Genomic DNA, 139,542 nt, shown 5'->3' with positions numbered 1-139,542 from the left:
GTCAATAGGAATACAAGAACTTGATTCAACAGTTGCTATCTAAATGGAAAATGGGAAGATTTATTTTCTGAAATTATTGGACTCCATGGAAAGATGTAAAATGCCTGTTTGAAACATGAGGTGATGCTCCTTGCACTGAGGTTTATTGAGTTAATATAGGAGACTAAAGATGTTGAGTTTGAGAGCAGGAAGAAGAAATGAAATGGAATCTCAGGGTCCAGTTTGAGGCCTGCAAACAAGTGTTCTGTGAAGCAGTTAGTGAATCTATGTTCGGTCCCTTCAGTGTATAAGAGATGCATCGTGAGCAGTGACTGCAGTGTACTAAAAAGAAAGAAGTTATGTGAACCATTGTTTCACCTGGAAGGAAGGTTTGGACAATCACCTATGATTTCTGAACTAAATACAGGAAGTGCTGAAGATATTTAGCACGTCTGGTCCCATATGTGGAGAGAGAGAAACCGAGTTAATGTTTCAAATCTAGTCTGGGTATTCTTTGTTTTTGAAGATTATTCACACTGGTCTCAAAATGCCAATTCTAACTCTCTGTAGATACTACAAAACGTGGTGAATTTCTCCACCAGATTCAGATATTTCAGATTTTCAGTACCTCTGGTATTTTGCTTTCAGGGGGCATTGGTGGAAGAGCAGTAGATGGACAAGGAGAAATTTAATAATAAGATTTTTGTGAAATAACAACCAAGAAGATAATGGGAGTTGAGATGGGCAAAACTTGAAGACTTGATGGTTTCATTTTCAGTGCAATAAATGAACTACCATTTGTGGGAAATTGGGGATGCATTGGTCATAATTTTTCCAAGTTTTTTTAAATTCAGGAGTTTTGTCTATGGATTGGAAAATTGCAAGTGTCAGATCATTGCTTAAGGAAGGAAAAACTACCTATCGAAGGAGCTGCCAAATTATTATAACTTCCTTACAACAGAGAAACTATTATCAAGTATAGTGTAACTGAACACTGAGAAGTATGATTTGTGACAGGGGAGGTGTAATCTTAGTAATCTAGTTGACTTGTATATAAAACATCACTCATATGATGAAAGAGAGATTGTCATTGAATGTCATGGAAAACCAGGACACCATAAGATGTGGCAGGCCATTCAGCCCATCAACTCTACTCCACTATTTAATGAGATTATGGCTGATGTGATAATCCTTAAATCCTTTTTCCTGCATTTTCTCCAGAGCTCTTGATTTCCTTACTGGTTACAGTCTGTCTACCTTGGGCTTGAATAGACTTAAAGATCTAGTCTTGACACAAATTCACTACAAGAAGAAATTCCTCTTCAGGGGCAACCCTTTATTCTGAGATTACATCCTGTGGTCCTACATCTTCCCACAAGGGGAAACAACCTGGCCACACCAAAGAATCTTGTATGGTTCTATAAGGTTGTGTGTCATTGTTCTAAATTCCAGTGGGTACATAACAAACCTACTCAACCTCTCCTCATAAGAGACCTTCCATTACCAGTATTGGCCTAGTGAATAGTCTCTATACTGCCTGCAATACCAACCTTTTTTTTCCTTAGATAAGGGGCCCAAAATTCTTCCCATTATTCCAGTTGTGGCCTGACTGATTGTTTAGTTTTAGCAAGACTTGCCTATTTTTGTCTGCGATTCCTTTGAAATAAAGAGAGCCATTCCATTTGCCTCCCCATTTACCTGCTGAATTTATACGTGAGCTTTTTTTTTGAGATTTATGCACAAGGACTTCCCTCTGTGTTGTAGCTATCAGCAGACTTTCTCCATTCAAATATTATTCAGATTTTCTATTCCTCCCACCCAAGTCTACAATCTCACATTTTCCCATCTGCTAAGGTTTTACCCAATTTCCTAACCTGTCTGTATCCCTCTGTGAACTCTTTGTGTCATCCTCAACACTTGTCTCGCCATATCTTTCCAATGCAAGCTTGGATGTAATATTTCATCTTCCTTGACCTGGTCGATACATATCTTAAATAATTTTGGCCCTGACACTGATCCCTCTGGCACTGCACTCCACAAGTTAGAGATTCCTAATTGTCTGTCTTCTATTAGTTAGCCATTCCTGTATCTATACTAACAGAATGTTTCTAACAACATAGCCTTGAGAGAAACAAATTAGATTTTGTTTTTAAAGTGATGAGATGCAAAGGTTTATGTACATGCAGAGGGATTTGTTGTGTCCCGTGTTGACATCACTAAATGCCGGTGGAAAAGTCTTACGAAAGAGGACATCTAAGTGACTGATTATATGTCTGTCTTTATTTCGAGAGGTTGGAATTATATTGATGCTCTTATCTTCAGGTGGCACGTCGATATTTCGGTAAAAAGAGTTTGGGGAAACTACTCCAGTTGATCATTGGGAATCGTCTCAATGTTAACATTTGGATCATAGGAAATAAAAGATGTTCATGTTGCCCCCATTTGAGACACAAGGAGGGAATTAGCAGCACTAAAACCCATTTGAAATTGCATCCATCAACAAGAAATATGCCTGCAGTCTATACTGGATTAAGAAACCATCAAGAGAAAAACAACAAAATAAGGACGATTCAAATTAATGGTATTCATTTCATTTTGGTCAGGTTTTATGATGCAAACTTTTTCCATTGGCATTAATTCTGTACTGGAGCCACCAGCCAGCTGCCAAAAGTCACTTCCAGTTTGCTATGTTGTTCCTGTATTTCAAATCATCAGATGTGTTCTCCCTATTAATGCAATGATAATTAATATCAATAATACACTGATGCCCCACTGATTTCCCACCAAAGCAAAGAACCCTGATTCTTGATTGTGCCTGAGGAAACGTCAGAGGAAACCCCGAAAAGCAGATGGGGAGTCAAAGTGGGGAGTCAAAGAACAGATTTTAGAGAATATACATTGTGAGGCTTAATGGTGCAGGACAACAGCTCAGGAGGAGAGCAGGGTGGACACAGAGGATCAATAGCCTTGATTTGGCACAATCTGAATCTGATTCATAGGCTGAAGATTGGAAAGTGATCAATTCCAATGCACTGACCACCTCCATCCAAGTCATACCAGCACTTCACGGAACAGGTAGAGTTCCTGACATTTCTTTGTCAGATTTACATTTTCAAAATCTTTGTTGAATTCACTCAAAGAGAAAAGCAGATTATCTAATTTGAAATAACATTGATTTATCCTGAACTAATTGTTTTAAGAAAAAAATGGGAGTTCACTGAGCGCCTATCACATCATCTGATGAAAACTAAGACCAACTTGTTTCGCCTGCAGTCATAACCCAACATATTCAATGAGTCTTCATATTTGCAACGTTTCACTGCTGGTTTGTACATGTGATATCTTGTGGATAGTAGATTTAGTTGCTAACAATATTGCTCCATCTTAAGGCCAAGACCACATCTAGGATGAATATGAATTTCATTGAGGCATTTTGGTTCCTCTCATGCGAGTCATATTTTGTAATACATTCTTCAGTTTCAAAGCTCTACCTTGATTTTAGGTGCCTGTTAATGCAAATGATGTTAAAGTTGAGGAATACAATACTGTAAGGGCAGGTGAGGACATGAATTAGAGACAGACCAAAGCTCTTTTTGCCCCATCCCAAACAAACATTCCCAAGACAGTTATGGCAAGTTGTTCGCTACAGGGTAAAGCCCTCTGTATTCTTTTACATTGAACGTAAAGCATCCTCTACTGTTTTCAACAGAAAGTCAGTTTTCCTGTACACGATCCACACTATACACTCAAAAGGTAAATACAGCGTGGGTTAGATACAGAGGAAAGCTTCACCTACACTTTCCCCATCAAACATTCCCCAGACAGTTGCAGGACACAGTTACGTACAGAGTAAAGCTTTCTCTACACCATCCTCAGCAGATACCCTGAAGGCAGGTACAACATGTGTTATCCCACAGGAAGACTGAAATGTGAATAACAGCACACAATGTCCACTCTTGCAGGATAATGATTTGGGTGGAGACCTGCGTTTGAATCGCTACAGAAAGATGGGAACCTCTTTACAGGACTGAGCAAAGCAGAACCTGTGGAGAATAGTCATGATGTGTGAACTACTTTCAAAAAGAGTCCATCAATCAATTAAACATGTCCAAAATGGTGGGAACAGGTTTAAGTTTGTTCTGAACTTCCAATACTTTTATCAGTTCTGTAAGGTCAAACATTTACCATGTTTGATTGGCAAGATCCAGCTGAAATGTTTCTCTGGTGTTTCTCACTTCCAGGTACTTCGAGACCCCTTTTATGTATTCCCAACATTTTTACATTCCCTTTTTTTTGTGAATAGTTGACAGTTAATATTTTTCAAAGGACGTATCCTTTTGTTTGAACAGCAAGGGATAGATGAGATTTTGTGGATGTTGGTAAAGATGGAAGGATTCACCGTGTGATTTTCTGTCCAGTTTTGTGCAATATACATGGCTGTTCAACCCAGAGTCTGTACGCTGAAATATTTGCATTTTTTAAAGACTTGAGGGTATTAGAAAAACCTCTCCTTCTTCATTGTCTTTTGGTTGAGACTTGAGCTTGCAGATGTCAAATGGCATTTTTTCTTTTTCTCTTTTTCACTTCCTTTTTATCTTTGCCTTTCTGTCTCTGTCCCCTATTCTGCCTTCTTATTCCATTGTTTCTTCACTTTAAAACAGCACGGTGGCACAGTGGTTAGCACTGCTGCCTCCCAGCGCCAGGGCCCTGGGTTCAATTCCCGCCTCAGGCGACTGACTGTGTGGAGTTTGCACGTTCTCCCCGTGTCTGCGTGGGTTTGCTCCGGTTTCCTCCCACAGTCCAAAGATGTGCGGGCCAGGTGAATTGGCCATGCTAAATTGCCCATAGTGTTAGGTAAAGGGTATATGTAGGGGTATGGGTGGGTTGCGCTTCGGCGGGTCGGTGTGGACTTGTTGGGCCGAAGGGCCTGTTTCCACACTGTAAGTAATCTAATCTTTTTTTTGCTGTCCCCCTTTTTGAACTCCCTATCTCTTGTGTTTTCTTCATCTCTTTTCCATTTTCTCTTTTTATGTCTTTGACGCTGTACAAATATATCATTAAATCACTTTATTTCCCATTGAGTCATAGGTCTCTAGTCATAGAGTCATCGTAGAGTTATACATCATAGAAGCAGACCCTTCAGTCCAACTTGTCCGTGCTGACGAGATATTATAAACTAATCTAGTCCCATTTGCCAGCCTCTGTCCCATGTCCCTCTAAACCCTTCCTATTCATATATTCAATTCGAATGGCTTTCAGATGTCATCATTGCCTTCACCTCTTTCTTTGAACCCTCATTCCATACTTGCACCACCCTCTGTGTGAAAAGGTTGTCCTTTTGATCCCTTTTATCTCTTTCCCCTCTCACCTTAAACCCTCTAATTTTGGACTCCCCTACGCTGGGGAAACGATTTTGGCTAGTCACCCTATCCATGCCCTCCTTATTTTATAAACCTTTATAAGGTCACCGCTCAACCTCTGATTCTTCAGCGAAAATAGTCTCAGCCTGTTCAGGCTCTCCCTATAGTTCAAACCATCTAACCCTGGCAACATCCTTGTAAATCTTCTCTGCTCTCTTTCATGTTTAACAACATCTTTTCTACAGCAGGGAGACCAGAATTGAATGCAGTATTCCAAAGTAGCCTTACCAATATCCTGTACAGTCGCAACATGACATCTCAAATCCTATACTCAGTGCGCTAACCAGGAAAGGCAAGTGTACCAAATGCCTTATTCACCACCCTGTCCACCCGTGACTTCACCTTCAAGGAATTCTGAACCTGCACCCCAAGGTCTCTTTGTTCAGTAATACTTCCCAGGACCCGACCATGAAGTATATGAATCCTGCCCTGATTTGCATGACCAAAATGCAACGCTTCACTTTCGAAGGTTATCTAAATTCAACTCCATCTGCCTATCAGCCCATCTGATCAAGGTCCCATTCTACTCTGAGATAACCTTTTTCACTGTCCCCTACACCGCCAATTTTGGTGTCATCTGCAAACTTACCAACCATTCTTGCCAATATTAACATCCAAATCACTTATACAAATGACAAAACGACAGTGGACCCAACACTGATCCTTACGGTACACAGCTGGTCATAGGCCTCTTGTACAAAAAAAATCCTTCATCATCACCCTCTGTCTCCCACCTCCAAGCCGATTTTTAATCCAAATGGCTAGCTATCTCTGGATTCCACGTGATCTAACTTACTAACCAGTCCCCTATGTGGAACCTTGTTGGACACCTTGCTGAAGTCCATATAGACTGTGTCTACCACTCTGCCATCATCAATCTTCTTTGTCAGTTCTTCAAAAAAATCAAGTTAGTGAGACACGATTTTCCACATATAATGCCGTACTGAGTATGCCCGATCAGTCCTTGCCTTTTCAACGACATGTAATTTCCGTGCCTCAGAATCCCCTCCAACAACTTTCCTGCAACTGATGTCAGGCCCACTGGCCCACAGTTCTCTGGCATTTCTTTACCACCTTTCGGAAATAATTACACCACATTCGCACCTCACCATAGTCCTCGATTCTGAGTTGTGGTGGTTTGATGAAAGTCTCACGTCTGTTAAATTTATTTGTCAGCTTTGATTCTACAGCTGCATTGGCCCCCAAAGATATTCTGCACCATTCTGTTTACAACTGACTTTTAACAAAGTCTGAAGTGAAATTAAAAAAAAAGTTTTGATTTGATTGGATTTGTTACACTGTCATGTGTACCAAACTACAGTGAAAAGTGTTGTATTAAGTGCTTTACAAGCAGATTGTACTGTACAAGTGCATCAGCGTAACAGAACAGAATGCCGGATGCATGGTTACTGTTGCTGAGACGGTGCAGAGAGAGATCAATGTTAAAATACAGATTTTATTTCACAGGATCAGTCAGACCTTCAGGCCAAAAGACACAGGAACAGAAAGTAGGCCATTCAGCCCATCGGATCTGCTTCGCCATTCAATCATGGCTGATAAGTTTCTCAGGGCCATTCTCCTGCTTCCTCCCCGTAACCCTTGATCCCCTCGATGTTCAAGAACCTATCTATCTCTGTCTTAAATATATTCATGATCTGGCCTCCGCAGCATAGATTCATCACTCTCTGGCTGAAGAGGTTTCTCCTTATCTCTGTTCTAAAATGTCTTCCCTTTACTCTAAGGCTATGCCCTCAGGTCTTTGTCTCTCCTACCAATGGAAACATCTCAACATCTACTCTGTCCAGGCCACTCATTTATAAGGATATTGCCAGGGTTGGAGGATTTGAGCTATAGGGAAAGGCTAAACAGGCTGGGGCTGTTTTCCCAGATGCGTCAGAGACTGAGTGGTGACCTTATGGAGGTTTACAGAATCATGAGGGGCATGGATAGGATAAATAGACAAAGTCTTTTCCCTGGGACCGGGGAGTCCAGAACTAGAGGGCATAGGTTGAGGGTGAGAGGGGAAAGATATAAAAGAGACCTAAGGGGCAACTTTTTCATGCAGAGGGTGGTACGTATGTGGAATGAGCTGCCAGAGGGAGTGGGTGGAGGCTGGTACAATTGCAACATTTAAAAGGCATCAGGATGGGTATATGAATAGGAAGGGTTTCGGAGGGATATGGGCCGGGTGCTGGCAGGTGGGATTAGATTGGATTGGGATATCTGGTCGGCATGGACGGGTTGGACCGAAGGGTCTGTTTCCGTGCTGTACATCTCTGTGACTCTAAGAATAAACCCAGAGTCCTTAAACATTCCTCATGTGTGAAGCTTTTCATTCCTGGGACCATTCTCATGAAGCTCCTCGGAACATGCTCCCAATCCTTCCTGAGATATTGGGCCCAAAACTGTGCACAATACTCCAAATGTGGTCTGACCAAAGACTCAGAAGTATGACCCTGCTCTAATATTCAAGACCTCTCAAAATACATGCCATCATTGCATTTGCCTTCCTAACTACTGGCTCAACCTGCAAGTTTACCTGGAGAGAATCCTGGACTTGAACTCCCAAGTCTCTTTGCACTTCAGACTTCTGAATTTTCTCCCCATTTAGAAAATAGTCCATGCCTCTATTCTTCTTACCAAAGTGCATGACCTCACACTTTCCCATGTTGTACTTCCTCTGCCCTTCTTAGCCTACTGTCCTAGCCTATCCAAATCCTTCTACAGCCTTCCCACCTCCTCAATGCTGCCTGTCCCTCTACTTATCATCTGCAAACTTAGCCAGATTTCCCTCAGTTCCTTCATCTAGATCATTCATGTGTAAAGTGAAAGGTTGTGGTCCCACCAGTGAGCCTTGTGGAACATCACTCGTCACCAGCTGCCATCCTGAGAAGGACCCTTTTATCCCCACTCTCTCTGCTTTCTGCCAGATAGCCAAGCTTCTATCCATGTTAGCACTTTGCCTCTGACACCATGGGCCCTTATCTTACTTTAGTAGTCTCCTTGTCAAAGGCCTTCTTGAAATCCAGGTAGATAACACCCATTGGCTCTCCTTGGTCTTACCTGCTCATTACTTGCTCAAAGAATTCTGGCAGATTTATCAGGCATGACCTCCACTTGATGAAACTGTGCTGACTTTATTCTATTTTACCATATTATAGAGTCATAGAGATGTACAGCATGGAAACAGACCCTTCAGTCTAATCTGTCTATGCCGACCAATCTAGTGCCAGCTGCCAGCATCCGGCCCATATCCCTCCAAACCCTTCCTATTCATATACCCATCCAAATGCCTCTTAAATGTTGCAATTGTACCAGCCTCCACCACATCCTCTGGCAGCTCATTCCATACACGTACCACCCTCTGTGTGAAAAAGTTGCCCCTTAGGTCTCTTTTATATCTTAACCCTCTCACCCTAAACCTATGCCCCTCTAGTTCTGGACTCCCCAACCCCAGGGAAAAGACTTTGCCTATTTATCCTATCCATGCCCCTCATAATTTTGTAAACCTCTATAAGGTCACCCCCTCAGCCTCCAACGCTCCAGGGAAAACAGCCCCAGCCTGTTCAGCCTCTCCCTATAGCTCAGATCCTCCAACCCTGGCAACATCCTTGTAAATCTTTTCTGAACCCTTTCAAGTTTCACAACATCTTTCCGACAGGAAGGAGACCAGAATTGCACGCAATATTCCAACAGTGGCTGAACCAATATCCTGTACGAGCGCAACATTACCTCCCAACTCCTGTACTCAATACTCTGACCAATAAAGGAAAGCATACCAAACGCCTTCTTCACTTACCTATCTACCTGCGACTCCACTTTCAAGGAGCTATGAACCTGCACTCCAAGGTCTCTTTGTTCAGCAACACTCCCTAGGACCTTACCATTAAGTATATAAGTCCTGCTAAGATTTGCTTTCCCAAAATGCAGCACCTCGCATTTATCTGAATTAAACGCCATCTGCCACTTCTCAGCCCATTGGCCCATCTGGTCCAGATCCTGATGTATTCTGATGTAACCCTCTTTGCTGTCCACTATACCTCCAATTTTGATGTCATCTGCAAACTTACTAACTGTACCTGTTATGCTCACATCCAAATCATTTATGTAAATGCCAAAAGGCAGAGGGCCCAGCACTGATCCTTGTGGCACTCCACTGGTCACAGGCCTCCAGTCTGAAAAACAACCCTCCACCACCACCCTCTGTCTTCTACCTTTGAGCCAGTTCTGTATCCAAATGGCTAGTTCTCCCTGTATTCCATGAGATCTAACCTTACTAATCAGTCTCCCATGGGAAACCTTGTCGAACGCCTTACTGAAGTCCATATAGATCACATCTACTGCTCTGCCGTCATCAATCTTCTTTGTTCCTTCATCAGAAAGCTCAATCAAGTTTGTGAGACATGATTTCCCACGCACCAAGCCATGTTGACTATCCCGAATCAGTCCTTGCCTTTCCAAATACATGTACATCCTGTCCCTCAGGATTCCCTCCAACAACTTGCCCACCACCGAGGTCAGGCTCACTGGTCTATAGTTCCCTGGCTTGTCCTTACCACCCTTCTTAAACAGTGGCACCACGTTTGCCAACCTCCAGTCTTCCGGCACCTCACCTGTGACTATTGATGATACAAATATCTCAGCAAGAGGCCCAGCAATCACTTCTCTAGCTTCCCACAGAGTTATCGGGTACACCTGATCAGGACCTGGGGATTTATCACCTTTAACCGTTTCAAGACATCCAGCACTTCCTCCTCTGTAATCTGGACATTTTGCAAGATGTCACCATTTATTTCCCTCCAGTCTATATCTTCCATATCCTTTTCCACAGTAAATACTGATGCAAAATATTCATTTAGTATCTCCCCCATTTTCTGTGGCTCCACACAAAGGCGGCCTTGCTGATCTTTGAGGGGCCCTATTCTATCCCTAGTTACCCTTTTGTCCTTAATATATTTGTAAAAACCCTTTGGATTCTCCTTAATTCTATTTGCCAAAGCTATCTCATGTCCCCGTTTTGCCCTCCTGATTTCCCTCTTAATTATACTCCTACTTTCTTTATACTCTTCTAAGGATTCACTCGATCTATCCTGTCTGTTACTGACATATGCTTCCTTCTTTTTCTTAACCAAACCCTCAATTTCTTGAGTCATCCAGCATTCCCTATAGTTACCAGCCTTCCCTTTCACCGTGACAGGAATATACTTTCTCTGGATTCTTGTTATCGCATTTCTGAAGGCTTCCCATTTTCCAGCCGTCCCCTTTACCTGCGAACATCTGCCTCCAATCAGCTTTTGAAAGTTCTTGCCTCATACCGTCAAAATTGGTCTTTCTCCAATTTAGAACTTCAACTTTTAGATCTGGTCTATCCTTTTCCATCTCTATTTTAAAATGAATAGAATTATGGTCACTGGCCCCAAAGTGCTCCCCCACTGACACCTCAGTCACCTGCCCTGCCTTATTTCCCAAGAGTAGGTCAAGTTTTGCACCTTCTCTAGTAGGTACATCCACATACTGAACCAGAAAATTGTCTTGTACACACTTAACAAATTCCTCTCCATCTAAACCTTTAACACTATGGCAGCCCCAGTCGATGTTTGGAAAGTTAAAATCCCCTACCATAACCACCCTATTATTCTTACTGATAGCTGAGATGTCCTTACAAGTTTATTTCTCAATTTCCCTCTGACTATTGGGGGTTCTATAATACAATCCCAATAAGGTGATCATCCCTTTCTTATTTCTCAGTTCCACCCAAATAACTTCCCTGGATGTATTTCCGGGAATATCCTCCCTTAGCACAGCTGCAATGTTATCCCTTATCAAAAATGCCACTCCCCCTCCTCTTTTGCCTTCCTTTCTATCCTTCCTGTAGCATTTGTATCCTGGAACCTTCAGCTGCCAGTCCTGCCCATCCCTGAGCTATGTTTCCGTAATTGCTATGATATCCCAGTCCCATGTTCCTAACCATGCCCTGAGTTCATCTGCCTTCCCTGTTAGGCCCCTTGCATTGAAATAAATGCAGTTTAATTTATTAGTCCTACCTTGTCCCTGCCTGCCCTGACTGTTTTGCAAGTATTCAGAAATCGCATCCTTCACAATGGATCCCACAACTGAGGTTAGAGGAATTGGTCTGTAATTTTCTCTTTTGCCTTTCTCCCTCAGCGATTTTCCAGTCCTGTCGGACCCTCCCTGATTCTAGCAGTTCCTGAAAGAACACCACCAACACCTCCGTTATGTCTTCAGCTTAGACCAGCTTAGGCAAAAAGGACCAGTTCAGTATCGGATACCTGTTTGGCACAGAGAAGTTGGGCTGAAGGTTCTATTTCTGTGCTGTCTGACTCTATGACTTGTGATTTTGTTGGACAGAGAGAAATGAGGCCCCAGGAGGAGCACAGGAATGAATTGCCATGGCAGGGGGCAGCACTGGAACCTTAGACCTCTGGGGTGTAGTCCATCTAGTCCAGGTGATTTATCCACCTTCAGGCCATTCAGTTTTTCTAATATCTCTCCTTGGTGACGGCCATTGTACTCAGCTCTGCCCACTTCACTCTCTTGAATTTTTGGGATATTACTCATGTCTTCCATTGTGAAGAGTGATGTGAAGTAAATATTCAGTTCCTCAGATATTTGCTTGTTTCCCACTACTTTCTCTCCAGCGTCTTTTTCAGCAGCCCAAAGTCCACTTTTGCCTCTCTTTGCCCTATATATAGCTAAAGAAACTCTTCCAGTTTTCATTTATATTATTGGCTAGCTGACCCTCATATTTAATCTTCTTCTTCCTTTGTTTTTGTTGCCCTCTTTTGATCTTTGTAAGCTTCCTGATTCTCTGGTTTCCCACGGCCCATCGCCACATTCTATGCTTTCTCTCTTGTTTTTATGCTATCCCCGAGTTTTCCAGTCAGCCACGATGGCCTCATCCTCCCTGTATCATGCTTCTTTTTCCTCGGGATGAATTTCTGCTGTGTCTCCTGAATTACTCCCGGAAACTCCTGCCATTGCTGTTCCACTGTATTTCCTGCATGGCTCCTCTCCAAGTCAATTCTCACCATTTCATCCCAGAATGCGGAAATTGTGGGGCAAGGAATAGCAGATGGAGTTTAATTGAGATAAATGTGCATTGTTGCATTTTGGTAAGCCAAGCCAGGGTAGGACTTGCACAGTTAAAGGGCAGAGCCATGGGGCTGAACAGAGAGACTGAGGGGAACAGGTACAAGGTTTCTTGAAAGAGGTGTCAAACTTAGAGAGGGTGGTGAAGCATTTGGCACACTTACCATCATTGGTCATCGTATTGAGTACAGGAGTTGGGATGTCATGTTACAGCTGTTCAAGATATTGATAAGGCCACATCTGGAGTACTGTGTATAATTCTAGTCACTTTGTTCTAAGAGGGATGTGATTAAACTGGAAAGGCACCGAGAAAGATGTAACCAATACTGGAGGTCTGATTAACAATGATAGACTGGATAGGCTGGGACTTTTCCCCCTGGAGTGTAAAGACTGAAGCGTGACCTGAAAGAGTTTATACAATTGTGAGCAACATAGATAAGTTGAATATTCAAGGTCTTTCCCCCAGGGTAGGGAGACCAAAACTACAGGGGATAGTTTTAAGGTGAGAGGGGAATGATTTAAAAGGCACTTGAGTTGCAACATTTTTACACAGAGGATGGTGTGTATATGGAACAAGCTTCCAAAGGAAATAGTAGAGGCGGGTACAATTACACTATTTAAAAGGCACTTGGACAGGTACCTGGATGGGAAAGGTTTAGAGGAGTATGGGCCAAATGCAGGCAAAAAGGACCAGTTCAGTATCGGATACCTGTTTGGCACAGAGAAGTTGGGCTGAAGGTTCTATTTCTGTGCTGTCTGACTCTATGACTTGTGATTTTGTTGGACAGAGAGAAATGAGGCCCAAGGAGGAGCACAGGAATGAATTGCCATGGCAGGGGGCAGCACTGGAACAAGGTGGCAAGTTGGCTCTTGTGATGCTGAGTGCCACTGGTACGGGATGGGAAGGGACAACATACGAGATGAAAAGGGATAGTGTTAGCACAGTTTGGTGAAGGGCATTCCTACAGAATGATGAAGGCTAGCGTTAGCCTGTGGTGCAGAGGGATTCTCACTGTACAGCAGAACATGGAGGGAGCAAGGCCCTTGGCCACATTTTGAATCCAATGGATCGGTCTGCAGACTGAGTGAAAGCTGGCTGAAACCATGAGGAAAGAAACAGGAAATTGAGGAATAGAACCACGACGTGCTTGCCTTGAGCTCCCTCTTGTGCTCATATTAATATCGATTTTTTTCAGGACTCCTTTGCAGTCAGCATGGGAAATGATAACGACAGTACCAGAATAATTGGGCTTTGAGATTAGAAATGGACAGATGAGGATTTCAGTCGCAGATGTTTGGAAGTGGGACTGGATGTCGCAAGCTATGGAGTTAGAAAAACTTGTCATGTGGGCGAGAAATGTAAAGGTTTTAGTATAAATGCAGACTGATTCTTTGCAAACAGATGCCACAGGTGACATACAGGTTATGAATGATTGAGGTGGAAATGTCATCAGTATATTTGTGGAACTTGACATTTTTCTGAAGTTGTCATTGATGGGAATTCAATGATTTCAGAAGGGCACATTCCTGCTGTGTGTGCTATCTAGAATAAATAATTCCTTGCATCTTTATAGAATAACATCATCCCTTTTGTACTACATGAAACCTCAAGGCTGTTGACCTTTTTTTGAATTTGACAACTGGGGTTGCAATTTCAGGGAGTTGTTCAAGTTGAACAGTTGTTCTCTTGGAATGTAGGATGAGGAGGAGACTGATCACTCCCTCAAGCCTGTTCATCCCATCAATAAAATAATGACTCGTGGCCTAATTGCATATTGCTGCAATTGTCCCCATCGAGACAGAGAAAACTGTAGATGTGAGAATCCAAAGTCGACAGGCAGGAGGCTGGAAAAACACAGCAAGCCAGGCAGCATCAGGAGGTGGAGAAGTCAAGGTTTCGAGTGTAACCCTTCTTTAGGACTGGGTGTGGATGTAGGGGAACTGCAGATAAAGGGGGTGGTGGCAACAGGGTGGTGAAATGAGGAAAGGTGAAAAACAGGTCGAGGGCATGACCTGGTTGGTCAATGAATCCGGTTGGTGGCAGGGAGGAGTGGAAAGGAGGGGGAGGGGATGGGAAGGGAGGTTATTTGAAATTGGAGAACTCAATTTTGGGTCCTCAGGGCCATAGGCTGCCCAGGTGGAAGATGAGGTGTTGTTCCTCCAATTTGTGGTTTAGTTCATTATGGCAGTGGAGGGGGCCAAGGATAGTCATGTCAGAAAGGGAGTGGGAAAGGGAATTAAAATGGACAGTGACTGGGACGTCCGGTCAGCCCTCATGGGCACAGCTGAGATGCTTGGTGAACTGTTCCCCAAGCTTACTTTGGTCTCCCTGATATAGAGAAATGTTCCGTTGGCAATAAACATACTTACAACCTCAGATCTGAGAGTGACATAGGATTGAACATCAGTTGCCATTTGTAGGTGAATTACAATCTTGTTTTCCTGAAAGGATTGGCTCTATTTTGTACACTGACTCCAACATTCCGCCCCCTCACAGTCCTCATCTCCCTACCGGGTTGACACCATGTAACCCAATGTTTCCCCTTTCATGCCCTCCATACTCTGACTCCAAATTTAGATTTTTTTTAAAACTTTGTTTCTATCTCCTCGGAGGCTACCTGACCTGCTGGGTATTTTTTAGCATTTTCTCTCAGTACCCCACAAAATAAGCGATTCTTTATCAGCAAGCTTCAAAGGACAGGAATGTAGATTTTAGCTCAATTTCGATAAAAGTCTTCATCGCAACGTTCTGTATCAAAATACTTATTGCAAATTATAAAACCTTTGTCCTTAGTAATGTGTCGTGCAACATGTTACGACATGGGGTAAACCCTCTCTGTTAATACAGAAAATATTTATCCCATGCAGTAATCTGTGAAAAATCGAGAGGTCAAGAACTAGTCAAAGTAAAAAGTAATAACTTTATTTCTTAAATTACAACAGAAAATAATTAACTAACAACTATTTACAACTCCTTCCTCTAACCTATTTTTTATTTTCCCATCTATGATACTAGTCCAATAAAACCCCCGATTAAGATTTACCAAAATTCAAATTTCAAAATCAGGCAGCTGTCGAATCTTCCCTTTGTATCTTCCTCTGTAGATTTTCTTCTTAGAATTTCTCTTTCACCAGTCATTGACAGATAAATATATCTTGAAGAGAGCTAATTTTCCAGGCAGTCTGCAGATGTTGGTGGCTTGACAGTTCTCCTTCTACTGTTCATGTTTTCTTACCCCTCAAAGCATCAGATTATATCATTGGTTTTTAATATTGTCAATATACTAAATTCAAACTTGATAGGAGTTTGGCATTTTTTTGGGGTATAATTTAAACTGATTCGCCTAATTCAAATTTATTTTTGTCTCCAGGCAATCAGCTACTCCAGCACTGGACCAAAAGGTTACATTGTATCTTGTTCAGAATATTTGGTGCTGTCAGGTAATTCTGCTAGCTTTTAACGTTCTTAAAGGTACAGTGCACTTCTATACCTTCATAACACATGACTTTCAATTGAAAATAACATTTTCTCGAAGGTGGAGTTCCAATATGTCAAGCATGACTTCAGTGAGATTAATAGTTATATGTGAATTAGTACTAGCATGCTGATGTAAAGCCCTGTCAAATATCGTCTGCTGCATTTGATATTTTATATTCTTTGGAGTGATTTTCAGCCATAGAAACATAACAACTGTCACTGGAGAAAATTTGCTGTGGAAACTAATGGGGTTAAAGGCCAATACGTCCACTTGGCCTGACAAAATGCATTTTTTGATCTTAAAATAAATAGCTGCAGGGATAGTGGATACACTGCTAGGAATCTTCCAAGAATTTTGATGTGGAAAATAGCCCAGTATGTCCTGTACATAAGAAGCAGGTATGGAATGAGCTGCAAGAGGAAGTGGTGGAGGCTGGTACAATTGCAATATTTAAAAGGCATCTGGATGGGTATATGAATAGGAAGGGTTTGGAGGGATATGGGCCGGGTGCTGGCAGGTGGGACTAGATTGAGTTGGAATATCTGGTTGGCATGGACGAGTTGGACCAAGGGGTCTGTTTCTGTGTTGTTCATCTCTATGACTCTATGACTCGAATTCTTAGATTCTGGAAAAGTCCCAGATGATTGGAAAACTGTCAATGTAACACCTTTTGTTCTCTAAAAAAGGAAGGAAATAAAAATAGGTAACTACAGAAGAGCTCACTTAGGATCTGTTATTGGGAAAATGTCAGAATCTATGATAAAAATGTAATAGCAGATCATTTAGAAATGCATAAAACAATCAAACAGAGTCAGCATGAATTTATGGAGGTGAAATCATGCCTGTCAAAGTTATTAGGATTATTTGAGGAAGTTACAAGTAAGATAGATTAAAGGGTAGTAGGAGATTGAACATACTTGGATTTTCAGATGTGTTTGAAGTCCACACATTAAGTTATTGAATAAAATAAGAACTCATGGTGTTGGAGGTCGTATGTGGCACATAGGTTAACAAATAGAAGACAGAGATTAACAAATAGAAGACAGAGATTTTGGATGAGAATTTTTTAGACTGGGAACATGTAAATATTGGTGTGCTCCAGAAATTTGTGCAAGGATCACTATTATTTACACTATATGTCAGTGACTTGGGTCAGTAAAGTGAATGCACTTTTGCCAAGTTTCTGGATGACAAAAATATGTGGGTATGCAAGTGGTGAGGATGGCACAAGGCATCTGTCGAAGGATACAGACAGGTTACATGAGTAGGGAAAAACTTTGTAGATGGAATTTAGTGTGGGGCAATGTGAAGTTATGCATTTTTGGAGGAAGAATAGGGGAACTGAATATTACTTAAATGGAGAAAAACTGCAGAAAGCTATACCACAGAGGGATTTGTGATCCTTGTCAATGAATCATAAAAAGCTAGCTTCCAAGTTCAGTGGGTAATAGGGGAGGCAAGTGGAATGTTGGCCTTTTTCTCAAAGGAAATGAAATATAAAAGTAGGAAGGGTTTGCTAAAGCCAAACAAGGCACCAGGTCAAACCCCAACTGGAATAACATGAACAGTTTTGGACCCCATATCTAATGAAAGACAAACTGGCATTGAAGACAGTCCAGGGAATATTCACAAGACTGAAACCAGAGGGACTGTTTTGATGGTGTGTTGATAAGGCTTGGCCCATACTCATTACAATATAAAAGAATGAGAGTTACAGTTATTGAAATATACATAGTTATTAGAGGACATGACAAGGTTTATGCGAAAAGGTTATTTCCCTTTGTGGGAGATTCTAGAATCAGAGGGCAAAATCTCAGAATAAGGGGTCACATTTAAGATGAGGACAAATGTCTCCTCAAAGGATTCTGAATCTGTGGAATTCTTTCCCACAGAGAGCTGTCGAGGCTGGGTCTTAAAGTAATTCAAGGCTAGGATAAACAGATTGTTAATCAGTAAGGGAATCAGTGATTGTGGGAAAAGCCAGGAAGCTGGAGTTGATGATTACCAGATCAGCACAATTTCATTGAATGGCAAAGTCAATGGACTGAATGATCTACATCTGCTCATGTGTTTTAGTCACCGGTCACCATTCTAAATTACTCTGAACAGCGATCTGTTACAACAATGGGACAAAATTTCCTCCATCCAGAGTATGCAGTTTGTTACTTTAATAGCATCACAGAATTTTAATTTTAGTATCAGTTCCTGCACCATTGAAAAGATCTTCATTTGCACCCATCCATAGGTGTTAGTGATTGCCACCGAGTCATAGAGCATGGAAACAGACCCTTCGGTCCAACCATGTCTTAGCCATTATGGCATAGGAAGGGATCATTTCATTCCTCATACGTCCTGCTCCCCCAGTTGATCTTTGTTTGTGTCAGTATACTTCATCATCTTAATTTCCATCACCTCCGTAAGTAGAAATAACAAGTGCATAAAAAATGCTTCTCTTTCCCAAAATCTAAACATTTGTCCCCTTGTTCTTGTATAAGCAGCTAACAGAAACAACTTATCTTTTTTACATTCTTGAATCACTACCACGTAGTGCAGGTACATCCACTATGCTGTTAGGGAGGGAATTCCAGGATTTTGAGCCGGTGACAATGAATAAGCAGTTGTGATGTGGCAGGGTTGTAGGTGGGTGTCACTGCCTCCAGGTGTTTATGTGAGGGTTGTGTAGCAGGCTGGAGCAGTATAATCAGGTTAACAGGGGAGTGGAGCATGAGGTATATCGAGTGTGAGCTGGTAATGATGAGCCATGTCTTAATGACAATTCATGTTTTCACTTAACCTGTTAACTCCATTACTGTGCAGAACAGTGAGTTTGACATTTCCTTCACTTTGAGGCCATTTGTTTCAGTACTAGAAAACAGTAATATCCAAAGATGCTAAATTGCCCACAGGAGTCAAGGATTGAGTAGGCTGGACCGATATGCAGGAGGCATGCAAGGATAGAGGGATGGGATTGGTCTGGGTCTGGGTCAGTTGCTCCTTGGAAGTTTGGTGTGGACTCAGAGTCATTGAGCTCTACAGCATGGAAACAGACTCTTTGGCTTCGTTTCGTCCAGGCTGACCTAATTAATCTAATCCTGTTGGCCAGCATTTGGCCCCTATCCAACTAAATTCTTCCTGTTCATACACCAATGGAAAAGACTCTTAAATTTTGAAACTGCAGCCACCACTGATAGCTCAGACTCGACGGACCGAATGGCTCTGCTTGCACCCTATGGGGATTCTTTCCAGTTGCATGAGGTGAACAATAGGGTTTAGAGGTGTACTCAGGGCTGCCTGGGATGATGAGCCAGTGCTCTGGGAAGCTGGTGGACTGTGTTCTGTCCGGAAGCCTCCGGCCAGAGGGGGCAGTGTAAGCGGAGGGCGGCCCGGTCGGGACGCATGCGCCATGTGCAGCCTGAGCGGGCAGGCGCAGTGAGACCCCAGCTCTCTCCTTCACGTTGCCCTCTCGGAGGCAGCGGCTGACTCGGCTTTGGTCATCAGGAGGCATCGAGGCTGCAGGTAACCAGAGCACAGCCCGCCCCCCTGCTCTCCCCGGGGGTGGGGATTGGGTGGTGGCGAAGAAAGAGACAGTTCCCCCGGGGTTGGGGCCCGCCAGCGAGCGGAGGCCTTACCCCAGGCCCCCTCCTCCTGACCCTGGGGCGGGGCTGGGGTGGGGTGGGTCCCCGCGGGCCCGCTCCACACGGAGCATCCGGGGAGGGAGGGTGGGTTTCACTTGCACGTGTGGAGGAGCCCTCCCTGCATCCCGCCCCTTCAAATACCTTCCGCCCAATTAACACCCCGCCCCCAACACTGCTTACCCCGCCCTCCCCCTCCCTCCCCTCTCCCCTCCCTCCCCCCCCTCCCCTCCCTCCCCTCCCCTCCCTCCCCCTCCTCCCTCCCCTCCCCTCCCCTCCCTCTTCCCCCCCTCTCCCCCCTCCCCTCTCCCCCCTCCCCTCTCCCCCCTCCCCTCCCCTCTCCCCTCCCTCCCCTCTCCCCTCCCCCCTCCCCTCCCCTCCCCTCCCTCCCCCTCCTCCCTCCCCTCCCCTCCCCTCCCTCTTCCCCCCCTCTCCCCCCTCCCCTCTCCCCCCTCCCCTCCCCTCTCCCCCCCTCCCCTCCCCCCTCCCCCCCTCCCCTCCCCCCTCCCCCCCTCCCCTCTCCCCCCCCCCCCCCTCCCCCCTCCCCTCTCCCCCCCCTCCCCCCCCTCTCCCCCCCCTCTCCCCCCTCTCCCCCCCCCTCTCCTCTCCCCTCTCCCCCCCTCCCCCCCCCCCCCCCCCCCCCCCCCCCCTCCCCCCCCCTCTCCCCCCCTCCCTCCCCTCCCCCCCCCCCCTCCCCTCCCCCCTCCCCCCTCCCCTCCCCCCTCCCTCTCCCCCCTCCCTCCCCCCCCCCCCCCCTCCTCCCCTCCCCCCCCTCCCCCCCCCCCTCCCCTCCCCCCTCCCCCCTCCCCCTCCCTCCCCCCCCCCCCCCCCCCCCCCTCCCCGATGAAGGAACGTCGCTCCGAAAGCTAGTGCTTCCAACTAAACCTGTTGGACTATAACCTGGTGTTGTGAGATTTTTAACTTTGTTCACCCCAGTCCAACACCGGCATCTCCAAATCATTGTTAAGGCAGAGCATTATATTATTAATGCTGGTTTCATTCTCTCGGGCACTTCTTGCATTGTCCTTTGGACATTGATCCCAACGAGCTTTCTTCTCTGGCTGAAAGTTAATCATCAGTGTGATGCCATTATTTAAGAATGCAAACTTGACACATTCTAGATATTTTCCAACTCACCTTTTATCAGAGATGTCACCGTACACCCCCCTGGAGCAGATGAGATTTGAAGCCATCTGGCTCAGAGGAGTGGGCTGTTTCTGCACAGGGTGGCTAATACTGGCACCGAAACAGGCTAATTGAAATCAGCTTTCATGCATCAAACATTCGCAACCCATCAACATCACTGGTTGCAGAATACTGCCACTCTCACCCTCCTATCGAAGAGTCCCAGGGCAAATACAGCACACAGTTGGAAACAGAGTAATACTCCCTCCAGACAGACCCCATCAAACACTCTCAGGATGGGTTTAGGTACAGAATAATTCATCCTCTACACTGTCCACATCAAGCGGTCCCAGGACAGTTACAGAATGTCTCATTCTTTGCTTCAGGGTGCTTCATAGACAGGTCCATTGAGGGTCCATCCAATGGCATGTCTGGATAATATTTGCTGCTATTGTTGAATTTTTCTGTTGTTGCACTGTGACCAAACTGCTGCCTAATTTCATTGGACCTTGCACTCAGAGTTAAGTATCGTAGTCAGTGGAATTGAACCGGCAGAAACAGCCAGTGTCTACTCAATCTGCCACAAGCTTACCAACCTCAACTTGCAATCACGGGCTGAGTGACTGGAGTGTTCAATACACCGGAATGCATAAGAAACACTAGTCTGAACTGTTTCAGGTTGTTTCTCTTGATTTGTTTAAATGAACTTTGTAGAGACTGAAGAGTACCTATCTCCCTGTTAAATCCTACTGCTAGAATGCTGGACGTGGCTGAGTGAACATAAGAGTCATAGAGGTGCACAGCATAGAAACAGACCTTTCAGTCCAACCTGTCCACGCCGATCAGATATCCCAACCCAATCTAGTCCCACCTGCCAGCACCTGACACATATTCCTCCAAACCCTTCCTATTCAGATACCCATCCAAATGCCTCTTAAATGTTGCAATTGTACCAGCCTCCACCACATCCTCTGGCAGCTCATTCCACACACGTACCACGCTCTACATGAAAAAGTTGCTCCGGAGGTCTCTTTTATGTCTTTCCCCTCTCACCCTAAACCTGTGCCCTCTAGTTCTGGACTCCCCGATCCCAGGGAAAAGACTTTGTCTGTTTATCCTATCCATGCCCCTCATAATTTTATAAACCTCTATAAGGTTACCCCTCAGCTTCCGGCGCTCCATGGAAAACAGCCCCAGCCTGTTCAGCTTCTCCCTTTAGCTCAAATCCTCCAACCCTGGCAACATCCTTGTAAATCTTTTCTGAACCCTTTCAAGTTTCACAACATCTTTCCGATAGAAAGGAGACCAGAATTGCACACAATATTCCAACAGTGGCCTAACCAATGTCCTGTACAGCCGCAACATGACCTCCCAACTCCTGTACTCAATACTCTGACCAATAAAGGAAAGCATACCAAACGCCGCCTTCACTATCCTATCTACCTGTGACTCCACTTTCAAGGAGCTATGAACCTGCACTCCAAGGTGTCTTTGTTCAGCAACACTCCCTAGGACCTTAACATTAAGTGTATAAGTCCTGCTGAGATTTGCTTTCCCAAAGTGCAACACCTCGCATTTATCTGAATTAAACTACATCAGCCAGGGTCAGCATTACTCATACAGACTTTCTCTAATCTAGTTGAAACTTAACTTAACCATACCCTTCACAAAAGTAATCATCTCCTGTCAATTTGTCAATACTATGCTCTCGTGAGAAACATTGAGTGTCCCAAGATGCCCCTCAGAGGTTTCCTATCAAATTCAGAAGGTTAATGGGTGATCTGATCGACATCTTCAAGATATGAACAGGACCAGACAGGGTAAATCAAGGTCAATGATTTCCACTGGGTTGGAGATTCAAGAACGAGAAGTAGCAGAGTCTGAGAATGAGGGTCCAGAGGTGGCAGAGAGCTGGATTGGGGAGTTTTTTGGGGCAAGTTGTCTTGCCTGTATTTGACGGTTTACTTTGCCTTGTCAGAATCTGAACATTTTTCAGTGTGTCGCTCAAGTTGGTTTCCTTTGAAATATTAGAAGTTGGTGCTTTACTGAGGAGGATGAGATGCTGAAGGATCTAATTGGACCTTTGAATTCTTAGGCCCATTGCTGTGATATTATTCCAGCACTGGAGGTTGTACCTGTGTCAGATTACTCTTCTGCAAGGTGGCAATCTGCAAATGATACTTTTTCACCCTTGAGGCTACTCGTGGTGTGTAACATTAGTGCAGATCAATCACTGGTGTTATGGTGGTGGAGACAGCTTAATTGAGCAACAGAAGTGTATTATAGAACTGCATTCAATTTAATGCTGCAGGGAGAGGAATTTCAGTATTTGTACCTCAATGGCACAATTTGTAACAGTGCCAGTGTGTTGGATCTTATAAAGATGCATTGGTGTCAGTCCACATTTACAACTCTGGTAGTAATATTGAGAAAGATGTGTGACATACGTCACTTGAAGCACTGAAGTTTGCACGTGATCTTTGAATTCTGAAGTTTCACTGTGACTAAAGATGACCAATAACTGTGGCTTCACGTTGTGCTTACTACTTGAAGAATTGAAGTAAGAGATGTTCACATGTCAGTTACTTTGCGTTGGTGCCTAATGAATTGTCTCCTTTCCAAAGGCAGAATGTCTGTGCCACCATCATATGCAGACTTGGGGAAATCCAGTCGGGATCTCTTCACGAAAGGATATGGTGAGCAGCCTTTTCTTCCTTTCTCAATTCTTTCAAAACTTCTCTCAGGCTCATGTGTGAGTGAGCTAAATGTCACAAATGTGTTTTTGTGAAATAATGGATGTAGTCTTTACATGAGGAGCTGATTTCATCAGAAAAAGAAATGTAATTTGCATTCTTGTAGCACATCTCTCTTACAATCAAGGATACTGTCATTAATCGAAATATGTGGCACCTGAACATGAATGAAGAGTGGGGTAAAAATGTTCTGTATCCTGTGAATCCTTCATGTAAAAGCTGAAGGAAATAAAATGGTGCATATGTTGCTTAGAAACCTTTCTATCTCAGAGCACCAGTGACAGTCACACGCCCAGCAGTGTAAGCAGAGAGCAATTGCAATCTGATATGGTCTGGAAATGATAGCAGTGGGAATATCAGTTGATTGCAATGACTCCTAAAACTGACTGGGTATGTGTTCTGCAGTGTTCACACTGCTGTTGGATGTTGTACTTCAAATTGTTGTTGATGCTGAGATTTCAGAATTTACAGATTAGCCAATGGTTGCCTCTGAAACCATGCAGAATAACACGTCCTTTGGCCCCCTTCGTTGCTACCCAGGAAAAGTACTTGTTAATAAACTGCAGTGAGAGTTATTCAGAAGCTTCATGGTAGGAGTTGGCAGTTCAACTCCATTGAGTTTGCTGTACTGTTTCATTGGAACTGATACGTTCATCAGTCCCTAGCCATTACTCTAGTGTTGATTACGCAATTCCTTTCTCAGTAAATATCTCGGTCCCTTTTGAAACCTGAAGTCAGCTTTGCGTCTGGGACAGTGCATAAATGCACTCCTGGATTTGGTCTCAGTTCAGATCATAAGTGAAGTTTTTAACTCCTTTTCTGGATTCCCATTTGAGAGGGAAGAATTGTATCCCTGGTGTCTTGCTTATTTCCATTCTAATGTTGTGTCTTAACTGGATTATTTACGAAGTCTGTCTAATATCTCCTAACTATCCGCTTGGATATCATGATTTCCCCTTACTGTGGACACTGAGATAATTCATTTGTTAACTTTTGGCAAGTCTAATGCATTTAATTGAATGGCATCGCAGACTTTAGTATTACAGATGAGAACCAAATGGTAGTCATCTGACCTTAATGAATCATTCACCTTGTTGATCTTTTCAATAACTTGCTTATGAGCATCCAGAGGTCCCTTTGGTCATCTTGAACCCCAGCCCTCAATAGTCCTCTGTAAGCTATTCTCCCACCTGGCACTTTTGTATTTTGAAGTGTGCAGTATTGTACATCTTAAATTAGACTACATTGGCTGTTCCTTTTGACAGCTTCATAACCAGCCTATTTATCACCATCTGAACTTGGTTGGGTGAGAGCACAGTGTGCGTGAATGGAAAATGGTGGGACTGTGTGCCAATCTCAGGGCATGCCATGTGTTCTCGTTGCCAGAATATGAGAATATCTCTTTTGTACGTGTCGTTGAAAACCTCTCATCAGCCTTGTTTGACTACAGCTCCTCTCACAAAGACATCAGAATTGCTATCCAAATCATGAATTTGCTGAATTGTTAGCTGGCATTGTATTATCTGTGCTTTTATCAAATGACACCATTCGATCTATAATCCATCAACTGGGATTGGAGGGTTTCAGTTGTAAGGAGAGGCTGGATAGGCTGGGACTTTTTCAACTGGGCGGTATAAAGTTGAGGGGTGACCTTTTTAGCATAGATGTAAAAGCATAGCTGAGGTGAATGGCATCTGCCTTTACACTTTGGTGGGGGAGTTCAAACCTCGGGCATATTTTTCAGGTGAGAGGAGATAGATTTAAAAGGAATTTGAGGGGCATCTTCTTCGCACAGAGGATGGTTCATGTGTGGAATGAACTGCCAGAGGAAGCGTTAGATGCGGGTACAGTTACAATATTTAAAACACATCTGGGCAGGTACAGGAATAGGACAGATTTCCAGAGGAACCCCAAATATCTGAACAACATGGCTGTGGAGTATTTTGTTCGGACAATTGAATGCTGGATAACATAGTTTAGCCAAGCATCAGGACCTTGCAATCTTCAATGGATAGTCTGAAATTCGGATAATTGACGTTCGGGTAATCGAAGTTCCTCTGTACAGAGATATGGGCCAAATGCAGGCAAGTGGGACGAATTGGGTTTGGAGAAACCTGATAGGCACGGACGAGTTGGATTGAAGGATCTGTTATGTAATGTGTGACTGTGACTCAATGATTCTATCCAGGTATTAGCTTTTCCAGAGGCAAGGCTTATCAGCTTAAACACGTGTGCTTATTCAAATTGCACGGTCCCTGATTCTGGGACATGTCCCAAGAGCTGCTGCAGATGCAATGGGCTGAACGGCAGCAGTTTTGAGATTGACAATACTTCCGACTTGCAATGTTTTCAAACTCACTTTTGTCAGAGGCAGCATTATATTGGTGAAAAGTTCCATTTTATTTCACAGATAGCATGCCTGCTGTGTCTGCTTTGTTTTTGCCAGTTCATTTCTTGCCAGCCAGTTTTCACTGTCACCCATGCTCAGTATCTTGCTCCCCTCCTTTTTGAAATTGAAAGCCTTCATGGATAATGAAGGAACTCTGTTTCCTTCCTGCTTTTTGAAAGTAGCAGGCCGATGACTGTCTCTGCGTGGTTTCTGGTTCTGCCTCCTACTCTGTTTCTCTCTCGGTGCAGCTGTTGCATCAGCTGACTTGTGACTTTTGACTTGAATGTTCATGTTGAATAGGGGCAAGAGATTAATTTTGAAAAACTAACTCAGCCTTTATATGAACAATCATAACAGGAGCACTCACCAAGTGCTTTGTGCTTGCAAATGAACATGTGGGACAGTTGCAATTCCAAATTCCTCCTTGCTAGTACCAGTAGTGCTGATGTAATCATTCTTGATATAGTAACTTAGTGCCTTGCAAAACAATTCCAAGAGTGACATTTGAATTTCCAGTCACTCTGAGCTACTGTGCAGTTTATTTGGATAAGGAAGTCCGTCGACTCCAGACTGTACTCTGCAATGATTCAGAATTGCCTTGGATTTAGAATTGAGTGGAATCCTGTAAATGCTTTCAACTGGTGGTATAAAATCATCAAGATGTATGGAATGGAAACAGACCCTTTGGTCCAACTTGTCCATGTTGACCAGATGTCCTAAATTAATCTAGTCCTATTTGCTCGTACTTGGCCCATATCCCTCTACATCCTTCCTGCTCACATGCCTATTCAGATGCCTTTTAAATGCAGTAATTGTATCAGCCTCCAGCACTTCTTCTGGCAGCTCATTCCATACATGCACTACCCTCTGGCCCATCTGATCAAGATCCTGTTGTAATCTGAGATTACCTTCTTCGTTGTTCACTACAACTCCAATTTTAGTGTCATCTGCAAACTCGTTAACTCTACCTTCAACGTTCACATCCAAATCAGTTATATAAATGACGAAATGAAGTGGACCCAGCACCGATCCTTATGTCACATGGCTGGTCACCGGTCTCCAGTCTGAAAATCAGCCCTCTAGCAATGCCCTCTGCCTTCTACTTTCAAGCCATTCCTTGGAGTTGACTGAGAACAGACCTTCATGAACCCTGATTTGGATTTGTACAGCAACTTTCTGTATAGTACTGTAGCATAAGCTCTGTAGCATCAGCTGTATGCAATGTGTCTTCCTCCCTGGGATTCAAATTGAGTGGGTTTTTCATGTGGATTTTTCAAACTGTGAAATGCTCTGCACGGTCCTGTTCTCAGCTGAGAAAGAGAATTAACAAGCTGGGTTACACTTGGTTAACTAGTGTTCAGGATGGGGTTGTCATTTGAAATGGGAACAGGTTCAAGTGATGAATAAAGAACATCAGAAGACAAGCAGAGTTCAACCTTATTCCAGTGATAACTTTGGCATTGGTACAAACACAATGCAATGAATTGCCCCAGAGTCAAATCGTTCTTTCCACTGCAAATCCCAGCCACTTTTGAGCGTTCGGTGGCTGACTGTGTTGGGCAATAAAGGATTGGAATCATATTTTAGGTAATGTTGGACTTGCTTGGGAAGTGCAAGACAGTAGGTGAGTTTTAATCCCCAGAATTTGCTGTGGTTTACATTTTGTATTACTTCTGGTGTGTTAATTATGGTGTCTTGAGCTCAGTGCTGATTTGATCCAACACACTGTTATTTTCATTTCTTAGGGTTTGGTTTGGTGAAGCTGGAACTCAAGACCAAATCATCGAGTGGAGTGGTGAGTTTTCAAAGTTTGTGGGAGGTTAGATGTGGTGGACCAGCTTATTGAGAAAGCAGAAACACTCCAGATCAGAATGGGCAGCAATGTCTTAATCAGATAGTGAGGAACAAGACATAAAGTGTACGTAACCTATTATTGGTTCATCATTGCAGGTGAGAGACTTCTCCACAGGCTGGTAGAGTTGCTGTCGGTCAACATTTCTTCTGATGATCAGAGAAGAGTGTTGTGAAAGATTTGTGTGAGTGGCAAGCTGTGAAGATCATAAGAAATATGTACAGTAGTCAGCCAGATTTGGCCCTTTAGAGTCTGCTTTGCTGTCAGTAAGATGATGGCTGACCAGGCTGTGGCCTTAAATACACTTGCCCGACTGTCCCATATGTATTTAAAAGCCAAGTCTCCACTGTTTTCTCTTATACTGGTACTATTGTATGCCATTCTCATAGCAATAAATACCAAAATTCCATTTGCCATGCTCTGAGGACTCTATATATGGTGTAGGTGAGGCTGGGACAAGCTAACATTATGTTGTATCTCGGTATAGAAATGTCAAAGACAGGGCAGTTCCATCAGATAGCTTTAATATTTGTGCATTACTTTTGTTGGTCCAGTGTGGATTAATTTTGTTTGATTATTGAAACAACATGTTCAGACTCGAACGTTCAGTCACTTCTGCAGATGTTTTTCCTAAAATAACATTTATTCCCGCTCCTCCTTATCCTTCATCAAATGTTTCTCTGTTGCGTTGGCCTTCAGATTGGTTCCACAGGTCGGTGCAACATCGAGGGCCAAAGGGTCTGTACTAAGCTGTAGTGTTTTATGTTCTGTGTAGAAACATGACAGCTATCCTGTCATGAATAAATAGACTGGTAGAATGGAATCCACTGACTTAAACAAGACTTCAGCTTTCAGCACTGACCACTTCCCTTTCATTATACAGGTCACTTTTGAAACATAAAAGCTTTGACCTAAAGTCTCATCTGTTCATGTATAAACAAAAATGCCTCTCAGTAAGCCCTTTCATCTCTCAACCAAACCAGTCGTTTCAGATCCCTGACTGTTTTCTGACCCCTCTGAGAAAAATCAAGGATACAGTATCCTTGAGAAAAGGACCAGCTTTTAGAAAAAGGACCAGCTTTGTGACAGTCTGTTAGTACTCATGTACGGACCTGATCTTGCCAGCTGTAATCTAACCTACTTGCTTCCTGTTTGCCTTCTCTGTCCTGCTGCTTGACCACCTTGTGCTGGATTGCTCCATCAGATGGTAAGAGAATTTGACTCAATCCACTTGCCGACTCTGATTCTCCTTCTCTGTCTCCCTGATGAAACCACTGAAGTGTCTGTGCCTGAGCAGCATGCAATTGATTTCTTCTGTTGTGTTTGCAGTCCTTTTCTTTCCAGTATTTTGTCACAAGGAATTGGGAGGATATTCCTAAGTTGATGGGAAACAGGGCCAAATCTTCAGATTGTGTTTTTTTTTTCTCTTAGTCATCTGACTCGTGCACCATTTTCAACTCTCACTTTCCTTTGTGATGGAAAGGACCATCAGTGCAGTTGATCTGTCTTGTGGAAGTGCATTTGATCTCATTTTGGGATTGAAAGCTTTGTACCAGATTACAGCATGATTAATTTCCCCTCGTTCACCTCTGTGTAATTTCTGACAGGACTGTTATGTATATAAGTGTCTGTGAGAATTCTGTTTTCATGTTGCTTGTATTAGAGGCCACTGTGAGAGCTCTTGTTGTTCTGTACTGTATTTACTCACCGGAACACCACTGGCAATATTGCTAACATATACACCCTGCTCCTGTTGCATTGTTCTACAATTTGGCTTTGTGCTGTTACTGCTGACCTTGAATAACTTGGGTTATCGACCAAAACTCTCAGCGTAGTTCAGGACTTCAGTTTGTGTTGGAGTATCAGTCAACTTGTACTGTATAGAAGTAAAGCCCCATTTCCCCCTGCAACCGATGATTTCCAAGATAACCCAAGAGAATTGAACTTCATGTTCTGTGGTGTTTGGCAGTTGGTGCAGAATCTGTTACTTTTCAGTGAATGGCAAAGCTTCTGGAGCTGAGTGTCTCAGCTGCCTGTATTCAAAGCTGCGATCTCAGTGTGGAGGATCAATAGAGTAGAGTCACTGTGAACTGTGTTTCCGGGATAAGCAACCTTTCTACTTCCTTCAGATGAAATATGGAAAATTGAAAGAAAAGGTTACCTTAGGCTACCAAATCTCTTAATTGTCTTAAGCATCTGAATGCAATCAGAATTATTCATGAAGAACAACATTTAGGACATCACTAAAAGGTGGTGTTGAACTTTGAGCTATACCTGTTGCAGGGGTAGGAGGCTGCCTTGGAGACATTGAGTGGTTTTGTTCTGTGGTTGCTTAGTATGTCAGTTTTATTTTTTGTTCACTCTTCTTTAGCATTTAATAAATAGAGAGAACTTTGCAGGCAGCCCTGGCTTGATTGCTACATTGATAGGCCACATTGATCTGTTAAGCACTCCATCGAGGAGGGAGGTGCTCCAGATCTGTGCCTTGATTTGCAGAGGGATCTGTCTGAGTAGTGAAGTGAACTAGAAAGTCCAGAAGCAGTATAATGATTCATAGACGTTGGTGGTAGAGAGAGAGTGGAAGGATGAGAAACAACCCACACCACTATGAATTGCAAATTTGCATTACATCACTTCCAAAAAATATTTCACTGTTTGTATGAGTTTGTTGACTCCTGCTTTATTGGTGAAATGGAGTTAACGTATTGAATTTTGGAATAGACCATATGTAGTTGGATAATGTGTAACGTCACTGAACTGAAATACAGACGACTACGGACAGGCTGTTTTGATGTTCAGGCAGAAGTGGGTACTGCAGATGCTGGAGATTAGAGTCAAGATTAAAGCGGTGCTGGAAAAGCACAGTGGATCAGGCAGCATCCGAGGAGCAGGAAAATTGGCATTTCAGGCAAAAGTCCTTGCTCAGGAATGTTGATATTCAGTATGTTTTATCTTGGTGTTGCTGCCAGTGGCAAAGGGAGGACAACCTTTGATTATGCTTCTTCATATGCTTTCTTTTACAGGAGTTTACCACCTCCGGGTCTTCAAATACTGACACGGGCAAAGCCACAGGCAGTCTGGAAACCAAATACAAACTAAAAGAGTACGGATTAACCTTCACTGAAAAATGGAATACTGATAATGTTTTATCCAGTGAAATCACCATCGAAGATCAGGTAGGTGCTGCATGTTTTTACTAAGTTCAAATTATACTGTATGCTGTGGTGGGATTCGAACCTGGGTCCCCAAAACATTCCTTGGGTGTCTGGATTAACACCTTATAAGAGTACTGCTGTGCCATTGGGTGTTATCCCTAGGTGGCTAAGACTGTCCAAACCAAAACATGGCTGAAAATCTAGGTGGAAATTCCAAGGCGGAAAGACATGTTGTGTGGCAAGTGGAAAAATTGATACAGGTATGAGTCTCTTCTGCACACCACTGAAACAGAAAAAGTGGGGTGGATGTTTCCTGTAACTCATTGAAGGCAGTGCTTAATTGGAACATAGTGTCGGGTGAGCGAGAGTCATCTGACTTATGAAAACGTTTGATGGGCCGTGTAGAAAAAGTTTAATTCTGTACCTAAACTATGCTTTACTCCCGAAGAGCAGGATGATGTCCACTGTGTTGCTGCAGAGTAGTGCCACTCCTTTTGCAGTGTGGGTTCCACAGCTCAGTGGTTGGAAATTTCTGTCTGGCTTGGCAAAAAAAACTGCAGTGTTAGGACAGTCTGTTCATAAATTGTTCATAATTTGATACTTGTTAATGTTGTAAAGCACTCCAGAAGAGCTGGGCATCCAGGCTTTGCAGTGTTGCTGGTTTCATAAGGTCTGGTGAGAATGTAGATCTAATTTTGCTGAGGATATTACAGTTGTTGGGAGGACATGACAACATTTGAACATTAAGTACCAGAGTCTTGGGAATTCGTTAAGCAGCAAAGGCCAAACTTCCAAGAATTGTTGGCAAGTTTTTCCAGCCAGTGAGTAACTGTGGAGTCCAATCAAAGTTGCTGGAAATGTGGTTTGTTGCACAGTAAACGTCAACATGATAAATCAGCATATTGCCTGCTTTTGAATATATGGGTTGAAGGATGACACCCTGAGACATATCCTGCTCAATTTGAAGTGCCTCAGAATTGTCTGTGGCCATCTGTGGGCCTTGGTTTAATATCCCATCTTGTGGGATACTTGTGGAAGTGCAGCTTCCCTCCATATGAAACTTGAATGTCAGTCTAGATAATCGAGGCTTAGCCCCACAGTTTCAGACTGTGGTGAGTGTGTAACCTGATGAATGAATTGGGAAATTTCCATGAATAAAAGGCTCAGATGTTTGTAAACATTATTGTAACACACAGTTCACCTTGTTGTATCGATTTGAAAATGCTTTTGATGGTGTGAAGTATAACATACACCAAAAAACTAACTTCTCTTTGGTCTGTTTTTCTCACAGCTTGCTAAAGGACTAAAGCTGACTTTTGACACGACGTTTGTCCCAAATACAGGGTAAGATTTTCATTTTTATGTTTGGTTCAGCCATGGTGGAGATAGGGTTTGCACAGTCACCCGAATGATTCCACTTGTAATGTGTGCAATCTCACTTCAGTGAGTAATATTGGATCATCGGCATGGGTCAGTGAGCTTGTGTAGGTTTTCTTAAGGTGGCAGAGGTGTGGCAGGGAATGGAGGTGCGCTTGTGACTGACTGGAAAACAATAATGATGTTAGATGTGAGAGCCCAATTGAACAATTAAGCGTGGTTGCTGACAAGTTTTGGAGGAAGCCTTTTGTGTTTATGCAGCACCTTTTAATGAAATGAAAGGCAATTGACACAAGCATTTTTAAAGCAAAGTTTGCCACTGAGCTAAATGATAAATTATTACGTCCAACAACCAAAAGCTGAGTTTAGTGGTAGGTTTAAAGGAGGACCTGCAAGGAGGAAAATGATGCACCCCCGAGAAGGAATTCCACAGTCTGGGGCTCAGGCAATTGAAGGCATGTCGAACACTGGAGCAAGGAAAATCTTAAATGCCCAAAAGACTGCATTTTGATGATGCAGAGATTAGATTAGATTCCCTACAGTGTGGAAACAGGCCCTTCGGCCCAACCAGTCTACACCGACCCTCCAAAGAGTAACCCACTCAGACCCATTTCCCTCTGACTAATGCATCTAACACTATGGGCAATTTAGCATGGCCAATTCACCCTGACCAGCACATCTTTGGAGCACCCGGAGGAAACCTACGCAGACACTGGGAGAATGTGCAAACTCCACACAGACAGTCAACCGAGGCTGGAATCGAACCTGGGACCCTGGTGTTGTGAGGCTGCATTGCTAACCACTGAGCCACTGTGAGATGTTGGAGAGTTGTGTGACTGGGGGAGGTTTCAGACTTGTGGACGGGTGAGGCCATGTATGGATTTGTCGACAAGCATTAACATACCGAAGTTAAGTCATTGCTTGACAGTGACTCTATATAGGCCATTGAGTGTGGCGGGTGATCAGAGAATGGAACTCGCTGTGAGTTATGAGGGCTGCAGAAATTTGGATGAGCTAAAGTTTATGGAGGGTAGAATATGAGATGCTGGTTGGATGTGCAATGGAATGGTTAGCTGTAGAAGTGAGGGTTTCTTCAATTGATTGAGATGTGTCAGGTGGTATCACAGAAGTGGAATTAAATGGTTTTAGAGTTGAACCAAAATTATCCAACTCAACATTGTTGCCACATTCACGACAGGTGGAGATGTTTGATTTGTATTCACTGTTAAACTTGTAGTGGACCAGGGTGTTGAATTGCAGGTTATCGATCCCAGTCGAGTTTTAATGCAGACCATGTAACATCTTAAACTTTAGCTTTCGGATCTGCCGCATGATAACATGTCAGGTTTAAGTCGAAAGAAGGAAAAGATCTGTCATGTATTCCTGACTTTTGGAGGTGGAGGAGTAGCAGAGAGATCATAATTCCAAGGTTTCTCATTGCTCAAAGCATCACTGGCCTTGTGCCTGACGAAGCTGTCCATATGGAAGTGGAGCGTGTGGCTGTATCTGAGGAGCTGTCCCAGTTGATGTGAAGTGTTAACAGGTGTCCAGTGACCCAGACGTAACATGCAAGAGCATTTTGTGGATTCGGGCTGGACTGTGATCTCTTCCCAGTTTGGAGAGCCAGCTGACACTGACTAGCCATGATGAATGGGCACCTTGGGACTGATAGTGGAAATCTCTGTGGCAATATAGCAAAAGGAAGAAACTCATTAGAGGAGCTGGGGGACAATCCCAGCTCTACACTTTGACACATTTGTAGTCAATAATGTTCTGGATGTGTCTTTTGTGTGCTTACAGGAAGAAGAGTGGAAAGCTGAAGACTGCCTACAAACGAGACTACGTGAACCTGGGATGTGATATTGATTTTGACTTTGCTGGCCCCACCATCCACAGCATGGCTGTGTTGGGCTATGAAGGCTGGTTTATTGGGCACCAGATGGCCTTTGACACTGCCAAATCCAAGCTGGCACAGAACAACTTCTCTCTGGGCCATAAAGCAGGGGACTTCCAGTTGCATACCCATGTGTAAGTACATTGGAGAAAAGAGATGCCTGTAATGTTTCAGAAAAAGACTTATATTAATGTCACCATTTGTGACCACTGGTGACCCAAAACATTTTACAGGTGTTGAAATTCATTGTTGAGTTTGGAAATGGGATAGACAGTATGTTTGCAATAATCATCTCGCCAGAATCTGTTATTGAAATGTGGCTGAGAGGTAAATATTAACTGGGGGACCAGAAATCATTCAGTTTCTCCTCTTTGATTAACTGCCTTGGCATTTTGTTTTGTATCCACCTCAACATTTGGGGCTTTGGTTTACCATTTATGAACTCATGTGAAGTCGATATTGTTCGGTAGGCCAGCATTTATTGGCTTTTGGGTTAGTGGTGCAGGAAGAGTTCAGGCAGCATCCGAGGAGCAGCAAAATCGACATTTCGGGCAAAAGCCCTTCATCAGGAATTAAGGCAGAGAACCTGAAGGGTGGAGAGATGAGCTAGAGGAGGGTGGGGGTGGGGAGAAAGTAGCATGGAGTACAATAGGTGAGTGGAGGAGGGGATGAAGGTGATAGGTCAGGGAGGAGAGTGGAGTGGATAGGTGGAAAAGAAGATAGGCAGGTAGGACAAATCATGGGGAGAGTGCTGAGCTGGAAGTTTGGAACTCGGGTGAGGTGGGGGAAGGGGAAATGAAGAAACTGTCGAAGTCCACATTGATGCCCTGTGGTTTAAGTGTTCCGAGGCAGAAGATGAGGCATTCTTCCTCCAGGCGTCTGGTGGTGAGGGAGCGGCGGTGAAGGAGGCCCAGGACCTCCATGTCTTCGGCAGAGTGGGAGGGGGGAGTTGAAATGGAGGGGTGGGGTCATGGTCGGGGGTGGGGAAGGAAGAGGTGTCCTCGAGTTAAAGATGCCCTCCAACGCATCTCGTCCACATCCCGCACCTCTGCCCTCAGATGCCACCCCACCAACTGTAACAAGGACAGAACGCCCCTGGTGCTCACCTTCCACCCTACCAACCTTAGCATAAACCAAATCATGCGCCGACATTTCCACCACCTCCAAAAAGACCCCACCACCAAGGGATATATTTCCCTCCCCACCCCTTTCCGCCTTCCGCAAAGATCGTTCCCTCCATGATTACCTGGTCAGGTCCACGTCCCCCTACATCCCACCCTCCCATCCTGGCACCTTCCTCTGCCACCGCAGGAACTGCAAAACCTGTGCCCACACCTCCTCCCTCACCTCCATCCAAGGCCCTAAAGGAGCCTTCCACATCCATCAAAGTTTTACCTGCACATCCACTAATATCATTTATTGTATCCGTTGCTCCCGATGCGGTCTCCTCTACATTGGGGTGCCTCCTAGCCGAGCGCTTTTGGGAACATCTCCGGGACACCCGCACCACTCAACCACACCGCCCGGTGGCCCAACATTTCAACTCCCCCTCCCACTCTGCCGAGGACATGGAGGTCCTGGGCCTCCTTCACCGCCGCTCCCTCACCACCAGACGCCTGGAGGAAAAACGCCTCATCTCCCGCCTCGGAACACTTCAACTCCCGAGCATCAATGTGGACTTCAACAGTTTCCTCATTTCCCCTTTCCCCACCTCACCCTAGTTCCAAACTTCCAGCTCAGCACTGTCCCCATGACTTGTCCTACCTGGCTATCTCCTTTTCCACCTATCCACTCCACCCTCTCCTCCCTGACCTATCGTCTTCATCCCCTCCCCCACTCACCAATTGTACTCCATGCTACTCTCTCCCCACCCCCACTCTCCCCTAGCTTATCTCTCCACGCTTCAGGCTCACTGCCTTTATTCCTGATGAAGGGCTTTTGCCCGAAACGTCGATTTCGCTGCTCCTTGGATGCTGCCTGAACTGCTGTGCTCTTCCAGCACCATGAATCCAAAATCTGGTTTCCAGCATCTGCAGTCATTGTTTTTACCCAGTATTTATTGGCTATCCCTAATTGATTTGAAGGACATCATGATGTGCTGTGTTCTTGAGCCACTATAGTCTGTTGTTGAGGGAGGGATGTCCCAGTTACTGTGAAGGAATGGTCATATATTTCCCAGTCATGGGGATGCATGGCTTGGAGAGGAACATGCAAATGGTGTCCTTCTAAAGTGGTAGAGGTCCCAGGTTTGCAAGATGCTGTCCAAAGACCCTGAGTGAGTACTTGCAGTGTGTCTTGTATGTGGTGCAGCCAGTATGCATCAGTGTTGGATGTAGTGAACATTGAAGGTGTTAGATTGGGTGCTGATGAAATAGACTGCTTTGTGTTGGATGGTATTGAGCTTTTTCAGTGTTGTTTGAGGGTTGTAGCCCACCAACCAAACAATCAGTCTTCTATCACACTCCTGACTTGATGCGGAGGTGCCAGTGTTGGACTGGGGTGGACAAATTCAAAATCACATGACACCAGATTATAGTCCAACAGGTTTATTTGAAAGTACCGGCTTTGTTCTTCTGCTGCTCCTTCGGCATGTAACTTGTGGAGCAGGATCATAAGCGAATTTAAAGCAAAACAATTGTAGTGTCATGCAACTGAAACTGTTGAACACACCTAGATTGTTGTGAAGTCTTCAATCCTTTAGAATCGGTTGATGGTGTTGATTCATTCAAACCGTTAGTAACCAAATTCGGCACCCATGAGGGTGGCCTTAACTGGTTCCTTGGGTTCATGTCAGATGACAGGTGACCCCATAACACTATGCACTGTCACTCAACCACACACACACACACACACACACACTCTCACACTCTCACTCACTCACTCACTCACGCGCTCTCCCCCTCTCACATGCTCACAATCACACAGACCGTCTCTCATACATAAGCTGTCTCTCAGGCACCCAAACGTACACCGAGCACACACTCAGCCTCGGACACACCTTCTCACAGGTTTATACTCTGTCACACTCACGCATACACGCACTTACACACGATCACATACTCTCTCGCTTCTCTCCCTTTCTCTGTTTTGCAACCCCCCAACCACATATTTGCATTTAGAGTCACAGAGATGTACAGCACGAAAACAGACCCAACTCATCCATGCGAACCAGATAGCCTAACCTAATGTAGTCCCATTTGCTCGCACTTAGCTCACATCTCTCTAAACCTTTCCTATTCACGTACCCATCCACATATGTTTTAAATGTTATAATTGTACCAACCTCCACACTTCCTGTGCCAGCACATTCCATACACGCACCACCCTCTGCATGAAAAACTTGCTCCTCAGATCTCTTTTAAATTTTCCCCCTCTCACCCTCAAACTGTTCCCTCCAATTCTGGACTATCCCACCCCAGGGAAAAGACCTTGTCTATTTACCCTATTCATGCCCCTGATGATGTTATTAACCTCTATAAGGTCACCTCTCAGCCTCCAACTGGAACAAAGAACAAAAAAAATTCCAGAAAATTTCGTCTCTCCAAGCCTGACCCGATCCAAATCCTCTGTCTCAAGGGAAAACAGCCCCGGCTTATTCAGCCTCTCCCTGTAGCTCAAACCCTCCAAGTCTGGCAACATGCTTATGAATCTTCTGAACTCTTTCAAGTTTCACAACATCCTTCCGATAGGAGGGGTCTAGAATTGCACAGGATATTCCAAAAGTGGCCTGAGCAATGTCCTGTACAGCCACAAAATGACCTCCCAACTCCTTTACTCAATGTTCTGACCAATAAAGGAAAGCATACCAAATACCTCCTCCACTATCCTATCTACCTGTGACTCCACTTTCAAGGAGCTAAGAACCTGTACCCCAAGGTCTCTTTGTTCAGCAACACTCCCAAGGACCTTACTGTTAAGTGTATAAGTCCTGCTCTGATTTGATTTTTCCAAAATGCAGCACCTCACGTTTATCTAAATTAAACTCCATCTGCCACTCCTCAGCCAATTGGTTCATCTGATCAAATTCCTCTTGCACTCTGAGGTAACCTTCTTCACTGTCCACTACAACTCCAATTTTGATTTCATTTGCAAACTTACTAACTATACCTCTTATGATGACAACCAAATCAGCACCGATTCTTGTGGCACTCCATTGGTCACCAGTCTGAAAAACAATCCTCCACCACCACCCTCTGTCTTCTACCTTTGAGCCAGTCCTGTATCCACATGGCTAGTTCTCCCTGTCTTCCATGAGATCTAACCTTGTGAACAGTCTGCCATGAAGAACCTTGTTACTAAAGTCCATGGATAGATCACATCCATTGCTCTGCCTTCATCAGTCCTGTTTGTTACTTGTTTGAAAAACTTAATCAAGTTTATGAGTCATAATTTCCCACACACAAAGCTAAGTTGACTACTCATAATCAGTCGTTGTCTTTCCAAATACATGTAAATTCTGTCCCTCGGGATTCCCTCCAACAATTGGTCCTCCACTGATGTCAAGCTCACTGATCTGTAGTTTCCTGGCTTCTCCTGAGCACCTTTCTTAAATAGTGGCACGACGTTTGCCAACCTCCAGTCTTCTGGCAACTCACCTGTGACTGTGAATGATTCAAATGTCTCAGCAAGGGGCCCAGCAATCACTTCCCTAGCTTTCCACAGAGTTTAAGGAAACATATGATCATGTCATGGGGATTTATCATCCACTTTTTTTTGTGTTTTGAGACATCCAGCACCACCATCTCTATAATATGGACATTTTTCAAGATGTCACCATCTATTTCCCCACATTGGATATCTTCCATGTCCTTCTCCACAGTAAACACTGATGCAAAATTCTTGTTTCGTATCTTCCCCCCCAACTTCTGTGGTTCCACACAAAGGCTGCCTTGCTGATATTTGAGAGCCCCTTTTTTCTCCCTCCCCTTTTGTCCTTAATGTATTTATTATTTGGGAGGCATGGTGGCACAGTGGTTAGCACTGCTGCCTCACAGCCCCAGATACCCAAGTTCAATTCCCGACTCATGCGACTGACTGTGTGGAGTTTGCACATTCTCCCTGTGTCTGCGTGGGTTTCCTCCAGGTGCTCCGGTTTCCTCCCACAGTCCAAAGCTGTGCAGGTCAAGTGAATAGGCCATGCTAAATTGCCCGTAGTATTAGGTAAAAGGGGTAAATGTAGGGGAATGGATGGGTTGCGCTTCGGCGGGTAGGTGTGGACTTGTTGGGCCGGAAGGCCTGTTTCCACACTGTAAGTAATCTAAGTAATAAAATCCCTTTGGATTCTCTTTAACCCTATTTGCCAAAGCTGTCTCATGTCCCCTTTTTGCCCTCCTGTTTCCCTCTCAAGAATGCTCCTACTGCCTTTTATACTCTTCTCAGGATTCACTCAATCTCTCCTCTCCCTATCTATCATATATGCTTCTTTCTTTTTGTCAACCAAAACCTCAATTTCTCTAGTCATTTAGCCTTCCTTCCATCTTCCAGCCTTGTCTGTTATCCTATCAAGGAACATACTGTTTCTGGACTTTCATTATCTCATTTTTGAAGGCTTCCCATTTTCTAGCAGTTCCTTTACCTGCAAACATCTGCACTCAATCAACCTTTGAAAGTTCTTGTCTAATACTGTCAAAATTCGCTTTCCTCCAATTTAGAACTTCAACTTTTAGATCTGGTCTATCCCTTTTCATCACAATTTTACAACGAATAGAATTATGGTCGCTGGCCCCAAAGTGCTCCCCCACTGACACCCCAGTCACCTGCGTTGCCTTATTGCTCAAGAGCAGGTTAAGTTTTGTACCTTCTCTGATAGGTACACACACATGCTGAATCAAAAAATTTCTTGTATACACCTAAATTCTTCTTCATCTAAACCCTTAACGCTATGGCAGTCCCAGTCTATGTTTGAAAGAAGTTCTGTGATTTACATCTTAATGAACTGAAACCTGCAACCCGTTCTAAAAGATGAAAGACTTAACAGCAATCTAGGTGTGGTCAGCATATCATATCGGTTGCCTAACACTTAAATATTTTGCTCTAAATTCTGTCTTATGACCTTGCGCCACTAGTTCCCTGAAGAAGGAACAGTGCTGTGAAAGCTCATACTTCCAAATAAACTTAATGGACTATAACCTGGTGTTGTTATTTTCTAACCTAATTTATAGGCAGAGAAATTAAATGATCAAACAAATGAGAGGAGTGTTGACAGGCTGAATACTACATCTCCTGACTTGTACCTTGTTGATGGTGGACAGACTTTGGGGAGTCAGGAGGAGAGCTGCTATCTGCGGAGTTTCCAGATCCTGTTGTCCTCCAGTGCCTGCAGTTTTATGTTACTGCCCAGATCAGTCTCTGACCTTGTGTTGGGGCAAAGACCATTCATTACACAATAAAGAATGGTTGCACCTCGGATATTACCCTGAGGAACTTCTGCAGAGACACCCTGGGCCTGAAATTGTGAAGCCTCAATGACCAGAACCATCTTCCGTTGTGCAAAGTATGAGTCCAACAAGTGGAGACTCTTCCCCCCCCCCCCCCCAATCCCATTGTATTCAGTGTTGCAAGAGCTCCTTTAGGCTTCCTCTGTCAACTGCTGTCCTGATATCAAGGGCAGTGACCCTCACGCTGTGTCTTCAGTTCAGCTCTTTTGCCCGTGCTTGGACCAAGGCCGCTGTGAGATCAGGAGTGGAGCGGACCGTGTGGACTCCAGTCTGACTCTTATTGAGCAGGTTGTGTCGATAATGTTTCGAGGCACTGTTGGCAAGACCTTCTCACACTTTGAGGATTGAAAGTTGACCGACAAGATGGTAATTGGCTGGCTTGAATTTGGCCTGTTTGTTGTTAACAGTGTAGTGACCTACATTGGCAACACTGGCACCTCCCTCTCAGTGTCATGGAAAAGGTGTCCATCCTGAAAGTCAGCTGTTCTGACAGTGCAGCACTCCTTCAGTACTGCACTGGAAGTTGATCACGGAGTTTTGTGTTCAAAGCTGGATTGGGCCGTAAACCTAAAAGCTTTTGACTAAAATAGGCCGCTACGTGTTGAACCACACCGTACACATTTGAAGGATGCCTCATTTCTTAACCTCCCTACCAGTGAGAATACAGTATCCTTTAAATATTTGAGTGCTTGAGTTCTGGTTGCATACTGGCTTGAGCTGGTTGATTTGGACATAAAAGTCTTTGTTATTTAATACTGGGAGGCTGTTTCATTATGGAATCTGTCACAAGCCCTTTTTAGTCTTTATTAGTACTGAAAACAATTAACATGGTCATAATAATGATAACAAACACTGCTCAATTAAACTTTCTCGCTTCCCTCTCAGTAATGATGGTGCTGAGTTTGGTGGCTCAATTTACCAGAAACTGAATGACAAGGTGGAAACTGCTGTGAACCTCGCTTGGACTGCTGGTAGTAACAATACTCGTTTTGGGATTGCTGCCAAGTACCAAATTGACAGTGACACCTTTGTATCAGTGAGTAACATTCCCACTGTGTATCCCACTTTCATCACCGGAAAAAAAAACAAGTCTAATTCAAACTGACAAGTGGCTGGGACACGAGACAAATTGACTTGGAAGATACTTAGCAGAGTTACAGGCAAAGAAAAGACAAATTGGGACTAAATGAACCGTTTGCTGAAGCTGATAGTGATGTGAAATTTTGAGCTTGAATGATTCTGATTTGGAACAATTAGCAAAAGGGAAGCATCAAGTCTGAAAGTTTGCTTAAAGATAATATTCACAGGATGAGGGCATTGCTGGGAAGGCCAGCATTGATTGTCCATCCCTGAGGGGCAGGTAAGAGTCAACCAGATTGCTGTGGGTCTGGAGTCACATGTAGGCCAGACCAAGTATGGGCGGCACGGTGGCACAGTGGTTAGCACTGCTGCCTCACAGCGCCTGAGACCCGGGTTCAATTCCCGACTCAGGCGACTGACTGTGTGGAGTTTGCACATTCTCCCCGTGTCTGCGTGGGTTTCCTCCGGGTGCTCCGGTTTCCTCCCACAGTCCAAAGATGTGCGGGTCAGGTGAATTGGCCATGCTAAATTGCCCGTAGTGTTAGGTAAGGGGTAAATGTAGGGGTATGGGTGGGTTGCGCTTCGGCGGGTCGGTGTGGACTTGTTGGGCCGAAGGGCCTGTTTCCACACTAAGTAATCTAAAAAAAAATAAGGATGGCAGTTTCCTTCACCAAAACGACATTGGTGAACTGGATGAGTTGTTCTGAGAATTGAGAATGGTCGTTATGAGAGTCTCCCGAATGTGTAAAATGAGCGGTTGCAATGTAAACAAAAGTTCAATTGCGAAAAATAAAATTAAGGTCAGCACATTGGAAAACAGATCCAGAAAATCTGGAGCTCAGGCCCAAACTACATGATGGACAAAAGGGGCTGGTAATATGGAGACATACATGAAGTTGTGATACAAAAGCTGACGTCAGTTTCTAACTTGTGTGCAACACACATTGAAATACAGTGACCCTTTGTTCCTCAGGCAAGCTTGCCAACTGTCTTGTGAACACAGTCTCACTGGTATTGTGCATATTGACAAAGCAATAGCATCTTGTAGTGTGGCTACTCAGCGTGGTTGTGGTATGCCAACATCCAGTGGTCGGTGGAACTCAAACCACAGTTTCTTATCTTGAGTCCAGCATTGCTATCTATGGTAATATACCTGTTGTGGTCTGAACTAGTGGTGCTGTTTATATCACGCTGGTGGGGATATGCAGTTTGGAGCTTCAAGGAACTACCCTTCAGCATTGTATCCAGAGTCTATGTTAAATTTGGGACCCCAGTGAACAGAATGGGCCTGTATGTTTTTAATGCCGAGCCTCCAGATGATCGCTGCATTCATTTCGAATTCTGTCCGAACCAAACTATGGTCATTTCATTATTTGCAATCCACCAGAAGGTTCAGGGAGGAGCACAGATGAGGTTCAAGGAAGTTCTCTCTCAATGTGTCAGGGGGTTCGAATCATCCACTTGTTGGTTAATGCTTGTTTTTTTTTCTTCTCAAGGCGAAGGTGAACAACTCCAGCCTGATTGGATTGGGATACACTCACACTCTCAGACCAGGTGGGTATGGAGCTACCTTTTTGATTTCAAATGTATTCAAACATTCCTCGTTGGTCATACAACTCTGTGACCTGATCTCGACTGTGACTTCATGTTGTAGCAGTCACAGGTCACATTATACTCATGATAAGTTGACTTGATGTTCAGCAGGGACGTATGATGCTGCACTTATCTTGCCCCTATCAAGCCTGCAGCTTTGCCACCATATTCCTGGGGAAATTGTTCTGTTCAACATGAGGGAGTATCCTCTTCGACTTGTTTTTGTTTAAAACTGAATGGTTTGGCCAGCTGCATCATTTGTGGAATATCCACATTTCAACTGTTTACTACAACTAGCCTGGACTTTGGGTCCAGGCTACTTTCTTGAAGCGTTTGAAGGGGTCTGCTTGGTCCTTAATACTGGCCAAGATCTCCAACAACACGCAGCATTTGCTTCAAGTGGTTTCCTTGTGTGTGAGCAGATGTAGCAGCCTCTGGGGTGGTTTATGATGTCTAAAAATTCACAGCCCTCCTTACTCTCTCTTTCATAGGTGTGAAGTTGACGCTGTCTGGACTGATTGATGGGAAGAATTTCCACGCTGGGGGGCACAAGGTTGGCATGGGCTTTGAGCTCGAAGCTTAGTATTGAAGATGAAATGGTAACACCTTTTGGGTTGGCTGCTGAAATACAAATTGATGAAAATAAATTGCCCTTCTCCTCCATGGACCAGGCACAGAGGAATCATGAGAAGTTCTGGCCTTAAAATTGATTTTGATCTAAATGGCCAGCCTGCTTTGCTGGGAAGTATCCGTACTCGATTGGTTTCCCAGTTAACACTAGGTGGAGGTTGTTTTCACTGAGCGATGTTAGTGTTCGCAACTATTTCCTGAAAAACCCAGCTTTAAATCATGTATTACAATCGACATTTAATTTCGTTTATGTGACTGCATGTGGTAGAGACGTTTAATGCCATTTTTAAATCACTTCACTGTATCAGGTGTCTGAAGAAAAATAAAAGGATGTGATGGAGTTTATTGTTGTTGTCAAGTTGATGCAGTGTTATGAAGAGTTGTGCTGTGTTGCATTGCCAATTGGAGGTTGTACCAAATGATTACAGAAGCTGTCAGAAACAAGAGCTTTATGCTGAAAGAAATGTTTGTGTGCTGTTCACTACAAATCATTCACATACTAGCAGTGCAGCTCTGTGCTCCTCCTGCAGGGGACTCAGCAATATAGAAACCAATCATGAAAACCAACTAACTTGTTTCACTAATATCAATGCATCACATGGCAAATGTGTTGGATCAGCTGTGCAACATGTGTATATGGCAGGCTGATGAGAGCAGTTGAGAGGAAGAGGACTATGCAGTTCCATAATGTGGACTCTCAAGAGCTGCAGCCACATGCACTTGTTGCTGGAAATCTCCGATCTCCCATATCCTCGAAGAGAAACAGACCACTGTCCTATAACTGCCATCGCTAGTGACTTCAGTCTTGACAGAAAGTTGAGCTGAAGCGTCCACACTTGCACACCTACTCAGCCATCTCACACCAAAACCTCTTCAGTCAAGGTCCCAGCATTTCACGGAGTGTCCCCTTGACCTTGCCAGGTCTCCTCTTCCTCAAGTCATCTTTTTGTGGGTGGTGTGAGGAGGAAGGGGGGGTGGGAAACACCAGTGTTAGTGTTTCGGGTTTAGCAACACACTTACACCAGGTTTTCAGTGACCTGCTGTACGGTTGTGATGACTGGTCTACCGTCACAGCTGCCAATCACGTTAATGCCATCAACTGAAAAGCAACATCTTTATACAGTTTGCAGTGAGGGAGACGGTTCAAAACGTGAGTTATCGTAAAAATAAAATCTCCACTCTCATTTTCTGTGTATGCAGATTTTTGTTGGTGAGGGTGTGAGTAAATTCAAGATATTCATGAACCACTAAAAGGTGGCTCCCATAAATAAGTTATCTGGGTTTTAAGATTAAGAGGAGGAGGGAGAAGGACAGTAGATTCCAGCTGAAAGAAGAAAATCGTTTTAATGCGGTTTAAGAAATGATCTGTTGTGCTGAGGGACAAGAAGAGATGCTGTCCGGAGGGGTCACGACTCCAAGAGCACTTTGTTCGAAATGTCAAGTTTGGCTTTCGTTAATTCTCCTATGTTTACTTGGAAAGGCCCAAGACCAGCACCAGGACCCAGACAACATGACTTTTCCCTTTTATTCTATTACAATAATGCTTAACATTTTTATTTACATCAAATTGACATGTCTCTTCCCAAGGTTTCAGCTTTGTGCTCACTCTTTAGACTAGTTTGCACATTTCTCTCCAGCTCCATGAGCAGTGGTCTGGATCTAAAACTCTACATCCCATCCAGAATCCTCATCAGGAGGTTCCTCCTCTTCCTCCTCTGGAAAGGTGTCAAAATTGCTGGTGTCCAGAGGTCCTGTCACCTGCAGTGGAGAAGGAAAGATTCTAACTTGCATTGGCAAATACTACTTTTGAGACGACAAATAAAAAAGAAACACAGCAGGACCAAGCAAGCTGCTTGATTGACCGTATCTTTCAAACCCCTTCCATCTGGAAGGTCAGGGACCACAGCTACATGGAAACACCACATGTGGAAGTTCTCCTCACAGAGACAAGTAAACACTGGCCTTGCCCAATGTCCCAAAACAATTTTCACCTGAATTTTTAAAATAATGTATTCAAGTTATGCAGAGCCATTGGGAAACAAAGTATTTTTAGTGATAGAATAAGCGGAACAATTCCAGACAGTGGGGTTCAGCCATCTGCAAGCATCAGCCTTTCGGTGACACACTGGATTAACTAGGTATGAAGGCAAACTGCATTTCCCAAACACTTCTCAACTCCAAAGTTGCATCACTTACACTCGGAACTATTGCTGCAGAAAGTGTTCCTTTCTTCAGCCCTTCAAAGTTAAAACCTTCAAACCACCTGCAAGAGAGAAAGGATGAAAAGTCACAGTGCTACTCCTGATAAACTGAGCTCTCTGTTACTCTCAGAAACTATTGTTCCACATTACATTAAAAACAGATGCCTGCCCATTTCATTGGTCTGTTACTATCCTCATCTGTGAACTTGTGCCCTGTACTCAAGACCAGTAGCAGTAACACTGACTTGGATCACAAAAGCTGCATGCTGTCTCTTCTCTTTGTTGCCAATTCAGAACCCCATGTTTTTCACACCAGCTACTTCATCCCATCGACTTCAAATCTGCACCCATGACATCAGTTGCCCTCATTGGCCCATCTCCAATTTGATTGGGGTATTCTTTCAACAGATGGGAGAAAGTTTCACATTTTTGGATCACTGGAATCTACTTTGGGGTAAATGTGACCTGTCCAAGAAGGATTGGGGGGTGTGGGGGTGGGTGTGGGTACCCAGGGAAATAATGAGGAAAGAAATCAATCAATCTGAGACTGTTACAGTTGGGAAAAGGAGCAAGTCGAGCAGGTGGGGCAGGAAGGAACAAGGTAGGACTGATTAAATTAAACTGAATTTAGTTCAGTGCAAGAGGCCTAACAAGGAAGGCAGATGAAGTCAGGACATGGCTAGGAACATGGGACTGGGATATCATAGCAATTACAGAAACATGGCTCAGGGATGGACAGGAGTGGTAGGTTAATGTTCCAGGATACAAATGCTATAGGAAGGATCAAAAAGGGGGCAGGGAGGAGGGGGAGTGGCATTTTGGCTGTACTTTGGGGAGGATATTCCTGAAAATACATCCAGGGAAGTTATTTAGGTGGAACTGAGAAATAAGAAAGGAATTGCATTATAGACCCTCTCATAGTCAGCAGGAAATTGAGAAACAAATTTGTCAGGAGGTTTCTGGTATCTGTAAGAATAATCGGGTGATTTTGGTAGGAGATCTTTCCTAATCAAAGATGTTGTGAAACTTGAAAAGGTTCAGAAAACATTTTCAAGGATGTTGCCAGGGTTGGAGGATTTGAGTGATATGGAGAGGCTGAACAGGCTGGGGCTGTTTTCCCTGGAGCATTGGAGGCTGAGGGGTGACATTATTTGTAAAATCATGAGGGGGCACAGATCGGATAAATAGACAAGGTCTTTTCTCTGGGGTGGGGAGTGCAGAACTAGAGGGGCATAGGTTTAGATTGAGAGGGGAAAGACATAAAAAAGACCTAAGCAGCAACTTGTTCACACAGAGGGTGGTGTGTATATGGAATGAGCTGCCAGAGGATGTGGTGGAGGCTGGTACAATTGCAACATTTAAGAGGCATCTGGATGGGTATATGAATAGGAAGGGTTTGGAGGGATATGGGTCGGGTGCTGGCAGGTGGGATTAGATTGGGTTGGGATACCTGGATCAGCATGGATGAGTTGGACTGAAGGGTCTGTTTCCGTGCTGTACATCTCGATGACTGGCACTGCCATATTCAATTCTCTGATTCAGTTTGTGGATGTACCATCCAGAGAAGGTGCAAAATGTGACCTACTCTTCGGAAATAAGGCAGGGCAGGTGACTGGAGTGTCAGTGGGGAGCACTTTGGGGCCAGTGACCATAGTTTTCTTTGTTTTAAAATAGTGATGGAAAAAGATAGACCAGATCTAAAAGTTGGAGTCCTAAATTAGAGGAAAGCTAATTTTGATGGTATTAGACTAGAACTTTCAAAAGCTGACTGGGGGCAGGTGTTTGCAGGTAAAGGGACGGCTGGAAATGGGAAGCCTTCAGAAATGAGATAATGAGTGTCCAGAGACAGTACATCCCTGTTAGGGTGAAAGGAAAGGCTGGTAGGTGTAGGGAATGCTGGATGACTAGAGAAACTGAGGTTTCAGTTAAGAAGAAGGAAGCATCCGTCAGGTATAGACAGGAGAGATCCAGTGAATCCCTGGAAGAGTATAATGGCAGTAGGAATACCTCAGTGTACAACACGATCTTCATCAGTTGGACCAATGGGCTGAGGAGTGGCAGGTGGAGTTCAAATTAGATAAATGCGGGGTGCTGCATTTTGCGAGAGCAAATCAGAGCAGGACTTGGACACTTCACGGTATGGCAAAAGTGAGAACTGCAGATGCTAGAGATTAGAGTCGAGAATGTGGTGCTGGAAAAGCTGCCGTTCAGGCAGCATCCAAGGTGCAGGAAAATCGACGTTTCGGGCAAAAGGAATGAGGCTGGGAACCTCAGGGATGGAAAGATAAATGGGAGAGTGTATGGCGTTTTGGGGGGAGGTAGCTGAGAGTGCAATTGGTGGATGGAGGTGGGAGTAAAGGTGATAAGTCAGAGAGGAGGGTGGAGCGGATAGGTGGGAAGGAGGACGGACAGGTGGGATAGGTCATGAGGGCGATGCTGAGCTGGCAGGTTGGAACTGGGATAAGGTGGGGGGAGGGGAAATAAGGAAACTGGTGAGATCCACATTGATGCCATGGGGTTGGAGGGTCCGAGGCAGAAGATGAGGGGTTCTTTCTCCAGGCATTGGGTAGTAAGGGAACTTTTCCCAAAGTCTGTGAAAGAGTCCCTGTGATGCAGATTGTCACATAGTTGGTTTTCAGCAGTGCTCAAATATCCCCACTGGCAGAACCCCTATTTTGATGGAAGAATGACCCAGATTTTCTGCCAGTTGATCAGACAACTATTATTCCAATGTGGATGAGATGTGTGGCTTGGGAAGCATTGATGTCCCTCTGGGCAATGCCTCTTCACAAAGAACCCTCTGAAAGTCTTCATTTAAATCAAAGAACTTCAATGACCTTGTACTAAACAGTCACTGAGGCAAAATTAGATGAGTAAATATGGAGAAAGTGAGGGCTACAGATGCTGGAGATCAGAGTCAAAACGGTTGAGGTCCTGTCTCCCCGCTGTAGAGGAGATCATGAGAGGGCAACAACACAGTGTATAGATGAGGTGTTTCGATATGTGGGAAAATCTATGCCAGATGCGGAAGGATCCTTTGGGGCCTTGGATGGAGATGAGGGGGGAGGTGTTGACACAGGTTTTACACCTCTCATAGCAGCAGAAGGTGCCAGGAATGGGGGATGGGTTGGAGGAGTGCGTGGACCTAATGAGGGAGTCAGGGAGGGAATAGTCTCTGTGGAATGTACTCCTCCAATTCCCCACACCTCCATCCTAGACTCCCTCCTCCCTCACTGCCTCCACGCCCCCCCACCCCTGCAGTACTCACCGTCCATATCAGTTGTCAGGATGCAACGCATTACCCTCTGACATTTCTGCCACCTAAATCAGACCCCACCACCAGAGATAGATTTCCCTCCCCATCCCTTTCAGCATTCCACAGAGACCATTCCCGCTGCGATTTGCTCGTGAGGTCCACATCTGGCAGAGATTTTCCTGCACAGTCAAACACAGTCAAATACTGTGTCCACTGCTCTCGATGTGGTGTCCTCTACATCAGGGAGACAGGACGATAAGTCGCAGAATGTTTCAGAGAACATCTCCAGGACCCACACGCTAAACAAGCCCTGTAGCCACTTGAACTCTCCCTCCCAGTCCTGGGCCCCCTGCACTGCCAAATCATAGCCATCCGATGCCTGGACGAAGAACACCTCTCCTTCTGACTTGGGACCCTCCAACCACACAGAATCAATGTCAATTTCACCAAATTCCTCATCTTTTCCCTCCCTCAACCTTTTCCCAGATCTAACCCTTGAACTTGGCACTGTTGTCATAAACTGTCCTATCTATCCATCTTACTTCCCACCTATCCACTTCACCCTTCACTCTGACCTATTAGCGTTACCCCCACCTTCATCAACCTGTCATATTTCTAGCTACCTTCCGCGGCCCCCATCCCATCCGTGGACCCCACCCCGCAACATTCCTGATGAAGAGCTTATGCTGTAAGGTTGACTCTCCTGTTCCTTGGATGCTGCCTGACTGGCTGTGCTTTTTTTGACTATGAAATATGGAGTCTTACTCCAAAGTAGCTATGCAAGTGACCCCCATGGTTGACTCTCTCAGACACCTCCCCACAGAGCCTTGACTCCCTAAGTGTGGCCCATCTGCCCCACTTGCTGGATCCAATTCAACCCAGCCCAATATTCACTCTCACTGCCCTCACAGGACATGAAGGATCGTAAAGACTGACCTGGTCCCTTCACTGCCCAGTACCCTGCCCACTTTACACCCGAACAGCACACTTGACTTACTCATCACTTGACACCAACTGTTAAAGTCTCTGTTCACGGCCTTTCAATATCAGAACCAGCAGCTAACTGGTGTGAAGACAGAACATGGTCTGCCTTCTCCTGACAAATCTGCATGGCCAGAGAACTGTCAAAAGTTTAGTCCAGCTCCACATTTCTCATGAACCCTTGATATGAATCTATTGCAAATATGGAGCACAGTTCCTTTGTGAAAAACAGGCACAGAAGCAAATTCTATGTGACTTGGCTAATGGTTGAAGACAGATTCAGAACACTCTGACAGTACCCCCTACCTTGTCCTCTGTTGCCACAAATGGATCCTTGGTTCTAATCAGCACCATCTTGGTTTTTGTTTATGTGAAAGATCTTTCAGTTTGCATTCACATTCACTAATTTATTCTCAAACTGTTTACTTGAACAATGTAAATGAGAGGTAATTGTTTCTATACTTACTTTCATTGTCTGCTGTATTTTGAAGTGTGCAAATGCATTAAGCTTCTGTATCCTGGACAGTCCAGGGGGTCGAGAGTTAGGATCTTTTTTCATGCTCAAGAAGACAAGTGTTTACCTGTTTGAAGTCTTCCTGTTGTTTAATTACTGACGTAAGAGACATTTCCAAATTCCAGGTAAAAACAATGACTGCAGATGCTGGAAACCAGATTCTGGATCAGTGGTGCTGGAAGAGCACAGCAGTTCAGGCAGCATCCAAGGAGCAGCGAAATCAACGTTTCGGGCAAAGCCCTTCATCAGGAATAAAGGCAGTGAGCCTGAAGCGTGGAGAGATAAGCGAGAGGAGGGTGGGGGTGGGGAGAGAGTAGCATGGAGTACAATGGGTGAGTGGGGGAGGGGATGAAGGTGATAGGTCAGGGAGGAGTGGGTGGAGTGGATAGGTGGAAAAGGAGATAGCCAGGTAGGACAAGTCATGGGGACAGTGCTGAGCTGGAAGTTTGGAACTAGGGTGAGGTGGGGGAAGGGGAAATGAGGAAACTGTTGAAGACCACATTGATGCCCTGGGGTTGAAGTGTTCCGAGGCGGAATATGAGGCGTTCTTCCTCCAGGCGTCTGGTGGTGGGGGAGCAGCTGTGAAGGAGGGCCAGAACCTCCATGTCCTTCCACATCCATCAATGTTTTACCTGCTCATCCACTAATATCATTTATTGTATCTATTGCTCCCGATTCGGTCTCCTATACATCGGGGAGACTGGTGCATCCTAGCAGAGTGCTTCAGGGAACATCTCCGGGATACCCGCACCAATCAACCACACCGCCCTGTGGCCCAACATTTCAACTCCCCCTCCCACTCTGCCGAGGACATGGAGGTCCTTATCTCTCCATGCTTCAGGCTCACTGCCTTTATTCCTGATGAAGGGCTTTTGCCCGTAACGTCGATTTCGCTGCATTTTGGATGCTGCCTGAACTGCTGTGCTCTGCCAGCACCACTGATCTGGAATTTCCAAATTCCAGTCAACCCTCTCTGATGCTGGTGTAGTTTACAATACGACCGATGCCATCACTTTTTCCTGCCCTCCCATTTCCTGGATAACATGACGCGAAGAATGTTAAATTCCGAATAATTTATCTTCTTTGAGCAATGTCTTTGTTAATACCGACTATATTGTGCTCTGCAGTGCCAGTGTGTGCCTGCAACTCAGCAACATTATTTGTGGACTTTCCTCTGCACTTGATTTTTCCTGTTCCTGAAATATTCTTTGCAGACTGCTATCTGCCCGTTCCAGCCTCAGCTCTGTTGATGTACAGACTCACCTCCTTTAACACATCTCTCGATTTCTCCCAAAGCCCTGGGGGTTTGAAGGTCTCATTGCTGTACCAGTTCTCCAGTGAGGCACTGGGAAGACTCGAGTGATTACTACCATAGACATTATGCATATTAATCTTTGCCCAACTTCTTCCTGCTCCGCACCACTCTGTAGTTCCGATTAGGAAGCACTGACACATGCCACTTACTTGTGCTTCTGTATGTCTTTTACTCCATTTTTTTGGTTGCCTAGTCTCTCAGCAGGGTTGTCCCTGTCAAGAAAAAATGCAGAAAGGGTTAGCTGAATGACCGCACAGGGTGGAAGGGCAGGGCAATTGGTTTTACCGTCAACGATCAGAAACACACTGGACTTTCCAGCTCATTGAGCTGCAAATTGCGACTGCACTCTTTTGAACCCATCCTCACTTCAGCGACTTCACAAATTGCTCCATTTTTACTCGTCAGGGTTAATTGTGTGAGGCGTTGTTGACCACTGCACTGCATCAGGCATTAGTTCATGGAATGCCCTGCCAGTAGCAGTGGTGGACTCTCCCTCTTTATGGGCATTTAAACGGGCAGTGGATAGACATATGGAGGATAGTGGGCTAGTGTAGGTTCGGTGGGCTTGGATCGGCGCAACATCGAGGGCTACTGCGCTGTAGTTTGCTTTGTTCTATGTTCTATGTACTGAACACTGATTCCTCAATCTGCTTGCAGGGCACAGAATTACTCTGTTCACCACACAAAATAAATCAAATCACTCTTTAATCACCATAAGACATAGGAGTGGAAGTAAGGCCATTCGGCCCATCGAGTCCACTCCGCCATTCAATCATGGCTGATGGGCATTTCAACTCCACTTACCAGCGTTCTCCCCGTAGCCCTTAATTCCTCGAGACAACAAGAATCTATCAATCTCTGCCTTGAATCTCTGACAATCACACAATTGTCCCGCTGAAGTTGGACAGTCAGCAAAGAATGAACTTGTTTGCTTAAAATGCTTCTCCTCCTCAGGAACGATTATTTGCTGTCTCACGTGTAGAAAATGTTGCAGTACAATACAAACTGTCACATCAATGAAGATTTTAACTTGTTCCCAATGTCTCACATCTGGTTCGAACAGTGAGGGAGACGTGTGCTTTGGTCTCACTTTGAACTGAAACTGGAAGCTAAAAACATGAGCTTCCCCTCCCCAGTTGCATCCCCTGCTTTCTACCTGAGAATGTAGAAGATTGCTCGTGTATGTCCTGTACATGAAGACAGGACAAATCCAGCCTGGCCAGTTAACGCCCAGCTCAGTCTATTCTTAATAAGGTGATGGAAGGTGTCATCAGCAGTGCTTTCAAGTAGCACCGACTCAGTGACACACAATTTGGCTTCTGCCAGAGCCACTCAGCTCCTGTCATCAGTGTAGCCTCGGTTCAAGCGTGGACAAAAGTGCTCAATACCTGGGTTGTCAGTGACCTGAAGGCCACATCTGAACAATGTTGTGCACAATGTTGAGCACCATTCATGACTCCTCAGATACTGCACCTGTCCATGTTCAATACAGCAAAGTCTGAACAATATCCTGGCTCGGGCTGACAAGTAACACTCACAACACACAAATGCCAGACAATGACCATCTCTAATAAGAGACAGTCTTACCACTCCCCTTGATATTTAATAGTGAATCCCCCACTATTAACATTCTTGGGGTTAGCGGTGACCAGAAATTTAACTGGACTTAACACAAACACAGTGGCAACAAAAGCAGGTCAGAGGTTAGGAATACTGCAGTGCCTTTCCACCATCCACAAGGCACAAGTCAGGAGAGTGATATCATAGTCTCTACTTATGGATGTAAGTTTGTTCGTTGAGCTGGCAAGTTCGTTTTCAGATGTTTCCTCACCATTCTAAGTAACATCATCAGTGAGCCTCTGGTGAAGCAGTAGTGTTAGTGACCCACCTTCTATTGATGTGTTTTGGTTTCCTTGGGTTGATGACATCACTTCCTGTGGTGATGTCTCTGAGAAAAAGAACAGGAAATGACATCACCCACCCAGGGAAACCTAAACACATATATGGAAAGTGGGTCATTAGCACCAGCACTTCACCAGAGGCTTATTGATGATGTTACCGAGAGTGGTGACAAAATGTCTGAATATGAACCTTACAGTTCAGCGAGCAAACTTACATCCAGAACATCAACCTGAGCTACAGATCTTCTCAAAACTCGCTAATACCCTCTACTTGCCTGATGGGCATAGCTCTAACAACTCTGAAACCTTGACGCCATCCAGGACAAAGCATACACTCCCTCCACCCCCGATGCTCAGTCACAGCAGTGTGTATCATCCTCAAGGTATAATCCAGAAATTCAACAAATATCCCAAGGCAAATTTCTGAATCCATGACCAATTCCATCCATTAGAACTAGGTAGCAGTAACATGGGAACACCACCCCCTGCAAGTTCCCCTCCAAGCCATGTACCATCCAGACTTGGAAACATATCGGCCGTTCCTTCACGGTCACTGGGTCAGGATTTTGGAATTCCCTTCCTGATGGCATTATGGGTCAACCCACAGTCTGTGGACTGCAGCAGTTCATGAACACAGCTCACCACCACCTTCCCAAGGGCAATTAGGAATGAGCCAATAAACGCTGGCAAGCCTGCGACGTCCACATCCCATTAATGAACAAAAAGAAATAACCCCGACCCCAAACAAATACATCTAAACACAACGGGGAGTGAAATGTGAAGGCTTCAGGCAGCATGAAAGAACTTGGTGAATTCTAACCAACGTGAGGTTCAGACTGCAACAGGAGTGAAAAAGCGTACGTTATCAGTGATCCCGCCTGGCTTTGCGATCAATAACTTTGGCTCGGTTGGAGTGAGAGGTCTCTTTCTGTAGACACGGATTGAACTTGTGGGATTTTACATCGATGCCCGTCTTTGGGACACAGCCGCACATTGGCCCAATCAGGGTTTGAACTTTCTGAAAGCATGCCTTTCCCACTTGGCCTTTCCTCCCCGCACCACTCGACAGGGTAATCCCGGCACTCACCTGCACAGCTTCTTGATGAGGTTGCCTGCATTTTTGGTGATTTTCTTGGGGAACTCAACCATGTCAATCCCTCTCAGGATGATGTTGTACGTTTGCATTGGGTCAGAGCCAGAAAACGGAGGGCTGTGGGAAACAATAAATGGAGAATGTGACACAGCTCCCACCATCAGCACCAGAACTGGCGGTTCCACATGTGGTGAGAGCATTAGAATCTGAGTGAAAAACGCAGGTTTCCCAGGGCTTGTGTATGATAGCCTTCACCTCTTCAGACTGATTCAGACGGGGGCAATAACTCCATTTAAAAAGGAAACGCTTGCAAGATTCTGGGGTAACAACAGGGGAGTGGGGCTAACTGGAATAGCTCCTTCACTAAGGTTCGGCACGGGCAATAATGGGCTGAATGGCTTCCTCACATCTGTGATGATGGAACTGCCAGGCACCAGAGCTAATCTGGTCCGTGTGGAAAACCACTTGCCGTGGCAGACCCAGAGTGGGTATAGTGTCAGGCAAAGGGTCCCGCTCTGCTCTGGTGGATGAATGAACTGTCCAATCTTGCTCATTGCCAACTGGGAACTCCTGTAGAAACAGAAACGGTCTCTCACAGGGTTTTTAAAATACTGCGGATCCAAATTTAAAAGCAGACAGCGCCCGGGCTTTCAAATATGGGAGACGTTGGGTTTGAAACTCTTCCCCTCTACAAGTTCTGGGAAATCCGCAAGTTTACAGTGCTTTCAGTTTTTGTGGCCCAGGATCAAACTTGCCTCCAATAATGGAAGGCGAATAATCTCCAGGATTCGTGGAGTGGTCAGTGGAATTGTCCCCATCAACACTTCCGGCCTCTACAGGAAATCCCAGGACAAGAACTGTGAGAAGGTGCCAAATCCAAATCGACAAACAATTAAATATAAAGCACACCCCAATTTTTGTCTATCAACTAACACTGTGCAGAGCTGAGTGTTTTTGTGAAACATCATGTCCTGTGGGAGACATCCAGTCATTAGCACAGCATCAGGACAAGATCAGCTAAAGGCCTCACCGTTTAGATGTGTCACTGTGCTCTGTGGTTCTGAGTCACATAGACCTGGACTAAAACAAAGTTCAATCCCCAGACTTGCTGCGCTTGCAACTCTTAGCACCCCCAGGACTAGGCAGAGGAAAACCATTTAGGCACGGATCCTACCTCTAACTCCTGACTAGTCACCTTCATTGACCTTGAATGAAGACTCAGTCAGTTCCTGGTTTAATTGCTGCCTGACTCTCTGACAAGAGTCGAGAGTGTGATGCTGGAAAGGCACAGCAGGTCAGGCAGCATCTGAGGAGCAGGAGAATCGGCGTTTTGGGGCATCAGGAATTCCTGAAGAAGGACTTATGCCCGAAACATTGAATCTCCTGCTCCTCGGATGCTGCCTGACCTGCTGTGCTTTTCCAGCACCACACTCTCGACTCTGATCTCCAGTATCTGCGGTCCCCACTTTCTCCTCCCTGACCCACTGGCATGGGCCACACAGAGACATGGGGTAAGTTCTCAGGTTGCTGCACTGGTCCACATCAGTGCATGTACAGGAGAGTTAGGTCATAAAGACATCGGAGCAGAAATTAGACCATTCTGCCCATCAGATCTGCTCTGCTGGTCCATCAAGACTGATAGGTTTCTCAACCCCATTTTCTACTTTCTCCCTGTAATCTTTGATCTTTGGCAATCATGACTTTATGTATCGCTGTTTTAAATATAGTCAAGGACCTGGCCTCCACAACCTTCTGTGGCAGTGAATTCACCACTCTCTGGCTAAAGACATTTCTCCTTATCTCTGTTCCAAAGGGTCTATGTCTGTGCCCTCGGGCTCCAATCTCTCCCACCAATGGAAACATCTTCCCAACATCTACTCTGTCCAGGCTATTCAGTATTCAATTAGATCCCCCTCAACCTTCTAAACTCCGAGTATAGACCCAGAATCCTCAAACGTTCCTCATATGCTAAGCCTTTCTTTTTTCTGATCATTCTCGGGAACCTCCTCTGGATCGGACCCACCCCAGGGTTAATAAGTCTTTCTTTCAAAGTTTGTGAGAAGATTTGTAGCTTGGGTGCTCGTTGTTGTGGTTCTGTTCACCGAGCTGGGAGTTTTTCTTGCAAACATTTCGTCCCCTTTCTAGGTGAATCTTCAGTGCTTGGGAGCCTCCTGTGAAGCGCTTCTGTGCTGATTCCTCTGGCATTTATACTGGTTTGAATCTGCTGCTTCCGGTTGTCAGTAGCTGTCCGCTGCAGTGGCCGGTATATAGGGTCGAGGTCGATGTGTCTGTTGATCGAATTCGTGGATGCGTGCCATGCTTCTAGGAATTCCCTGGCTGTTCTCTGTTTGGCCTGTCCTATAATAGTGGTGTTGTCCCAATCGAATTCATGTTGTTTGTCATCTCAGTGTATGGCTACTAGGGATAGCTGGTCGTGTCGTTTCGTGGCTAGTTGGTGTTCATGGATGCAGGTTGTTAGCTGTCTTCCTGTTTGTCCTATGTTGTGTTTTGTGCCAACGTAGTTTACAAAATCCCATGCAAGGACTGCACAAAACACGACATAGGACAAACAGGAAGACAGCTAACAACCCGCATCCATGAACACCAACTAGCCACGAAACGACACGACCAGCTATCCCTAGTAGCCATACACTCAGATGACAAACAACATGAATTCGATTGGGACAACACCATCACTATAGGACAGGCCAAACAGAGAACAGCCAGGGAATTCCTAGAAGCATGGCACTCATCCAAGAATTCGATCAACAGACACATTGACCTAGACCCTATATACCGGCCACTGCAACGGACAGCAACTGACAGCCGGAAGCAGCAGACTCAAACCAGTATAAATGCCGGAGGAATCAGCACAGAAGCGCTTCACAGGAGGCTCCCAAGCACTGAGGATGTCACCTAGACAGGGAACGAAACGTTTGCAAGAAAAACTCCCAGCTCGGCGAACAGAACCACAACAAGTCCTTCTTTGCTGAGGTGTGGGGCCCAAGAGTCACACTGCCGTCAGTTCTCAGGTCATTATCTCAGATGACACAGGGAAACGGAATTATAAAATCCTAACCCACGGTCACTCACCTGCCGGTTAGAAGTTCGTACATGAGGATACCCAAGGACCAGTAATCTGCAGAGCTGTCATGACCTTTGTTGAGGATGACCTCGGGGGCAACATACTCAGGGGTTCCACAGAAGGTCCAGGTCTTCTTCCCAAATCCGATTCTCTTAGCAAAGCCAAAATCCACCTAATTTGTGACAACACCAATTAATCATGTTTGACACACTGTCCTGCGCGCACTACTCATTTCAGAACATATTGAATGTAGCTTTACGAACAGGCCCTTATGCTATGAAGGCAAGAGTGAGGACTGCAGATGCTGGAAATTAGAGTCAAGATGAGTGCTGGAAAAGCACAGCAGGTCAGGCAGCATCCGAGGAGCAGGAAAATCTCATCATCAGGACAAGATCAAGCTCATGCTTAAAGGCTTCACATTTCAGATGTGCCGCTGTGTTCTGTGGTTCTGAGTCACATCGACCTGGACTAAAACAAAGTTCAATCCCCAGTCTTGCTGCACTTGTAACTCCTAGCACCATCAGGACTAGGCAGAGGAAAACCATTAAGGCATGGATCCTACCTCTAACCCCTGACCAGTGTCACCTCCTGCATGTTTGTTTCATTGACCTGAAATGAAGAATCAATGAGTTCCTGGTTTAATTGCTGCCTGACTCACTGACAAAAGTTGAGAGTGTGGTGCTATTATGAATCAGATTGAACCTCCCCACCCCCCAAAATATATCAAGATAGGCTCGACCCTAACTCTTGCCGATTTTACAGGTGACTCTGAGGCGTTGCGTTCCGGAAACAATTCGATTGGCCAGATTACTCGATTTCAAGCAAAACAAACTTTTATGTTTCAGAACAGTTTTAATATAGATTAAATAAGAATAAAACAATTAGCTTAATTCTACCTCTGTTGAAATGCTTAACAAAAATATGCATATATGTTCCAATACAGTCATGTCCCACCCTTGGCAAAGACAAATTCACTAAAATGGATGATCTCACGTGCAATTCTAGCAACAGGAAGAGAACTCCAGCGTTTAGCGGGAACAGAGAGAAATAAGAGTGTCCACATTAAACTTCAAGACCCGAGCAACTGCAGAAAGCTAAAACTATAAACCCTGCTTCCGTGGGAACTTGACCCCACCCATTCAGGCTGCTTCTATTGTTCAAACTTGGGGGGAAAAGAAAACATTTTATTGGCTTTGAGCAGACCACTCAGCACCTCTGTCTTATTCTTTCTTCAAAAAACAAGGACAAAATACACCTCTTAAAGCCACAGTATCGCCATACTTTAGCTCACCACATCCATGCTGACCATGATAAGACCGTAAAATATAAGAGCAGAAATTAGGCTATTCGGCCCATCGAGTCTGCTCCACCATTCCAACATGGCTGCTAAGTTTCTCAACCCCATTCTCCTGCTTTCTCCCCATAACCCTTGATCCTCAAGAATCTATCTACCTCAATCTTAAACATACTCAATGACGTGGCCTTGACAGCCTTCTGTGACAAAGAATTCCATAGATTCACCACTCTCTGGCTGAAGAAGTTTCTCCTTATCCTCATTCTGAAAGGTCTTCCCTTTACTCTAAGGCTGTGTCCTTGAGTCCCAGTCTCTCCTAGTAATGGGAACATCTTCCCAACATCTATTGTTCCCAGGCCATTCAGTACTTTGTACGTTTCAATTAGATCTCCCCTAATCCTTCTCAACTCCATCGAGTTTTAACCCGGAGGTCTTCAATGTTGCTCATATGTTAAGCTTTTCATTCCTGGGACCATTCTCATGAACTTCCTCGGAACACGCTCCAGGGCCAGGACATCCTTCCTGAGACATCGGGCCCAAAGCTGTGCACAATATTCCAAATGTGGTCTGACCAGAGCATCATACAGCTTCAGAAGTAATTCCCTGCTTTGATATTCAACTCCTCTCAAAATAAATGCCATCATTGCATTTGCCTTCCTAACTACTGACTCAACCTGCAAGTTTACCTGGAGAGAATCCTGGATTAGAACTCCTATGTCTCTTTGCACTTCAGACTTCGGAATTTTCTCCCCATTGAGAAAATAGTCCATGCCTCTGTTTTTCTTATCAAAGTGCATGACCTCACAGTTTCATACGTTGTATTCCAACTGCCACTTCTTTGCCCACTCTCCTAACCTGTCCAAATCCTTCTGCAGCCTCCTCAATGCCACCAATCCCTCTACCTATCTTTGCATCATCTGCAAGCTGAGCCAGAATGCCCCCAGTTCCTTCATCTCGATGGCTCATGTACAACGTGAAAAGTTGTGGTCCCAACACTGAGCCTGGTGGAACACCACTTGTTACCAGCTGCCATCCTGAGAAGGACTCGTTTATCCCCACTCTCTCTGCTTTCTGCCAGATAGCTAAGCTTCTATCCATGTTAGCATCTTGTCTCTGACACCATGGGGCCCATATCTTAGTCAGTCGCCTCCTGTGCGGCACCTTGTCAAAGGCCTTCATGAAGTCCAGAGAGATAACATCCATTGGTTCTCCTTGATCTAACCTGCACGTTATATCCTCAAAAGAATTCTAACAGATTTGTCAGGCATGATGCCAAACTAAACTAATCCCATCTGTCTACACATGGTGTGTAATCCTCTAATCTGATGGTATGTCTGTTTAAATGCCTCTTAAACCTTGCTATCATATATGCTTCCGCCACTTCCCCTGGCAGCGCATTCCAGAAAATTACCACCCTCTTTGTAAAAACACTTGCCTCACAAATCTCTAACCTTAAACCTATGCCCCCTAATATTTGACATTTATAGCCTGGGAAAGACACACTGACTATCCTCCCTATCCATGCTTTCCATCTCATAGACTTCTATCAGGTTGACCATCAGTCTCCGATTCTCTGTTGAGAACAATTCACGTTTGCCCGGTCAACATGCTGTGAAAACCTCTCCAAAGCCTCCACGTCCTTCCTAGAATGTGGTGAACAGTACTGCATGCTCCTCCCACTGTAGTTTTATACAGCTGCAACATGAATTCCCAACTTTTATCCTCAATGACCCAACTTTACCATCTGTGTTGATCCATGTGTGTTCCCACACACAGGGAGCTATGGACTTGCACTCCAAGATTTCTCTGTACCTCGATGCTCCTAAGGGTCCTGCCGTTTACTGTCCTCTTGCATTTGACCTCCCAGAATGCATCACCTCTCACTTGTCCAGATTAAACTCCATCTGCCATTTCTACACCCAACTTTCCAACTGATTAGATTCCCCACAGTGTGGAAACAGGCCCTTCGGCCCAACAAGTTCACACCGACCCTCAGAAGAGCAACCCACCCAGACCCGTTCCCCTACATTTATCCCTTCACCTAACACTACGGGCAATTTAGCATGGCCAATTCACCTAACCTGCACATTTTTGGACTGTGGGAGGAAACCGGAGCACCTAGAGGAAACCCACGCAGACACGGGGAGAATGTTACACAGACAGTTACCCGAGGTGGGAATTGAAGCCGGGTCTCTGGCGCTGTGAGACAGCAGTGCTAATCACTGTGCCACCGTGCCACCCCAATCTGTATCCTGCTGTAGCCTTCATTAATCTTTCTCACTCTCCACAACTCCAGCAGTTCTCCTGTTCACCAGGGTCCAGTGTTTCTGGTCAAAAAGAAGGTTGAACTGCTCTGTTTGTAAGCAGCTGAAAGCTTAATAGGAAAAGTCATTCCAACAAACCCAGTCAGAAATCTTTCCCGATGTGGTTCCAGTTTTCATGTGACCTGTCAGGGCACAGCCTCTCTGTCAATACTGATCTTACCATTGACCTAGTTGAACATCTGTTATGTTTAAATAGCTATACAATTACTTTTCAGAAATCTATCAGAAGTGATCAAAAAATAAAAAAGTTAGATTCTGCAATTTTGTCTTCAGGGGAAATTCCTACAGTGTGTTCGTTTTCATATTCTCAACTGCCAGATCCAAGCTCTGTACCTAAAGTCGTAAACGTTCGACTGAATTATCTCATTTTAGATTCCAGCACACTCTGTTTTAACTTTTCAAGGGTTAAGACTTCTATCGGGAATTACCTCACCATCCGACCATTTCTATCTGAGATTGGATGAGGATTTGAGAACTAAACGCCAGGAATTTAAGTTGAGTGACAAAAGAAGCAGAGTGAGAGTAAGAAAAATAACGCTAATGTAATAAGCAATTCAGATCAATATTGCAATATCTGAGAGTGACGGAGGCAGATTCAATGATAGTCTCCTAACTTTGTATGTAACTAAGCAGAGCAACAAATGCAGGGGAATGGGATTAATGTTGTTCTTCTCTAAGCAGGACCTACTTCTGCTATATTTATTGTACTGAGACCACAAGCAATAGGGCCAAGAGTAGACCCTTCAGCTCTTTGAGCCTGCACCACCATTCAGTCGGACCATTGCTGATCCAATATTCCCCAATCCACTGTCCTACCTTTCCCCCATAATCCCCGATTCCCTATTCATCAAGAATCTTACAGGAGCCTTAAATATACAAAAGGACTCTGCCCCCACACCCTCTGTGGCAAGGAGTTCCAAAGGCTCTCAACTCGCTGAAAGAAGAAATTCCTCCTTACCTTGGTCTTAAATTGGCACCTCTTTATTCTGATGCGGTGCCTTCTGGTACCAGACTCTCTCATGAGGAGGAACATCCTCTCAAGCCCCTTCAGAACCTGATACATGCCCAGGAGGTCACTTGTTATTGGTCAAGATTCCAACGAGTCAAGTCTGAACCTGTTCAGCTTTTGCTCATAAGACAATCGCTCCATACCAGGAATCATCCGAGTGAACCCTCTCCAATGAAATAATATCGTTCCTTAAATAACAGAGCCTTAACAGCTCACAATTTTGCAGTTGCAGTAAGACTTCCCTACTCTTACACTCCAACGTCCTTGGATTAAGGACTAAAATTCCATGAACCCTCCTGATTAGCTTCTCCCAGCTATTTCTCGACACTTGTTCTCAGAGATAGAAGACAATGTTCTCTTCTCCATCCATGTCTATATATGTGTGCTCAGGGGGTGTACACACTCAAAATGTATCTTGCTGTGTGGGAATCTCGAGTGCAAATAAAACTGAATCAGGCTGCCACAAAGTAAGTTCCCTGAACTGACTGTCTTCTCTCTGAAGTCAGGCAATGCTGAAAAGCTCAATGGATCAGGCAGCATCTGTGCATAGAGAAACAGGTTCAGGTCGATGACCTGTGTTCTGAGGAAAATAGGGGCAGGAATGGGCCATACAGCCCTTCGAGTCCACACCGCCATTTAATATGATCATGCAATCTGAGTATCCCATCCTGCTTTCTCTCCACCGCGCCCCCCACTTCAATCCCTTTAGCCACCAGGGCCACATTCATCTCCCTTTTGAATGTATCTAATGACCTGGTCCCAACAGCTTCCTACAGCAGAGAATTCCACAGGTTCACAACTATGAGTGAAGGAATTCTTCCTCATCTCAGCTTACCTGTTGTTCTTCGACTGTGACCCCTAATTCTGGACTTCCCCAACATCAAAGAACTTTCTTCCTGCATCTCGTCTGTCCAGTTCCGTCAGGATTTCATAGGTTTCTGTGTGATTCCCCTTCTCGTTCTAAACTCCAGTGAGTACAAGCCCGGTTGATCCAATTTTTCTTCACATGTCAGTCCTGCCATCCCAGAACCTTCACTGAATTCCCTCAGCAGCAACAATGTCTCCTCCACCCCCACCCCCTCAGACCTGAAGACCAAACTTGCTCACAATACTCAAGGTACGGCCTCACCAAGACCCTGGATAACTGCAGCAAAAACAAGCTTTGACAGATGAAGGGGAAAAAAACAACAAAGGGAGGGGGTGGAACGCATAAGAGATTATGTGAGAAAAATATGTCAATAGTGGGAGGCAAAAGGAGAGGAGCAAAAAGTGCACATAAATAAACAAAACACGAGTCTTCAAAATATCCCAACAGGAAAACTGAAATGGACAAAGTGGTTGTGACCTGGAATAGTTGGAACTCATTGTTTATTTCCAAAGATGAAGTGCTGGAGAGCAAAGGCAGAGAGGTTAGATTGGGACGAGAGTCCAGGACAAACACGATAAAATGCCCAGAATCTCAGTGCCAGGCTTGCGGCCTGAAAAAGCGTTCTGCAAAGCAGTCATCCCACCCGCGCTGGGTGGCCCTCCTGTTCTCACCCTGAGTCTTTGTTTGGACGTTGATCGATGACTAATACTTCCCCGTCCCTGTGAAACATCGACCTGAGGCTCTAACTCTGTTTCTTTATCTCAGATACTCCTGACCTGACCAATATTTTCACCATTCGCACTGCTCAGTTCCCACCCGTCCTCCGCCCAGCAGATTGTGGAGTAGCTGAAGCAAACAGCTGAACAGAAAGTCCAACCAGACTTGCCGAGTTTTAACTCCACAGTGAAGAGGAGTTCGGTTCAAATGCGAAAGGACTTGGCCCTGCAAATAATAAATGAAACGAAAGATCTAAATATTGGGATGTCATTTAATATTCACATTACTGACGGTAGATATTTTCTAATCAACCTGTTGAGGGATGATATTCCACAGCTCTGGAGTAGTGGGGCTTGAATGTGGGAGTCCTGACTCAGAGATAGGGACGCTGCCTCTGCACCACAACAACCCCATACATATATATTGCATTTTAGTTTATGCTGATGTTACACTCACTGTGGAACTCTTTACAGCTGTCGAGCTGCTGAGATTGTGATAATGATGCATATTCAAGGCTGAGGCTGATCGCTGTGTAATCAGTCAGGGAACGTAGGGCTCCAAGATGAAGACAGGCAAGTGAAATGGAGGACAGCTCTGGTCTCTTTGAATGGGAGAGAAGACGAGACAGGCTGAACGACCTCCTTCAGCATCCTATGTCTTATTTTCTGCTCCCCGACAAATAGCCTCAAGACTACGTTATTGTTCATGGTGTCCTCCTCCATCACCTTACTAAGGTGGTGGCAGTTGGGAAAAGCACCCTCTGAATTATCATGGCTAACCAGATAAATTGAAATAGGAAGACTTAGTACTAATTTAATCAAATGGTCATTTGATCCAAAGGAATTAGTAATCGCTGGATGCACAGGCTCTGAAGACAACTCTCCCAGTCTTATTTCTTAAATGCTATCTTTCTGTGCTCAGATTCGACCCCTCATTCTTGACGAAACAGTCGAGGAAAAAAAGCCTCTTGCCAATACCCTGATCAAGTGTCCTCAGGTTGTTGGATGGTTGAATGGGATCATCACTCAGTCCCCTACAATCCAGAGAGTAGAAGCCCATTCTACCAGTCCCTCTTCTCACAGCGGCCTTCCAGTCCCAGCGGTCAGGTGATGGAATCTCCATTGCAATCCCTAAGACAAATATATCCGATCTTGGAACAAAAAGTACACACAGCACTCTTAACAAATTCCTTTGAGCATCAACACTTAGTCGGACTGTTTACTAACATTGCTTTTCTCATCTTCCTACAGAAGTGAACACTTGGTTTAAGACGACCATAAGGAAGCCATTCAGCCTGCCGAGCCTGCACCATGTTCGATGAGACCGTAGCTGATTTGATCATTCTCAACTCCACTTTCCTGCCTTCACCTCCAAGTCCCAGATTCCCTTCCTGATTAGAAATCTGTCGAAGTCAGCCTTGAATATACTTCACAGATTATCTCATATTCCTGATAGAATTGAAGGCAGGTACTGTCCCTTTAAGAAAGATTGAATATTGTTCTGAACGGAAACCTTCCAAGCACCTGTATGATATGACTAGATGGCAGTCTTAGAGGGTACTGGAAAATTGAAAATATGTAACATTTGGCTGTGAAATAGATACCCGAGTTGGTTGCTGTTTTGACAACAACTCTACTTTAACCAGTTTAAATTATGCCCCAGGATACTAAAGCCCAGTTATGTGTGAATTTATTGTTTTACCAACATCGAATCAATGAGACGATCTAATGTTGGGGATATAAACAAGGCAGGCATTTTGAAAATCAGAGCAACTGCCATCAACACAGATCCAAAAAATGAGGAAACACTCTCTATCAAAAACATATCTTTTCATGTGAAACATATCCGCAGTAAAAAGAACGTCGATGATCCAGGAAGATCTTCAGTCAGAAGAAGACAGACACTGAAGGCAACAGCCGCCATGCGGTTTTGAAATTAAGTTGATATAATTTTACTAAGTGTCTTACTGGAACAGCATATTGTTATAAAGCTGGAGGCAGGAAATAAGCAGTTCAGAGAGAGGGGCTTAGAGTTGTGAATAGTTGTTTAACATTTAGAGTAACTCTGTTCACATTTAGAGTTGAAGAATGATTTGATATTATTTTCTGTAAACAGTGGAATTTGGGAGTTCTCTGTCACTCATATTTTAACAGATTATGAGGCAAGATGAGCTTTTCTGGCTGTTTGGTTTAATTCACAGAAGGGTTCATCGCTGTGTCGTAACAGTTCCCATAATATCTAAACTGTCATGTTCTTTTCTGCTTAACTTCATCTATATACCTTGCAGACACCTTACAAAGCTCAGTAGGCAAGTATCACCAAACTGGTGCACTCAGTCCCCTGTCTAAGTAATGGAAACACATCATAAATAGCCAAAGTTCCAGCATTGATCTTTGTCATACTCCATTAGTCACAGCCTAATTACCTGAAAATGACCCATTTATTTTAACTGTTCTGTTTTGTGACCTTCTATCAATCCTTAATTTTTGGAAGTGTATTACCTCTAAGTGCATGAACTCTTGTGAAACAACTTTTAGTGGCATGGGATGACATGGTGACTCAATGGCTAGCAATGCTCTTTGTTAGTATCCAGCACCTGGTTCAAGTTCACCCTTGGGTGACTGTTTAAGTGGTGCCACTGTTTAAGAAGGGTGGTCAGGACAAGCCAGGGAACTCTAGACCAGTGAGCCTGATGTCAGTGGTGGGAAAGTTGTTGGAGGGAATCCTGAGGGACAGGATGTACATGTATTTGGAAAGGCAAGGACTGATTAGAGATAGTCAACATGGGTTTGTGCGTGGGAAATCATGTCTCACAAACTTGATTGAGTTTCTTGAAGAAGTAACAAAGAAGATTGATGAGGGCAGAGTGGTAGATGTGATCTACTTTTTGCCATTTACATAAATGATTTGGATGTGAGCATAAGAGGTATAGTTAGTAAGTTTGCAGATGACAGCAAAATTGGAGGTGTCGTGGACAATGAAAAAGATTACCTCAGATTACAACAGGATCGGGACCAGATGGGCCAATGGGCTGAGAAGTGGCAGATGGAGTTTAATTCAGATAAATGCAAGGTGCTGCATTTTGAGAAAGCAAATCTTAGCAGGACTTATCCACTTAATGTAAGGTCCTGGGGAGTGTTGCTGAACAAAGAGACCTTGGAGTGCAAGTTCATAGCTCCTTGAAAGTGGAGTCGCAGGTAGATAGGATAGTGAAGAAGGCGTTTGGTATGCTTTCCTTTATTGGTCAGAGTATTGAGTACAGGAGTTGGGAGGTCATGTTGCGGCTGTATAGGACATTGGTTAGGCCACTGTTGGAATATTGTGTGCAATTCTGGTCTCCTTTCTATCGGAAAGATGTTGTGAAACTTGAAAGGGTTCAGAAATGATTTACAAGGATGTTGCCAGGGTTGGAGGGTTTGAGCTACAGGGAGAGTCTGAACAGGCTGGGGCTGTTTTCCCTGGAGTGTCGGAGGCTGAAGGGTGACCTTACAGAGGTTTATAAAATCATGAGGGGGCATGGATAGGGTAAATAGGCAAAGTCTTTTCCCGGGAGTTGGGGAGTCCAGAACTTGAGGGCAGAGGTTTAGGGTGAGAGGGGAAAGATATAAAAGAGGACTAAAGAAGCAACTTTTTCACACAGGGGGTGGTACGTGTATGGAATGAGCTGCCAGAGGAAGTGGTTGAGGCTGGTATAATTGCAACGTGTAAAAGGCATTTAGATGGATATATGAATAGGAAGGGTTTGGAGGGATATGGGCCGGGTGCAGGCAGATGGGACTCGATTGGGTTGGGATATCTGGTCGGCATGGACAGGTTGGACCGAAGGGTCTGCTTCCATGCTGTACATCCCTACGACTGTCTATGACTCTATGACTGCATGGAGTTTGCACGTTCTCAGTGTTGGGTGGGTTTCCACTGGGTGCTCTGATTTCTTTCTGTTATCCAAAGATGTGCAGTTTAGGTGGAATGGCCATGCTATATTGCCCGTAGTGTCCAGGGAATGTGTAGGTTAACAGGTTAGCCATGGGAAACGTTTCTGGTTTTGCTTTGCAGGTTTCTAAAGTTCTCAGATGATCATCCTCCTTGGTCACATTACACTTTCCAACCAAGCTCTGCAGCCGCCCCCAGTAAAGGGCTCAGTCTGCGGTGGTGGTTCGTTCATGGACCATGACAATTGAATTCCTCCCTTTCCTACTCCAAGCTTTTTTCTAAGTGTGAAGGGACACTGTCACTGACCGGACAATATGCCTTTAAGAATCCCAGTCACAGTGGAAAAGAACAGTTTGATGATACCAATTCCTGTCTGTGCCTCAGTCACATGCTGCGTTTGCTCACCCATTCAGATTCGAAGTTTCTCCTCCCTTCTGGATAAGCTCCTTTGCCACTGCATCCTACATCCCCCATACCTCCCTGCGGGACAGTGCTTACCAGCTTAGCATAACCTCTGTGGTTGAGAATGATGTTCTCTGGCTTCAGATCTCTGTAAATGACTCCCTTGCTGTGTAAATAGGCAAAAGCCTCCAGCACACAGGCAGTGTAGAATCGTGTCTCGGCATCGTCGAAGGAGCCCCTGTAATGCATCACACAGAGAGAAAAAAAATCTCAACTCAGACCTTTGATGCCTCAAAGGAACAGCAAGCATTTGACCAAACCCCAGGTTCTCAGACAGGTTTAGGCCAAGAGGAAGTTGCCAAGTGCTTGTTTGAACATTCATGAAGTTCCTGTCAAGCATATGAAAAAGGAACAAGTGGGAGTGGTCGAGTCAGAATCATTGGCGACCTTTAAGCGGCAATTGGATAGGTACATGGATGGGTGCTTAATCTAGGATAGATGTTCGGCACAACATCGTGGGCCAAAGGGCCTGTTCTGTGCTGTATTGTTCTATGTTCTATGTTCTAATAGAATGCAGTGGGCTTTCTCAGCCTGCTCTCCAGTTCAATAGGTAGGACTAATTTTAACCTCAACTCGACATTCCTGCATATCCTTGATAATCCTTCATCCCTCTTGGTCATCTGCTTCCAAAGTATTTACAGATTCCACACCTGCTACCTTTTGAGCAAAGTCATCACAAATACTCTCAGAGAAAAGCTAAGTTTCCTCATCTCTGTATTGAAGGGTCCAATTCCGCCTCTGGAAAACATTTTCCAAATGGACGGTTGGGGATTCGGCTCCTGGATGGGGCTCGTCAGCCTCACAACGGCCCACAGAGCCCACGACCTGTGACACATCGCCCGAGCCGGGCGATCGTACTCAACAGCAAATGATGGATAACATCAATGAAATGGGTGCCCCTATAGTTTTAACCTATGACCCCTAATTCTCGATTCTCCCACAAGAAGAAACGTCCTTTCAACATTGACCTGGTCAAGTCCCCTCAGAATCTGATACGGTCACCTCCAAAGGGTACAAGCCTAGCCTACCTAGCCTTCCCTCATGAAGAAATCCACTCAATCCAGGTCTCAGCCCAGTAAACCTTCGCTGAACTGCTTCCAACACATTGACATCCTTCAGTACGTACGGTGCCCAGTACTCCAGATGCCCTACAACTGAAGGATAACCTACTTATTCTTACATTCAATTCTGCTCTTAACCTTCGAGGAGATTTTCTCCTCGCTGGTTGTACCTGCACACTGACTTTCAGTGATTCATGCACTTGGACACCCAGATCTCTGAATCTCAGAGGCCTGCAACTTCTCACCATTTCGGTAAATGCATCCTCTTCATTCTTTCTGCCAAATTGGACAATTTCACACTTTCTCACATAGTTCTCCATGAGTCACATCTGTGTCCTTCTCACCTGTCCATATCTCTTTGTATCTCCCTGATATCCTCTTTACAGCTCATTTTCCTATCTTTGTGTCATCAGAAAATGTAGTTATTATACTTCTGAACCCTTCGTCCGAATCATTCATGTAAATTGTGAAGTGTTAAGGCTAACGGACCAACAGCTCTCGCAGACAACTCAAGACATCGCTGAATAAGATTTATGTATTCCGACTGTCTGCTTTCTGATGGCCAGCTAATCATCTATCCATACCAGTTGGTTATCCACCACACCATGAGCTTTCATCTTTTGCAATATCCTTCGACGTGGAACCTTCTCAAATGCCTTCTGGAAATCCAAATATCATACAGGTTCCCCATATTTCACAGCAGAAGTTATTTCAAAGAACTCCAATACAGTTGAACATGATTACCCTTTGGCAATATCATGTCGGGTGTGCTGGTTTATCTGGAAAATCGACGTCTCGGGCAAAAGCCCTTCATCGGGAATAATTCCTGATGAAGGGCTTTTGCCCGAAACGTCGATTTCCCTGCTCCTCGGATGCTGCCTGAACTGCTGCGCTCTTCCAGCACCACTAATCCAGAATGGGGATGTTTTCCCTGCAGCCCGAGGATTGACCTCATGAAGGTTTACAAAATTATGAGGGGCAATGGATAGCGTGAATAGACAAGGTCTTTTCCCTGGGGTGGGGGAGTCCAGAACGAGAGGGCAGAGATTCAAAGTGAGAGGGGCAAGATTTAAAAGGGACCTAAGGGACACCTTATTCACACAAAAGGTGGCGTGTGTCTGGAATGAGCTGCCAAACAAAGTGGTGGAGGCTAGTACAATTACATTTCAAAGGCATCTGGATATGTATATGAATAGGAAGGGTTCAGAGGGAAACGGACCAACTGCTGCCAAATGGGACGAGATTAATTTCGGATATCTGGTTGACATGGACGAGTTGGACTGAAAAGTCTGTTTCCGTGCTGCACAGTTCCACGACAGGAAATAAAAGCCCTGCAGTTTCCTGCTTTCTGTCTCAACTCCCTTTTTGAATTAATCAGTTACATTCGCTATATTTCAATCTAAAAGAACCTTCCCTGACTCTGATGTGTTGCAAATTAGAAACAACATATGAACTGTCTCACTACCTACTTCTTTCAAGGCCCGAGGATGGACTCCCATCAGGACCCGCGGACTTGTCAATTCACAGTTTCAACAATTGACTCCATACTACTTCCCTGGTCATCGTAATTTCCCCCAGTTCCTCCCTCCCTCTCAATTCCTGATTTACTATTTTTGGGATGCTACTCGTATCTGCCGTAGTGAAGTCCAACACAAAATATTTGTTCAATTTGTCTGGCATTATCTTTTATCCTCCATTCTGTATTGTACTGTAAACGGAAGAGCCTTGGGAAAAGTTGATGAGCAGAGAGATCTGGGAGTGCAGGACCATTGTACCCTGAAGGTTGCTGCACAGGTGGATAGTGTGGCCAAGAAGGCATACTGTATGCTTGCCTTCATTGGACGGGGTATTGAGTATAAGAGCTGGCAGGTCATGTTAAAATTGTCCAAGACTTTGGTTCAGTTGCATTTAGAATACTGTGTACAGTTCTGGGCGCCACATTACCAAAAGAATGTGGACGCTTTGGAGAGGGTACAGAGAAGGTTTACGAGGATGTTGCCTGGGATGGAAGGTGCTAGCTATGAACAGAGGTTGAGTAGGTTAGGTTTGTTTTCATTCGAAGAAAGGAGATTGAGGGGGGGACTTGATTGAGGTTTACAAAATCATGAAGGGTATAGACAGGGTGGATAAGCTTTTTTCCCAGGGTGAGGGATTCAATAACGAGATGAGAGGTGAAAAGTTTAAGTGAGATATACATGGCAAGTACCTTACACAGAGGGTGCTGGGTGCCTGGAACACGTTGCCAGCAGAGGTAGTAGATTCATTTAAGACGCATCTGGACAGATGCATGAGTAGGTGGGGAGCAGAGGGGTATAGATGCTTCGGAATTGGGCGAGAGGTTTAGACAGTGGATTTGGATTGACTCAGGCTTGGAGGGCCGAAGGGCCAGTTCCTGGGCTGTAAATTTTCTTTGTTCTTTGTTCTATTCTAAGTTGCACAGACACCTTTTCAAGAGATGATCACTTACTTTGGTAACTCTTTTTACAATACCTATTTTTATCTTTTTGATGAATTTTCTCTTGTAATCCAGTTTTCCCTCCTCATTAATATGTCAGTAATTCTTGGCTTCTTTTTATATTTTGTCCAATCTTCTGACCTGACACCGATCTTTGCAAAATTATACGTCTTTTTGAGTTTGATACTAACTTTGACTTCTTTTTTAAATCAAATTATTTGTTGGAATGTATCTATTCTGCAGTTTTTGAAATATCCCCTGAAATGTTTGCCACTCTGTCTCTCCTTATCTCTTAATCTTGACTGCCAATCCCCTTTTGCGAGCACCATGCCCTTCTACTTACCCTTGTTTAAATTCAAAACAGTCCTCTTTGACCAGCATGCCTCTCTGACAAACGGTATGTAAAAGTCAATCACATTATGATCACTATTTCCTACGTGCTTTCACTATGAGGTCAATAATTACTCTTATCCCATTGGTCAAAACCAGGTGGACTTTAACTCTCTGGTTGATGCCATAACATGCTGGTCTCAGAAACTGTCCCAAAAACATTTGACGAATCCTTCCTCACCTATTCACCTCTGAATAATTACTGTACCCTGTTGACAAGTTCCATTATTTCTTCCTTGGGAACCTGTCTTACTATGCAGTTACTGTTAGGAGGCTGTATACAACTCCCACAAGCGAACTTTTGCCTTTAGAATTCCTCATCTCCATCCAGACTGCCTTTATCTCCTGGTTTCCTGAATTAATCTTTCTCATTGTGTAAATATCATCTTAATTAACAGAACCACCGTTTCTCAACTGGCTGTCTTTCCTAAACACCACCTACCAGTCAATGTTCAAGTCCCAATCTCGGTCATTTTGCAGCCATGTCTCAGCTGCAGAAATTGTTCTCGTTTATCTTCGTTTGTACTTTACTTAATACATTTTGAAGACAGTGCCTTGTCATTTTATTGTTGTAATCATCTCACTGATGACCTATTCTTACTGCATTCTCTGTCCATTCCTTTCATCGTCTGTTTGTCATTCCCCACATTTATCTCCTCCCTCTGTTACATTTTGCCCAGTCTCTGAATCACCAGAACATCCCAAATTTGGACCCAACCCGAGTTGCCCTTCAGAAGGTGGTGGTGAGCTGGCTTCTTGAACCGCTGCAGTCCACCACTGTGAACTGTGAAAGAGGATATTCCCAGATTTTGACCCAGTGACACTGAAGGAATGCCGATATATTTCCAAATCGGCTTGTTGGGCGGCCGAGAGGGGATCTTGCACGTGGTGGTGCATCCATGTATATCCATGACTTTCCAGTTGATGCGACAATTGGGAGAGCCTGACAATATCATGGCCATCACCAGCCAAGGTTTCGTTCTGACCACTGGTAGGATAACCCACCATCAGTGGCAGCACAGTCATATACGGATAGGAGGAGGCTTCTCTGGGTGGCGTCAAGATTTATTCCAGACCCCATGAAGTCTCAACATTTCACAGACATGTTGTCCTTAAGGAGATGGTGTTCTGTCTTCAAAGTGAGAACACATTGTATTGTCTTGTTTGGCTTTACCCAAAGAGCTAAATAGTGCTGATTACAAACCTATCTAACAACACTCAACTAGATATCCTTTTGGCATTGTGGGCTATCAGTAGCTGCATTCAAACCTAATCTACAACGTCATGACCCTGTCCTGCAATTTAAGGATCAACCCTTGTCGAATGAGAAGTACAGGAGGGCATGCAGGAGCAGGATAAGGCATACCTGAAAATGAGGTGTCAAACTCAGGGAGCAACTGAACAGGACTATGTTGCGTGTCGAACAGCAGAAGCAGCCAAGTGACACACAGAGCTGAGTGATTCCACAGCCAATGGATCAAATCTAAGCTCAGCAGTCTTGCCACATCTCGCTGTGAATCGTCGTGGAGGTGAGAGAGTCCAGCACATCAAATGCAAACATCAAGGCTGAAGAATTCATAGCTGCCATTAGCGACAAATGTGAGAGAATGATCCACTCTGACCTTTTCCTGAAGTGCCCAGCATCACACACACCAGTCTTCAGCCAATGAGGTACACACAAGGTCATCTCAAGAAACATCTGAAGGGACTGAGGGTTATGGGTCCTGACAACACTCTGGAAATAGTCCTGAAGACTTGTGTTCCATAACTAACTGTACCAGCACAGTGACAACTGTTGCACCATTACCACTAATGTGTGAAAGTTCCCAAGTGTGTATCATACACAAAGAAAAACAGGACAAATCCAACTCAGCCCCCATTATCACCCTATCAGGCTACTCTCGATCAGGAGTAAAATGACGGAATGAGTCACCAACAAGCAGTTATCAGGCAACACTTGAAAACTAATAACCTGAACATTCAGTGACGCTCACTTTGTGTTCCTGTCAGTTCGTCAGCCCATTACAGCTTCATGCATGAAGCTCAGAAACATGAGGGAGCAAGATAAATCCTTCTGTGTATCTCAGGTTAGCCCGAAGTGTTTGATAAATAACCATGTTTTTATAAATGTGCTAACTGCTGTTGGAAACACAGCAGCCACTCAGTCGTACATAGTACGCACCAGAAATATTAATAATGAACAGAGAACTTGTTTTTGACTGTAACTGAAGGAGGAATATTGGTTATGGCACGGGGCATTTATTTGCCTGCTCTTCCACCCAGCAGTCCCAGACATTTATTCACTGCTACTGATGAGGACAGGCTCACTTGAAAGACAGCATGCCCAAGAGTTTAGTGTTCCTCTTGGGACTGTTACACAGACTCACAGCCGAGGGCTGGAGAAAGGGGCTCGGACACACCAGTGCCTGACTCGGAGTTGAATGCTGGTGTACAAAACATATGACTACTGCTGTTCAAGTGGAGAGCGAGGTGAATCGATAGAAATGTCTTTCAATTACCTGTCTCTCAGGATGGTCCACAGTTCACCACCAAGACAGGCCTCCATCAGCATGTAAAGATACTTATGGTCTCGGAATGTCCGATACAACCTATAACACACACACACACAGACATGTAAGTTATAAACTATATGCAATGCTAATGAAATGACCTAACATCTCTTGATGGCTTGAAGATGCATTGCCATGAGAAAGCACCTTGCTTGGCAATTGCTCTCCAATCCTGAGCATCCATTTGGGGCTGATGTTCGGGGAATGTGCTTCTGGAAGTGAGTGCCCTTGGAAGAGGCAGAGAGAGAGAGACAGGCGGAGTCACAGCCCTGCCAGCAGAGTGAACTGACCTGACTATAAAATCACAGTGAGCCTCCTGCATGATCTGCCTTTCCGAGCGAATGTGCTCCTGCTGCCGCGTCTCCACAATGTGGTGCTTCTTCAGAATCTTCATCGCAAACGTCCGGTTCTCTTCATTCTTCAGCTGCACCTGTGGAACGACACCGATGGCAAGGTGAAGGACATAGAAAGTGCAGGGATCGGGAGATACTTGGCAAATGCTGACAGCTCACGAACTAAAATCAATGCCATCATATTTGTATTCGATCTCCAGATGGTTAGATTGAGGACTGTGCTTGTTGTGGGACTGAAATCTGGACAGAGGCCATTCTCAGAGAAAGGTTCACACCCCTTCCTCCTATCACTGATACTCTCACTCTTAGCTCAGTTGATGGAGGGGACATGCAACAAAGTGCTCAACGTGAATCCAAGCCTTACTTTGAAATCCAGAACAAGAGGAGGGGGTGGGGAGGGGGGGGGGGGCGGGGGTTAAGGTGTCACAGTTTCAGGATTCAGGACGTGTCATTTAGGACTTGTGTGCAGAAATACCTTCACCCAGAGACTGGGGGACCTGTGGCACTTTATGTCACAGAAAGCACTTGAGGCCAGTATATTCAATATTTTCACCAAGGAACTAGATATAGGTCTTCAGACTAAAGAGCTCAAAGGGTCTACGAGAGAAAGTCGGAACAGGGAACTGAATTGGATGATCAACCATGAAAATTTCAAAGACAAAGCAGGTTTAAAGGGCTGAATGACCTGCATCTATTTTCTATGTTTTTATGTTAAAAATACAGCCCATATTTCTCAGATGCCCAAAAGAGGAAAACATTAAGACCTCTAAGAATCTTTGTGCCATTCATGAAGAATACTTTCAATTCACCCCACTGGGTTTCAACCCATTTCACCTTTATGATCCCCACAAATTCCACCATCCAAAAATAAGATCACCATCATCCTAGTGCCAAAGGAAAAAAAAGTAGCGTGCTTCAAGGATGACCACTTAGTGGCTCTGACAATCATAATTATGAAGTGCTTCGGGAGGTTGGTCATGGCTCACGTGAACTCCAGCCTCCCATACTGCCCTGATCCCTTGCAATTCACCTACCGGTGCAACAGGTCCATTTCCTGGCCCGACACTCATCCCTGCAACATCTGGACAACAAGGAAACTTATGTCAGGCTCCTATTTATTGCCTACAGCTCCACTACCAACAGCATAATTCCAAACTTTGGGAGCTAAACTCTGCTACCCACTGCAAGTAGATTCTCGATCTTCTGACCCACAGACCACAATCACTAAGGATAGGTAACAACAACTCCTCCTCTACGATAATCTCCAAGACTGGTGGTCCATAAGGCTGCATACGAAGCCCCCTGCTCGACTGCTTATACGCAAACTCCACACCAGCTCCACTGACAAGGTTACTGACAACGCCACTGTTTTAGGTCAGATCTCAAAACACTGGCAAGATGGAGAACTTAAGGTAGAGTGTTTAACAGCATGGTGTAAAGACAACAATCTCTCCAGCCACGTCCGCAAAATGAGCTGGTCACTGACTTCAGAAAGTGGAGTGGAGGGCAAGCCCTGTCTGCATCAAGGGCGCGGAGGTGGAGGTGGTTGAAAGCATCAAGTTCCTGGGAATGAATTGAATTGAATTGAATTTATTGTCACGTGTACCGAGGCCCAGTGAAAAGCTTTGTCTTGTGAGTAATACAGGCAGATGGCAGAGTTAAGGAGCGTAGATAAGTAAATAATAGGTAATCAGCAGCAAAAACAAAAACACAGGGACAGGCGAATGTTAAGAGTTTGAGAGTCCATTCAGTGTCTAACAACAGGAGGGTAGAAACTGTTACGAAACCGGCTGGTGGGTGTGTTCAGGCTTCTGTACCTTCTCCCCCGATGGTAGAGGCTGGAGAAAAACATTGCCAGGGTGGGATGGATCTTAAGAATGCTGGCGGTATTTCCTTGACAGCGGGTCTGGTCGATGGATTCTAAAGACGGGAGGTTGGCTTTTGTGATTGTTCGGGCCAACTATCTGTCCTTGTCCACCCACGTTAACATTACGGTCAAGAAAACACAGCATAAGTCCCTACTTCCTCAGGAGGCGAAGGAAATTCTGCACGTTCACAAGGATTGTGACAAAATCTTTTGTCGATACAACATAGAAAGCATCCTATCTGGACGCATCACAGCACAGTATGGCAACTGCCCTTCCCAAGACCAAAAGAAACTGCAGAGAATCGCGAACACAGGCCAATCCTTAAGGCAAACCAGCCTCCCATCCACTGACTTCATCTAGACTTCCCGCTGCATTGGGAAAGCAATCAACATAATCAAAGACCCCTCCCAGCCCAGTTCTCCTCTCTTCTGGCAGGCAGAAGATTAAAAGCTTGTATACACATACAAACAGATTCAAGAACAGCTTTTACCTCCACCATTATTAGAGTTTTGAATGGAATGCTTCAATTTTAATCGTTATCGCTCTCTGCACCTTCTACCCACTGTAACATTGTATCCCGCACTCAGTTCTTCTATTACTTGTATAGTACAATCTGCCTCTCAAGCATTAAGACAACATTTTCCACTGTATCTTGGGACATGTGACAGTCAAAAATGAAATTAAATCAAATTTGAGCGTCCAGTCAATACCAGAAAGAATGGCTCATCAAGATTGCATACTCTGAGCCTCTGGGTCAAGATCAGAGTGGTGCTGGAAAAGCACAGCAGGTCAGGGAGCATCCAAGGAGCAGGAAAATCGACATTTTGGGCAAAAGCCCTTCATCAGGAATGAAGGACTTTTGCCCAAAATGTCGAGTTTCCTGCTCCTCGGATGCTGCCTGACCTGCTGTGCTTTTCCAGCACCACTCTGATCTTGCCTCAGATCTCCAGCATCTGGAGTCCTCAGTTTCGCCTACTCTGCGACTCTAACTGTCACAAAAGACTGAAAGTGTCACTTACTAACCACCATCTACACCAAGTCATGCCCCTCTTTTATACTGAGCACCCATCGCACTCTTTGTGCAACTACAGCTCTTCCAGCAAAGAGTTGCTCCTAGCACTCAATGTTCTGTTGCCCATTCTGCTGGGTATTAACGTCAGGTGATGGTCTTCAAGCCTTGCCCTCATCTACTGCCCACAGTAAAGCCTGTTCTGATGATTCCTCAGAACCTTGACAATGTGAAACCTTCCAAAACCCTTTGAAGAGTTCAGGCTGTGTCTCTTCAACTGGAAGCTGTCCTCTGTATCTAGCTACAGTAGCTCGCAAAGACAAACAACCCCAAGGGGCAGCACGGTGGCTCAGTGGTTAGCACTGTTGTCTCACAGCACCAGGGACCCAGGTTCGGTTCCCACTTTGGGTGACTGTCTGTGTGGATTTGCACTTTCTCCCCGTGTCTGCATGGGTTTCCTCCCACAATCCAAAGATGAGCAGGTTAGGTGAACTGGCCGTGCTAAAAGTGCCCAGTTTCAGTGATGTGTGGGTTAGGTGCATTAGTCTGGGGTAAATGTAGAGCATTAGGAGAGGTCTGGGTGGGTTCCTCTTCGGAGGGTCGGTCTGGACTTGGTGGGCTGAAGGGCCTGGTTCCGTACTGGAGGAATTCTGTCTCATCTCTAATCTTCATGGAGCCAAAAAGGGACACATTCACATAAATAAATGATTTAAATCGTTGATGTACCATCAGATGAAAAGAAGCTAAGAGCAACCCACAAACACTGAAGTCTGTTGGTGGAACCGGTAATTCTGAAAAGAATCAGTCTGACTTTATTAGAACTTGAAAACGTTTGTATAGGTCCAAAAGCCAAAATCTTCTGCTTTGAAGCTAACAGGAAATTCTGTTTGGACTATCCCAAAGCATGCTACATTGCCAATGGAGAGGGGCTGAGAGAGTCACAATTTATTTTGCTGGGTGTTACTCATGGAAGGCAGTTGCAGATTTTGTAATGTATAGCTTGCTGCTCACTTGGAATTTGCGCAGCGAGAAGCAGCTAATTTGTTGAGACATGGAAAACCCCTCACGATCCTCACACTGAAAGACAAAGAGCCTCACGGCAGAAAACAGCTTAGAAACAGCTGCAAAGAAGCAGATTCATCAAACTGGGAAAAATCCACACCGCCTGCTCAGGCAAAGTCTAGGCTGCGGACAAAGCACTGGGCTGGAAAAGAGAGAAGTCAAGGTGAATTCTGGAGAGCTGTGGCATACCTTTGGGTTGGTCCATGTCTCACTCGAATGAATTTCTGATATTTTGTAAAGTAAAGGAATTGTTGATGGTGTTGGGGATGTAAACATAATGCTACATTCATAGAATATGTGGTCATGAACTAGAATGATTGCTTTTTTTAAAACAAGTACAATGTGTAGTACTTTCAGAATGCAACATGATGCACAGAAATCTTGCACTCAATTTGACCTTGACTCCCTTTCATCGTTCAAGTAAATGGACAGTTTACAGCATGACTATTTCCAACTAACTTTATAGGTGAGCCAGAATTTACTTACAGTTAATTTAGAGAGACTGTTGCCATGAATCCATGCAAACACTTTGCTCCTTACTCTCAGCAAGGCAATCTGAGCTTTCTTTTGATCTCGAAGAGTCAAAACCACTGAGGCTAATTGTCAGGCAGACTTCAGAAAGGTTGAATAAGCCCTGCTATTGATCTTACATTTCAAGCCACAGTCCCAAAGTATAATACACCATTATATTAATCCTATTCAATCTGTACTGTAAATGTTGACTTAATACAGTGCTTCAGCGTCCTGACTTACCAATTCAACACGACCAAATCCTCCAACTCCAAGTGTTTGATGGACGTGGAAATCTGTTCGCTCCAAGCTGGCAAAGAATGCGGCTTCTGCCTCAAATCTAGAACAAGTTGCAAATGAATGGACAGGAAAATTACCTATCGCTGACTGAAACAGTATCTGCTAAGATTATGTGAACCCAGAAGCACTGTAGCAGTGGGCTCTGAGTATTTAAGCAGCGACACAGCATAGCCAAGAGAGCCAACTCTGAATAAATTTGCAAAAAAAGCGACATGACAATCAGAAGGGTCTGCGGCTGTCCTGCACCCAGGAAACAGCAGACATGGATCAAGCGAGGAAAGTCGGTTTTAAGGGAGATAATGAAAGGGTGAAAGAGAGGGAGATCATTTTCGGGAGGGAATTGAGGCCATGGCAGCTCAAGGTTCAACCTAGCAACGTTAGAGGGAAAGTGAGATCTGCAGATGCTGGAGATCAGAGTCGAGAGTGTGAGATGCTGGAGAAGCACAGCAGGTCAGGCAACATCCGAGGAGCAGGAGAATCCATGTTTTGGGCAAGAGCCCTTCATTAGGAAGAGGCTTGTGAGCTGGGGGGGCGGGTAGAGAGATTAATGGGAGGGGGTGGGGCTGGGAGGGGGTAAAGGTAGCTGAGAGTGTGATAGGGAGATGGAGGTGGTGGGTAATGGTGACAGGTTGGAGGGGATGTTGGAGCACCACACTCTCAACTAGCAATGTTAGAGTGTGGTGTTGCTGATTCGGCATCAATGTGGACTTCACCAGTTTCCTCATTTCCCCTCCCCCCCCACCTTATCCCAGTTCCAACCTTCCAACTCAGCACCGCCCTCATGACCAGTCCCACCTGTCCATCCTCCTTCCCACCTATCCGCTCCACCCTCCTCTCCGACTTATCACCTTGACCCTCACCGCCACCTACCTGTCGCACTCCCGGAGACTTTCCGCCCAGCCCCACTCCACTACCCACCCCCATTTATCTCTCTACCACCTCGGCTCACAAGTCTCATTCCTGATGAAGGGCTCTTGCCTGAAACGGTGATTCTCCTGCTCCTCGGATGCTGCCTGACCTGCTGTGCTTTCCCAGCACCACACTCTCGACGACCAATGTTAGAGTGTTGTGCTGCTGTATCGGCAAGAATACTGCACAAGTATTCGATCAAAATGATAGGGACGGTTTAGTTTACCCCATTGCTCACCTATATGTGTGACTGAAGGTTAGTCACCTCCCTACAGAGAGAGAATGGGGGAGGAATGACTGCAATATATAGCTTGGGACAAAGTACCTGAGGCCTCCAGCCCATGATGCTGAGGGAAGTACACTGACAAAGACAGGAATGAACAGGTCCAACAATCTAATCTCGGACATTTGATAATGCCAAGAAGACTGACACACTGAATCCCCAGTTGTCAGATTATTCCACTTCCCTGAGAACACCGTGCAACATTGGGGCATGCCAGAGGTGACCAGTAAATTTATTCAAAAAGGAACCAGATTTTAAATGGACTGACCATTACAGGGCCAACTATCATTTGGGGGTTTGTCCTCCCCTTCTCATTTCTGGCCTTTGCATTTCTGAGCTGAATTGGCGACTGCATTGGAAATGGGGACGAAAATCACTTTCAGACCTGCAACCGCATTTCACCACAACTCTCCCTGCCCTTTACCCTACCGACAGGACTCAGGCACAACCGCAAACTAGCGTTATCAGAAGCATGCCATTAAGCTGGACAGGATTCCGTAGAGATTTGCCGGGAGTGGAGACTTTGAGTTATAAGGAGAGGCGGGACGGGCTGGGACTTGTTTCCACTGGAGTGCAGGAAGCTGAGAGGTCGATAATATCATGAGGGGTATAGATACAGTGAATGGCAGGTGTCTTTTCCCAAGGGTGGGGGATTTCAGGAATCGAAGGCCTGTTTATAAGGTGAGAGGAGAAGGATTTAACAAAGGCATGAAGGGTACTTCATTTTTAAAACAGAGAGGGGCTTGTGTGTGGACTGAACTTTCAGAGGAGGTGATGGATGTGCGTACAGTTACATTTACAACACATTTGACTAAGTCCATGAATAAGAAACATTTGGAGGGATGCGAGCCAAACACAGGCAGGTGGGAGTAGTTTAGTTTGGGATTAGGGCCAGCACGGACTGATTGGACTGACCGGTCTGTTTCCATGCTGTATGACTATGACACGCGCGCCGAACATGGAGGAGATTCTTGCTACAGCTTGCCAATATGTTCAAACTCACTGTTCCTGCCTCTCTGCACTCTCATGTTCTTGACTGGAGACATCTTCCAAGCTTCCAATAATCTGTCGGAATGAGCTGCAGGAAAGTTAAAGAAAAAAAAAGGTGGAACACTTACCTTGAAATGATCAACATCATTCCACTCAGCTGCATAAGCAGCTTTCAGGACAGTACATAGCTACTCACTGTAGTGTATTAACCACTTAATGATCATTGATACAGTTCAATTCTAACAGATTAGGCATCACTTCGACTAAAGATAACAAGATTAACAAGCCACTGACCAGCACGTGGCAAAACGGTCACAAAGAGATGACGAGACAGTGGCCAAAATTCCTCAGCCGACCAGAAAGACGAGGATTACTGGTCATTGTTCAAATCACTACAGACGTACTGCATTTCTGGACAAATTTGGAAAATAACAGATCTTTCAATATTCAGAGAAACATGTCGAACTATGACTGTAACCCCATTTGAAATTAGAGTTTATAATTGCTTCAGAATTGGAGATACAGGCAACGATGGAGAGGATATGGTGTTTTAATCATTGTTTTGGTTGTTATCAAGACAGGTAACATGATGAAGAGAATAGATAACTCACGCTCATGAACTAGGTCAGGGAGGACCAGAAAATTGCAGTCTCGTGTTGTACGGACACCGACGCCATATCAGGAGGTGGTTTCATGCTAGCTCCCCCTTGAATGGGGCTTTTCCATCTCTTCTCAGTGGTGGTCATATGGTAGGGGTGGTCATATGGTAGGGGTGGTGCATTTGTATATGGACGTCCAAAACTAATGACCAGATTCCAGGAGAGTGCTGAACGTCGCCATATGCACGGACGTATCAAGGTAAGAATTAAGAACGGGAGCAGGCAATTTTGCCCCATGAGGCTGCACCACCATGCGCTAAGATCATAGCTGATCTGTCCACCCTCAAATTTGTAATTCAGCCGACCCTCGATAACCTTTCAACCTGCTGTTCAGCAAGAATCTATCCACGTCCCCCTTAAAAATATTCAAGAACTGCACTTCTATTACCTTTTCGGGAGGGACAGACCCTCTGAGAACAAAGAAAAAACACCTTACCTCTGTCTTAAATGGGTGGCCACTTCATGTTAAACAGGATAGCGGTGGCTTGAAGCTTGGCCTCTCCTTAGTCCCTTTGTATTCTTGTAGAGATTGGGACAGATGTGAACCACCTTCCCTAACGTCATCCCAGTAGCAAATGAACACTGCAACTCCTCTGCATACTGACACATCTTTCAGCATGGGAGTAATCGCAAGAGGAGTGCAGTCACCCTCAGGATCTCTCATGTCAGTCAACTGGGCATCTGTGGGTCCACTATGCGAACCATTAGCTTTGAACAAAATAAAAGATTTAAGCTACTCACTCTTGGTCAATCACCAGGCAGATCACATCCTCTGCTGCAATCACATTGGCCAACCTGATGTCTTCTCTGTGAGGAGGGAAAACAGAAGAGATGCAGTTAGCGCAAACAAGAGATCATTTTCTTCACCACCCACCCACTCAAAGTTGCTCTGTGGATTGCAAGCCAATTCCTGCCCTTCTGAGTCTGCACGTGATTAAGTTTCTTCAGCGTTGCTAAGTTCCATCACTGGCTCTTCTCATATCTACATACAGTCATACAGCATGGAAACAGACCCTTTGGTCCAACTCGTCCACACTGACATACTCCCAAACTGAACTAGTCCCACCTGCCTGCATTTGGTCCATATTCCTTCCAACCTTTCCTATTCATGTACTTATCCAACTGCCTTTTAAATGTTGCAACTGTACCAGCATCCACCACTTCCCTCTGGAAGTTCATTCCACACACGAACCACCCTCGGTGTCAAAAAAGGTTGTCCCTCATGAATTTATTGAAACTTGCTCATCTCATCTTAAAAATATGCCCCCTAGTTTTGAACTGCCCCACTTTAGGGAAAAGGCCCTTGCTCCTCACCTTATCTGTGCCCCTCAGAATTTTATAAACCTCTTGAAGGTCATCCTTCGATATCTGATTCTCCAGCCTATCTTTATAACTCAAGTCCTCGAATTTTGGCCACATCCTTGTCAATCTGTTCTGAACCCTCTCCAGCTTAATAATATCCTTCCTGTAGCAGGACAACCAGAACTGCACACAGTGCTCCAGGAGAGACCTCACCAACATTCTGTGCAACCTTAATGTGGCATCCCAATTCCTACAATCAATGGTCTGAGCAACGAAGGCAAGTGTGTGAACTGCCTTCTTGACCACCCTGTCTAGCTGTAATGCAAATTTTGAAAAATTATACACCTGAACCCTAGGTCTCGTCGTTCAACAAAATGGCTCAAAGTCCTACCATTAATTGTATAAGTCCTGCCCCTCTTTGTTTTCCCAATACCTTGCATTTATCCAAATTAACTCCGTTTGCCATTCCTCAGCTCAGTGAGCCAATTGATCAAGATCTCTTTGTAATCTTAGATAACCTTCTTCACTGTCCACTCTCCCACCAAGCTTGATGTCAGCGGCAAGCTTACTAACCACGTCTCCTATATTCTCATTCAAATCATCGATATACATGACAAACAAAAGTGGACCCAGTACCTATCCCTATCAATGGTCATATCCCTCCAGTATGAAAAACTACCCTCCACTCCCACCCTCTACCTCCGACCATCAAGCCAAGTTTGTATCCAATTGGCAAGTTCACCTTGAATACCCATGTGATCCAACCTTACTCATTCGTCTATCACATGGAACCCTGTCAAAGACTTGACTAAAGCCCACGTAAATAACGTCTACTACTCTACCCTCATCAATCTTTTTGGTTCCTTCCTCAAAAACTTAACCAAGTTTGTGAGGCATGATTTCTGACGCACAAAACCATCCTCTTCCCCAACACACACAGGTTCCAGCCTCTCCTCTCCCATTCTGCACCGGTTTAACATCTGTCTGATTACAGTGCACACAATGAAATACTGGAAATGGGGGACCCTAACATGGCACACTGTTCAAACGAGCACTCACTCAACATTACTCAGGAGTCAGAACCTCCAGCTCATTTTCCTTCATGGTATTGAAAGTAGCTCTACCTCCTGACTATGTCAAGGCACATCAATCTCACTTCATACAATGTTACAACACAGGAGGCTGTTCAGCCCACTTTGTTAGCGTTGAGGAGAAGCTTTCCAGTGAACATAATGACATGAAAAATAGAAGCAGGAGTAAGCCATTCGAAGAGCTTCAAGCCGGCTCCACCATTCAACATGATCATAGCTGATCATTCAACTCAATCGCCTGTTCCTGCTTCCCCACCCCGATATCCTTTGATCCCTGTAGCCCCAAGTATTATGTCCAAATCATTCTTGAAATCATATAATATTTTGGCCCCAACCATTTTCTGTGGTGGTCAATTTTACTGATTTATTACTCTTGAGGTGAAGAAATTTATCCTCATCTCGGTCAGAAATGGTTTGCCCTGTATAGGTAAACTGTGAGCCCCCTGGTTCTGAACTCTCCATGTCATCAGAAACACTCTTCCAGTGTTTAGCCTGTCTAGTCCAGTTCGGAGTTTATGGGTTTCAACGTGATCCCGACCATCCTTCTGAATTCCAGTGATTATCATCCGAACCTATTTAACGTCTCCTCAGTCCTGCCATCCAGCCAACAGTCTGGCAAACTATCACTGGACTCTCTCCATCGCAACAGCATCCTTCCTCAGATAAGGAGAGTAAAACTGCACATAATACTCCCGGTGTGGCCCCACCAAAGACCTGAATAATTGCAGCTCCTGTACTTGACTCGCCTTGCTACCAAATCCAAAATTGCCTTCTTTATCACTTCCTGCACCTGCATGCTTACCTTCAGCAACTGGTAAGCAAGGATATCCCAGGTTTCATTGCACAGTTCCCCCTCTCAATTTAAAGCTTCAATCCACCTCTATCAAACTCCCTCCACTGCAATTTGGAAAAGCTACCAGAGCGTCTGTTTTCAGCCTCTCTTTAAGCAGAGTATTTCACCTGGTGAAGCGGTCAAATGCGCTGCCGTCGAGCAGCTCAAGGCTGCGTCCAGGCTAGCCTGGGAACAAACATTTATTTGAAAACAGTCAAGTGTTGCAGAAGGTATAAACACACTGAAGGAACAGAGGATGGCATACCCATGCAGAGCCTTCTCTCCAAACCAATCTCCCCTGGACAGGGTCGTGGGGAGCACTGTATCGCCAGCTTTCGATTCATCTTGTGTTACAGTCACCTGCGGGCAAACATCAGGCACATGTTACGGGGGAAGAAGCAACCATTGCTGGAACTGATGGTCAGCAAGACTCCATTCAACGGGTTCAACCCAACACCACCACAACAGACAGCTCCCAAAGTCAGCACAAACACTTAGCACAACAATTTGACACAAACGCAGGCAGACCGTAGATAAAACCCCTGATATACTACATTAGATTCCAAGTGATAACTCACTCATAGCTATCTGTTGCTCTCTACGTTAATCTCCCAAACCCTTTTTTACCAGGTAATTGCAGCAAATGCCTCATACGTGAGCTGGTCTCTGCTGCGTTTCCCCCAGTGGGGGCTGTTCTCTGCTGTGCATTTCCCCCAGTGGGGGCTGGTCTCCCCTGCATGTTTCCCCAGTGCCTGCTGGTTTCTGCTGAGTGTTTCCCCCAGTGGGAGCAGCTCTCCCCCGCGTGTTTCCCCCAGTGGGAATCGGTACCTGCTGGGGTCCCCAGTGTCTGCTGGTTTCTGCTGAGTATTTCCCCCAGTCTGAGCTGTTTGATTTCCCCACAGTGGGAGCTGGTATCTGCTGCCATAACAAGTGTGGGCCTCCCCACTGACAATGCACTCACCTTGCCCTTGCTGATGATAAAGCAAGTGTCTCCACTGGCTCCCTGCCTGACAATGTAGTCTCCCTCTTTGTAATGAGTCTGCAAAGCAACAACACAATATCACTATGCAACTTGGGGTCTTCTGCTCCATAGGGCTAATGTATCATTTATAGTGATAGAGAGTGGGAAGTGTGGATGGAAATCAGTGTCAGGGAGACCTGAAAGTGTCAGCTATGGCTTACCTTTTCAGCTCATTCAACACAATTTGTGACATAAACATGCAGTGTATCCAGTGGAGTGCAGAAGATTGAGGGGCGATCTGATTGAGATGTTTAAAAACACTGAAACATGTTTCGGAGGAGCCTCTCTCTTAATGTCCTGCATTTCAGGCAGTTTTGAAGAAAGAAATCCCTGGTTGCCTCGTGGAAGGCAAAATTAGATACTTGGCCGCATGAGGATTTTAGGGGGGGGGGTGGTGCAAGCAACGAGATTGAAGGAACGATTGAGATGGCAGCAGTTCAGGAAGCCTTTCAGTTTGGCTGGTGGAGGCTCTACAGTCAATGGTACAGTGAGGGGATTGGTGGACCACTACTGGGGGTAGGGATGCAGAGATTAGATTAGATTAAATTAGATTACTTACAGTGTGGAAACAGGCCCTTCGGCCCAACAAGTCCACACCGACCCGCCGAAGCGCAACCCACCCATACCCCTACATTTACCCCTTACCTAACACTACGGGCAATTTAGCGTGGCCAATTCACCTGACCCGCACATCTTTGGACTGTGGGAGGAAACCGGAGCACCCGGAGGAAACCCACGCAGACACAGGGAGAACATGCAAACTCCACACAGTCAGTCGCCTGAGGCGGGAATTGAACCCAGGTCTCAGGCGCTGTGAGGCAGCAGTACTAACCACTGTGCCACCGTGCCGCCCAGATCTTGGAAGGTTTTACAGATAAAGGAGGCTATGACAATCTGGAGGTGGTAACAGAATCTACTGCCTTGCAAGTGGCTCACCCATGATTTGGCTCACTTCAGACTAGCCATTTTTTTGTGTCACATTGAAAAATATACAACAGGAACAAAAATAATCTGACACGAGCAGAAAACACCAAAATGGCACGGGATATCTTAATGGAAGGCTTTTTGTCAAGGTAGACCTGAATTTCAGTTTAAACCTTTAGAACAATCACAGTCTTTGACCCAAAGCGTACACAGACCCAAACCTGAGCAGAGTGAAAATGCTGCACATTATGCAGTGTAATACTCTTGTTTTGCACACATAAGGTCATGCATATACAACAGAATAAATGTCAATATAAGCTAACCGAGAAAACATCACAACAACAGAATCTAATCCCACATCAATGTCAAAACTGTACGCCTGTCGGGGGAGGTAGAAGCACCCAGAGTTGCGCTGCTGTTAACCTCCAACGAACTCTGCACTCCTCACTCGAGCTGGCCCTCCCCATTGTGAACATGAGCCACAACTTTGGGTTTTGACCCATCAGCCACACCGTGGAATGGTGCGGGCGTCAGAAATGTCAGGCACTGCTGGAGACACCCAGCCGGTCTGGCAGTATCGATGAACAGAGAAGCAGGGAGAAAGAGTTAACCTTTCATCAGCTCTCCACGGATATGTCCTGGTCCAGTGAGATTCTGGGTTCCTGTTTCACATTTCCACCCACCGACAAGAGCAAAGTATTCCAATTCCTCAGGCTGGATGATGGACGGATCACCAGGTTTGAGATAGAATGATCAGCTGGATAAACTGGGCAGGATAAATCTGGACTTTTTCCACTCAAATGTAGGAGCCTGAAGTGACTTTAGAGAGGTTTATAAAATCACGAGGGGGGTGAAGATAAGGCGAATGGCAGGTATCTTTTCCCTCTGGTGATGGATTTCAAAACTCGGGGGCACACTTTCAAAGTGAAAGATTTTAAAAAGACACGAGAGCAATTTTCGTTGACACACGTGTGGTTTACAGTTCATGTGTGGAATGAACGTCCAGAGGAAGTGGTGGATGCAGGTACAGTTACAATGTTGAAAAGACATTTACAGGAGTAGAGAAATAAGAAATGTTTGGAGGGATGCGGGCCAAGTGCAAGCTGGGGCGGGATGGGGGGGGGGGGGGAAGGTGGGATTAGTTTAGTTTGAGATTAAGGCCAGTCTGGACTGGTTGGACCAGGGCTGTATGACTCTGTGACCAGCTCTCTCTATCAACCTGTGGTCCACTCTACATCAGGCAAAAATAACTGAGGTCACTGGGGGACTTTTTTTGCGGAAAACACATAAAATGGACAGAGGAAGTTACGAACATTCTTTCACTCATGGTGCTACCCATCTTGATCCCTGAGCCTGTCCTCAGCCACTTCATCAGGGTTCATAAGGACTTCGGCAAGGGGTTTTCTTGCCTGCCAGAATGTTACTGGAAGACGTCAGCCCACGGTATTCCAGAGTTCCCAGTCAAAGAAAGCAACCGAACCTGGGGAGGAAAAGCTGAATGGGATCACGGAACCTCAACCGTACCTCCTCGAGCACATCAGCGAATTTGCTCAGAACTTCCTCCTGAAGATTACGGAAGGAGGGGACACTGCGGAGAGAAAGAGGTTTGTGAGGAGGGTGGTTGAATGAGCGGCAGCAGCACACCCCACAAACTCTCTCATTGCAAGCATGGGACTGCCCGATGACAAGCAGAAAGACGAGGCGCACCATTCACAATCCCACAATTCAAAATTGCCCCTTTCAAAACCGAAACGCTTTTTGCAAATTGTTAACTGCAGAAAAGCAAAGCCAATACCCTGTAACAAATCAATTCCAAGCTTATCGATCTCAGGACTTTTGATTCTCCTCCTGTCAATATCGGAGATCTGCCTCCTCCCTCCAACCAGGATCTTTGTTTAAGCAGGTGAGAGTGAGGACTGCAGATGCTGGAGATCAGAGCTGAAAATGTGTTGCTGGAAAAGCGCAGCAGGTCAGGCAGCATCCTCCTGTTCCTTGGATGCTGCCTGACCTGCTGCGCTTTTCCAGCGACTCATTTTCAGCTCTTTGTTCAAGCAGCTGTGTGGATACTGACAGGAGTGAAGATGGGAGCAAGATGCAGGGTGGAAAGAGAGGGAAAGCAAAACATTTTTGTGAAAAGGCGCAATTAAAGCTGGGAAAAAAAAGTTTGCAAAGAAAATTAAATGTGAAAAACGAACAAACCCGAATAGTTGGTCCGTATTGCCGGGCTGGAATTATTGTTCAGCATGTCAGGGATACTAGCACAGCTCTCTGTCCAACTGTCCATCAGCAGCTGCTGCTGCTGCTCATCCCACTGCATTGTACTGAGGGCTCTATATCAAACTAAAAGGGATGTCAAAGGAGGACTGTGATTTGATTGGCTAATAAGGGCTCTACAGAATTTGAATCTGTGTTAGCTTGAATCTTGTTCATTTACTGGTTACAACTTTCAAAAGTAGGGATACAAAAAAAAGTTAAGAATTAAAACAAATTCAAAACTAACTAAATAAGAATGGAGGGTCAGGTGATGCGTTGTGTTCTGCATGATGTGGGAGCTGATGGACACCATTGTGATTCCCCTGAACCACGTCTGTGGTAAATGTTGGTTGCTGGGACAACTCCAGCTCAGAGTCGATGAGCGAGAGTCTGAGCTTCAAACATTATGACACTTCAGGGAGGGGGACAGTTACCTGGACGCTGTGTTTCAGGAGATAGTCTAAGGGATGTGACTAACTAACTTGAATTGAGTCAGTGGTCAGGGACAGGAAGCTGTGGCTTTGAGTGAGGCAGCTGGAGGGATCCAAGACATGGAGCCTCAGCCCCTGCCCTTTTCCAACAGGTTCAAGAGTTTTACTCCCTGGGTGGATGGGAATGGGGACTTCAGGGAGGATGGAGCTGACTGACCACAAGCACCGTGTTGGAGGGAGCCATTTATGTGGCGGGAGGAGAGACGAGAAATGTTGTTGTAATTGGAGATAGTATAGTTAGAGGTGTCGACCCTATTCTCTGTGACCAGGATCGAGAGTCCCAAAGGACGTGTTGCTTGCCTGGTGCCCGGGATGGGGATATCTCATCTGAGCTGCAGATGAACTTGGAGGGAGAGGATAAAGATTCAGTGGTCATGGTCCACAGAGGTACCAACAACTTAGATTAAATTAGGGCGGAGGTTCTGCTAAGGGAGTATGAACAACTAGGAGGTAATTTAGAAAGCAGAACCAAAAAAAGTAATCATCTTTGGATTACCACCTAAGCCACGAGCTAATTGGCACAGGGTCATTAAGATTAAGCAGGTAAGTGCGTGGCTCAAAGATTGGTGTGGGACACTGGCACAGGCACTGGGGAAGAATGGACCTGTTCCGATGGGACTATCTTCATATGAACCGTGCTGGGACCAGAGTCCAAATGAATCGCACTGTTAGGGCAAGAGACAGGGGTTTTGAACTAAATTGGCGGCAGGGAGAAAGGGTTCAGTTGTCATGGAAATTAGGCAACCCACATTCAAGGAAGAGATGAGAATGCAGAACTCAGGAGAGATTGTTAAAATCTCTAGCACAGATACAATTAGGACCGAGTGTATGGAAAGTGTTAGCAACCAAACTTCAAGCACACCGGACAAACGAATGACAATGAGAAGAGAGAAGGTCAATAGAGGACTGAAAGGGTTATATCTGAATGCACACAGTATAAAGAATAAAGTAAATGAGTTTGTGGTGCAGATTGAAAATGGCAGCAATGACGTGGTAGGCATCACCGAGACACGGCTGCAAGGACATCAGGATTGGGAGCTGAATACTCAAGGATAAATATTCTATCGAAAAGATAGGCAGGTGGGCAGAGGGAGTGGAGTTGTCTTTGCGGTGTGGTGGAGCCCACGAGGGAATATTAGATTTAGAGTGACACAATGAGGCAGACTTGATAAAGGAGCTAACGGTGAAGGAATCCTTTGGAGGCAGTGATCATAATGTGATTGAATTTACTCTGCAATTTGAGAAGGCAGAATCAGAGGTGATAGTATTACAGCTGAACAAAGGCAACTCCAGAGGCATGAGGGAGGAGCTGGGTAGAATTGACTGGGAGAGGAGCCTAGCAGGAAAGACAGTGGAACAGCGATGGCAGGAGATTCTAGGAGTAATTCAGGAGACACAGACTGTAGAGATTCATCCTGAGGATGAGGCAACCGTGGCTGAGTAGGGAAGTCAGTGATAGCATCAAAGCAAAAGAGAAAGCATCTAATGTGGCGAAGGGCAGTGTGAAACCAGAGGATTGGGAAGCTTCCAAAGGGCAACAACAAAAAAAAGAAATAAGGAGGGAGAAGATTAAATATGAGGGTAAGCTAGCCAGTAATATAAAGGAACTCTGTAAGAGTTTCTTTAGATATATAAAGGACAAAAGAGAGGCAAAAGTGGACAGTGGGCACTGGAAATTGACGCTGGAGAGAGTGTAATGGGGAACAAGGAAATGGCTGAGGAACTGAATAATTACTTCACATCATTCTTCACGGTGGGAGACACATGTAATATTCCAAAGATTCAAGAGAGTGAGGGACAGAGCTGAGTATGGTGTCCTTCACCAAGGAGAAGGTGCTAGAAAAACTGAATGGCCTGAAGGTGGATAAACCACCTGAATCAAATGGACTCCACCCCAGAGTTCAAAGGGAGATAGACGAAGAGATAGCGAAGGCGTTAGTGGTGATCTTTCAGCAATTGCTAGAATCAGGTAGGCTCCCATAGGACTGACAAATCACTAACGTGACACGCCTGTTTAAAAAGGGACTAAGACAAAAGATTGAAAATTCCAGTGAGATTAGCCTAACCTTAGCCATTATGAAGGTTGAGATTTCTGAATACTTGGGAGTGCATGGTAAAATAGGGCAAAGTCATCTTGCCTGACAAATATGCTCGAATTCTTTGAGGAAGTAACAAGCAGGTTAGACCAAGGAGAGCCAATGGATGTTATCTACCTGGACTTCAAGAAAGCTTTTGACAAGGTGCTGCACAGGAGGCAACTAAGTAAGATGAAGGCCCATGGTGTCAGAGGCAAAGTGCTAGCATGGATAGAAGCCTGGCAGAAAGCAGAGAGTGGGGATAAAAGGGTCCTTATGAAGATGGTTGCCAGTGACAATTGGTGTTCCACAAGGCTGTGTTGGGACCACAACTTGGCACTTTGTACATTAACCATCTGGATGAAGAAACTCAAGGCATTCTGGCTAAATTTACAGAAGACACAAAGATAGGTGGAGAGACAGGTAGCATTGAGGAGGCGATAGGCTGTAGGATTTGGGCAGGTTAGGACCATGGACAAGGAAGTGGCAGATGGAATGCAACGCGGGAAGGTGTGAGGTCATGTACTTTGGTCAAAAGAATAGAGGCATGGACTAATTTCTAAATGGAGAGAAAAATCTGAAATCTAAAATGCAAAGAGACTTGGGAGATCTAGTCCAGGAGGTTAGAAGGATTGGGGGGGGGGGGGGGGGGGAAATGGGGAATCTAATTGAAACGTACAGAATACTGAATGGCCTGGACAGACTAGATGTTGGGAAGATGCTTCCATTGGGAGGTGAGACTTGCTCCCGATGGCACAGTCTTAGAGTAAAGAGAAGATGTTTTAACATGGAGATAAGGAGAAACTTCTTCAGCCAGAGAGTGGTGAATCTATGGAATTCATCGGCACGGAAGGCTTTGGAGGCCAGGTCACTGAGGATATTTCAGACTGAGATAGGTTGGTTCTTGAATATCAAGGAGATCAAGGGTTATGGAGCGAAAGCGAGAGAATGGGGTTAAGAAATTTATCAGTGATGATTGAATGGTGGAGCAGACTCTGAGTAAATGGCCTAATTTCTGCTCCAATGTCTTGTAGTCTAATAGGTCAGAACCCCTCCTGGACTGAAACACTCGACAGAAATAAAATATAACTTGCAGCTTCCTGTGCAGACTCACACAGCAAACATCTGCGAGTACGGTTCTGTTGAGAGGACTGGATGACATCGAGCAATTGGACAGCACATTCAGCAATTCTGCAGTGTGAATGTTGGCCAGGTTCTCTGCCCATAATATTACCCCACTCCAAACTGAACTCCCGCTCAGCCTGAACTCCTCCAAAAGACTGCTTCTGAGGTCACACTAAATCTCAGGCATCCAGTCGAGGACGGGTGCACAACTGCTTTGATTTTAAAATTCTCATCTTTGTATTCAAATCCTCTTATGACCTTGCATCTCTATGCCTTGGTAGCTTTTCTGCCTTTCAATGCTCTGAGATAACAGGACGGTCACAGCACAGGAGGAGGCCACTCAGCCTATCTGAGCCCATTCCTGCAAGAGCTGCTCAGCTCGTCCCACACCACTGCCCTTTCCGTGCAGCCTCAACAACTTCCTCCTCTTCTGATCATTATCCAAGTCCCCGTTCAAAGTCACAGGGGAATCTGCTTTCATCATGTTCTGGGCAGTGCAGTTCAAATTCAAACCAGTCGCTGTTAAACTATTATTTCTTAATTCCTGTGAGAGTTACTGATCACTTCAATCAGTATCTTCTGGTTTATGTTTCCACAATTTTGGCCTCTTGGGCACCCATGACTGTAATCGCACCAGGTCTGTTTCCACACTGTAGGCAATCTAATCTAAAATAACTGATGGCTGTACCAATCGCAGTCTACAACCAAAGCTCTGGAATTCCTTCCCTTAACCTCTATACATCCCTCTGTTGCTCAATATCCACCTCTTTGAAGAAGCTATTGGTCTTCTGCCTTGAAGGTGTCCAATATTTTTTGTTTCAATCGATGCTTGCGAAGCAGCTCAGGGAAGTTTAAAGCATTTTGTAAATGCAAGCTGTTCATGTTAGAACAACCAATGGCAGTAAATCTGCAGCATGAATTCAGTCATGCATCCTGTGTTGGACTGCAGGGCGAGTCGAAGCATTTCTGTTCTCTATAGCGTGTCACTCCTTGTCCCAGTGAATGCTGCTGTTACATGTAAACCGTTAACAGGAAGAATGCATCCCAAGGCATGTGAAGTGAGTGAACTTTGAACTTTGACCTTGCTTCACATGGACTTCGGAATAAAACGCAAACCTCACAAGATGGATGGGGTGCAAGCAACATTGTGTCCCTAGGATAGCTGCCCATCCATGAGAAACTCAGAATTTGCCTGGTGAGAAAGAGATTTGTTGAGACAGCCTGACCGATCTGTAATGGAAATCCAACTTTGTGTCAAAATGGATGCTGAAACTTTTGTGACAGTCAAAAAAAAACTGTTCTCTTGGGTAAAGCTCCGTTCATATGGATCTTCTCTGTTCTGCCTGTAAGTCACTCGTTAGCCCTTGCCTTCTGTCCAACACTGAAGAATGCGAATGTTTGATTGCAGGGATGCAGACATTTAAAAAAAAAGTTGAAAAGGCAAACAATTGGATTCAAAGTGGAAAGATACAAAAGAAACACTGACTCCTTAAAGTTTCCGAGTAATTGAGGTCTAATGTTCTGGTCAGTTCATGTGTGAGGACAGGTTGCCGAGTCCTGGAGGGTGAGTATGTCTTTGTGTTACTCGATGTACAGGTTGCGTCTCTCTGAGCCACTGCATCTGTGTTTGTTGCTTTATCCTGCCAACACTCGCCCACCTGACCCTGTAAATTTTAGCACTTGTGAAGTGCAAATAATTGGACCTAGAAGTGGAGAATCCACGGGAGTTAGTGCTGAAGTGAAATGGGAACAAGACGGTGGCGTCAAAACCATGGAGTGAGGGCTTTTCCTTCAGATTCCAGTCGCCCTTCCAATCTGCATGATCAGGTGGGAATAAGCAACAGAAAAAAAAACAGATGGCAGACAGGGAAGTTTGGACTGAGTAGTAGGTTTTGAGCTAAGTGTGGGATATAAGGTGTGCCATTATCTATGTTTCAATATCATTTATTTTAGAGTTTCAATTCAAATTAATGACATATGGGTTTTGGTCTCTGTCTGAAGGTGTTTGCTTTAAAAAGCAGGCTGACACAGATAGCTCTTGGAGGAGAATGGGAATTTGTTTTCATTGAGTCTTTTATAAATGTACAAAATAAACAGTTGTGCAATAGGTTTCATCTTAGAAGGTCAGTGAATGATTGTTTTTCCCATTTGGTTAAGGGAAACAGCCGTAACTCGGAAAATGCCTTTGACTTTCTGCTTGGTCAGTTTGCTGAAGTCTTGGCTGAAGTTAGATGTCTCAGACTGTTGAGTCTTGAGAAAGAATAACAGTTGAGAACTGTTAAGAAATAAGTTGAATCTAAGGAGTTTAGTTCGAAAATTCTGAACTGGAAGTGTTTGGTTAAAACCCTGAAGGGGTTATGTGAAACAGAGAAAGTCTAAGATCAGTTGTAGGAAGAAATCAAGAAGAGTATAAAAGGGATTGAAACCACATCAAAGTCAAACCCTGTGCGTGTCAGAGTATGGAATTCTCTGACGTTTCAGGACTGGAAAGAGATGCTATTGGGGTTAAAGAGATTAGAGTTTACCATGCATTTTGAAATCTTTAAACATGTGCCATTTGTAAATAGTTCAGTTTATTCTATTTATCTTCAATTGTTTCAATCGTTCACACTACTCGAGATATAACCAGTTTAAGTTTTAGCAAGACTTCCCTATTTTATCGTCCTTTCCTTTTCAAATGAAGGTCAACATTCATTTGCCTTCCAAGATGCTAGATTTTTGTGATTTCTGCAGCGGACCCCCAAATCCCTCTATGCTGTAGCTTCTTTCAATTTTACTGCATTTAAAATATACTCAGTTCTTCTATTCCTCCTGTCAAAGTACATAACTTAACATTTTTCTATGTTATGTTCCATCTGCAGAGCCTTCACCCGTTCATTTGACCTGTCTCTATCTCTCTGCAGATTCTGTGTTACCCTCCCCACTTGCCTTCCCACCTGATTTTGTCTCATTCACAACATGGCGACAGAGTGTTCACTTTGCTCATCCATATGTACTGTGAATAACTGTGGCCCCAGTTCTGATCCTTGTGGCACTCTGCTAGTTACCACATTATCCTGACTTGCAGATGTAGGGTTGCTCCTTCAGTGCTACTGGGTGAAATTGCCTCCCTCACTGCGCTGTGGGCGGGTGCATCTAAACACATGGACAGCTGGCTCACCACCACTTTCTCAAAGGAACGGAAGGAAGGGGAAACAAATGCTGGTTGAGCCAACATCACTCCCATCCAGTGAATATTAAAATGATGGCCAGAAAGACAGAACAATGGGCAGGGGAGCAGAAAGGAGAATTGAAGGGTGACAGAGGACAGAACAGGGTGAGCATCCATGGGGATGGGAGACACCAGGCCTGGTGGTTTTGCTCAGGTTATGTTTGAAAAAATGCACTGGACATGCCGAGGCTTTTCCAAGGTGACGTTGTTCCTCAGCCTCTCCTGAATACCATTTACCCAATTCTCAAGGTACACCATGGACCCTCCATAATAAATCAGTGTGATCAGACACATGATGCTCCTTAAAAGCCCACTAAGGGGCAACTGGTCACACAGCGGGTGGTGCGTGTATGGAATGAGCTGCCAGAGGAGCTGGTGGAGGCTTGGACAATTACAACATTAAAAGACATCTAGGAAGGGTTTAGAGGGGCGAAGCAAATGGGACTAGGTTAGCTTAGGATTAGTGGTCAGCACGGTGGAGTCGGACCACTGTGCAACTTTACGACTCAATGTGATTCCACATCAAGTCTTGTTTGGAAATACTCCCCATGAAGGGGACCTTTCATGAAGTCAAAGGGATTACAGAAATGCAAATCTTCGCTGTTTCAATCGCTTGGAACCTGACACTGAATCAAACTGAATTTAAATGTCAGATGGCTCTGACAAGAGGGAAGAAACTCCAGACCTTTACTCTGCAATTGAGCGTGGCGACACAAGGAACAGGAGATGGAGTTAGGAAGTGGACAGTTACCTTTTGAGAAGTTCCATATGCTCAGCGTGTTTAATCAACCCCGTTCGCATCATAATTGTTTGGAAACATTGCCGATCGATGGCCCAGAGCTTGATGTTAGTGAGGGCTGCATGGGGAAAAAAATTAAGCGCACATTTATAAAAGAATTTCTCCCATCTATTTTTTTCTACGTATGATGGGGTACTGCAAACATGGCTGTACTATCTCAGAAAACTATAAGCTTTTTCAAAGATCCTCCAACATTTATTACACCCTGTAGTCATTAAAACTACCCAATTTGGAAGTCTTGCCTGGTTTAGAAGTTATTAAACCAGACAAGAAGGGACTGCGATGAATTGATCTTCCTCGATGAAACCTGCTTACAAATAATTTTAGCCAAAGTAAAGAGTATCTTGAACATCGAGGATCACTGTTGGGTGTATTCAGGAGAAAACAATTATGGTCTCGCAGGCCCCAGAGAAATCTGATTCTGAAATCATTCGTGCCTCTCTCTTTAAGAACTTTTATCAGGAGCAGATGTGAAGATGAGGAAATATTTTAAAGTTTTAGATCTTTAAAATGCACTAGATTGCTTTCGACATAGTTTACTTAATGTTAGATTTCTCTGATGGAGTAATGTTACTTTTCTCAATTTATTTTTTTTACTAACATGTAACTTTTTAATAAATGAGCATTGGGCGGCACGATGACACAGTGGTTAGCACAGCTGCCTCACAGCGCCAGGGACCCGGGTTCAATTCCCACCTCGGGCGACTGTCTGTGTGGAGTTTGCACATTCTCCCCATGTCTGTGTGGGTTTCCTCGCACAGTCCAAAGATGTGCAGGTTAGGGTGAATTGGCCATGCTAAATTGCCCGTAGTGTTAGGTACATTAGTCAGGGGTAAATGCAGGGAATAGGTCTGGGTGGGTTGCTCTTCGGAGGGTTGGTGTGGACTTGTTGGGGCCTGTTTCCATACTGTAGGAAATCTAATCTAATCAATGCATTCAAAATTAATTTCCATTTAGAATAAGTGAAAAATAAAGTCAAATGATTCACTCATACTCCCCCTTGTGCCAATCCGACAATATCCACTCACACAGCACCTTTGACACAGTAAACCATCCCAATCTGCTTCTCAACATTTGACACCAAGCCATTTAAGGGAATCTTTGGGCAGATGGCCAAACGCTTCATCAGGGAGGTTGGTTTTAAGTCATGAGTTGGAGGAGGAAGGAGAGAGGCGAACAGATTTACAGCGGGAATTTCAGATCTTCAATCCCAGATGCAAAAGGTTAATTGATTCTTAACTGACAAAGCACAAGAGGCTGGAATTTGTGGACCAGAGAGATCTTGGGCGGGTTGTACGGCTACAGGAGGTTTGGGAGGGCATATGAAACCATGGAATAAGACGATCAAAATGGAGGCATTTCCCGATCAGAAACAAATGTTGATTTATTGAACACTGAAGTGCTTATTTGAACGGAACATGGTGAGTGTTCAGAATGCCCAGTAGTAATCATTAAACTATAAGACGTAAGAGCAGAAGTTACGCCATTCAACCCATCAAGTCTGCTCCACCATTGAACAAAGGCTGTCATGTTTCGCAACCCCATTGTCCCACTTTCTCCCCATCACCATTGATCACTTTGATAATCAAGAACCTATCGATCTCGGCCTTAAATTTACTCAATGACCTGGCCTTCACAGCCTTCTGTGGCGGTGAATTCCTTCAATTCACCACTCTCTGACTGAAGAAGTTTCTTCTTATCTCTGTTCTAAAATGTCTCCTCTTCACTCTAAGGCTATGCCCTCGGGTCCCAGTCTCTCCTACCAACAGAAACATCTTCCCGACATCTGCTCTGCACAGGCCGTTCAGTATTCTGAAAGTTTCAAACCTCCATCAAATATTGACCCAGAGTGCTCAAAGGTTCCTCCTATGGTAAGCTCTTCATTCCTGGGACATCCTTCCTGAGACATGGAGCCCAAAACTGCGTACAATACTCAAAATATGGCCTGACTAGAGCCTCAGAAATATATCCCAGCTTTTATATTCAAGACCTCTCAAAATAAATGCCATCATTGCATTTGCCTTCCTAACTACTGACTCAACCTGCATGCTTACCTGGACAGCATTCTGGACTAAAACTCCCAAGTCGCTTTGTACTTTAGACCTCTGAATGTTCTCCCCATTGAGAAAATAGTCTATGCCTCTCTTCTTCCTACCAAAGTGCATGACCCCACACTTTCCCAAGTTGTATTCAATCTGCCACTTATTGGCCCACTCTCCCAACCTATCCAAATCATTCTGCAGCCTCCCCAACTCCTCAATGCTACCCGTCCCTCCACCTATCTTTGTATCACCCATAAACTGAGCCAGAATGCCTTGAGTTCCTACATCGAGATTGTTAATGTATAAAGTGACAAGTTGTGGTCCCAATATTGACCCTTGTGGAACACCATTCGTTACTGGCTGCCATTCTGAGAGAAAAAAAGACTTTTATTCCAACTCTCTGCTTTCTACCAGATAGCCAAGCTTTTATCCATGCTAGTATCTTGTCTCTAACACCATGGGACATTATCCTACTTAGCAGCCTCTTGTGCGGCACCTTGTCAAAGGCCTTCTTGAAATCCCGGTAGATAACGTCCATTGGGTCTCCAATCCAGAATCTGGTTTCCAGCATCTGCAGTCATTGTTTGTACCTCGTTGATTTTAACCCTACTGCGAATCCTCTTACAAGGATGCCTGCCTTGAAGATGTTTTCCTCCTCTCTCGACAAGAATCTCAGGGAGTCCCTCTCCCACCACAACTCCCAGCTCATTTCCTCTGCCCTGACTCTATGTTACTTTCTCCCCACCCCCACCCTCCTCTAGCTTATCTCTCCACGCTTCAGGCTCTCGGCCTTTATTCCTGATGAAGGGCTTTTGCTGCTCCTTGGATGCTGCCTGAATTGCTGGGCTCTTCCAGCACCACTAATCCAGAAAGATGCTCGATACTTTGTCAAAGAATTCCAGCAGATTTGTCAGGCATCACCTCCCCTTGATGAAACCATGTTGACTTTACCCTATTTTACCTCACACTTCCAAGTATTCAGAAATCTCATCCTTCACCATCAACTCTAAAGTCTTACCAATGATTGAGGTTAGGCTAATTGGCCTGTCATTGTTATGGACTACCTTAAGTTGATGGAGAATGAAAGACTTTCAGAAATGCATTGGTCAAATGATCACAAAGAAATAGATAAGGGCTTCAACAGCAAATGAGCTGAGGCACGTGTTATGGACCAGACCAAACCCCCTCAATATATTTTAAAGGTATCCGAGACCCTAACATTTTCTTATTTTAAGTTAGATATGAAATATCATGCTTCCAATGCATTGCAACTGGTCAAACGATTCAAAATGTAACAGAACACAATTCATTTAAACATTTCAGTTAAAACATAAACAAAAGGAAGAGGAATTTAGAATAACTTAACAAGTGGAAAACTTAACCGAATAATAGATCTAGTATCTATTACTAATTAACTGTTCCAATGTAGTAACATCCCATAAACACACTCTTTGGCTAAAAGGCAAATTCAGTCATTAATTCTCAAATGCAGTTCTCCATTCCAGGAGGAAAAAGAAACATCAAGAGAAAATTTAGAGAAAGGTAGCAGCTGGGAGAAATTTACTCAAGCTTCCAGCTGCTTTCAGACTCCTAAGGCTTCTGCTCAAAACTAAACCTAAAAAAACAAACTCAAAAGTAGAAAGATTGGTTTGTGAGAGCTGGCCACACCCAGACTGCTCCATTGTTCCAACTTGGGGGGGAAAAAACCCAAGGGCTCACAAATTGTTTACTTTCTTAGAGACAGCTCAGCACCTCTGCCTTACAACCTCTCTTCAAAAAAAAAATAGCCTCTTAAAGTGACAGCATCGTCACATGTGGTCAGAGGCAAGCCACACTGAAGCTGATCAGAAATAGTGAGGAAAGTGGTCAAAGAAAACATGTAAATACCTTCAGAATTGGATTGAAGGATGGCGCTGGTGGAGGAGAAAAATTAGATTTGGCCAGGCACACGGATAGCTCATCGTCTTGCTCCTATCCAATAGGTCAAATATGAAAGTGGACCTGGAAAATGGAGAGCTGTATTTCCGACCCCTTCCTGACATGGAGACGTGACTTAGGAAAACTTTGGACTTCTTTCTCAAAGTTTCCCTCAAAAGCTTGGCACACTGATCCCCTTGCTCCGCAGAAGGTGCAGCAAAGCAAGTACTATCACGATGGTAATGCAAGCCATCAATGTTTGCGATAGGTCAGGGCAGGGCCAGCACAAACCTTGTGGAGAGACACAATCCGAGTCCAAATCAAACTAATTTGTATTTCGGGTTGTTCCTCTGGATCTGGCTGCTTTTGTCCCAGACGATCAAGAGCTGCAGGCTAACCTCAAGATTAAAGGAGTGATAGAATGCATGAATTTTCAATGCTCTTCACCTTCAAACGGTAAATAAAATCAGATCGTGTGTAAATTCTGCTCAGACTCACAACTGAGACAGACTCACATGAAACTAGTTCAGGATGAGTTATTGATGAAGCCCCGAGACAACTCCTCACCTTCAGCTGAAGACTGACCCATTCTTTCCTGTCAGCACCCATTAGATGGTTCTACCTTTCAGTCTCTCCATTATTAAATTGTACACGATCTGCAACTAGATGTTTTGCCTTAAAGGAGGAGTTCTAAATATCTGCACTTTTTCAGACTTCAAATAAATGTCAGCAGATTCATGTATTTTTATTCAAGTTTAATCTGCCAGTTAAGATACAGACAACGTCACAGAAAAGGATGTGGCCATTCAGCCCTATTCTGCCACTTAATTGAAGCACCTTCATTCCATTGACCTGAAATGGATTTATTTGGTTCCGTAACTATAAATAACTAATAAAACTTACCATTCACGAAATCAGGTCATTTGGTCCACCTCGCCTGATTATATGGATAAAGCAGCCAAGTCCACAGGAGCAACAGGAATATAAATCAGTTTGCCTTGGAATCTGATCAAGTCTGTCCACAGAGGTCTGTGTTGCCCCTGGCCTTCATACATCACAGTCTAAGGCAGGGCTGAAACATTCCATTCGACAAATCCCTCGAAATATCTTTTGCTTTTTTTGACAATCACCTTGAACGTGTGCCTTCACGTCCGCGTTCCCTCCGCCAGTTGCAATTGCTTTTCCCCATCTACTCTGTTCCGAACCCTCATGATTTTGAAGCCCTTGGCTGAATCTCCTCTCAATCCTCCCTGAGCAAAAAAGCACCCCCCGGCTTCTCTGAGCTGATCACAGAACTGAAGTCCCTCATTTGTTTGTACACCCTCTCTCATGTCTTTGCATCCTATCCAAAATGTGGTGCCCAGCACTGCACTTCATTCATCTAATTACATTGCAGTATATCACAGATGCATTTTTAAAACACTTTCTCATCTATTTGCTCCCTTCAACGATTTGTGAAAATATGCTCTTTGATCTTCTCCTTTAGATTTGTTTACTTTATTTGAGGTTGCTTTCCTCTCATGAGGTTCCCAAAATGCATCACTTCACATTTCTCTGCATTAACTTTCATCTGCACACGATTGCCCAAGCACGAATCTCAGGTTTTTTTGCAGTCCATCACTATCTTTCCCACAGTTCACAAAATCTCCAAGTTGTGTTTCTGTCGACAATATTTTGAACTGGAGTACTGCACACCCAAATCATAAGCACCAAAAATCTTGAGGTGAAAAATGTTATTCAGAAGCAGGCACCGGGCTGTCAAGTTGGTATCTTAACCAGCAGTTTAGTGATTGCGAAGTCAAGCATGTGACTTGAGCAATGTCCAGCGCGACTGACCCAAACAACGAGCCAGGTAATAACATCAGCCAGTTTTAGCTGGGCGAGTCCTTCATCCTCCTTGGCTCGGAAACAAATTATCCCTACACCACATATACATTGTCCATTTCAATGCTCTTGCCTATTGACCTGATCTGCAATTGAATCACAGAGGACAATAAGAATCTGCCAAACGACAGTCAGGACTACAGATGACTACACTGTCGATCATCTCCTTTTGCATCAACAGTTTTATTTCAAATCATTGAAAGCAAAGTTGAGAGCGCAGTTCATATCTTATTTTTAATTCACTCATAGGATGTGTTTGGACCAGTATTTATTTCTCAGAGGGAAGCTTAGAGTCAACCACATGTAGGCCAGACCAGGTAAGGATGGTAGTGTCCTTCCCTGAAGGATGTGGCTGAACCAGATAGGTTTTTCTGACAATCAACAATGGATTCACAGTCATTGTTAGACTCTAAGTTCCAGATTTTTATTGAATTCACAATCCACCATCCCAAGTCCTCCAAACATTAGCTGTATTGCTAGATTAATAGTCCAGCGATGGAATGAGCTGCCAGAGGAAGTGGTGGAGGCTGCTACAATTGCAACATCTAAGAGGCATTTGGATGGGTATATGAATAGGAAGGGTTTGGAGGGATATGGGCTGGATGCTGGCAGGTGGGACTAGATTGGGTTGGGATATCTGGGTCGCATGGACGGGTTGGACAAAGGGTCTGTTTCCCTGCTGTACATCTCTATGACTCTGACTCTGTGTCGTCTGAGAGCAAGGAAAGTTCTGATAAACTTGCATAAAACACTGTTCTGGTCTTGACTGGAGTGATGTGTCCACCCTAATTCAGGAAGACTGTGAAGGCATTGGTGAGGGTGGAGAAAGGATTCTTGCCAATGGTTCCAAGGGCTGAAAAACCTCAGTTGCATAGGCAGGCTGATGAACTCGGGACTACGTTAGTCAGAGAGTCATACAACATGGAAACAGACCCTTCGGGCCAACCAGTCCATGCCAAACAGTCCCACCTGCCTGCTCCTGGCCCACATCCCTCCAAACCTCTCCTATTTATGGATCCATCCAATCGTAATTGTACCCACATCCACAACCGCCTCAGGAGGTTCACTCCTCCCCTGTGTAAAAAATGTGCCCGTTACATCTTTTTGAAATCTATCTCTCCTCTCACCTTCAAAATGTGCCTCTTAGATATCAGAGTCATCAAGTCCTCCAGCATGGAGACAGGCCCTTTGGCCCAAACTGATCCATGCTGACCAACAGGTCAGTCCACCCTAACCCCATTTCCCTGCAGTTGGCCCATAACCTGTTAAACCTTTCCTATCCTTGTATTTGTCCAAATGCCTTTTAAATGTTGGTAATGGCCCTGCCTCAACCTCTTCCGCTTTCCATTTTGTACCACCCTCTGTGTCAAAAAGTTGACCCTCAGGCTCTCCTTTATTCACTCCCCTCTAACCTTAAGCTGATGTTCTCTAATTCTTGATTCCCCAACTCTGAGTGCATTCACCTTATCCAGGCCTCTCATGATCTTATACACCTCCATAAGGTCCCCCCTCGGTCTTCTTTGCTCTAAAGAAAAAGTCCTAGCTTGTCCAGCCTCCCTCTGTAACTCAGACCCTTGAGTCCTGGCAACATCCTTGTAAATTTCTTCTGCACTCTTTCCAGTTTAATAACATCCTTCCTACAACACGGTGACCAGCACTCAACACAATCCCCAAAGTATGGCCTCACCAACATCCTGTATAACTGCAGCCTAACTTCCCAACTTCTATACTCAATGCCCTGACTGATGAAGGCCAGTGCGCCAAAAGTTGCCTTCACTGCCCTGTCTACCTGTGGCTCCACTTTCGGAGAACTGTCGATCTGAACTCCAAGATCCCTCTGTTCCACTACACTCCTTAAGGCCCTGCCGTTCACCATGAAACTCCTACCTTGATTTGACTTTCCAAATGCAAGACCTCATACTTATCCATATTAAATTCCGTTTGCCATTTATCAGCCCACTTCCCCAGCTCCAACCCGAGGCACTGCACTCATCACAGGCCTCCTGTCCTACAAACATCTTTCCATTTTTACCCTCGGTTTCCTCCCATCAAGCCAACTGCGTTTCCAATTTTCCAGCTTGCCCTGGATTCCATGCGATCTAACCTTCCAGAGCAGCCTATGATGTAGAACCTTATCAAAGGCCTCCCTGAAATCCAGAGAGATGACATCCACTGCTTTACCCTGGTCAACCTTCCAGGTCACTTCCTCAGAGGATGCTAACAAATTGATGAGGCATGATCTGCCACTCACAAAGCTGTGCTGACGACTCCTCATCAAACCCTGTCTTTCCAAATACTTGTATATCTTATCCCTCAGAATCCTCTCAAGTAATTTACTCACCAGAGACGTTAAACTTACTGGTCTATAGTTCCCAGGCTTTTCTTTGCAGCCCTCCTTGAATAATGGCACAACATTAATTACCTTCCAGTTTTCTGGGACCTCACTGTGGCTGTAAAAATCTCAGCCAGGGTCCCCGCAATTTCTTCTCTACCCTCTTGCAGTGTTCTTGAATCTATCTGGTCAGGACCAGGAGATTTATCCACCTTCATACATTCTAATACATCCAATATCTCTTCTCCTGTGATATGGACTGTCCCCAGGATGTTACCACAAAGTTTCCCAAGTCTTCATGTCTTTCTCCATGGCAAACACAGAGGAGAAACATTCACTGAGAACAATGCCCTTGAAACTCCCCTTCTTGGGGAAAAGACAACTACCTTCAACTCAATCTATACCTCCTATTATTTTATAAAGTTTTATCAGGCCACCTCTCAATCTCCTATGCTCCAGTGAAAAAGGTCCCAGCCTTCCACATTGGGCAACATCCCGATAAATCTCCTCTGAACCCTCTCCAGTTTGATAATATTCTCCCTATAACTGGGCAACCAGAATCGGACATAGTGCTCCAGAAGAGACCCCACCAACGTCCTGTACAAACTCCTGAGGACTTGAAAGTCACTAAAAGTCAGGGCGGCACGGTGACTCAGTGGTTAGCACTGTTGCCTCACAGCGCCAGGGACCCGGGTTCAAATCCTGCCTCAGGCAACTGTCTGTGTGGAGTTTGCACATTCTCCCCTGTGTCTGCCTGGGTTTCCTCCGGGTGCCCTGATTTCCTCCCACAATCACAAAGATGTGCAGGTTAGGTGAATTGGCCAAGCTCAATTGCCCATTAGTCAGGGGTGAATATAGGGGAATGGGTCTGGGTGGGTTGCTCTTTGGAGGGTCGGTGTGAACGTGTTGGGCTGAAGGGCCTGTTTCCACACTGTAGGGAATCTAATCTAAAAGTCCAAGCAGAGTAGAGAGATCAACTGTTCCCTCTGGCAGAAGGATTGAGACGCAGAGGGGACTGATTAAAGGTGAGCGATTAAAGAAGCAATGGTGACATAGAAAAACATTTTCACCCACCAAGTAGCTAGGATCTGCTGCGTGCTGCATGAGAGTGTGGTTCAAATAGGTTCAACTGAGACTTTCAAGAGGGAGTTAGACATTGATGTGAAAAGGAAAAGAATACACAGGGATTTAAGGGAAAAGCAGGGGAGTAAATCACTCCTTCGGAGGGTCAGTACAAATGTGACAGGCTGAATGGCCTCCTTCTGTGCGGTAACATTACGTCACCTTGGACAAATTACCTGGACAGAAAACAATTCTCTCTGTCCCGTCACACGCCAGCATCTGACTGCACAGCCTCATCAGGACATAGGCATTAAGCTGCTGGTTGGATCCAAGATTGAAACAGGGACTATCTGGGGGTTGAGCTCATTTATTAAAGGAATCTCAGCATCTGAACGGCACTTAATGAGGGTCCAGTTCCAATGAGAATGAGCGTTGACAACAGGACTCTCACTTCAAGAGCTTGCTGTTTTTAATAGGGCTTTAATTTTCAGTTTTGGAGCAGGGATATCCTCTCAATCCTCCAGCTGACAAAGAAATCAATCCAACAGGGCTTAAGGGCGTGCGTAACCTTTTAAAAATGTCCATATGATTAAATATCCTTATATTAACAATTCCTCTGAGACAGGGGTCCTGAAAGGGGAAATGTCACAGCCCTCATGGCTTAAGTCCAGACCTAACTCTTGTTCACTGAGTTCTCACTGTCTCCAGCTGTCACCCTGCTGTGCATATTCAGACAAAGGTTGGAAACGGCTGTTCAGTGCCAGGATGCTGGATTTTCCTGTTGGAATTTCTGGCCTTGTTGGTGAGCGTGCAGCAGTTTTGCTGTCCGTTGGCAACAGAAGTGCCACAAACGCCGCAAAGGTCAGTGGGATTTTCCAAAGCCTTTGTTCGGCGGTACGTCACTTGTGGCTTAACCCTGTACATCTTCCTGAGAGACAAGTCCACGACATGCACTGGATTCTAACTTGCAGATACTTGACCAGTCCAAACATTTAACAACCATCAGCTCAATGAAAGAATCGTTTCCATGGAAACCCATAATATCTATTTCTGGAGAGACCATTACGCAAGTCGAATCTCAGATAAAGTCACACCAGCTTAGAAAAAATAATCAGCATTATTAAGGCCAGGGCAAAAGGCAAATTCAGTTACTTGGCACACACAAAGAGGGATAATTGGGTTAACAAAGATTTCACATTCAGTATGAAAAATAGAAACCAGTGAAGAGTGTCTTTCATTGCTTTAATTCCCTCTGATGAGTGGCTCTTGAAGCAGTGATCTGGCTTAGAGGAACAACACAAAATTGCCCTTTTTCTTAATGCGCCGCACAAATTGTTAGTCATTTTTGCTCTATCAGCAGGAAGGGACCAGTCAACTGTGGGGCTCCTGCAATCACCACTGTCAGGAATTGATGAGGGAAGAAAGATGACCAGGCCAGAGGGCTGCTCTCTCATTACAGAGTGGTGGTTTAACCTGGAGGGTCACCACACAGTGGGCGAGAGGAGAGCCCTTCGTGAAAAACCTCAGCTGGTCGGGGAAATCAAACCCACACTGTTGGCGTCATTCTGCATTGCAAACCAACCATCCAGACAACTGAGCTAATTGGCTCCCAATTCGATTCCTTGGAACGTCTCTCCACAACAACCTCATCTCCCATTGAGCTGTCACTGCGTGATGCCCACATTCAGCTCCGTGTCCCTACAGGAATTAAATCGACTGGCTTGGCCTGCTTGTGACCGAAGACCCATGACCCTATGGCTGATATTAGTGGGTGGCACAGTGGTTAGCACTGCTGCCTCACAGCGCCTGAGACCCGGGTTCAATTCCCGACTCAGGCGACTGTCTGTGTGGAGTTTGCACGTTCTCCCCGTGTCTGCGTGGGTTTGCTCCGGGTGCTCCGGTTTCCTCCCACAGTCCAAAGATGTGCGGGTCAGGTGAATTGGCCATGCTAAATTGCCCGTAGTGTTAGGTAAGGGGTAAATGTAGGGGTATGGGTGGGTTGCGCTTCGGCGGGTCGGTGTGGACTTGTTGGGCCGAAGGGCCTGTTTCAACACTGTAAGTAATCTAATCTAATCTATCTATCTATATTTACCTGCCTGAACAAGCTTAAATGTATAGTTTAAACATATAGTATAAAGTATAAACATACAATTTAAGTATAATTAGAGCTGGGTAGCAAATGCTGGTTTGTGACCAAGACACCTAAATCCTCTGAAAAGGATTTTTTAAAAAAAATTCCTCCCAGCATTCACAGGCAGAAACCAAAAACGAAATACTTCAGAAGCATCATCCTTTAACAGAAAGCAGCTTTGGTTAAGTTATGAACCACTATTTGAGATCATGATCTGGGTGTCGTGGGAAATGATTGACTTGGGGGTTCTCAGAACATGACTGAATATTTAAATTCTAAGGTAGTCAATGAGATTTCTTGCAACTGCTAAATTCCAACGTGATAAACCAGCCCAGAAAGTCAGTCACTTGCTGGCAGCATTGGTGTGCTGAATTTGTCTACACTTCGACTTGAAACGGTAAACTTGGCCGACTCACTAAATGCTTCAGCAAGCTGCACTCCATTTTCTCTTTCTGAGAGTACCCTGCACCATTGCCACTCAACTCTGGTGCTCGACACCCCTAATCATCTTGGTGTCAAATAACATTAATATTCGATGTACACCAACCCTCCCCATGCCTCCGACCTACCTTTGACTGTAGCTGTCCTGGTGCAGTTGTACAGGATGGCCAGCTCCCCGAACACTCTCCCTGGTGTCATTGTGCACAGCTTCACATTGTCTTTCGTCACCTCCACCTTGCCCTCTGAGGAGACAAATAAAGAAGTCACTCACCCATCAGAGGACCCGCACGCCAGACAGCTGCAGGTAGGAAACTTCCAGGAGCTGAGAAAAATGCCACTTGTTACGTTGCAGTACAGGGGCAGTCTCCTTGCAACTTGGGAAACTAGGTGCAAACTTAACACATGGTTGGTGTGCCTCCTCGTGGGAGTCCACCCGAGGCGTGTCGGAGCTGGGATGTCATGTACAAAACTTGGGGAGGCTGCTTTGCGAATACGGCGGACAATTCTGGTCACCCTGCTACAGGAAGGATATTGTTAAACCATCAAGGGTGCATCAAAGATGTACAAGAATGTTGTCAGGACTGGGGGGCGGTTTGAGCTATGAGGAGAGGCTGGGTAAGCCGAAACTCTTTGCCCTGGAGCATTGGAGGCTGTGGGGGTGATCTTATCAAGGTTGACAAAAGGGACATACTGCACGTACGGAGGGAGAGACACACACAATCTCTTTTACAAAGTCACGTTGCTCACATTAAAAGCCGAGTGCATCACAGAAGACTGCTTTGCTGCCTTCTTTCCTTGGTCCATCAAGTGAAGACTCTCAGGGTCCCCCCGTGACCTGAGCCTGAACATAATTCTTTCTCGAGTTGACCTCCTAACTTTCTCTCCCAGCTGAAGGAGTCTGAGAGAGGCACCTCATTTCTCTCAACTCCTGACAATCCGATTCCCCGACCGAGGGAACCACAAAATGCAACAACCGGATCAAGAATGAAAGAGACAGATTTCAAGTGACTTGGGAAAAGAAGCAGATAGGAGATGACGGAGACCTTTTTCCACACACCAAGTGGTTGGGTCTGGACACATTTCCTTGAAGTGTGCTGGAGGCAGGTTCAACTGAGGCATTCAGGAGGAAGGAGAAAAGGCAGGGGAGGTGGACCAAGTCCCCATGCTCATTTGGCACGGCTGGTACCGCTGACTTGCCTCTCTGGAACACTTCTGCCATGAATAAAAAGCAAACTCCTGCAGATGCTGGAAATCTGAAATCCAAGCAGGACATGATGGAGGTACTCTGGTCTGGTCGAAGCCGCGGCGAGCGAAACAGAGTTAACATTTCGAGGCTAACGTGAGTCTACTTCAGAAATCTCCCCCACCTCAGTCTGTTGTGAGGTCCCCAGCATAGGTAAGATGGTGTGAGCCTGTGTATGAACAGGCTGCTGTGTAGTGAAAGGTTTCAGGTTCTCACGGTGGGTAAAAGGGGAGGGAAGGGGATGAAGAGGCAGAGTGTTGCACCTGAGGAAGGTGTTAAGAGGCTCGGGTTGGCGTTTGGTCACTGTGCGATCTAAGCTGGGGTGTCGGTCTAATCGTTACTCAGCAGTTATCCTGGGTATTTAATAGTCTAACATTTCCTGAATAACTATTTACGAACTGCAGTGGGGGCCTTCAAGTTCACCGATTTAAGTGGAGACCTTTGGAAGGTTCCAGGTGCGCGGGGATTGCCAGGTAGCAATATTCAATTTCCCCAGGCAATCCCATCGCAGCCTGCTACACCGGGGATTCTGCACGATTTCCACGTGCACATCCCACCGATGCGGCAGAAGCGACCCATCCAGCTGTTGGAAAATCCAGGCCATAAACTCATTCAGATCTCGGCTGCTCGCACCCTAATGTACAGAGAGTCCCATTCGCCGCTCACCCCTGTGCTCAGTCATCCCCACCACACTCAGAGATATTGTACACTTCTCATTCCAGTTTCCTGAAGCGTTCCTCTGTAATAATCGCTCACTGGTGGCCATGTCTTCTGTTGTCAAAACCCTAAGCGCTGGGACATGCGTCCCCACCTCACTTTCCTCCTTTCAGACAGACCTATATTGGGTCATATTTTTTCTTCATTCATTCACAGGATGAGGGCATTTTTGGGTAGGCCAGCATTTAACACACATCCCTGATTGCCCAGAAAGCAATTTAGGAGTCAACCCCATTCCTGTGGGTCTGGAGTCACATGTCGGCCTTCCCTGAAGGACATCAGTGAACCAGATGGGTTTTCCTGACAATCAACAATGGATTCATGGTCATTATCAGAAAATGAATTCATCAAAGTTATTCCTGAATTCAAATTCCACCACCAATTCAACCCTGGGCCCCAAGGACATTACCTGGATCTCTGGATTAATATTCCAATGGTAATACCATCACACCATCGCCTCCCCTGATCAATGGCCAGATAGCTCCTTGGGCGGCACGGTGGCTCAGTGGTTAGCACTGCTGCCTCACAACGGCAGGGACCCGGGTTCAATTCCCGCCTCAGGCAACTGTCTGTGTGGAGTTTGCACATTCACCCCGTGTCTGCGTGGGTGTGCTCCGGTTTCCTCCAAAAATCTGCAGCTTAGGATGAATTGGCCATGCTAAATTGCTGAAAGTGTTAGGTGCGTTAGTCGGGGGGGGGATCTAGGGTAGGGGAATGGGTCTGGTGGGTTACTCTTCGGAGGGTGGGTGCGGACTTGTTGGGCTGAAGGGCTGGCTTCCACACTATTGGGAATCTAATCTAAGCTTTTTGGCTCAGTGTTATACTTTGCTCTGCACAGTTGCCTGGATTGTTAAAAGGTGCTGAATAAATAATTGCTGTTTGGTGGTCAATCCAACACATTCACAGTAATGTGAAAAGGAAAACATATGTCTTATCCTTTTGTGGCACCACGCAGCGTACAGGAGAGGGAAACAAAGCTGGCAGAGTGTCAGATGTGCCCGAACAAAGACTGGAGAAGAGAGAGGCTGTCACCGGCAGCTGCCACCTAAAATAAGTCGGACGCCTGTTGGTCCCCATCCTCATCACAATCGTAGACGGAGAGAGAGCTCCGAAATGCAGTCAGCACAACCTGCGCAGCCAGCTTTTTCCCTGCAGGAGACAGCTGACTCAGAATGACACTGCTATTGCCAAGGTGTCCTCACAAGCTGGCACAGTTCTGCCTGCAGTGGGAGGACATGGATTTTCCTGCAGCCTGGAATCTTACCAGTGCAGGACAGGGGTGGGTGGGATTGCCGGGCTGCAGTGACCTTGAAACCTCTTGATTCTGGGCTCCTGCAATCCTCACCACGGTGACATGCCCTTTCCAGCTTTCTCCAGCAGCCACCACTCTGAGTTGCAGTCATAGGATCGGAGAAGTCAGCACACAAACAGACCCTTCGGTCCAACCAGTCCATGCTAACCATAATCCCAAACCAAACTCGGCCTGCCAGCCTGCACTTGGCCTCTCTCCTTGCAAAGCATTCCTATCAGGTACTTCGGTAAAAACAAGGACTGCAGATGCTGGAAACCAGATTCTAGATTAGAGTGGTGCTGGAAAAGCACAGCAGTTCAGGCAGCATCCGAGGAGCAGGAAAATCACAGCTTCCTGGATTACACCTCTTCCCACCCTAACTCCGGCAAAAATGCCATCCCGCATTCCCAATTCCTCCGCCTCCACCGTATCTGCTCCCAGGAGGACCAGTTCCACCACAGAACACACCAGATGGCCTCCTTCTTTAGAGACCGCACTTTCCCTTCCCACGTGGTTAACGATGCCCTCCAACGCATCTCGTCCACATCCCGCACCTCCGCCCTCATACCCCACCCCTCCAACCGTAACAAGGACCGAACCTCCCTGGTGCTCACCTTCCACCCTACCAACCTTCGCATAAACCAAATCATCCGACGATATTTCCGTCACCTCCAAACGGACCCCACCACCAGGGATATATTTCCCTCCCCACCCCTTTCCGCCTTCTGCAAAAACCGTTCCCTCCGTGACTACCTGGTCAGGTCCACGCCCCCCTACAACCCACCCTCCCGTCCTGGCACCTTCCCCTGCCACCGCAGGAATTGCAAAACCTGCGCCCACACCTCCTCCCTCACCTCCATCCAAAGCCCTCAAGGAGCCTTCCACATCCATCAAAGTTTTACCTGCACTTCCACTAATCTCATTTATTGTATCCGTTGCTCCCGATGGGGTCTCCTCTACATTGAGGAGACTGGACGCCTCCTCGCAGAGCGCTTTAGGGAACATCTCCGGGACACCCGCACCAATCAACCACACCGCCCCGTGGCCCAACATTTCAACTCCCCCTCCCACTCTGCCGAGGACATGGAGGTCCTGGGCCTCCTTCACCGCCGCTGCCTCACCACCCGACGCCTGGAGGAAGAACGCCTCATCTTACGCCTCGGAACACTTCAACCCCAGGGCATCAATGTGGTCTTTACCAGTTTCCACATTTCCCCTTCCCCCGCCTCACCCCAGTTCCAAACTTCCAGCGCAGCACTGTTGCCATGATATGTCCTACTTGCCTATCTTCCTTTCCACCTATCCAATCCAACCTCCCCCCGCCCTCGACCTGTCACCTTCACCCCCACCCCATTCACCCATCGTACTCTTTGCTTCCTCCCTGACCTATTACCTCCACCCCCACCCCCATTCACCTATTGTACTCTATGCTACTTTCTCCCCACCCCCACCCTCCTCTCATTTGTCTCTCCACCCTGCAGGCACTCTGCCTTTATTCCTGATGAAGGGCTTTTGCCTCAAAAGTCGATTTTCCTGCTCCTCGGATGCTGCCTGACCCGCTGTGCTTTTCCAGCACCACTCTAATCTAGACTCTGGTTTCCAGCATCTTCAGTCATTGTTTTTACTTTTTTATCCAGTGAAAAAAGTCCCAGCCTATCCAACTTTTCTTTGTAACTCAGACCCTCCATTGCCAGCAACATCCTGGTAACCCTCACTTGCTTCATAGTGTTCCTGTATCTGAGTGACCAGAATGAGTCACAGTATTTCAAAAGAGACCTCACCAGTGTCTTGTACAACCTCCAACATGACTTATCAATTCCTCTATTCAAAGGACTCAGCAATGAAGGCAACCATACTAAATGCCTTTTTAACCACTCTGTTGATACGTGAGGCAAAATTCAAAGACTTATGTACCCGAACCCTTTGGTCTCGAAAAGCGAGAAACTGTCAAGCTGCACAGAGGATGGGGCGCGTCCAGTAAACAGCTCATGGGTCCAGGAAACGCGAATGCAATGCTCACCTTTAACGTCAAAAGGTCCAGAATAGAAGAGAGCATAAGTCATACTTTAGCTGGACAAATCCTTGGCTGGAGTAATGTGTGCAGATCCGGGCACCATACCTGAGGAAGGATGTACTGGACTGGGAGGGAGTTCAGCAGAGATTTGACTTTCACAGTGGAGCTGAGAAAAGAATGAGTACACTAGACTTGTTCGCCTTCACATTTTTGAAGGTCAAAGAGTGACGTGGTTGATTAACTTGATATTATCTTGAACGGACAGAGAGAAACTACTTCTATTGGTTGTGGAGTGCAGCATGGAAAGCAGTCTAAAAACTATCGCTAGATTTTTCAGGGTTGAAATGAGGAAACCCGTCAACACATTAAGGGTGGCACATATTTGGAACTCTCTTCTGCAGACAGCAATTGACGCTTCATGAATTCCAGTTTGAAATGATGTACGCGAGGGGCTGGGCAAGATGGGTCATGTTGCAGGGCAGTCATATCCAACTGAATGGTTGAAGAAGCTCACAGGACAAATCGCTTTTCCTATTAGAAAAATAATTAAGGATCAAAATATGATGACAAAGTCGGGAAGTCTGCAGAGAACAGGAGTGCAACAATCAGATAAAGACATTAAGTACAGATCAGAATTAAGGAAAATATTCAAGAAACACTTGCTCTGAAGTCCAAGAGAAGGTACAACTCCTCAAGATAAATCCGACAGTGTAGGGAGATACAGTCATCAAGTTCTACATCACGGAAGTAGATCCTACAGTCCAACCCAGTCAGATATCCTTAACTAATCTATTCCATTTGCCAGCATTTGGTCCATACCCTTCTAAACCCTTCCTATTCATATACCCATCTAGATGCCCTAAGTGTTGTAATTGTACCAGCCTTCACCACTTCCTCTGGCAGCTCATTCCAGACACGCACCACTCTGCGTGAAAATGTTGCCCCTTACGATCCTTTTACATCTGTCCCCTTGAACCTTAAAACCTAAGCCCTGGGAAAAAAACCTTGGCTGTTCATCCGATCCATGCCTCTCATGATTTTATTAATCGCTAACTCCGACACTCCAGGGAAAACAGCCTCAGCCTATTCAAGGTCTCCGTATAACTCAAACACCCCCGACCCTGCCAGCATCGTTGTAACTCTTTTCTGAAACCTTTCAAGTTTTACAGCATCCTTGCTTCCTATAGATGGGCAACCAGCATTGTGCACAATATTACAAAGGTGGCCTAACCAATGTCCTGTCAACTGCAACACAAGCTAACACCTCCTTCCTTCAAAGCACTGGCCAATAAAGACAAGCGCACCATAGACCTCCTTCACTACCCTGTGTACCTGTGACTCCACCTCCAAGGAACAATGAACCTGCACTCACTGTGTGAGCCGCATTGCCATCTCTGCCAGTTGTACTCCCTGGGTGTCATCCATGGCCAGTGCCTTCATCGTACATCATAACAACGTAGCAACCCCAAAGCACTGCAGAGCAACAAAATCACCTTTGACCTCAGTGTGTGGCTGACAAGCCATCAGTTGCTACAGGGGTTGACCTAGTTGCAGAAGGACAGAGGACTGCAGCACCCTGCGAGTACCTGTTCCTTCAGTACATCGTACTCAGTCATCAAGGGTTTCATGCCTATTCACGCCTACGTATCTGCACGACCAGACAGTGTTTAAGTTCAGACCTTATCCTGCTCACCAGTTTTGATCCTAAATGCACCTTCTTCTCAGACTCTGACCACATGTTCCAGACTCCCCGATCAGGGAAAACCTCTTGCAACTTCCACGCAACTTTTCAACATTTTCTTTGAACAAACAGTCCGCTGATATTCACAGTATGTGTTAGCGTCAATGCTGAAGAGCAAAGTTACACAGTGTCTGTGCGCATGATTACAAGGTGCAGTAAAAGACTTTGAGGTGCCGGTGTTGGACTGGGGTGGACAAAGTTAAAAATCACACAACAGCAAGTTACAGTCCAACAGGTTTAACTGGAAGCACTAGCTTTCGGAGCGCCGCTCCTTCATCAGGTGGTTGTGGAGGTCGAGATCACAGAATTTATAGCCAAAGAGGTCCAGTGTCATGTGTCATGTCAGTGAACAATCTTAGAACTACGATTTGGAGATGCCGGTGTTGGACTGGGGTGTACAAAGTTAAAAATCACACAACACCACGTTATAATCCAACAGGTTTAATTGGAAGCACACTAGCTTTCGGAGTGACGCTCCTTCACCAGGTGATCTGATGAAGGAGCATCGCTCCGAAAGCTAGTGTGCTTCCAATTAAACCTGTTGGATTATAACGTGGTGTTGTGTAATCTTAGATTTCAACTTTCATCTTCTGTAATGGGGTATGCTGGTTTCTGTTCTTTGATGTGTAAACCCCAGAACGACTTTTAAATTACCTTACGATCTTGAGAATGTAATTTAAAAGAAGTGCTGGGATTTACATATCAAAGAACAGAAACCAGCATATCCCATTCTAAAAGATGAAAGTTTAAATCTAAGATGGTCGACCGTATCACTGGACTCCTTTGGCGATATATTCTGTGAGCGTGACCTTAACTTTCACAACCACCTGACGGCGCTCCGAAAGCTCGTGCTTCCAAATAATCCTGTTGGACTATAACCTGGTGTTGGGTGATTTTTAAGTGTGTGTGTGTCTGTGTGAGAGTGAGAGAGAGAGCGAGTGAGCGAGAGTCAGCAAAAGAGAGCTCCTCAATATGAGTGACAGACGAGCAGAAGACTGATTCATCTCATTTTACTCTGAATGGTTACTGCATATTAAACTGGCAAAGAGACCAGCTCTGCTAATAAATGTATTGGTCTATCCTGTAATTGCAATCTAACTGAATTTAAAATAGGTCAAATTTCAGCTCATCAGGGAGTTGTCGATAGCCTTTCAGACAGATCCATTACCCTTTTCGTATTTCACTGGCGCCTAATCCTCTATCTTGTTTTGATTGCAGCTGGATGCCAAATAAAAGAGAGACAGAGAGAGACAGTCAGAGAGACAGATGACAGACACAAATGGGGGAGTGATAGACACACAGCGAGACAGAGAGAGAGAGGTAGAGACAGAAGTCGGAGGTGGGGGAGAGGAGGGAGAGACTTAAGTGGCTGAAGAGTGAAAGGGGAGAGGGAGAGAGAGGGGGAAGAGACAGTGGGGAATGACAGAGAGGGAGGAAGAGAGAGAGGGGGATGAGGGGAAGAGAAAGAAAGAGGGTGGGGGCAAAGTGAAGGGGGAAGAGAGGGGAAACGGAGAGAGGGGGATGGGGAGAGAGGGGGCAGAGGGGAAAGAGGGGGGCAAGGAGGAAGGGGGGGCAAAAGAGAGGGGGAGAGGGCAGGAGAAGACAAAGGGGGAGAAGACAAAAGTGGAAGAAGACAAAAGGGGAGAAGACGAGAAAGGGGGAGAATGGGGGAGAAGAAGGACAAGAGAGCAGGAAAGAGAGAGAGAGAAAGTGAGGGGGAAGAGAGAGAGAGGTGTGAAGGAAAGAGGGAGGTGAAGAGAGAGAGAAAGGAAAAGAGAGCATGCGCGTGAGAGAGAGAGAAGGCGAAAGTGGGGGGAAGAGAAAGAGAGAGGGAGAGAGAGAGGGAAAGAGAGGCGGGAGAATGGGGGAAAGAGAGAGAGAGATGTGGAGAGAGAGAGATGTGGAAAGAGAGGGAGGGAAGAGAGGGGAAAAGTAGGGGGAAGATGGGGGGGAAGAGAGGGGGAGGCAAAAAGAGTTGAAGGAGAGCAAGAGAGTGAGGGGACAGTGAGGAGAGAGAGGAGTAAAGACGGGGGGTGAAGAGAGACGGGAGGGAGAGAAGGGGAAAGAAAGAGAGAGAGAGAGAAAAGAGGAAGTGGGTGCAAAGAGAAAGAGAGGGAAAGAGAGGCAGGGGAATGGGGGAAAGAGAGGGGGGAGATATCGTGGGGAAGAGAGGGGGTAAAAAGGTTGAAGAGTGAGGAAGAGAGAGAGGGGGCAGTGAAGGAGTGAAGAGAGATGGGGGAAGAGAGAGAAGGGGAAAGAGAAAGAGAAGGGCAAAGAGAGAGACAGGGGGAAAAAGAGAGAGATGGGAAAGAGACAATGGGAAGGGCAAACAGAGAGAAGGGCAAAGACAGGGGGGAAAGAGAGAGAGAAAGGGAAGAGAATGAGAGAGAGAGAGAGAGAGAGAGAGAGAGAGAGAGAGAAGGGAAAAGGGAGGAAGAGAAAGAGAGAGGGAGAGACGGAAAGAGTCGGGGGATTGGTGGCGGGGGAGAGAGACAGACAGAGAGAGAGAGAGAGAGAGATGGAGAGAGATGGGGAAAGAGAGAGAAAGAGGGAGGGGAGGGGGGGATGAGAGATGGGATAGTGAGAGAGGGCAAGAGAGAGGGGGCAAGAAGTGGGGGAAGAAAGAGGTGGGGGAGCAAGAGAGAAGGGGGCAAGAGTTTAGGACTTCAAGGGACAATTAGGGGAATACAGGAGCTTTCTGTTCCAATCATGGGATATGGGCATCGCTGGCTGGGCTAGTATTTATTATTATCTTTATATAACTGTTCTCAAGAACATAGTGATGAGCTGTCTTCTTGAATTACTGCAGTCCCTGGGTTTTCAATTTTAGAGATAGGTGATAGGTATCAAAGTGAAAAATCAACAGGAATTAAGGATACTGGAGAGATCAGCTTTGGCACAATAACTGGCACGTTAGAGGGACAGCAAGATAGACATTTAATTCACAAAGTGTTTTGATGCGTGAGTGAGTGAAAGAGAGAGAGAGAGAGAGAGGGAAAGAGAGACAGGAGAATGGGGAAGAGAGAGAGAGAGATGTGGAAAGAAAGAGAGGGAGGGAAGAGAGGGGACAAGTAGGGGAAAGACAAGGGGGGGAAGAGAGGGGGAAGCAGAAAGAGTTGAAGGGGAGCGAGAGAGTGAGGGGACATCCCTCATCCAAAGGTACTCATCCAACGTGCTGAATAGCCATTTCTGAATTCTTCAAGTGCTCCTTGGGAACCTCCAAGACAGGAAAGAAAATTAAGCAGAGGGAAAGAAGAAGCCTCTTTGGGGTGGAACCCAAAGAGAAGAATATAAGAAGCTCCACTGTGAAATGCAAGCTCTGAAAATGACAAAAGCTATCACTATTCAGTGAACTGTGCATCACCCATGGTAGTAATAGGCCGCCCAACTCACTATTGCAACTTCCAGCAGAGGAGCACAGCATCCAGTGTTGCATTATACCCTCTTGTTGACAAATGAGAGAGCAATATTAACACACACACACACACCCCTACATGACAACGTGTTACCTGAACCTTGTAAATGCTTCTATCCCTAGATGAGTGCGCATGGAATTTAAAGAGGATGGGAGCATTAACAATTCATATTTTAAACACTGCTACCCAATCGCCAGCAATGAAAGAATAATTGCAATTGTACAGCACCTCTCAGGGTCTGAAAATGTCCTGCAGAACATTAAAACCAATGAAGTACTTTTGAAGTGTCATTACTGTAGCAAACGAAGCAACCAATTTGTACCAAGAAAACTCCGACAAGCAACAATAATATCCTGACCAGATAGCATGCTTTAAACCATCTGCCTTAATTAAGATTGGGTGTTTATGTGCACACGTGCATTTGAAGGGGGATTGTCCATGTTGTAGAAACTAGAATTCTCTTCTTTTTACTGATACTATTAAAGCTTCTGTTGAGAAAGAGAAACTTGGTCGTGGGCTTGCTTTTCTCCTGGATCGCGGTCAGTCAAACAACTTGGGTTCAGGTGTTGTTGCTGGGAGTTTTATCCATTTGTACATTGTGTAACCAAGTGTAATGCAGTCGGGCAGTTATCGGTGCACCGTTCCCAGGTGAGTCATGGCACACCCAAGAGGGTAGGACAGTGCCTTCGCTTAAAGACTCATCAGAAGGTCAACACCTTCAACTATGCAGTTACCTCAGCTGCGGTAACTGTGTTCAGGTCCTGGACAGGGGGTCGTACCCACCATCTTTGGACTCATGGAGAAGTATGCTACCAAGTGAACCTCAATTAACACTCTCTTATGAGTCCTCACAGGACTCTGCAATGCTCTAGTTTAGGCTGGAGCGCTCGAGAACCCTAGAAAGGAAACTCCGCTGCATCTGTCATCCATTTCATTTTGTGCAATTCTCTCCTCTTGAGCTCCAATGAATTGTCAGTGAAAGCTGCAGTCCATTTGTGAAGGCGCTGAGCGAAGTAATCCTGCTGACATGGACTGTATCCTCATTTACCTTTCCTTACTCAGGGAAGATCACACGACACTGCTGGGGATGCACTGCAAACAACCATCGACACATTTTTCCTTCAGTTAAGGCAATTCTTTCTCTGTGCTGCCCCGCCTCTCCCTGCCCACTCTTTCCCCTTAAATGTCCTCCCTGCTCTTCACCATTATTCCTCCCCTTTCCCATCCCTCCTCCCCGAGCAGCAGACATCATGACCATGTAATCAGGTGGATGCCCAGACTTTCAGGATTGCCTCCTGTCCTACAATGCATCCAGTTATCCAGGCAGATCCCTCAGCTAGTCCAAATGGATAAGCCTCTTTCCTTCTATCACAAGTATTCACATTTCCATCCACTCGACAGTAAATTTCTAACATAAGTACAAGTTAGACGGACATCTCTCTCTCAAAAAACGTTAGATTAGATTAGATTCCCTACAGCGTGGAAACAGGACCTTCGGCCTAGCAAGACCACACCAACCCTCCGAAAAGCAACCCACTCAGACCCATTCCCCTACATTTCCCCCTGACTCATGCACCTAACACTACGGGCAATTTAGCATGGCCAATTCACCTAACCTGAACATCTTTGGATTGTGGGAGGAAACTCATGCAGACAAAGGGAGAATATGCAAACTCCACACAGACAGTTGCCCAAGGCAGGAATTGAACCTGGATCTCTGGCGCTGTGAGGCAGCTGTGCTAACCACTGAGCCATTGTGCCGGAGTGGGCAACACCAGTGTGTTTAGCCACGAGTTCATTAAAACTTGTCTTGTTTTAGCTTCAGGCCAAGTAGAAATAGGAGGAGGCCACTCAGCCCCTCCAGTCAAGGTGATGAGCATTTCAATTCCATTCAACTACCTTGGTTCCCGATGAATCGACATGCTTGTGTGGAACAAATCCCAACCTTGACAGGTTCAATCGCAGGTTCAAGTCCCAAGACCGTGACAATGTCGAGGGGGAGAAGAGAGAGGAAATATGCTTTTGTCTATAGTTCCATTCCTGATTTCCAGTGAATACTCCCAACAATTTGGCTCATTCATTAAACTGCTCAGAATTCAGGGGGTTGCGATCGGGATAAGACATAGTGAGCTCATCGATTAACTCCAATTGAGAGAAAAACACGATAATTACCAACATTATGCAATGCAATGCCATCGCAATGCTATAAAACAAAGCGTGCACTGGAGCAAACTAAACAAACACATTGGCACCACTTCCCTGCACAGTCCATGATTACTAGAGTGTCTTGTTGTGCAGCTGAATCGCATATACTCACCTGTTTGCAGTGCTGTCCCAATAAATGTGCAAATATTCGCTGCTTTCGGTCCTCAAATGCTTCACCCTGGCCCGCTCCTGTCTATTCAATGCCTCTCTTTGATAGCTTCCGTTCCCCAGCCTCCAACTTGGTGACTGCACTTGCAATTCATTGTTTAGGACCCGGGTATTTGAAAGGAGAGATGATGACTTTCCGCTCGCTGGAGCTTGCACAGAGACTGCATTAATAATGCATCCCTCCACTGTGCAAGGACAAAACCTGTGTGAGGCTTTTGCACTGCTTCAGTTCGAAAAGAATACTCCCAGGGATCAAGGTGACTTCGCGAAATTCAAGAGGGAGCAAACACTTGCACCAAATACATACAAAGCAAACACAGCAGCATCATCAACCTTTGTTCCATTTCAACATCAACAATGTGTCAGGAAATGGTTCATTTTCCTGCAAGGATTATGGTGAGAGATATCAGCTCTCTGCCTGCTGGAAGTCTCCTTTCCTCAACATGACTATGGCTGCCTTCAAACAAGAATAGGTCGGCATTTCCTTGGTTGGTTTCTTTCACTCTGAACTCAGGAGTGCGCGCAATGGTAGGACCGAAAGAAAAATACTCCAACACCCGTTGAAAACAACACCCAGAACCTGCAGTTGCCTGTTTTCAACCCATTCCCCTTGTGCAAGCATGGTGAAAGGAATGTTCATTGCAACTCTTGGCAGCATTTACCGTGAACTGCCAGGCTCGCTCGGATGCGGTTCCACAACTGCAACCAACTTCTGTTAACCTCAGAGTGTTAACCTCAACCAATATTCGAGACACTTGACCCTGTTTTCACTGCACGTTCACATATCATAGCAGAAATTCCTTTGGATCTTTGAAAGGGTGGATGGTGACTTGCTGTCCCAGATTACCACTAAGATGTCAATGTCTCTTGATGTCAGTGTGTGGCAGCACATACGATAGCGGGGACATGAGATCGTCCCCTCCAAGTCACCTGTTATCCAACATCACCGTTGAGTCAAAATCCAGAACTCCCTCCCTAAGAGCACTAACAATACCATGAGTGCACTGACACCTCACAGACTGTCGTAGCACAAGAAGGCAGCTCTCCGCCAACCTTTCTCTGGCAACTGAGTGCTCATTTTCTTGCAAAGTTCACACCTGAGTTAGTGTCAACTGTGGCTCAGACGGCAGCCCTCTCTGACATACAACCTTCTGGGTTCAAGGCCCATTCCAGACTGACACTTCAGTGCAGTGCCAAAGGTGTGCTGCACTGTTTCAAGTGCTGCCTTTTAAATTACATACTGAACCAAGCTCCAGCTGTCTCTTGGCATATTGCAGACAGACAATCCAATAACACTATTCAAAGGACAGTCGGAGCATTCTGCCCATTATCCCTCAATCAAAATTTGATCAGCTGACCATTGTCGCACTGCTTGGAAGTTTGATGTGCATAAATTGACCGTCACGTTTCTTACATTGCAACAGTGACAATGCTTTAAAAGTACATCATCAGCTTTAAAGCTGGTGAAAGGGGGGATTTAAACACAAGTGTTTCTTTTCCTTTTCATGCCCAGGATTGAATGTAAAAGAAAAACATTGTTTTTCCAGTGCAGACACAATGGGCTGAATGGTCTCCTTCCACAACGTGATATCTTTGTGACCCAGTGATTCAAGACTCCCATATTGTTGGAGGACCCTCAGGAACTCAACCTCTATGCGTAATGTCCTTCCTAAATGCCCACTAAGTTTCTATATAGATAAGCTCAGACTGCAAAATGAACCACAGCATGTAAATGCAATGAAAACATTTAAACACTGGTTCGTGTGCTTGCAGTAAGAGATCCCTGACATTTACGGCTCATGCCAACTCTGGTCAATACCTTCATGCATTTTTCACAGCACGTCGCAATCTGCATTGAACCAGACTGGCTCTTTGAATTGCATTGAATGGAGTTGGTGAAGTGTTATATGCTACAATCATCTCATTTTTGAGCAGTCCTGCAGAGATTCGATTCAAAAGATAGAACAGCAGATAATCAATTGAAAACACGTAAAAAGATGAATTTGTAATTCTCAACAAGCATTCCATTCTGGAATAAAAACCCCTTCAGGCAAAGTGTTCTGACTGTGGCTGACAAGAGAAGTTAAAAAAACAATGCTTTGGATTTCATGAAAAAGCTGATCATGCTATCAAAAAGGAGCAAGTCAGAGGATTGGGAGGATTAACAAATGGCCAAGAAAATGATCCAGCAAAGGAAAATAGAGTGAGAGTTGACTGACGAGACATAAAACAAACCTGACTGTAAAGGAAGAGATAAGTGACAGAAAACAGTTGGGGCTCTTGGGACACAGACAGGATGAATTAGCAGAGGGACAAAGAAACTTGAGTAATTGGACAAAAAAAATTAATTGGCATCTGCCTTCAGGAGACACAGAATAGCCTCAACAATGTGGGGAACCAAGGTCTGAAGAAAATGAGGAACCAGAGGACACAGTTTAAAAATAAGGGGTAGGCCATTTAGGACAGAGAGGAGGAGGAACTTCTTCACCCAGAGAGTGATGGGTGTGTGGAATGCTCTGCCCCAGAAGGCAGTGGAGATCCAGTCTCTGGATTCGTTTAAGAAAGAGTTGGATAGAGCTCTCAAGGATAGTGGAATCCAGGGTTATGGAGATAAGGCAGGAACAGGATACTGATTGAGGATGATCAGCCATGATCATAATGAATGGTAGTGCAGGCTGGAAGGGCAGAATGGCCTACTCCTGCACCTATTGTCGACTGAGGAACTTAAGGATATTACCAGTAGAGAAAACAATGGGATTAAAAGACAACAAATCTCCTTGACATGATAGCTTGTGTTTCTGGGTTTTTAAAAAAATGAGGCCATGCGCATGGATTCTGGAGCATTCTCTGCAATTGGAAGGAACCTAAATTAACCTTTTTGTTAAAGGGAGGAGAGAGAAAACAAGTGCCAGCCAGCAGACAGCAGTGGTCGCAAAGATGCTAGAATGCATTAAGGAACATGTTAACAGATCACTTAGAAAGTCTAAATATGACCGGGCAGATCAAAGACGAACTGGCGAGAGGGAAATTACAGTTGACAAATCTATTAGTGTTTGAGGTTCTAACTACAAGTGTGGGCAACATGATTGGGGCTAACATATTGGCATAGACTGAGGATTGGTTAATGGACTTAAACAGACAGTAGGGATAAACGGGTCACTTTTTGTTGTCAGGCTTTACCTCGCCAGGTACCACAAGGATCACTTGTATTGGCCACATAGATGCAAGGACCGAGCGGACCTCAGGGGAGTGAATCGCCAGTGCCCGCTCTCCTTCTTTCGTTCTCAGTAGCAGATTTTTACAATACCCAGCAGCTGGAAAGAACTCCGTTAACTGCACGCAACTTTCAGATTTTGCATTCCTACCTTCCATTACGTACACCAGTGAGCCCACATCTCCCTCCTCAATCACACAGCTGCCTTGGCTGTACTCCACCGGGTACATGCAATCCACAATCTCCTGAATCTGAGACATCTCCAAGTTCTTCATGAAGTCATTCTCCAAGATGGCATCCTTGATCAGCTCCTTTGACCTGCACACAGAACCAGAGAACAGGATCTGAGATGGTGAGAGGAGTGCACACATTTTTATCTGCTTAACACCCAGTCACCTGACGGCCTCTGGACACAAGTCTTGAGAGAATTATATTCCTGATTCCAAGTGGCCTGTTTGGAGAGTCCTTGAGAAATGTTTGGGAACTGTCCCCATGCCATCCCTCCTCTCAATTGGTTATCCAACACTTTGCACTATTTCGATAACATTGTAGAAATCTAAAATCGTCCTACTCACCAGTTCCCACTCCAGACCATTCATTCATTCATTCATTCAATCCCAGCACTTCCAAAACACAAACTTGACTCAGTGGTTTTCTCATCCAGATGTCTAAATCCTCTCAAACTCGAAGCTTCACATTGTTGTGTAATGTGTCACAGTATATCTAGAATAGACATGCTCCTGTCATCACCACTGTATCATAGCAGATCGTCAAAGGGTTTAAGTATCATATTTTCCATCTTGACTGTGACCACTTGAAGCATGAAATGCTGCTGAAAGCGTGCAGCTCGTTGGAACTGAGGAAGGGAAGGTCGAGGGATGAGTCGAGTAAGGTTAAAATACCTGACAGGAAAGGGCAAATTCAACTCAATCTAGCTTCATGAACCAACAGCAGAACTGGACAAAAACTGGTTCAACCCAGGTGACGAGGGTACATTTATCGTGAATCCAAGGCTAATTAATATTGCAGGAAAGAGTGGTTTTGGAATCTCAAACACCAAATGCACAGCATTCTTTCAAGAAAGCAGCTCATTACCACCTTCTGAAGAGGCAGTTAAGGAAGAGTGATAAATGCTGGCCCAGTTAATGACGGCCATATCTATTTCAATATGATGACTGAACCAGGAAGCCAGTCTCCTTCAGGCAGAGTGGTTAGGATCTGGAAATGAGCTACCCGAGATCCTGGGTGGTGATGCTGGACAAAGAGCCTTTGGACTGCAAGTTCATAGCTCCTTGAAAGTTGAGTTGCAGGTAGATAGGATAGTGAAGGCGGCCTTTGGTATGCTTCCCTTTATTGGTCAGCCATGATATGGAGGAGCCAGTGTTGGATTGGGGTGGGCAAAGTTAAAAATCACGTAACACCAGGTTATAGTCCAACATGTTTATTTGGAAGCACTAGCTTTCTGAGTGCTGCTCCTTAATCAGGTAGGATTGGACTATAACCTGGTGTTGTGTGATTTTTGGTCAGAGCATTGCGTACTGGAGTTGGGAGGTCATGGTGCAGCTGTACAGAACATTGGTTAGGCCACTTTTGGAATACTCTGTGTAATTCTGGTCTCCCTCCGAAAGGAAGGATGTTATGAAACTTGAAAGGGTTCAGAAAAGATTTACAAGGATGTTGCCAGAGTTGGAGAGTCGGAGCTATAGGGAGAGGCTGAACAGGCTGGAGCTGTTTTCCCAATAGCATTGGAGGCTGAGGGGAGATCTTACAGAGGCTTATAAAATCATGAGGGGCATGGTTAGGGTAAATAGACAAGGTCTTTTCCCTGGGGTGGAGAAGTCCAGAACTTGTGGGCCGCGGTTTAGGGAGAGACGGGAAAGGTTTATAAGGGACCTAAGGGGCATGTATGGAATGAGCTGCCAGAGGAAGTGGAGGAGGCTGGTATAATTACAACATTTAAAAGGCTTCTGGATGGGTATATGAATAGGAAGGGTTTAGAGGGATATGGACCGGGTGCAGGCAAATGGAACTAGATTCATTTAGGATATCTGATCGACATGACCGATTTGGATCAAAGGGTCCGTTTCCATGCTGTACATCTCTATGATGCTATGTCAAATTGCCATTCCTTGGATCTGCAAAGGTTCCAATTGAAATCTTGCTTTCCCTTCCCATCGACTCCCAATTCACTGACATGCTGAAGGATTCAAACAAGTTTAATTCTTTTCCACGACATTCCTGAGGAGAGAATTCCAAATGGACCAAGCTGCCGCCTATTCAGTTCCAAAGTGAACTCTGACTCAGCCTAAATCCATCATAAGGAAAATGTTCAGCCAATACCCGACGCCAGACAATACCTTTCCACTCAGATCTGGCCAGGTGTTGAGTAAACAGACTGGACAGAGCCAATAGTGAATGAAAATTGACAATGGTTCACTACTGTGCAATTCAAGTTGCATGTATTGTTTTCACTCTCTTGTATGCTTACTGAGAAGTCTTCCACTGCAGGCTACACTGTATGAAACTAAAATGCACTCTTTATACACAGAATTAAGGCTTCACTCGAACTACTACAATGACAACTTTGGACATTTTACTAACTTGCATGTATTTTATACACAAACTGTTGTTGGTATTAGCATCCTAAAGATAGGGGATAGACTTCACTAAAATTTACTTCTGGATGCACTGGTGATTAGATAATTTATGCTTCAAATATAATAAGCAACAGCGACCAAACTGTACAGATACAATGGATCTCATTACAGGATTTTAGCAATACCTAATATGGCAGAAATGTCCTCTTTAATTAAGAAATAATATGTTAGCCTGCATTATAAACGTCAATCAGAGGATTTCAAGTCCACAATGTTGTCTCTTCTTTAACACAGGAATCGACTCCCTCAGTCAAGCAGTGTCCAACTTTGATGCAAGATGGGACATTCTCAGCAAAATTGCCTTTGGCCTAATTTCGCCTGGACTTTCTGAACACCCTGGTTTTGATAAGAGAATCGCAGCAGCATCACGTCAGATCTATTGCTGGGCCATCAATGTCATTTGTGGGTGGACATCTTTGTGAACTGTGTTGGGACCTCTAAATTTCCCCGCATCTAAAAAACTGCCTCTGTTACGCAGCTCCCATCCCGTTAGAGTCGTAGAGATGCATGGCATGGCAACATACCCTCTGGTCTAACCTGTCCCTGTCAACCGGATATCCCAACCCAATCTAGTGCCACTTGCCAGCACCCAGTCCATATCCCCTTCCAGATGCCTTTTAAATGTTGCAATTGTACCAGCCTCCACCACTTCCTCTGGCAGCTCATTCCATACACGTACCGCCCTCTGCATTAAAAAGTTGCCCCTCAGGTCTCTTTTATATCTTTCCCCTCTCACCCTAAACCTTTGCCCTCCAGTTCTGGGCTCCCCCACCCCAGGGAAGAGACTCTGTCTCGTTATCCTATCAATGCCCCTCAGAATTTTATCAACCTCTACTAGGTCACCCCTCAGCCTCCGACGCTCCAGGGAAAACCTCCCCAGCCTGTTCAGCCTCTCCCTGTAGCTCAAATTCTCCGACTCTGGTAACATCCTTGTAAATCTTTTGTGAACCCTTTCAAGTTTTACAACACCCTTCCGATAGGAAGGAGACCAGATTTGCACACAATATTAGAATGCTTTTTCTCAATATCTCCCCTTTCTAAGTGCTTCCAGAAATTGATCGGGTGCAGAAATTGATTTTCTTCAATCAAATGATCTTATCTTTACATCGTACACCTGACACCAACACCTTTTGGTCACAAATTGAATTGGTCTCCAAATCTGTGCAATTCTGTATTTGACTACCTTCTGCCTTGTGCCAGAAGCAGCAAAATTCTCAAGTTAAATTATCACATTTTCTCAACGCAATTATACTTTCCACTCAGTTGCAGGTGCAGTGTTTCTGTTACATTTAATGCCCCTTGTCAATGTGATCTCGGTACAAAGACAAACTTCATTTTGCACAGAATCGGAAGCAACTCTGGCAAATATATTCACAGTGTGCATAATTATTCACAAGAGAATCAAAGCTCACAGCTTCTGCATTTTTCAGGATGGGTACACGGACTGCAGGAGACAGCACTGCTCCTGACGTGTGCTGATTCAAAGCAACTCAAAGACATCTGTCTGTCACTTTAAATAAAAATAACCCACTGCGAGGCGCTTATCACTTGCAGCAAAGGTAGGGACAGCTCTCCCTTGTGATGATGGAGTGGCTGTATGCAGGTTGACGACACTAGAAACCATCGAGCTGTGACAGTGAGCAATGGAGTGAAATGGGGGCCAGGAGAATGCTTTCTGGGAAAGACAAGAAACCGATTGAATAGAAGCCATCACATGAAATACTATCTGAGAACCAGTCAGTCATCGATGCAAGCATGTGTTTCAATAGTTTGCAATATTTCTGAAGCAAAAGCAAAGAGCCTGCTGTTGGAATAACAGTGGGCTGCTGCAGTGACCCTCAGCCTCCATGCACTTTTTTGCAATCGCAAGGTCACCAGGATTTGGTAACCTCCCTGGACCCCCACCCCCTGCCCCCCAGTGTGATGAGGATAAGTCTCATGTTCTCTGTTCAGGTTCAAGAATGAACATTTGGAAGTTCATGGCGATCCAAGCTCCAGCACATCAGGACAGATGTTCTTTAGGGGGTTAATTCAAGGCATTAACAGGTTGCATGTGTATGTCTCCATATGCAAGATGTGGTTATCCCCAAGTAAAGAGCAAAATGAGGGCGGCAGAGCAGTTGCTCCCTTGTTGCCTAACCGAACAGTTATTTAACAACTAATTCCACAGGCTCACCACTCTCACACTCTATCAGCAAATATATGAAGATGGTATCTAAAAGGTACCATGCATGTGGACCAGAAGTGGGAGGGGGCCAAAATTTAGATCCTTTGGGGATATTTGAGGTAATGTTACGGTCAGGGAAAGTGAAGTTTTGCGGCTGATTTTCTGGCCATGACGGTGTACATAAGTGTGTAACCAAGGAGGTACGGTCCCACCCACCAGAAAATTGCAGAGAGGTTTTAAAGCAGGGTAGTGTGGGAAAAGCTCCACAGTGATCAAGGAGGATTAAGAGTCTAGCTTTGTTCATTATTTTGATGCTGTGTACACGCATATTCCTTTTGGAAAGAAGACACCAACAGAGCATCCCTCCAACAAATAACACATATGCATATCCATCAGGTCAGCCACATTCATGAAGGAAATCTCCATTAATAGACTGATCTGCTAATTCTGGATTGATATATGCACATGTGAGATAGCCGTTTCACAAATGACGTTCAGCCTCTACACAAGTATAAGTCATGTCTGACACATTATTTTTGGAACACTTATGCCAGATTTTACAATAAAATTAGGGAAATAAAAACAATGTATTCTTAAATAATTTTCAATTTAAAAAAATTAAAATATCTTGAATTTTTTTAAAAACTAGTACTCCTGATAATTCTCCAAAGAAGCATTAAGATTCATATTAAAAGGAAGAAGTCCCTGGAACCCAATTGTTCATCTCAATCATTTATCCATGGGTTCATTCAGTTCAGGAACTTTATGGAAGGGAACATTTTAATTCTCTGTCTTAAACTGTTATCCAAATTAGATAAAGTGAATAAAACATTAAAGGAAATTAACACATATTTTGTTGGGCAAGGGTTCTAAAAGGTTATGGGATTGAGGCATAGAGATGATGGTAAAATTAGCCACTGAACGACCAAATAGACTTATGGAGTTTCTCGTGCAGATCTGTGCAGGATTTACACTCCCCTAGATTCGTTGGGTCAAATGGTTGAGATTAGATTAAAGTGCGGAAACAGGCCCTTCGGCCCAACAAGTCCACATCGACCCGCCAAAGCGCAACCCACCCATACCCCTACATTTACCCCTTACCTAACACTACAGGCAATTTAGCATGGCCAATTCACCTGACCTGCACATCTTTGGACTGTGGGAGGAAACCGGAGCACCCGGAGGAAACCCACGCAAACACGGGGAGAACGTGCAAACTCCACACAGTCAGTCGCCTGAGGCGGGAATTGAACTTCTGTCCCTACATCTCATGTTCTCCCAGCACTGCCAGGCCAAGATAAGAGTAACGCTTTGTTAACCAACAACAAAAACAGAAATTGCTGGAAACACTCAACAGGTCTGACAGCATATGTGGACAGAAATCACAGTTAATGTTATGGATCTCGTGATGCTTCCTCAGAACTGGTGGTAGGTAGAAAAATGTCAGTTCATATGCAGAAGGTAGGGTGACAGGATGGGGCAAGGAGTAAATAATAGGCAGGGTTAGAGCCCAAACAGAAAGTAGAATGGTTTGACAAAAGGAGTGGATAACGATCTGGCGAGGTGAATGAACAGTTGTTAATGGAGTCTCTTAGTGGCTGACAAGAATGTGTAATAACAGACGATGAGATAACACGGCCTGGTGTGTGGAGGTTAAGGTAAGGATATGGGAGAGCTCAAGTCCTGAAGTTATTAAACTCAATATTGAGTCCAGGAAGCTGCAAGGTCCCTAAATGCAAAACGAAGGGCTGTTCTTCCAGCTTACGCTGAGCTTTCTGTTTTGATTTAATGAAGTTCTCTTTACATTGTCCATTAAAGGGTGAAATTTCTTGTCTGAGGACAGCGAATCTATGGAATTCATTACCGCAGAGAACTGTCAAGGCTGGGTCATTAAGGTATATTCGAGGCTGAGACACATTTCTAATCAGTAAGGGAATCAAAGATTATGGGGGAAAAGGAGTTCAGGTTTATCACAATCAGCCAGGATCTAATTGAATGGACAAGCAGCTTGATGGGCTGAATGGCTTACATCTGCTCCTATGTCTTATGGTATCATCATCAGACCCTCGAGCGCTATTGGTTCAGAGCTCAATGACCAACATCTGAAAGGGTGGGTTCAAATCAGGAGGGTGCCACACAACCTGCTCAGAGCTGCTGTCAGCTTGCAGTCTTCATGGCTGCACTTCCCCACAATTGATCCTCATTCAACTCGATGGTAACATTTCTCAAGTGTTCCAATGGGCGCTACATCTACCCTTTTAACCACATGCTTGGTATTAATCTCAAGGTCACTTAAAAATAAATGTAAAGAAGGAAATATTGGTTCCTGCTGGAACTTTCTTCAGTGGGAGAATGAAACAAAACTGTCTTGTTTCGCCTTTCAGCCAAATGCCAAACCTCTTTTGACATCCGCTTCTAAACACACAGCCCCCCCGCCTTCCAGGGCAATAGATGAAAGGGAACACCACCCCCTGCAAATTCCCTTCCAAGTGACACACCATCCGTTTCATTCAACACATACAAACCCATCGGGCCTCTGTTAGCTTTTTCAAAACATTGTTCAAGTAGCAAGTTTTGAGAAGATTTGCAGCTCAGGTTGAGGTTCTGGAGGCTGAGCCGGAAGGTTATTTTTAATTCAGCTCCAGCCCAGCAAACAAACCTGCATCCAGTTTCAAGTCGTCCCCCTCCCCTGTTCTTTCTTCAAAGCCCTTCAACTGAATGATTCATCTGTTGGAATCTACTTTTCCCACACTTCCAAGCTAGGTCAAACTTTCCAAAATAAGATATTCTCAACTACTTGCTGGGTTGAATGCTAATTATTTTAATCTGGGAAGTTTTCTTCCCTTAAAACCCATTCATTTCGATTCTCTCTGCTCAATCATTTTTGCAGAACAAGAGAATAATTCTGACTCTGCTTCTCTACTTCCCACAACTGAAATCCCAGTTCCCTTTCTGGCAAATCCTCTGCACCTTCTTCAAAGCCTCGTATCCTTGTCCCCTCCAGAAATGCAACCACTTGGTTCTTAATGCAGTCAATATAATTTTCTTAAAGTTTCTGCTGGTTGTCCTATGCGCTGCAGTTTGAGCAATGGCCTCAAGTTAAGATGACTCAGCCTCCTGGTGGACAGAGGTCAGAATTCCTCTGATGTGGGGCGGACAATGGATAATTTTCAAAACAAAAGGGGCAGTACCCATACTCTGCAGGCCCTACTCGATGATACTAAGTTGTCTAAGTAATAGCTGTGAAAAGGCGCCCACAGAACAGACTAGACTTAGAGGAATTGGTTGCGGGGTGGTGGTGGGGTTTTGGGATGGAAGGAGGCATCCATGAGCACCTCCAGCAACAAGACTCTTGACTGTTCCCTCTGCCCACCATCGTGCACCATGCCAATCAAGCCTCCTCCACTAGCTTGATTCGGATTCGACTTCCCAAACCAAATCCCCACTTCCAGACAGTTGTCAGCGACAGGAATGTACCAACTGCAGGTCAACTCAGCTTAATGAAAACCACTGCAGGAAACGCAGGGGTGAGGGATCATGCCCATTTGCGCCAACCCCTCCGACCCAAACTGGTGACTCTTCTTAATGCCCCGTGAGATGATCAGGTTGAGATAAACTCAGCCAAGTGCTGGCCCTGCCACATTTTTCAGTACTGGTGCCGTGTTCAAAAAAACATCAGCAACAAAGCTGCTAAGTGCCCGGGGTGTCATGGCCCTTGAGCCAGTGAGCCAGTCCAGTGGGAAATGCTAAGTGTCCCATCGGTAGCTGGGGGTATGAGGGTGGGACCCCTTCACCTTGTGGTCACCACCGTGTGCAGCATTTTCTCCCTCACAGCGTCCCACATGTGGGATGTCCACTCCCAGACAAGGGGAGGGGAGGCAACTTTTGCTCTGGGACGTTGCTTTAGTTTGAAGGCAGCTTTGGTACAGGTGGGGGTTTTTTTTTGGTGGTGGGGAGGGGAATGGATGCAGTAACTTACTGTGCACTCTTGGAGTAGCAAGACAGGGTGACGTGGCTGATGTCCTGGATGTCCAAGGCGGTGGGCTCTGCCGAAATCGCCTGCCTCTTGGTCCTCTGCTGCTCCTGCAGCGGGACGCCGCCGGGCCCGCCCTGGCTCGCCGGGGGGCCAGCAGCCGGCCGCAGGACCGAGCGGTACTTGTCCAGCTCGGTCTGCAGGTTCTGGATCAGCTCGTCCTTTTGGTCTAGCTCCAGCTCCAGCTCGTCGATCAGGGCGTCCCTCTGCCTCAGCTCCTCGATCTTCTCCTGGAGGGCGTATTGCAGGTCCCGCAGGGTCCCCATCCCTCCCTGGGTTGGGGTGGGCAAGTTGCAAAAAAAAAAATCTTGCCCTCCCCACTTCCAGGGCGAAGAGCAGCTCCGTCTTGCAGCCAGGCGCAGTTCAGGAATCATTGAGCATTCTCTCTCTCTCTCTCTCTGGAGCAGGTAACTGCCTGAACGCAACTACATTCCCAGGGAGGGGGCGTCCAGTTACGTGCAAAGAGAAAAAAAAAATCCTCTGGCGAATTAGATCCCCCCCCCCCCAAATGCTCAGTCAACCCCCCATGCCGAGTCCAGCTAACTCTTGGGCACTTCTCACCAGCCAGTCCATTCCCCCCCCACCTCCCAGCACAGAGCCTCAGTCACCCTGTAGACTTAGCAGAGACAATGAAACATAACACAGGAAAACAACAGCCCCGAAAGGAAGGGGTCTACATGGTCGCAAGAGGTTAGCAGGAGGCTTGCAGCTGAATGCAGGCTCTGGAGGATGGCGAGGGAAAAAAAACCGAAGCGATGGGCGTTGTAGAGGGGAAGCTGGGTGCGTGGTGTGACTGCTGCACACACACACACACACACAGCGCAGCGAAGAGGCTCGGAGGGCGAGGCGAGTGCACTTTCAGCACTGGAGCAGTGGACAGTTCCACCCCCCCCCCCCCCCACTGCAGGCGCCCCACTCACGGCCCAGGGGGGTGCTGGCTTGGTGCTCCAACCCTTTGCCCCTCTCCCATCCCCTCGGCAGAAGCATCCCGGATTTGGCCACAGGAGACGATAAGTAAGGGGCGCCGACCTTCGCCACGACCCGATCAATTTGGGAATCATTTTGTGAGCGGTCACGAAAGTTGGACACTGGAAAGGTGGTGGCATTTGGGGAGATGGTGCAACTCAAATTCAATAAAAAGCTAGCCTCATGTTGACCGTGATGACTACCATATAACACTATCTCATTCACCAAAGTCCTTTACAGAAGGAGTTCAGTGATCACTATCTGGTCTGGTCTGGTCTACATGTGACTCGAGATCCACGCAAGGTGACTAACTTTTACCTGGCCTCAGAGTTGACTGATAAACATGGGCACTCATGCTGCCCACATCCCCGGTATAAATGAATAAACTTCTCTCTCCCTCTCTCGAGCAATGGTCAGGATTGATTATCGCTTTTTCTATTCACCACGTGACTCAATCAATTTATCATTTACGTCCCAAGGAAATGGGCATGGGGTAGAGAACGAGAACTTTTAAGACACTTGAAGTTCAAAATCTTTTACCTTGGAATTAGGAAATACCAGCAATCAGAAATATGTGCAGTCTTTACCAGAGGTGAGGGCCATGAGAGCCTAAAAAGGTGTCAACCAAACTATCAGTCTTTTTTTAAAAGAAACTAACTAAGCCAGTGTAGTTCCAGCCGTTTAGTACATCAGTTATTCAGACAGAAAGTGTCTGCAGGAATTAACACAGACTGGTTAGGAAACAGACCATGCTAGAACTACATGTCCTCCAAGACAGAAGGAGTGCACCATACAATGACTTAGATTACACACTTCAATGACAGCTTTAATGCAATAAGACCTCATCAGATCCTTCACAGAAGCACTATAAAGCAAAATTTGACCAAGTCACGAAGTAAGGTATTGGGTCAGGTGACCAACTGTTGGTCAACTGTTAGTTTTAAGGTGTATCTTAGAGAAAGAAAGAAAAAAAATGTTTAGGGAGGCCAGTCCAAAGCTTAGGAAGATGTTGGCATGCTCAAAGGTAAAATGGTTAATATCAAGGCTGACCAGAATGACAGGAGTTGAACAATGTTAGACGGTTATGGGGCTGATGGAAACCACAGAGGTAATGTACAGAGGGATTAAAACACAAAACCTGAGAATTTTTAGAAGTGAGGTGCTGCAGAGTTGAGATCCAATGAAGTTCATGTGTGATGGATGACCTGATGCAGTGCAAATTAGGACACAAGCACCAGAGCTTGAGTTGACTTTAAATTCCCAGAGTGTATAACCTGGGGATGCTTTGGAGGAGTGAGGCGAGAGATGTGAAAGGCAGGGATGAAGTTTCAGCAAGAGACCCGCTGATGGAAGGTGACGCAAATGAGAGAAAATTTTTAAATTCAATTGTGGGGCATTTGTTGCCTGTTCCGAGTTGACACTGTGTAGAGTGTTTGTGCTAATAATTTGACAGGATTCCAGGTTTTGGAAGTGGAATATAAGGTAGGACAGTGGTCTGCGAGTTCAGACTGGCTCAGATTGAAATTTAGTTTGAGACAAATAAAAACCTGCAGCTGCTGGAATCCAAGGTAGACAAGATGGAGGCTGGAAGAACACAGCAAACTTGGCAGCATCAGAAGACGTTGACATTTGGAGTTAGAGGAAATTTGGCTGATTTACTTCAGATCACCAAGATTTGCATCTTGTTAGATTAGATTAGACTTACCGTGTGGAAACAGGCCCTTCGGCCCAACAAGTCCACACCGACCCGCCGAAGCGCAACCCACCCATACATTTACCCTTTACCTAACACTATGGGCAATTTAGCATGGCCAATTCACCTGACCTGCACATCTTTGGACTGTGGGAGGAAACCGAAGCAAACCCACGCAGACACGGGGAGAACGTGCAAACTCCACACAGTCTGTCGCCTGAGTCGGGAATTGAACCCGGGTCTCAGGCGCTGTGAGGCAGCAGTGCTAACCACTGTGCCACCGTGCCACCCATCTTGTCTTGTTCCGACCAGCTGTTTGCCCTCAGTGGTTCTCGTCCCTTTGTTGTTATCCTGTAATTCACTCCCTAAACAGGAGTGCGCCATTTCCTCCTGTTGTTACTGATGGAGGAGTAAACTGGAGAGAATTCCAGATTCACTTTCCTCTTTTTGTTCAAAAAAAGTTGCAGAATACAAGACAAGCCAACTGCACCTGTCCTCAGAGTTGAGTTTTTTTTTTGTTTATATTATTCTGGTGAATCTGCAGTGATTCTAAACCTTATCCCAGCCATTCATACCCTTCTTGTGATGCTGGACTTAGTACAGAGGACAGTGTTTGAGACTTTTGTAACAGAAATATCGCTTCCTCTTTTTTTTGAGCCCTCTGAAGTAAAAAGCCATTGTTTCACTTTGGCACCTGTCCATCAGTTGCTACGGATCTGTACATTTACAGATATTACTAACCACTTGTCCATGAAGCACAGCATACTTAAGTCATAGATCCAGCTTTACTGCAACAGTCATATTCAAAACATTTCCAGGTTTGAAGAGAGTAAATCTTGACACACAGCACCAGCTAGAGGCTTATTTCATAGCTGCAGGTCACCAGTGGCAGCTTCAATAAAGTTGGATAAGGGATCAACTCATAGAGGCAGATTACTTAACTTCCAGCAACATAGTTAATAAATCAGAACAATGTCATGGATCCCCTTTTGTTTGAACTTGGGTGAGTTAATGCCTGATGATAACAGCCCATGCTGAGGTCAAAGATAGAATGCTGGGAGGCAAGGTCCAAGCTTTCTCAGCTGCTATGCCTTGGGGTTATATGATAATGCTGTAGGACAAACTGGACAAGCAGACTGGCCTAGAGTTGCTGCCTCCTGTTGGTTGGATAAAGATGTGAGCAGTTACCACTGATGTGGTGAAGAGGATCTAGGAAAATCTGTCTTCTCACACATTTCTGCCATTGAGCTGAATTGGAGCAATCTAAAGGTAATGGTTAACTGGTATTTTGTAACTGGAATGGGGTTTCCAGTGGAGCTCTGCAGGATTCAGTACTGCTTTTCATCATCTATTATTAACACTTTAGATTTAAATGGAAGGGACACGATTACAAAATTTGTTTAATGGTACAAAAATGAGTTGTGGGATTGGTATTGAGGAAGGAGGTGATGGACTGCATCACGTTAATAATATATAGGGAGTGGCAGTGGTTAGCATTGCTTCCTCACAGTACCAGGAACCCAGTTTGATTCCACCTTCAAGTTACTGTCTGTGTGGAGTTTGCATGCTCTGCCCGGTCTGAGCCAGTTTCCTCCCACAGTCCAACAATTTGCAGGTCAGGTGAATCGGCTATACTAAATTGTCCACAGCGTTCAAGGATGTGCAGGCTTAGTTGGTATCCACAAACAATGCAGGCTTACAGTTTAGGGTTGGGGGTGGGGACAGGTCTGGGTGGGATGCTCCTCAAGAGGCCAGTATGGACTCTATGGACAGACTGGCTTGCGGCCATACGGTGGGGATTTCATGATTG

At 45.2% G+C, this 139,542-nt stretch overlaps 2 protein-coding genes across 5 annotated transcripts; one reads left to right on the top strand and one right to left on the bottom strand.

Moving 5' to 3' along the window:
- The first annotated feature begins 19,393 nt into the window (after positions 1-19,393).
- Positions 19,394-44,245, top strand: vdac3 (voltage-dependent anion channel 3). 4 transcript variants are annotated; one of them, XM_060856684.1, is made up of 9 exons: positions 19,395-19,504; positions 23,374-23,441; positions 27,633-27,682; positions 30,763-30,915; positions 32,186-32,238; positions 34,072-34,299; positions 41,488-41,638; positions 43,179-43,236; positions 43,767-44,245. In XM_060856684.1, exons 2-9 carry the CDS (start codon positions 23,375-23,377, stop codon positions 43,856-43,858), a joined length of 852 nt encoding a protein of 283 aa, XP_060712667.1. In that variant the 5' UTR covers positions 19,395-19,504; position 23,374; the 3' UTR covers positions 43,859-44,245. The 4 variants fall into 4 exon arrangements, with proteins under 4 accessions (XP_060712669.1, XP_060712668.1, XP_060712667.1 ...); XM_060856683.1 differs by having other exon boundaries at positions 23,370-23,441; XM_060856686.1 differs by lacking the exon at positions 27,633-27,682 and having other exon boundaries at positions 19,394-19,504.
- Positions 44,246-45,564: 1,319 nt separating this feature from the next.
- On the bottom strand, positions 45,565-135,339 carry LOC132837064 (cGMP-dependent protein kinase 1-like). Its single transcript, XM_060856747.1, has 18 exons — positions 135,020-135,339; positions 126,368-126,534; positions 110,336-110,449; positions 98,351-98,456; positions 89,969-90,032; positions 87,461-87,538; positions 86,765-86,859; positions 84,016-84,081; positions 82,629-82,703; positions 80,377-80,473; positions 75,622-75,761; positions 75,281-75,370; positions 68,892-69,033; positions 58,260-58,423; positions 55,161-55,283; positions 52,322-52,384; positions 46,102-46,168; positions 45,565-45,663 (listed from the first exon to the last, which is right to left on the bottom strand). Exons 1-18 carry the CDS (start codon positions 135,337-135,339, stop codon positions 45,565-45,567), a joined length of 2,070 nt encoding a protein of 689 aa, XP_060712730.1.
- Positions 135,340-139,542: the final 4,203 nt, after the last annotated feature.

This window comes from Hemiscyllium ocellatum, chromosome 48 (genome assembly GCF_020745735.1).
Source record: "Hemiscyllium ocellatum isolate sHemOce1 chromosome 48, sHemOce1.pat.X.cur, whole genome shotgun sequence".
Lineage (NCBI taxonomy): Eukaryota > Metazoa > Chordata > Chondrichthyes > Orectolobiformes > Hemiscylliidae > Hemiscyllium > Hemiscyllium ocellatum.
Note: the sequence above shows the minus strand (reverse complement) of the source record. Positions and strands in the feature narration are given on the sequence as shown.

Coding starts and splice junctions, on each gene's coding strand:
- vdac3 (XM_060856684.1), top strand. CDS start 23,375: ATGTCTGTGCCACCATCATATGCAGACTTGGGGAAATCCAGTCGGGAT. Junction 23,442..27,632: donor TCTCTTCACGAAAGGATATG/GTGAGCAGCCTT, acceptor TTCATTTCTTAG/GGTTTGGTTTGGTGAAGCTG. Junction 41,639..43,178: donor ACAGTGACACCTTTGTATCA/GTGAGTAACATT, acceptor TTTCTTCTCAAG/GCGAAGGTGAACAACTCCAG.
- LOC132837064 (XM_060856747.1), bottom strand. CDS start 135,339: ATGGGGACCCTGCGGGACCTGCAATACGCCCTCCAGGAGAAGATCGAG. Junction 58,424..68,891: donor ACAGAGGTTATGCTAAGCTG/GTAAGCACTGTC, acceptor GTCACAAATTAG/GTGGATTTTGGCTTTGCTAA. Junction 55,284..58,259: donor TACGAACTTCTAACCGGCAG/GTGAGTGACCGT, acceptor TGTTTCCCACAG/CCCTCCGTTTTCTGGCTCTG.